At 33.9% G+C, this 144,179-nt stretch overlaps 1 pseudogene; it reads right to left on the reverse strand.

Moving 5' to 3' along the window:
- Nucleotides 1-12,457: 12,457 nt before the first annotated feature.
- On the reverse strand, nucleotides 12,458-105,506 carry LOC120177695 (annotated as a pseudogene).
- Nucleotides 105,507-144,179: the final 38,673 nt, after the last annotated feature.

Genomic DNA, 144,179 nt, shown 5'->3' on the forward strand with positions numbered 1-144,179 from the left:
AGTCCAGTCTCAACACCACCCGCTCACGAAGCGATTCTTCTGGTGGAGATGATGGTTCCTCCATGCTCTCCACATTTAGGTCGAAGAACCTACTACTTGCACGCCTTCCCCTTGAACTGAAAGGCATATCGACATTCAGATCGAAAAAGCTCGCAGTCGAATGCCTCCCCCTAGAGCTTGAAGTTATCGTGTCAAATGGAAGCTGCACAGATTGTTGCGTCGATGGAATCTCCATATTAAGGTCAAAGGGATTTATAGATGAATGTATTCCCCTTGAACTGGACGTGATGTTGCCATACGGATTGTTCGTCGACCCACCTCGGTACATATCGTAAGGAGTTGCGGATGAATGTCTCCCCATTATAGCATTAAAATCATTATACATTACTGTCGTCGGGCTGTCAACTTGATCAACCAGCCTATAGTGGGAGCTTAATGATTGACCCCGAACAGCACACACTTGAACAAACTTTGCATACATCTCAATATCGTCGTTTGAATAATTACTTTGAGAATCAACCATCATTTCAACATCATCATTGTTTGATAGTTCGAACGCTGTATAAGTTAATGGAAACAATGATGTTGGAAATCTGTACTGCAACAACGACATTCTTCTACTACTTCTAACATGAATTTTCCTCGAAATCTTCGTTATTAGCTCCTCAAGAGTTATGTTTCTCTTGAATGATATTTTAACACGCTCATTTGATACGAAAACAACGCCGGTTTCATCTTCTAAAATTTCACCATCATAATAAACAATAGCTGAAAGTCGCGCCATTCTTTGAGTTTAAAACTGCGGTACTATTATATCTGCAAAAAACCAACTAAAACAAAGCTGATTAAATAAATAATATATGAACGAAAATATAACACAATAAAATTTTTACACATAAACATAAATAATTTAAATAATATAATTTTATATTATTACATATACCGTAAAACTATTTCGACGTATGCTCCCGCTTTCTAATTTTACAAACACATAAATTAATTGACAACAATTAGTATAATATTTTTTTTCAAATAATCATAATAAACAATAAGTATAATAAAAAAATTATCACAAAATTACCTAATAACGAAAAATCGCACGAACTTCTGAATCAAATATGAAAAGATCGTCGTATTGTTGTATTAATTTTTTATAATCGAGAGGAGATGTGAGGAGTTACCGAGGGGAAAGGGTATTTATAGCCTGGAAAAGCTACAAGACGCGGTCCCTGTACCGCACCTTACATAATTATATCAGATAAAGCTAAGACGCAGCTCCTGGTCCGCGCCTAATATAATTGTGTTAAAGGTTAGGCGCGGTACCTGCCTCGCGCTATACCCTACGTGGCTTAAGGCGCGTCCCAGAGGCTGTACTATACACATGTGTATCACATGTCAACATAAGACGCGCCTTACCCCACGTAACACGAAATCATCATTAAACGCGTTGCAGGAGACGCACCTTTCTGTAAAAGATATTAAATTAAAAAATATAATCTAAACGGTACCAGATAAAAAAAAACCGATGAACGTTGATATATTAGAAAAATCACAGAAAAAGCATTCGATGCCTTTTATTTATTATTTGCCTTTCTTCGGTCCACATTTCAATAGACTTTATAAGTAGAAGACTTATATTCACTGACAACTCATATGTCTATTCATCATTGGGTTTAAGAAATATTTATATAATAATTCTATTGGTTTTGTTGTGTGGCATAATGACAAAAACTAATATCTAAGGGTTGATTATATAATCTTTTTCCTCTTTATTATTTTCTCAACGATTTATTTTGAGATAAAAATAAAACGTAAAAATAATTAATACATGAAGTTGACTCATCATGTACATATGGATAAAATACTGGCATAACATATCTACATTATATCAAATCAACAAATATTCATACACATGATGACATGTCATTATACCACTTCAACATATCACGTTATCACACCATATCAATATTTTTATATTTAAATTTAGTTTATTTGATTATTTTTAATAATATTAATTAAAATCAATCAAATGATAACATATATCATGATTTAAGAATAAGAAGGGAGGAAATCTAAATTTGCAATTTTTAGGCATTGAGCCTGGTTCTTGTGGGTTAAGGCGTTAGAACAACGTATTATATTGGTATAATTTTACGAGAATTTTTATTTTTTTATACACATTGGTTTGTACCTTTTAACTTGGATATCGATATGTTATATCTACGTGTAAATGTTGAATTAACTTCTTGCATTGATTGTCTGTTGATTAACAATTTTTGTTCATATAAGGGTTTTTTTATCTCATAATAAAATATTAAGAGTCGAAATATTAAAAAATTAATAGAAAGTAAAATAACCATGTTAAGTACTATTTTTTCATTATGTTTTGTTGTATTCCATGTGATGTTTATTGAAAATATCCGTGAAGATTACATTACTCCATGTGGGAGCAAAGAAAAAAAAAACATATTTTGAGGAAAAAAATTCAAGTTTTTTTAATTAATTATTGATATTTGATCTATTGATCGATTAATCTAAATCGGATATTACAGAGATTAAGACGATCATTGCAAACGTAAGATTTAAACCCTAATTTTATCTAAAAAATCTAGTACATCATTTTACTAGACCAATTAATTATTTTTTTAATACTACTTAATTTCTGTGTCGGGATGGACCCATTTTAGGCGCATGCTTTTAATTCTGCATGTTTCAGGGTTTAAAAACCTAATAGTCTACTGCCCAACTATGCTTTGAAATTTTATAAAATAAACTACATGTTTAATATCTAAACTATAAGTTTTAATCTATTTTAGTATTTAAATTTTTAATTTTTTTTAAATTGTACCTAACATTTAATTTTGTTTCATTTTAGTACCTCTTTAAAAACTTAACGTTAAATTTTTAAAAATAACTGAAAGTTTAGGTACTAAAGCGAATAAAAAATGATAGTTTAGGTATTAAACATGTTAAATTTTTAACGGTGGGGTATTAAAATGAAACAAAAATTAAATGTTAGATATGATTTCAATTTTTTTTTAAAAGTTTAGTCAGAAAAACATGTCAAAATTAATAGTTTAAATATTAAATACGTAGTTTACCCAATTTTATAATGTCGTTCTTTTTTACTCCAACTTTCGCATATAAAATTTGCAATTCCGTTGGGTTTAAGATATTTTCTTAATATAATTATTGATATTTAATTTATTTAGATTAAACATTATAAAAGTAATTATACTAATTTAATTTACCTATTCAAAATATTAAAATTTTAAATTTTATTTAAATGTTTAATATCTCAACCCTAAACCGATAGTTGATGATATTAAAATATTTTAATTTAGATTTGCTGTGTATATACTTTTTTATGTAGAAAGAATTCGAATCTAAATATATAGAAAAAATAGAATAATCATTTGAAGAGGATACATTAATTCATTCAGGACAACATATTTCCTTAGTCCTTTATTAATGTTGTCGTATTTGAGATATTCGGGTAGGTCTTTTATATGACATCCTTAATATACGGCTAAAGAAATATACTATTGGAAACATTATTAATTTTTTAACATTTCCGGTAAAGCGCTATCTAAAATTTTATTTATTTTTTATTGAAAATGTTATTTTCTCTAACTAATTTCCTATAGAACCCAATATTAACATTTTGGGTAGAAAAAAAATAATATTTTAAGTAGCGTTTTACTGGAAATGTTAAACATTTTAGGTAACGCCCAATAATAACATCTTCGGGGAAATGGTAATTGCATTTGATTTGGGGAAAGCGCTACCTAAAACTTTATTCTTTTAATCACTTAGATAATTTGGTTCGTGCTCTTAAAATAAGTATTTAAAAATTGAAAAAGGAAATGGTAATTGCATTTGATTTGGGGAATGATTTGAATAATACAAGGGTGTGAGGACGTGTCCCTATTTCAAGCTCAAATTCGTTATTACACACTCCTATGGTCGTGCACCTTCACTTCACGGATTCAAAATATCTCATCACATTATTTGATTCCTTCCACTAAAACAAAAAACGAATTTCAAATAAAATCCCCGGCTATCAACTCTAAGTTGATTTAGTGAGATTAGAGTTTAGATTTTTTAAACAAGATTAGAGGTTTGTCTCTTAATATTTATGAATGAAATAAATTAAGTTAGAAAAGTCGCTTTTGTCCTTAAAATACTTAGTCTGAATTAATTGATAAATAAATAAAAAATGGGTAGTTATAAAAAAAATCCTCAGTTACATATTAAATGGATGAGTAATCCAAACATGATTCAATGGAGATCCTAATTCTTGACTTAAAAGTTGATTTCACAGTTGCCGTAAAATACAAGAATAAATAATTCATATAATTTTAATTGGTGTAATATAAAAAAATGTCTTAAAATAATTATTTTAAACTCTATTTCTTTTATATTTTATTTTAAGGTAAAAAATCCATATTTTAAGCATTGAGAAACCAAAATACAGCAAAAGAAAAAAGTAATTATTTAATGGGTAAACTATGTGATAGTCTTCTATGTTTTCAGTCGGACCGACTTTGGTCACCAATTTAAAAATTATAGGAAAATGATCCCTAATGTTATCGATCCATTTGATTTTATAACCTAACGTTATCTATCCGTTCGATTTTAGTCCCTCAACTATTAATTCTCGTTCAATAGTCCCTCAACCATATTAGAGACTCAAACAAAAGGGGTTAACAGAAATTAATAGCAAATGGACTTAAACCAGACAAACCAATAATGTGAGGGATTATTTACTCTTAATTTTTAAATTAGTGATCAAAGTCGATCACACCTTAAACAAAAGAGACTATTTGTATAGTTTACTATTATTTAATTAAGTATTAGAAATATTTCTGACATGTGCTGTTATAATTCTCAAATGGAACTGAACCTAATACAAAGTTAATTACAACTGAAAATACACATTATACTGACTTAAATTTAGAATTTTACCTCTACTTGATGGAGACCTCTAGCATGTCCAAAGTGGACTTTTACCAAAATAAAAATATAATTGAATTTTCAATATACATCAAAATATTATGACAAAGTTTTCCCTCTTTAACGCCAAATGTTTCAACTTCCTTTATTAATTTTTGTTAATCAATCAAATCACCTAAATGTTTTGACAATTACAGTGTACATGTGAAACGTGGATGTCTAGAAACAGCCAAGCAACAATAATTGAGGTTAAAAAAAATACAAATTCACTTACAAACACGCACCCTGTTACATGGATCTAAAAAGTTGATTTGATTTGTAAAATTACTGAAATTAATTTGAGTTAAAATTATTTTTATAATAATTCGAAATCGACTTGAGTCGGAACTGTTGTTTACTTGAATCTGAGTTAGACCTAGAAATTGTGAATCCGAACCTGACCTGCACCTGACTTAAGAACGATCTGAACCCGAATTGAACCGAAAATATGATACCCGAAATCGACTTGCATCCGACTGATATGAACCCGAGCATGAGATTGACTTGGTAAATAACTGGTATTACTCGACCTGTTTTCAACATGACCTGTGATGAACCTAATATGTTTTTAACCTGACCTATAAATGATCCGACTTGTTAATGACCTGATATGATATTTACCTGACTTAATATTTACCTGACTTATATATTACCATGAACGAAATTATAAGATTTTAATAAAATTATAAGTTTTTTAGTTTATGATGTAATTAAAAAATAATATGATTAATTTTTAAATGTTATAATACAATATTTTATAATGATAATTAAATTAATAAATAGACCTATTATATAAAATTATTTAATAAAATTACTAAAATTAATAAAATTATTTAAATGTAAATTATATAAACATGATTAATAATGCAAATAAAAAATAATATAGTTTAATTTATGTAAAGAAAAAATAATATTAATAATGAAAGTATTTATTATATAATTTATATTGAGGTTTACATTATTAATACAAATAATTTTGGCAATGAAATGATAATTAATTTGATAATAAATGAATATTGGTATTGAACATGATTAATTCTCTAAAATATAAATATAAACTATAAAATTTAATTTTTGTAAAAAAATTATCTAACAATTATAAAAAAATAAAATATAATATAAAAGATAAATTTAATTGATAATGGTAATTTAAATAACATTTGAGTCGATTCAAGTTGAATACAATAAAATGAAAAAAAAGGTGTTTTTAAGCTCTTAGATCTTATAACAAAAATGTTATAAGGCTAGAAGCCTAACTTTGCCACCAGAATTTTCTTCATTGAGCTTTTATATCGAAATAGTTGCCAACATTGTTAAATTACGGGCAACTTTTAAAGTTACCAACATAATTTAACATGAGTAGCTATTTCGAAAAAAATGACAGTTTCAACAATCTATTTAAGTCATATCAACAAAATAAATTACAAGGCAACAACATGCAGCAGGCGGCAATAGACAGCAGGCTGCAGCAGGCTGCAGCAGGCAACAACAGACATCATTTCTGCATTAAACAAACATGTAGTCAGCGGTAAAGCCAAAGGGAATACGATGGCCAACAGTGCCAAACATTTCCGACTTTACCAAACCCTTACATAATGAAACATTCAACATTGTTTATAATAACAAAAATAATATCAAGCAAAATCAGAATGTATTACTTTGGACAGAAGCATCCTACAAAAAAACAAAAGCATCAATAAAAATTTGTTTCAGTTACTGTTAAACATAATAAATACAATAAGTAATTAATAAGTAAAAGTTACCTGTAAACAGAAGAAACAAGACTGAATCTCAAATTCCAACGGTTTCACTTACCGTAAAACACCCTAACAAATTAAAATTAAAATTAAAATAATTAAGAAATAGTTTGAAATATTGAGATTAAAATTAAAAATAAAACAATTATAAGATAGTCTTCATCCTTATCATCATACTCAAAACCATACATCCAATTACGGGTTGTAACAAAAATCTCAACATTTTTTGGTAAGAGTGAAGCTCTTAATTTGTTCAAAATTCTACCTCCATACTAAAGGATGATTCAGATGCAACTGAAGTAATTGGAATAGCCAATATATCTCTCGCCATGCGAGAAAGTACAAGATATGAAACACGTTGATTTTTCCAATACTCCAAAATATCAAAGTTCGATTCTCCAATACGAGGGATAAGGGGAAAATTGATGTACGAGTCAACATCAGATCGTCCACTCCTTGAAGCAGCTAAATTGGCATCAAAATTCTGAAAAACAAAAGACAAGATATTAGTAAATGAAAACAGGAAATAAATAAGTTAAAATTCAACTAGAAATTATATTAACTAACCTGAACTAAATATGATTTTCTAAATGTTTGAGGCCAATTGGAACTCGATCCAATTCTGTCCAAGGATGTGCTACTTTGGACAGAAGAAGAAGAGGAAGAAACACAAGGTGCATTTTTTTAATAAAATACATATAACTCAAGAAACTCATCATAAATGAGACTTACCCTCTGTTGAACCTCATCCTCAACATAAAGAACATTGTACAACTCCTTAAGATGTTGTAATTTATATCGAGGATCAAGTAAAACAAAAAAAGACATAATCATAGAGTGATCAGACCAATATTTCTCATATAGTTCAAGCATGGGTCCTGCCATTGCAGAAATACCTTCACAAGGATCATTATAAGCATCACACAACAATTTCTCAATTGCAGCAACGTTGGCCAAATACAAGTTAGAAGTGGGATACTTAGAACAAGAGAACATAGTAATAATCTCATAAAAAGGCTCAAGAAAATCATAGATTGTTTGAACTGTTTGCCATTCATGATCAGTAATGATATCCAACTCATTTTCCCTATTAACAAACAAGTTAATTCGTAATCTAGCCTCAAGTGCCCTATGAATCATCAAGTAAGTCGAATTCCAACGAGTAGGAACATCCAATACTAACTTACCAGAGACAGAAGAATCACAGTCTTTAACAACTAATTCAAAGGCACAAAGTCAAGAGTCAGAAGAATCAATAAACTTAACAATCTGATGTAATTTATTAACAGAAGAATCAATTACCTTTAAACCTTTTTGATCTATCAAGTTCAAAATATGGGCAACACACGTTATATGGAAGTACTTACAATTGCAGGGAAGAGGAGAAATGACATTCAAACAATCTTTCAGTCTCTTAACCATTCTATCATTTACAAAAGCATTATCAAGTGTAATGGTAAATGCTTTTTTTTCAAGACCCCATTCACATATCATTTTTTCAAAAACTTAAAGATAGACTCAGTATCATGAGGAGGAGGAAAACGACAAAAAATAAGTATTTTAGGCTGAAGTTTCCAGTTATTATCAACATAATGAGCAGTAAGGGAAAAATAAGAACATGAAGTACATGCAGACCAAGCATCACATGTAAAACAAACACGACTAACAAACACGACTTGAGACAGAATGCATTGAATCAAGCAGTAATTTTTTATGATTTTCATGCTCCAACATGCAATACTTAGTAACAATATACCCAGATATATCCTTAACAGAAGAATTAAGGTAAAGATGTAAATCCCTAGGTTTGTCATGCTCAACAATACTATATGCATAACCATGACACATAATAGCCTTAACAAACAATTCATAGTATTTGTTTTGATCAAAAGAAGCTACACTACCTGGATTTTCAGCAAGAAAATCCTTATATGTTTGGCATTTCTCAGTATGCCTTCTAGGGTTAGATGTACCAATATAAGAATCAACTTTATACCTTTTCAATTTGCAATACTTACACTCGGTATAAATAGAACCATCATCAGATTTGGTGAATGTGTAGTGGTCCTAAACATGAGAGGTTCTTATCCTAAATTTGGATGAACCAATGGACTTCCTCTTAGAGGATTTATTTAAATCAACTGCTTCGGACAATATATCATTTACATCCTTTTGCAAAAAAAAAAAAATTAGGGTTAGTATGGTAAAAATTAAACCTTGATTAAACCTTAAATAAATGCAACTAACAACCTTATACAACCAATCTGAATGAACAACCAACAACACAAACAAGGACTATAGAGGAAAAAATCAACAGTAGCTACAAATTACAATATATTTACCTCTTTCAAAATGCCCTTCATTCTGATTTGTTGGGTTTTCTCCTACAAAAGAAATGAATAATATATTAATAAACAATATTAAAATCAAAAACAAAATAATAAAATACTAAACATACATGGATAATTCAACTCGTAAGAATGGTTGTACATGAAACCCTTGAAAAAAATAAGGATTCGAATATCAACAAAGACATCAAGTGAAGATGCTTGGTTAGGGATTTTTTAGGTTTGGGTTTGAATTTAGGTTAGGGTTAGGGTTTAGGGTCGAGTTCAAATTTGGGTTCGTGTTCGAATTTGGGTTCGGGTTCGGGTTCGGTTCGGGTTCTGGTTTAGGTTAAGGTTAAGGTTAAGGTCATGGTTTGGGTTTAGGTTTGAGTTCGAGTTTAAGGTTTAGGTTTAGGTTTAAGGTTTAGGTTTGGGTTATAGAAGATGAACATGGTTGGGTTGATTAAAGAAAACAAATTTATTTTAGGGTTTAAGTATTTATAAGGATTAAAGAATGGTTTGGGGAAGAACAAGGATGATTTGTTGCTTGGGTTTAAGGTTTGATCTAAAAAAATAGGAAATGATATGTGTTTTGGTGTTTGTGAAGATCAACGGACGGTTTTTGTGAAGAACAAATATGAACTGGATGAATACGGATGAACATGGGAGAAAATTTTGGGTGTTTGATCGAAAAACAAGAAAACGTACGGGTTTTGGTGTTTATGAAGATTAAATGAGGGTTTTGGTATGAACAAGGATAAACAATGATGGAATTTCATGTGTTCGATAAAAAAAAGAATTTTTGGATTTGGTGTTTTTGAAGATCAAATGAAGGTTTTTTAAAGAACAATGAAGAACACATATGAACTTCTAGAGAGAAGGCAGAGAATTTGAGAGAAACGAAGAGTTAGAGAGAGAGAGAGCAAAATGGGAGAATGAATAGGAACTCGAAAATGAAAAAAAATAGAAAATTTGACCTTTTATAGTCGCTCCGTTCGGGTTAGGTTAAAGATCTGCGTGTTTTTTTAATTTCGTTTTGCATTATACCGTTGTCCCATTGTTTTGATTTTATTCAATTTAGTCCAACTTTAATGATTCAATTTAATCTTTATATTTTAAATTATTTCAATTTCATCCATATATAATTTATATTAATTAACTATTTATAATTAATATTAAAATAATTATATATTATAATTAATATGAATATAATTAATATTAATATTAGCTTATATTAATATAATATAGTTTATAATTTGTAATTAATATTAATATAAAATATAGTCTATAACATTAATATTAATATAAACTATATGTTATAAATTATATAGTATAGTTTATAAACTATAGTTAATATAATTAATATTAATATAGTATAGTTTATAAACGATGTACTATATTAATATAAATTATAGTTAAGATAATTAACATTAGTATAAACTATATAGTACATTAATATAAACAATAGTTTATAAATTATATACTATAGGTTATAAAGTATAAACTATATAGTACACTAATATAAACTATTGATTATAAACTATAAGTTACATATATAGTTTATATAACATATAAATAAATTGTATATATACATATACTATAGGTTATATATATATATATATATAGTTTATATATACTATACATAGTTTATACATACATGCACTATAAGTTACATATATAGTTTACATGTATACATATACTATATAGGTTACATATATTAACTATTGTTTATGTATAGTGTTTAGGGTTTATGATTATAGGTTTATGGTTTAAGATTTTTATAAACTATATACTTTATTACTTTATATAGTTTATGCATATTGTTTCTATAAACTATATAAGTACTTTACTTTATATGGTTTATATATATTATACATAGTTTATACATACATGTACTATAAGTTACATATATAGCTTACATGTATACATATATTAACTATTGTTTATAGACTATAGGTTAATGTTACATATATAATCTATATAAACTATTGTTTATATAAACTATATATGAATTATCAAATGTGTCTATACATATATAGTTTATAAAATTTAGGGTTTAGGGTTTAGTTTTTTTATAAACTATATACTTTATTACTTTATATAGTTTATGTATAGTGTTTCTTTAAACTATATATATATTCTATAGATTACTTATATTAGTTATACATACATATATATACTACATTAATATAAATTATAATTTATAAACTATATATTTTATATAGTTTATACATATATAGTTTATACACACACATATATATATACATATATATATATATATATATATATATATTAATATAAATTATATTTTATAAACTATATACATTTTATAGTTTATACATAGTTTATATACATAGTTCACATAAACATAATTTATATTTATAGCTTATAATAATTATATAGTTTATAATATAAATATAGTTTATATATAATCTTATATTATATTTTTTTTTCAATTTTTTAAATGAATGCAATTAACTATATTTTTCATTATTTCTTTACATTTTGCATTTATTTCGATTTAATCCTTTTGTGTTTTTTAATTTATTCCAATTTTAAGTCTTTCACTTTTATATGTATTCAATTTAGTCCTCAAATTTATATTTGCATCTTCATTTGGCCCATTGTTAGTTATTGTTTATATTTTTGTAACTGGCCCATAACTTTTTAAGTGTGTTTAATTTAGTCCTTTTTTATATTAATTTAAACCTCACATTTTAAATTTATTTCGATTTAGTCCCTTACCTATTTGTTGTTTAATTTATATTTTAAAATTTTATTTGTAATTTTAAATTTCTTCAAATTTTCCTTAAATTTATATTTTTTTTACAAAATTGATCCAAGAATATTTATTTTTCTCTTAATTTACTCGAAATCATATACAATTATAACTTGCAATTCAACAATCACGAAAGATGACAAAATAATTAATCCAAAAATAAAAACGACCCAACCTGAACTCAATCGTATCCGATAAACATCCAACCTGAATTTTATCTGTCAACGATGTGACCTGATCTGAGCGAAATCCAATTGAAGTCCACCTGAACCTGAATTAACCTGATATTTATCTGCTTCAGACCTGAACTGACTTCGATCTGAACTGAAAATGACTTGACCTGAACCTGATCTGGATTTGGTGTTAAATCAACCTGAAAATAACCCAAACTAATTTGACCTGTTCCCGACCTGATCCGAGTCAAACCATCAAATTGACCTGAGTTGACCTGTACCCGATTTTACTCGACCTGCCAAGTTCCGACTAAAACCTGTCCGATTACCTGATTTTACATCCTTAGTTAAATGGATCACGTAACAAATAATGCCCCATCCACATGACAACTTAAGATGGATGGATTGGCAGCTGTATCAAAAATCTCAATCTGTGTTGGTAAAAAGGGACGCTTCACCTATCAAAGTAAATCCAAAAGAGGAGGCTATTCCGACGTTGCTTTGCTGTTGGTTGTCTTTGAACCTTAACTCATGCCCCTCCCTCTACCTCTTCCTCTACCCACTGCTGTTGACGGTGGCGGTGCAAGTCTTAGACTGTCTACTCATTCTTACTAAAACCAAATATAGATCCAATATCTGCTGGTTTCTGGTTATTGTATGAAGAGTTCATTGAAGCTGAAACCCGCTGGTTCTGTTTCATGGATCTGATACCATTCTGGGGACCTCCACCGTTCAAAATATCTGCATTCAAGGTTGAACTCCCAGAGTTTCGGTTACCGAACATCCAACTATTGCTGTTGTCTGATTGGTAGTTTGTGGTGCTTAGGGTGCTTGCAATAGAACTGAATCCATAATTGTCCATGCCTGTCCCCATGTTACCATTACTAAAGGTTCCAGAATCATTTGAGGTACTAGACCGTTGAGGCCAGCTAGCAAAAGGATCTAAATCTTCGAAACTTGATGGCAATGATGTTCCTGCATTTAATTGATTCTAACCATTTCCCGGCTCTGCAGCAACACCTGAAGGTGGTCTAGGGGGCCACTCAATGTCAACCGCAGGACAAGAAATAGATGTTTGCTGGCTGGATACAACGGATATCAAGGAAGACTGAGATTGTCCGGGTGCTGATTGAATCGACTTATCACCAAAATTAGAGTGAACATATAAATAATTCTTGGAAGGCTGGTGGACAGTGTTACTGACATTGGCAGCTGCTCCAGTAGTAGGAACCCAATCTTCATCCCATATTGAGGTGCTTTTCGAAGAAGCCACGGTTCTATTTGCTTTGCCCAAGGCTTGAGATTGAAGCATGTAGACACTCATTTTCGTCGGAGTTTTTTTATATATGATAATATAGTATACTTTTTGAAAGAATTTTTTTGAAACACATAGTTTTTTTTTTAAAAAATCGGTTTTGAAATATATAATATATAGTTTTGATTTTTTTTTGAAAATATATATAATATATAATTTTGAAAACATTTTGAAAACATATATATAATATATAGTTTTTGAAAACATTTTGAATATATATATATAATATATAATTTTTGAAAACATTTTGAAAAAATTATATATAATATATAGTTTTAAAATGTTTTTGGAAAATATATAATGTATATTTTAGAAAACATGTTGGAAAACTATATATAATATTTGGGTTTTGAAAATGTTAGTTTTAAAATATATTATCATATACTTATTTTTTATTATTTATTTTCCCTTATTTTTATTTTTGTTTTATTTTTTAGGGTCCAATAAAGTCTAAAATGAGGCCTAACCGAAGAAGGCTTGTTCCAACCCAATAACTCGAGCCTATCTGTCTGACCCAACAGTGGCTAGGGTTACACATCTTAGCAAGGGCGCCACATAGGAGGGGCTTGAGGGGCGTGTAAGGACCACGCGCCGGTGGCCATGCACAGCAATCAGTCGAGATTTAAAAGAGAAAATTGGGGCAGCCCGGAACTGAACCATCCCGGGATTTTAGCCAGCAACGTTCACAACCCGAGTAGATCGAGAATGGGGAGAGTGACTCCCGTAGAAATCGGAAACAACCCCCAACGAGGGGCTATATAAGTCCCACGCCGGACACAGTAGAGGACCATAAGTAAAATCCCAAGAAAAAGCCAAACAGAGATTGAGCAAGCCAAGCAACCAATCAAACCAAAACACAAAAAATCATTTGAATATAGCAAAATGAAAAATCAAAAATCAAAGCCTTTGCCAAAAGCCACCGGGAGAGCATAAGGACCAAGTCAGGAAACCAAGGGTCGCCAGAGGACAAAGAATCTCGTCGAAAACCAAGGTAAAGGTCGAAGCTTTGAGATCTAGATATACTCCTATCTAGACTTTCTTTTGATTTTTTAAGGGTGGATTTGGGTTTATGGGGACGAGGGGAATTTTTTTGGTGAGATTGGTTTTTTCGGCCACTGGTGGCGATGGTCGGAGCAGCGGTTGGCGGCGACCGATACGGTGGAGGGAATCGTCGGAGTTGGACTGGTCATTGGCCGGAGAGGTTTGGGTTGCGAGGTTTTTGGAGAGGGAGAGAGTTTTTTGGTGAATTTGGTTACAAATGATATTTTTTTTGGGTTTTAAGGGGTCTAACTCTTTATTTTTTTTGTAGCTCATTTTTTAGCATCAAATTGATCCATGAATTTCAATTTATTCGAATTTAGTCCTTTAAGTTTTTTTATATATACTTTTTTTCATTATGTTTTTTATTTACTTCAAAAAATTAACATTTTTTATTAGTTTTTCTTTAAATTAACATTTTGTCACTTTTATTATTATTATTTATTTATTTCCTTTAAAATTTAATTTTTCTTCATTTTTTCTCTATTATTCTTTCTTTTAACTTGATTTTATTTTTTTATTTTTATTTTTAAACATTTTTTCTCTTTTATTTAATATTTATTTATTTATTCTATTTTACAGTCTAATCTCTTTTTGACTTTTTAGGGGTAGTTTCAATCGATCAAAGGTAAGCAATTAGAATAGAATTTTTAAATTTCGATTTACATTTTAATTTTCGCAATTAAGACAACTGAAAAAATTAAATGGTACCGAAAGGGCAGTTCAATGGTGCTAATCCTTCATTGACTGTAACCGACTCCCGAATCCAACATATTTATGGTAAAACGCAGATCAAGTAAGATGGTGTCCGATCAATCTAAATATTTTTTAAATGATCGGTGGCAGCTCTAACGCGTTTTAATTAAGTCGAAGCCCAATTCCGGGCCCACTTGAAAGACGGTTGCGACAACTTGGCGACTCTGCTGGGGAAATGTAAGTGAGTTAGGCCAGAATTAATTTCCAGCTGTTTTTTAAGCAAAAATAACAAGTTTAAATTTTAATTAATTTATTCAATTCTTATTATTTATCTTTGATTTTTTTCAAACAAATAGTTATACTGACGTTTTTCAATGATTTCAGATTTCTAAAATTTTTCATCTCTGGCTCTATACCCGAGCTCCAAACCCTTTTTAAGTGAAGGTGAAAGCGACGCCTTCGTGGGAATTTATTCTCCGTATAGGCCTAGCAAGTAACCTTCGGGATTCATATATCTTATGTCTTCGTGTGAATTTATTCTCATTATAAACATAAGGGAATGTATCCTCTCGAGTTTAACTTGGTCCACATAAGCTTGTAATGGGCTTAGGACTGAGGGTCTGACAAACCTAAGGTGTACCAGCGAGGAGAACTTGGGTACCATTCTTTAGAACGTAAACCGGAAGACTACAAGGAATTAGAGCCCACCCCGAAACTCCATTTCAAAACCTAGGATGTCTTGAGTTATTTTCTGCTTTACTTTCTGTTCAAAGCATGCGCACTAGAAGGATATCTGGTTAAGACTTGTTCAAAAATTAACATGCGGGATATAAATCATGTCCGGGTACGAATAATAAGCATGTGTAGTAGATATCATGTGGGGTAGAACTTTTTTCATCATTATTTTGATTATTATCTTTATCTTACTAACTTTTTTCCTTTCATTTTTTTCTTTATTTTTGTTTTATCATTTACATCATTTAAAAGAGGTGTTGATCCACAAAAAACGTGTTCGTTAAATGTAAATAGTTTGCATTAATGGACAAAGGGGTTGTAATACAAGAGGTGAAAAACATAGAGGTATAGCTATGGTCAGAAAAGACTCAGAAGGAAAAGGGAGACAATCCGTAAGGTAACTATGTGTCACATTCAATCAAGAAGATGTGGTGCCCACAATCGAAGAGTATACCACTTTGCTGCATTGTGAAGGACTCAGAATGGATCGATTTACACCAAGCACATCAAAAGTTAACTTTTCAAAAATGAGTTGGAAAAGGTTGCATGGGCAGATGAGAAAAAAGGTTACTGACCTGGAGAGTCCTTTCAAAGACAACAAGAACAAGATGAAAAAACGACAGCTGAAATTGGAGGCCATTGTTGAAGAATTCAAGAAATAAGCAAATGAACTTTAGATAGTTCCTATCGATAGATGGCTCCAATGGCGTTTCCGTTAGGGAACAGGCTCAGTAAATGGTGAAAGCTAGAAATGCAGTCATTCGAGATTTCTTGGAACAAGTACAAAAAGAAGCTCAACACTTGTATGATTTAGCGAGAGAAGCCGGAGTGGTTCAACAGGGTATTCAACCGATGACAGATGAAGGAAGAAGACTAGTCGACCTGTTAGAAGCTGTTTGGGGTCTAGAGGACTTAGTCAAAATATACCTTTAAGATGTTTTTGTCTCTTAATAAATAACACTTTTGTCCCAATAAAGATTATTTATAATAACAGACATGTTTTTGGATCAATGACTCGAACATTTCATGCATCATGCATTTATCAATATTTTACATTTGTTATTTTTTATTCATTTATTTACATTCACATTAACTAATAAAAAATGTCTCATCAGAAAAAGGAACAAACACTGGACACACCTCATCCTTATAACACTCACTCAAAGAAGAACAAGATGGAGGCAAAGAAAGCTCAACTCGAGGAGAACATGTTAAGGTTGCAAAAGGAGTTGGAAGAGAAAATAAGTTTGAATAACCAAAACACTTTGGACTAGATCACCAAAAGCCAATAGTCTTTGGTTGATCAAATTATTGCCAAGTTATCTGGCTTAAATCAAGCAAGTGCGTCTGGGGCAGGTTCATCTGAAGAGGTAGCTATACCACCTACCCCGCAGGTGGTTATCTCACATGGAATGTTACCAGAACTTCAAGGGGACTCATCCGTTGCAAAAACAAAAGCCTTGTCCGCTGTAAAGGTACAAACTTCTGTATCTAACCCTAAGAATAATCTGGGTGATTACCATATACTAGATTTTGATGAGGAGGACAAGATAAAGAAAATGGAAGAGAAAATCAAGAAATTGGAGGATCAAATGAAGGTGGTTAAAGGAGATAATGACTACTATGGAGTCGATGAACTCAGTTTAGTCCAGATTTTGTTCTTCCTCCGAAGTTCAAATCCCTAGAATTTAAGAAGTTCGATGGAATAGTTGCCCGTAAGCCCACATTACCATGTTCTGTCGAAAGATGATAGGATATATAGGAAACAACCAACTCCTAATTCATTGATTCCAGGAGAGTCTATCTGGTTTAGCCATCCGGTGGTACAACAAGCTAAACCGATCCCATATCAAGACTTGGAAGGATTTAGCCAAGTCATTTTAGAACAATACAAACATGTCGAGGATATGAGACCAGATCGAGTTATGCTGCAAAGTATGGAGAAGAAGCATAACGAAAGTTTCAGACAATATGCACAGAAATGGAGGGATTTAGCTGTGCAAGTTCATCCACCCTTGGATGAGAAGGAAACTAGAAAGCTCTCATGCAAACACTGAAGGCTCCTTACTTTGGGCACCTGGTTGTAAGCACATCTGAAATTTTTTCTGACTTAGTCATGGCCGGGGAGATGTTAGAAATGGCCATAAAGCAAGGCAAGATCGAGGAAGGGGAGACCAGTAAGAAACCTCCTATGAAGAAGAGGGATGGAGAGATTAAAAACATTAACACCTACAACGCCAATAAAGTGTTATAGTCTCCAACCCAAAATCAACTGTAGTTGTACCGTGAGGTACTTCTAGACAAGATCCAAGGGAACTCAGGAAAGAAAGAGAAAGGGAAAATTTCAATCATATTCCCATAACTTACAAAGAATTGTATCAACAAATTTTTGACACTCACGTGGTGTCACCATACCCAGTGGAATCCATGAAGCCCCCATACCCCAGGTGGTATGATAAGAATGCTCATTGTGAATATCATGGCTGTGTGCCAGTGCACACTATTGAGAACTGCTTCACATTCAAGAGAATCGTACAAAAAATGCGTAACAAGAATTGGATCCACTTTAACAACTCGGGGGCATCCTAATAAGGAAGAGATCATTTCATTCTATCATGAAGCTTTAATCTATTTGCATCATTTTGTTTGAATTTGTTTTTCATATTTTCTCAGTTTTTTTGTAAGGATATTTAAATGAATTTATGCTACTTCAAAGATGGTGAGCATTGAATCAAATTTATAGACTTGAAATTATTTGAATATTAACTGAATTAAAAAATCTGTAAATGATTGGAGTTATAGATCTTTGACAAAGTGACAAGATTGAAAACTGATAAATCAAATACCTTGACCTTACCCCAGAAGATATGCTCGAACACCATACCCTTTTTTTGCAAGAACTGATATAGCCTTCTCCTCTCATAAAAGAATGAACAAGAGGCTTGGTATTCAGGTATGTATAGGAGCGGATAACATGGGGCATCTTTTGCGTACGACATTACAAAACTGACTAGACCATACTTTTGTTGATAACGTTCAATGATGATCATGATCTTTACAGATGAAATAGTCGAGTAGATGAATCTAGTTTAGGTCAGTTGCTTGAAAATTGAACTCTAAAGATGAGTTGTTTTTTACTTTCAACAACACCTAGACTATAACAGGTTCTTCTTGACAAGCTTAAGAAATCGAATCTGTATACCCAGAATGTAATTATATATGTATATAATAAAGCTAAGCTATTCCACTAAGGCAATTGGTTATAGAGGAAACTCAAAAACCTTGACTTTATGAATAAATTGCATTCAAACCATGAAATTACTTGAGTACTTGGCAATTCGGTGTTTGCTCTATTACAATTGTCAAGTTGAAGACTTTGTGATGAGATGAACCCTTCAGCTAGCCCGATAAAGGCAATTATAATATATATATACAATAAAGCTGAATTCAGCTAGCCAAACAATAACAAATTAAGTCAAATTTATCTAAATAAGGAGTTTCAGTAAATATGGACTAAGGGAGTTAAGAAACACCTGTTATAGTTAATTTCACATGAGCACTTAGGAATTTTAATTTTAGATCAATATTTCGACACTGCCTTTGTTAGAGGAGTCTACGAAGCTTGAACAAATGAAACAAATGAAAGATTTCAGAGAACCGAAATAAAAGTGTTCTAGAAAGTCTAGTAGTTGATTATACTAGTTGTATTTTTTTCCACATCCGATTAAAATACCAAGCCAAGAAAGAGGGGCATGTTGCGATGTTCAAAAGGACGAGAAAGAAATGACATTTTGGTGGCCGAAACCTTAGAAAATAGGAAGCCAACTCATCAATTTGGATACTTGTCAAAGAGCTATAACTCTAAAAGCATTAAAGAGTTATTAATGCTTTTGATATTCTGTGAACTCATGTGTATGACTTGATTTGATTGTGAGCCTGAATTAAGAGGCAATACTTTATAAAATTCTTTTTTTGCTGTCTAAAATAAAAGAAAGGAGAAAAACATTTTCAAATAGAACAGTCTCAAATGTGAAATTTCCTTGAAGCTGGTAAGGCTCATTTTGCCTCCATTGAAGAAAGAATAAACAATGCCAGAATAATGGAGCATTTCATATTCTTGAAAGCAAATAGTCTGAGTGATTAGATAGAACTTGTAACACTCCCTTGTGACATTGTCAGCAACCCGAGAAGAAAATGGGGCATGATATATTCCAAGGACAAGACCAACAGACAAAAATTAGGCTACATCCAAGAGATAAAATAGAACTAATTCATGTTGCATACATCTTAGACATACTTAAGAGCATCACATTTATCATTTTTCACATACATAACTTTTGCAGCTTTAAAGTCAAGTTTCAACTTCAAGACGAAAGACACTCGATTCAAGAGAACCTTAAAAAAAGATTGATGGTGGTTGCTTAACTTAGTGGCAGGGAGCTACACCTAAACCAACTTGACCTATTGAAAGATCGACAGATCTTAGAATCAACTTCAGACTGGTTCGAGAGCCAATTGAGAACGAATCCAGTTCAGCTTAACTCAACGACGAGTGGCTAGTTTCCAGTTAACGTTTTCAAGTCAGATTTTAACTCCACGATAGATGATATCCGACTGACAGAATATACCACTTGGCTTTCCCATGAAGGGGAGTCATCTAAAGAATTATGATCGGCTTAGACCCGAGAAGGGGGGCAATCCTTCATTTAGAGGAAATTTACAGCATAGTTTAAGTCGAGAAAAGTTGTCTGTCAACGAACAACTTTCCAGTTCAGATTTTGAGCTAGATTTCAACTTCACAGCGAAAGATATTGAACTCGAAATGACGCAACTTATACAAGATTGAATTTCAACTTCACAACGAAGGATATCCAACCCAAAGTCAATTTGGTGAAGCACTACAACTCGAGATTAGATTTCAACTTCACAACGAAGGACATCCAATTCAAAGCTCAACTTCACAGCGAAGGAGCCATCCACGATTTCAACTTCACGAAAAATGATATCATGCCTAAATGGATTGACTTAGTTTCACAGCAAATGAATCATTTGCAATAATAGAGGGTTATCTCCCAGCCTATTACAACATAGCTCAAGGTGAGAATGACTATCTGTCAACAAAAACTTTCGAGTTCGATTCCATTTAGCTCGATGACATATCAACCGCATGGTAGCAGCGAAGAACTACTTTCCGATTGAAACCTAAAATGAGGTCTTTAAGTCAAAAAGAATACCTGGGTTGGCTGCAATTTAGCAACAATGAACTATATCCTAGTCAAATTTAAATTAATCCAGGACTTACGTTTTCTGTGTATATGCAGAGATTTTTACGCATGGTTTATTTGCAGGGATTACTTCCCATTACAGACGCGCATATGAATGACTGCATATGAAGGCTGTTTAACTATGTATTTATTTATTTATACATGCATTGTATTTAATATGTATTTTTAATTTTCTGAATTGCCAGAGGTCTTCCACAGAAGCTGCTCTCAACCTGGCGTTAGAGGCAGCCTACTAACCTACCTTCCCCTTACCCCATTGCATATGAGAATAGGATTTTGTTTTTGTTGTTGTTGTAGAGTCAATTTTCAACTCCACAAGGGAGATACTAGACTCAGGGACCCATTCATACCGAACGAAAATTTGTGTCATTTTATCTTTGTTTTATTTTTCGTTACACGAAAAAGACAAAGAGTGTCAGCTGTAGACACTCATTTTCGTCTTGAGTTATATATATAATATAAAATAGTTTTTGAAAGAATATTGTTTTAAAACATATAATATTTTTTTTAAAAAAATCAGTTTTGGATATATATAATATATAGTTTTGAAAGCATTTTTGAAAACATATATAATATATAGTTTTGAAAACATTTTTGAAAATATATATAATATATAGTTTTGAAAACATTTTTGAAAACATATATAATATATAGTTTTGAATTTTTTTGAAAATATATATAATATATAATGTTGAAAACATATATATAATATATAGTTTTTGAAAATATTTTGAAAATATATATAATATATAGTTTTTGAAAACATTTTGAAAATATATATAATATGTAGTTTTAAAATATTTTTGGAAAATATATAATATGTATTTTAGAAAACATGTTGGAAAATTATATATAATATTTGGGTTTTGAAAATGTTAGTTTTAAAATATATTATCGTATATTTATTTTTTATTATTTTTCCTTATTTTTATTTTATTTTTTGTTTTATTTTTTAGGATCTAATAAAGTTCAAAATGAGGCCCAACCGAAGAAGGCATGTTCCAACCCAACAACCCGAGCCCCTCTGCCTGACCCAACAGTGGCTAGGGTTACGCATCTTAGCAAGGGTGACGCATAGGAGGGGCTCGAGGGGCACGTGAGGACCACGTACCGGTGGCCATGCACAACTAGCCAAGATTTCGGTAGAGAAAATCGGGGCAGCCCAGGATTGAACCATCTCGGGATTTTAGCCAACAACGTTCACATCCCGAGTAAATCGAGAACGGGGAGAGTGACACCCGAAGCAATCGGAAACAAACCTCCAATGGGGGGCTATATAAGTCCTACACCGGACACAGTAGAGGACCACAAGAAAAATCCCAAGAAAAAGCCAAACAAAGATTGAGCAAGCCAAACAACCAATCAAACCAAAACACAAAATCATTCGAATATAGCAAAATAAAAAATAAAAAAAATCAAAGCCTTCACCGAAAGCCACCGGGAGAGCATAAGGACCATGTCGGGAAACCAAGGGTCGCCGGAGGACAAAGAATCTCATCGAAAACCAAGGTAAAGGTCGAAGCTTTGGGATTTAGATCTACTCCGATCTAGACTTTCTTTCGATTTTTTAAGGGTGGATTCGGGTTTACGGGGACGAGGGTAATTTTTTGGGTGAGATTGGTTTTTTCGGCCACCAGTGGCGGTGGCCAGAGTGGCGGTGGCCAGAGCAGCGGTTGGCGGCAGCCGGTACGGTGGAGGGACTCGTCGGAGATGGATTGGCCATTGGCCTGAGAGGTTTGGGTTGAGAGGTTTTTGGAGAGGGGGAGAGATTGTTTTGGTGAATTTGGTTACAAATGACATTTTTTGGGTTTTAAGGGGTATTTATAGGGGGACATTTGTGTAATTACAAGATTTTTAAATTATTTTTGCAGTCACTACAAGTTTGAAGTGTAATTCATTTTGGCCACCTGTTATAATTTTGCCCCTAAATTTTGAATTATTTCAATTTAATCCCTATTTATAATTTCTATTTTTGCAATTTAACCCTCTAACTTTTTATTTTTTCTTGAAGCTCATTTTTTAGCATCAAATTGATCCATGAATTTCAATTTATTTAAATTTAGTCCTTTAAGTTTTTTTTATATATACTTTTTCTTTTCATTATGTTTTTTTATTTACTTCCAAAAATTTACATTTCTTTTTTATTTGTTTTACTTTAAATTAACATTTTTTCACTTATTTTATTTATTTATTTCCTTTAAAATTTAAATTTTCTTCATTTTTTCTCTATTATTTTATCTTTTAACTTGATTTTATTTTATTTTTTAAACCTTTTTTATATATATTTTTTCTCTTTTATTTAAATTTATTTATTTATTCTATTTTATAATCTAGCATCTTTTTGACTTTTTAGGGGTAGTTTCAATCGATCAAAGGTAAACAATTCGAATCAAATTTTTTAATTTCGATTTAAATTAAATGGTACCGAAAGGGCAATTAAAGGGTGCTAATCATTCATTGACTATAACGGACTCCGAATCCAACATATTTATGGTAAAACGCAGATCAGATAAGATGGTGTCCAAACAACCTATATTTTTTAAATAATCGGTGGCGGCTCTAATGTGTTTTATTTAAGTCGAAGCTAAATTCGGGTCCACCTGAAAGATGATTACGACAAAGTCCATTGGCAGTAGTAGCAGCATGTTTGACCTCTGGGATTCCAGAATCAGTTAAAGTAATCCCTCGCTTTTCTTCTATGTTTTGAATTAATATAATATAAGGAATCGAATCAGCGAGAACGAAAGAAAGAATTCATCGTTTAAATCACGCAGGTGTACAGAGAAATAGGTTGAGGATTTTCAACAAGCACAACAATAACACTATTCCTGAGAATTTCCTTAACAAAGAGTGCTGAACATTCAACTGTTGGGCTGTAAGAAAGGGTATGAGTAGAGAGAGGACGTGCTCTGCGGCGAATTCAACTCCATACTAAACAAGATGAAAGGAAAATGTAAAGTATGATTCATAAATATACCGGTAAAGAGGACAGGGGATGGAGCGGAGTGAGCGAAGCGAACATAAACTGTCCTTACAAAGAAAGTCTCATAGAGGGGGTTACGATTATGGGTTGGGGGTGCGGGGGCGTAGCCCCGCGGTACGGTACAGGGTTAATTTTGTAATTATGTACCAGGGTTTTCTATTATAAATAGAGATGTAACCTAAACCTATGAGAATTGAATAAAATTTTCTAGCACCGCCTAGGCACCGAGGACGTAAGCACATTGCTGAACCTCGTTAAAATTCTTGTGTTCTTTCGTTTACTTTGCCCGATTTATCAACAGAAAAGACAGATAATGAGCTGTATGCCCCCTAGAGGTCCCGATATACAAGAAAACAACTTGAGCAACAAAAAATCGAGTCTATTGTTACCTGCTTCAGATTTGAGTTTGAAACGCTAGGGTAGACATAAGAGTTGGAGCAGAATGATCAAGAGCTGTGCAACGTTGAATAGTTTGTAAGACATCCAACACAGCCTTTATATCAAGTGTGTGAACAAACTCTCCTAAGCATAGCAAAGCACCGACTCTGACCTGCTCAAATAAACAAAGAAGTCCATAAGAATGTAATCAAAATTAATAGAAAGGGTAGTTATGTCGTCTTCTTTTCTTTTTTCAATCTTTTTCAAAAATAAAAAGGCCCTTGTTCCATACAATATTTGAGAAACGGAAGTATCCTTTCTTCCTTTCCCATTACACTCAACTTTATAGATGACCTCATTCATTTTCATCTTAGAGGCACGTCTTTTCTGGAAAATAGCAGGGATTACGCACAAGGAAACCCCAAATTAATCTATAACTAGTTTTTTATCACAGTTTTTTTTGTAATAAATTACGTGACATAGCAATCTTTAATCATAACATTAAATCTAAAAAGCAGGACTATATAATTTTAATGTTAAGCTAATTGCCTAAAAAACTCATACATACCGCAGCAACAGTTGTTTTAAGAGCTAAGCCACGAATGCGAGGCAGGATGACTTGTTTCACAAGCTGAAGACAGTAAAACCTTAATTTAGTATGTTAACATAAGTACTTCCAACAGGAGTATAATAATGTAAAAAGAAAGAAAGACGCAAGAATAAAGATGACATACAATTTGTTAATGTCATACTGTCAAATCCATATTTCATGTTGTACGAATTCCTATTTTAATATGATAAAATAAGTAATTGAAAAGCTGCAATGCACTAAATATAGCTTAAAGATACTTGAACAAAATCCAGAAGGCATAACAGCTAAAATAATTTTAAAAAACCTGTTGTTAAATGTTTTTACCAGCATAATAATGAAATATAAAGAATACCATAGAAGGTATGAACACAAAACATGTTTTACCATACTTATCTTTTAGACAAGTTTTTTTTAGAAAGAAAAAAAGCTAAAATTCCACAATGAAGTTGTTATAGATATTGTGTGTAGTTTGTGGTAGGTTACCCGTTACCCATTATGATGATAAAAAGGGAATGAAGCTCCTGCTATGGAGTAAATCTATTCTCCCATCTGATGCGAACCTCATGTACTTACAGTGCAACCCAACAACAATAAATGAAATCAATGGCAATTCTACCAGTGATCCTTGTGAATTTCCATCTCCCGATTTTACATAAACGGCAGATCAATAATTCAGTTCAGTTAATATAATTCATTCTTGATTCTTCATAAGCAACAGGGTGATAATCTGTCTTTGCAACCTGTTCTTGGACAACCCTGGGATTCGATTTCAGTCCTTGTTGCTGGGTTTCATGGCAAGCATGCGAGGTTTTCATCACCATTAGATTAGGGGCTTTTCTTTTGAATCAAGATAAACATCCAAAGTGAATTAACAGATGGTGTATTCTATAAGTTGAAGAACAAAACTTAATGAAAAGAGCTGGAAAGACTGAATTTAAAAGCCAAACAAGGCTCAAAATTGTAGGCTGTGTTCACCCACTAATCCTTAGATTTCATATTTGCTTCATTCAAATCCATACAAAATGCAGCCAAGGAAAAAAGGTATATTACTTTATTCTTTCCTTCTGCTGACGGTGTAATCACCTTCTTTTGGCAAGGGGAGATGAAATCTAAGTCTGAAATCCATAGATTCATCTCATTATCTCTAGTCTAGGGAGAATCTGCATCATAAACAATCAACAGGTACAAATGATTTTTTACCCTTTTCCCAGTACCCAAAAATTGAAAATGGCAAGCATAACATCTAAGTCAATAGGTGTCCAGCAAAATCTGGGATTGTCTTCTAACAGATTTGCAATCCATTCATGATCATTAGTAACAAAATATGGAGAAGGTTAAAAAGAAAGTTGATGACAATCACCTGTGTATCAAGTTGCCTGCCAAGCAATACAGATTTTCTCAAAACTTCCTCTTGTATGCGAGAATCGTTGTCATCATAAGCTCGAAGAAGCATAGGCAATAAACTGGAAACTAGGTGCTCTGAACTTGTCTACAGTAATTGGAACAACAATTATTATGATTGAACATGATTCATAACAAACAAGATTTTTGAAGAAAAGGGAAAACATGGCATTGCCATTCATAAAGGAATGTTTTCAGCTATTATTATTTAGTGGGCATGTCATATTTGAAAGAAATTATATGTCCTTTAGCTAAATATTTAAGAGAAAATAACCTCAGTGACAAAAAATGCCTTATAATATACGAATTTAACCAACTTTTTTTTGGATTTGCCAAAATGACCAACAAATTCGCAACCCAGTTTCCAATTTCGCAACGCAAATATGTAAATCGCATTGCGATTTTCCAAATTCGCGTTGCGATTTTCCAAATTCGCGCGATATTCAAATTCGCAACGCGATAGTCAAATTCGCAACGCGAAAGTCAAATTCGCAACTGAATTTCAAATTCGTAAATGAATTTCAAATTCGCAACGCGAATTTAATTTCGCAACAGGTTTTAGTTTCGCAACACAAATGTTTTGGGTATATAACAACGCAGCAGCAACAACAACTCATAACCTAAATCCCTAAATCGCAACTCATTCCATCTCCATCTATCACTCTCTCCGGCTACATCCGTTCCTATATCCAACGACATCCTTCCCCATCTCTATTTTTTTTACATAATTTTATTTCTATATATTTTTCAATGATTTCTCTCCCAAATTATCAACTATCAACTTAATAAAAGTATGTTTTTCTCTAAGTTAGTGATGATATCTAGTTTATAGCTCGTTTGTTTAGTAAATTAATTTACAATTTTAGAATGAAATCATCTAATGTTGATCATGTTTGGATAGATTTGTGTTTTGGAGGGTCATGAGAGAATGTTAATGGCGTTTTACAATATGTGCCTTTACCCATGAATCTTCAACTAAAACTATCATTAAAAAAGTTAACTTATGAAACTCTAATGTTATGTGTTGCAAAGAAATTGAATTTAGAGCCTCTAAGTGGATTTAGGCTATCTTATCTGAGAAAAGGTAAAGTTTATTTGTTAACCGACAATGAAGATGTTGAACGATTCATTGCTTACATTAGTGTTTCGCAAGAAGATGATGTTACACTATATGTTGTTGAACCTAGAAATAGTGAAGTTGGGTAAGTAGCGTGTAGTAATCAACTAAGTTCTTCAACCCAAAATTTAATGATTCCACCACAATTTCATCACCAAGCAAATTTTGTTTCACCACATTTCCAATACCAAACACAATCTCAAAACTCACAACCTTTTCCTAATCCAAATCCCAATCAACTTTCAGCACCAAATTTCGGTTTTCGTATTGACCAGTTAGACGATTATGAGCCAACAGAAAAAGTTGTGAGTACTAGTAAGTATTTTTGATACCCGGACTTTAATCTTGGATTTTGATGATATGATGGAAGAAGAAACATACCCTGCATGTAATGATTTTGATATTGGTCAAAATCTGAATTTTGATTGAAACAGCCGCTCCGAGGAAGATTGTTTGATGATAGGAGAAGTTACACTGTGATAACATGTTGAACATCCATTCTGTAATTCATATAGCCCTGAGAAGAAAAGAAAGAAGAAGTCCCCGAAGAAAGGAAAAAAAAGAAAGTACCACTAGAGTATAACTGAAATATGCCAGAATTACTCAGATACATGAAGAAGAGTTGGTAAAGATATCAGTTGATTGTTACACAAAAGTTATTCGTATCAAGAAAGATGATTGTTTTGATACAAAGGAAGACTTGTAGATAGCTTTGTATACAAAATGTGTGGAAGATGGCTATCAACTAAGAGTTAACAAATCAAGCAAATATCGTTTCAAAACAAGGTGTATGATTGACAAAAACTGTACGTGGCGTATGATTGCTAAGAGGATAAAAGATTGCGAAATGTTTCAAGTTAGGACTTTTATTGATAAACATACATGTTCAAGAACCCAAGTTTTTCCTCACCATAGACAGGCATACAAAAAGGTGTTGGGTGGTTTCTGGCTGAGTTAATGTTTTTGAATGGAAGGGTATATTGGGGACATGAAATTATGACTGACATGAATGCTCAGTTCAAGATTAGTAGGCGTATGATTGCTAAGAGGATAAAAGATTGCGAAATGTTTCAAGTTAGGACTTTTATTGATAAACATACATGTTCAAGAACCCAAGTTTTTCCTCACCATAGACAGGCATACAAAAAGGTGTTGGGTGGTTTTCTGGCTGAGTTAATGTTTTTGAATGGAAGGGTATATTGGGGACATGAAATTATGACTTACATGAATGCTCAGTTCAAGATTAGTATCTCATATTCTCAAGCTTGGAGAGCCAAATGTTATGCCTTGGAATTGTTGAGGGGGTCGCCAAAAGCATCGTTTGCCCAACTACCAGCTTATTGTCACAATTTAAAGTTGAAAAATCCTGGGTCGGTAACTCATATCAAAACAGATAGAGATGGACGCTTTGAGTTGCTGTTTATCGCCATTGGTGCTGGGTTAGTAATAATTATAATTTGTTGACTCATTTTTGTTAGTTGCATGCATTTCACATTTAAATGATTATATTTCTTGTGTATATGATTTTGTAGATTCGTTCATTTATTACTTGCATGCGCCCAATTATTATAGTTGATGGAGCACATTTGAAAGGTCAATACCTTGGAGTAAACTTATTAGCAGTAGCCATGGATGCTAACAATGGGATACTGCCAATAACTTACGGAGTTGGCAAATATGAAACCTCTGATTAATGGACATGGTTTATGGGGCATCTTAGGGATTGCATAGGTCCTATTAACAATCTGACAATCATATCCGATAGGGCAAACTCAATTGACAACACTGTTAGAAGGTGTTTCCCAGATGTTTTTCATGGACTTTGTGGTGTTCATTTGTACAGAAATCTAAAATCAAGGTCTACTGGTATAAAAAATCACAAATAGACATACTGGAAGGCTGTAAAAGCTTATCGGGAAGTGGATTTTAATAAGCATATAAATTGTTTAAGACGTGTTTTACCTCAATGTGCTCAAACACTAGAAGATGTCGGGTTTGAAAGATGGTCAATAGTACATCAACTTGGAGCAAGATATGGTTTAATGACGTCTAATAGTGCAGAATCAATCAACACTTTAAGTCGTCATTCCCGGAAATTACCCATTACTATTGTGAAGTTAACGTCCTGGAGAGTTGAACCATGTTCAAACACTTTGTTTGAAGTATTGGATAATAATTTAAATGGGCTTGTCGATATAAATGCAAAGACGTGTAGTTGTAAGAAATGAAAAACATCTGGTTATCTGTGGCCATGTTATAAAAGTTGCTCTTCATCTAAACCAAGATGATTCAAGCGCATACGCTATGGATTGCTACACTAAAGAAGTATATCGACAGACTTATGCCGAGATTGTCTACCCATGTCCACATCCTTCTGAGTGGGACATACCAGATAACCTACAAACAGTTTTGCCACCAGTCATAGACAACATGCTACCTGGCCGACCAAAACCTCACTATCATATACCGTCTAAGGGTGAAGAGAAGAGGATATCGACATGTAGTAGGTGCAAGGAGAGTGGTCATACAAGGTTGACCTGTGGATCACCAGTTCCATCACAATCATCTTTTTCTCTACCAAAAAATGGATCATCATCAAAATCCAAAGCTCATATGGTGCCAAGCAAAAGGAAATCAAAATCAAAATCGCAATCAAAATCAAAATCCCAATCACAACCGGCTTCACCTTTTGGGACTTATTAACTTAGGTGATTTTAAAATGCAAACATTGTATTATGTGTATTTTATGTGTGAATGCATACATTTTCAGTTAGAAATTCATTAGTAACTTGAGTTTGAACATTGATATGATCTGTTCAGTTGTTATCATGTTGGGATTTTCTCGTGTTTGATTGCTTGGATTGTTGTTCTCTTGCTTCTTCAAGTGTCCTTAGCTTGTATTTATAGCTTCGAATGTGTTTGATGTTGTATATACCTTGATGTTTATGTTACGATCAACGCGAAAGTCTAATTCGCAACGCGAAATAAGCGTTGCAAATTTGACTATCGCAACGTGAAATAAGCGTTGCGAATTTACCTTTCGCGTTGTGAATTACCTTCAACAGGTATTTTTTACCTCAACATATTTCAGATTGAAAATTAAACAACAAATCAATTAAACATTGTTGTGGGTACATTATTTGAACATTGTTATGGGTACATTATTTGGAAAAATAATGTTCCGGACTTCGTTAGAAATAACCCTTTTTCATCGGATTAATTTTGATTTTATGGGTACATTATTTGAACATTGTTATGTATAAATTTGTTGTGTATGTATGTTTTGGTTTGATTATATTGTATGTATATTTTCATTCAGATGAGATGGGATGTGTATAACAAAACAATCTATCTCTTCCATGTGAGTACTTTATTCCAACCATATGACAAGTGTGACAACCCCATCAACTCACAACTCAGCTTTGAACTCAATCAATATTGTCTTTTAGCTTGATGGTTCATAAAGCATGTTACTTGAACAATATGAATCAATTATGCAATTTTCATGTTCAATTTAACACTGCATTTCAAATTCATTTCATATGTAATTGGAGTTTGAATTTAAATTTCAATTTGAGTTTGAATTTCAATATAAATTTCGGCTCCACTATAAATATTAGCCCAAGCCAATATGCATATTATCATTGATTATTCCTAATTTCCATTGTTTTTTTTCCAACTTTAAACGCAAGGGAAATCCCGACCATCGTATTTTTTGGTCAACTTTAAAGCGTCAGAAACGTTTCGGGCGTATGATCTGGGTGGTATACGAGAAATGCAACAAATGGCAACTAAAATCATAAGTCCGAAATGCTTCTGAATACCACCCAAATCATAAGTTCGAAATGCTTCCGATGCTCATCAAAATCCAAAGCTCATATGGTGCCAAGCAAAAGGAAATCAAAATCCAAATCTCATATGGTGCCAAGCAAAAGGAAATCAAAATCTATAACTTGAGTTTGAACATTGATATGATCTGTTCAGTTGTTATCATGTTGGGATTTTCTCATTTTTGATTGCTTGGATAGTTGTTCTCTTGCTTCTTCAAGTGTCTTTAGCTTGTAATTTATAGCTTGGAATGTGTTTGATGTTGTATATACCTTGATGTTGTATGTTGCGATCAACGCGAAAGTCTAATTCGCAACGCGAAATAAGTGTTGCGATAGTCAAATTCTCAATGCGAAAGTCAAATTCGCAAACCGAAAATCGCGTTGCGAATTTGACTTTCGCGTTGCGAATTTGTACCTTCAACAGGTCTTTTTTGCCTTCAAACATAATGCATATTGAATTTTTTAGAAACAACAAATCAACTTTTACAAATCAATTAAACAAGCAAAAAAATAATTCTTATTTACAAATCAAATTAAACAAATCAACTTTTACAAATCAATTAATCAAAAAATAAATCTTATTTCCTCATCAATTGTAACAAATCAACTTTCAATGTAAAATTCAATTAAACAAAGAAAAAAAGTGTACCCCAGACTGTTGTTTATACACAAATACATTTCACGCAGCTCACTTCAGGATTAACCTGCAGAAACCAAACATTTGCTCAAACAACACTTTCTACACATCTAAAACCAACAAACAACAAATTACTGAATTCTAGGTACTTAACCAAATATTTTCAAACCAATTAAAGAGTATATATGTTAACAACACTTGCTCAAACTTACCAATTGCTTATGTACAACTTTAAGCACGCGGATGCAGGTAGGCAGCGTCTCGAATATATCGATCTGGCCATATAATGCCAAAACCACAAGCCTATTGCAGCTCTATCTCTATCTGTGGGAGGTAGATATTGTATACTTCCTGTCGTCAAACGTTCCAAGCACAAGCATACGAGAGGACCACAATCCCCTCTGGCTCCCTGCATTTGTTGTGGCGTAGTCTCGTCTCTGATCATTGTAATTTTGAACTTCTTTAGCTTCTTGTTTCCAGATTTTGTCCAATAATCAATCGCATTCAAGAATTTAGCCAAATGATCGCTCCATCTCTTTGTAATAATATCTCTCAAATCAGACAATGGTATGTAATTCAACATGCTGTCATATACATCTGTCTTCAGGGATGGGAGCTAAAGCTCGACGAGAAGCCAATGACGCTTTTTCAAAACAGGGATAAACACCTGCAATCATAAATAATTACGCACATCAAATAAAATTTATGAAAACCTTTAAAATATTCAAAAAATAAATACTAACCTTATCGACCTCCCACCACGCAGGATAAAGTTTAGCTTTTCTATTAGCCAACTTATATGAAGCATTTCTCTGATCCTTCAAGTGAGCTGCGTGAAAAGACGTCAGCATAATAGTCCATCGAATACCTCTTTGCTTCAATTTCCTTATTATTAGAAGACGTGACACCCATGCATCAATATGCTGTTTTATAAAAATATATATATATTAGTGAATTTATTAATAATTTTAAAAAAAATTAATCAAAATACAATATAAGAAGAATATAATACTTACCCCCCCTTCGAGGTAGCCATTATCTTCAACCCCTAATAAAATACCCCACCAAGATCGATCAAGAAACAAATGAATAGCATCGTCGATTTGGCATAGGTCAGAATAACACCCCTTGCTCCGCTCATGTAGATAAAAATCAACTGCGGTCTTAGCCCAAAGGGTATTATCCGTAATTGTGTTCGGTAGTGTTTCCATCTCCTGTTGAGGAATAGCACTGGCCGATAACTCATACGAAAGCCAACACGCATCCATCATATCGGGCACGAGAGGTGGTTTATCAATATGTCGAATTATGGCACCAAATGAATCGGGCTCTTGAACGGCGGGCGGGACCACTTGAACGATGATAGTGGCCTCTTGAACGGTGGAAGGGGCTTCTTCGATGATAATAGGGGCCTTTTGAACGATAGGAGGCGCCTCTTGAATGATGATAGGTGCATCGGGCTTATTCTTACGGAGTCTTGGCACTAGTGGGGTGAACAGAGACGTAATGGCACGTGCACGACGTCTGATGCGTGAACCTTGTCGTGCAAGAAAAACCCGACGTAAAGCATCTACCTTAACGGGCCGCTGAAAATAAATTAATATATAAATCAGTAAATAAATAAATAAATAATGCCGAAAAAAATTATTTGCATTTTTAGTATAGTATTAAACAAATTTACCTCATTGCGTAGAGTATTAACCTCATTCTGCAACAATAAAACAATCTCGCGTAGAGCGGCAACCTCATCACGTAAGGTAGATACCTCACCGCGTAGCGCACCATTGTCATCGCGTAAAAAATCCACCTCACCATGTAAAGATCGAACCTCATCACGCCATGAACCATTATCTTCACATAAAGTACCGACCTCATGACGCAAAGCACTGACCTCATCACGTAATTCCCCTAACTCATCCCGTGGAGGTGGAGAACAGGGAGATGGAGATAGACGGAGCCTCTTTGCCGGTCGCCTATCATGAGGTGATGGTGGAGAAGAGGCTCGATGATGTGATGGAATAGGTGATGGTGGAGGTGGAGAAGAGGCTTGACCAGGTGATGGCTCCGGGTGTCGAGCTATAGAATCGGCCCTATGGGGTGATGGCTCTCGAAGTGGGGGGTGCTCATCATCCGTCCCATCAAAAAACCGCTTACTAGCTTGCCGCCAATCAATGCCAAGCTCAGCATCTGAGGGTGTCAGCCTCTATAATGGGTAGTTGGCCTCCTAACAATATAAAAGCTCAAACAAAGTTAAACGTGTACTAGTAATAACTTGTTTATATATGGTAGTATTTGTGTGTTAACTTACATCATTAATCGTCGTATATGGGAGTAAGTCTTCCTAATCCAACATGCGTTTCCTCTAACAGGTAATAGCCCTAGGAATATCATTTGATCTTTTTATCGCATATGTCCGCATGCTAGGGAAAGCCTCAAATATCCAAATCTACAAACAATATAATACAAAAACATTAGTAATTGTTAAATAATTAATTATAATTTTGGAAACATTATATAGAAATTCTTATCTTAAAGGCCCAAGTAAAGCCTGTCAAAGTGTATTTAGAACCATCGCCCCACAAACTTTTTCGGTCCTCGAAGGCAGACGACAACTTCTTCCAGGTAGCTTTCCATATATATGAACCCCACAGAAACAGGTTTCATGCATTTAGATCCTCTACCAATAATATTAGGTCCTCGGAGATTGGTTGGCTGCCCTCTTTGCCTAAAAAGCTGGCATGCAAAAGTAGTAAATGGCATACTCGGACAACATCAAGGTCATCCATCAGAGTAAAACCATCTTTATCAAATAATCTCTTCAAGTCGTCGACATGTATACTCGACTTTGACTTTGCCAGCTCAGGAAAAACCCGTTATAACCATGATGGGCGGGTGATATGACTAGTGTACCTACCTATATCATCGTGTCCGAAGCGTAGACCGGTGATTAAGCAAAACTCCTTCCGCCCAAAACAAGTATACGCCGATGCCGGAGGAAAAAGAAACCATATCTATTCATCACCACGTTGTATCCCCTCGGGTAGATAGTTAGTCATGGTCTGAAGAAACAAATGTGTCAACATAGCATCTCCACCCGGATGTTGTACTTTCAGCCATGGCCCGAAGCAAGTATCCTCAAACAATTTTCTTTGTAGAGGTGTAAGCGTCGACGCAATTTTAGTGGCTATGCTTAATTTATTCCTTAAGGTCAATTGAGCCGAAAAAAATTTCTACAAAAACAATAAACATACCAAGTTAGATATACCAAAAACTACAAATTATACACTACAAACAGACATGATATTAAACAGTGAAAACAAAGCCAAATATGTTTCAAACTAGCACGGTATTCACCCAAGTCATTATTCTATCATAGTTCACAAAATGCATCAGATAACATTCCAGAAGTAAACACTTATATAAACATTTAAAAGGACAACATATAGGTTTAGTGCAGGTTAAAGGATAACATAAAGAGTAGTAGTTTATTCTTGAAACTTAAATTAGCAACATTGTGAAGTTAGTATTTGTCTTTTTTTTTGTTTAAGTAATACAATTCATTCAAATTTTAGTTTGGCGAATAAAAGAAGTTTCTGAAACTTAAATTCGCAACGCGATTTTAGTTTCACATTGCGATTTTGGTGTTGCGATTTAGGGTTTCTTCAACAAAAAGACAAAACAAAAAGATAAAACAAAGACAAATACTAACTTCACAGGGTTAAAGACTAAACAATTTAGCAGTATTGGCAGCAACCGAATGAATTTAGCAATCTCAGTGAAATGGTTAATCTAATAATAATACAAAAATTTCAAAATAAAAATAAGAGATTAGTGAGGGTTTATCTGAGAGATGGAGATAGACGGATTTCGTCGGAGATGGGGACGAATGTCGCCATAGAGAGTGAGAGATGGAGATGAGACTGAGTTGTGCTTTAGGGTTTAGGTTAGAGATGGAGATGAGACTGAGTTGTGCTTTAGGGTTTTAGGTTAGAGATGATTTGCGATAATACTGTTTACATTTGTGTTGCAAAATTAATATTGCGTTTCACGTAAAAACATTTGACTATCACGTTGCGAATTTGGAAAATCGCAATGCGATTTACATATTCGCGTTGCGAAATTAGAAACTGGGTTGCGAAATTGTAATTCGCGTTGCGAATTTGTTGGTCATTTTGGCAAATCCAAAAAAATTGGTTAAATTCGTATATTATAAGGTATTTTTGGTCACTGAGGTTATTTTCTCAATATTTAATGATAGATGAAAAATTGCATTATTTCAAAAAAGGTATCCAAAAATTGTAAGCAATAATATTTTCAGGAGGAATGTCACAACTATATTAGTATTTTCTAGTAGTTGAAACATTAGTAAGAACATCACCTCATGACCTAAATAAAGCTTAAATATAATGCTGGTAAAAAAAGGACACAGGAAGAGAGAGGGGAAACAAGGGGGAAAGAAAGAAGGATGCAAAGATGATTGACTTATTAAACCACTTTATTTTGTTACTAGGTAGTTCAATGAGCTTAATTGTAAATCTGATGTAGTAAAGCTTTACGGGTATATTTGGCATTTTTACTGTACGATTGTAATTTGGATTTGTCTTATCCTATTATGTTTTGTTCTAAGTTTGTTAGTTTTCTAGAGTCTCAGTAGTTGTCAATTGAAGTATAACTTCAATTTTTTTTAGGATTAGCAATGCCTGAGTCTATAAACCAAAGGATTCTTTCACTTGCGATATAAAATAATTATAAGAGAGTATTTCCTGCAGTATTCTATCATTTTGTGATGCAATCCACCTCAGATGCGGCTCCTAAGGAATCCCCCACCTGTGAAGCGAAGGATCTTTTCTTCATTGTCTGTTGATCCTTATCAAACGTTTCTTTTATTCTATTTCCTTCCGTTTATTTTTCTATTTCTCAAGAATCTTATGGTGAAAATAAAGGCTCACCGCCTGTGTCACATATAATTAAGTTTGGGGGAACTGCAGGGTTGGGGAGGGGATATCCAAATCAAATCAACAAGGACAAAGTGAAAAGAAGCAAAAGTGACTTTCATGAAATTCAAAAGAAAGCAGAATTGCAAACCCAAAATAATCAGAAAAGTAGGTTATTAAAAACTGTTCCAAACCACAGATAACTTCATCACTTTCAGCCATATTACGTAATTGCTATCACATAGCGATTTCTTCGTACTGAAAAGAAAACCAAATCTAATTTTATTAAAATAAACAAAAGAGACAAGGAAATTTAGAGCCTTCGGAGAGCGTACTACTTTAGGTACCTTGATAATAAGCTCTGCATGCTTCACCAGCAACAACAAGGTCTCTCCTGCAGCAGTGCTCAGGACAGGTAAAAGAGCTGGCAGTGTAACTAACTCAAAATCACTTTTTTCCTACAATTAATTGCAAGCAATCAGTTCATTACTCAAACAAGATAGGAAATTATGATTGTACAAGAGAGAATTATAAAGGTTATTCAGGGTTATAACTAGATATAACAAATTTTGGAGAGAAAATTTAAACATGGCTTAAAATTATATATTGAAGATGTATAGAATCACTTTTGCTAGCTTGCCTATACAATGAAGAATTCATAAGTTACAAGGAAACTCGATGGATAATCCAAATGTCTTAGAAGTTACTATGATAATTTTCAGCATCGTTAACAAAATTAATTCTTTTATCAGCTCATTTAGTATCTAGCAAAAGCATGTGGCTACCTGTAACCAATTATACTACTCATCCCTTATAATACCCAATTTCATACACCTAAACCCAACTTCTTTAACCCAAAAGAAAAAACCCTAGCACTCAAACATTTCATTATTTTCTCTTTAAGACTCCACCACTGCCTCATATTCATTCTTTTCCCTTTCAGACTTCGCCTCAGCCTCTCTCAGTCCCTCATTGCATCACTCCATCGCCAGCTCACCACCTCTATACCAATGCATCTAACTTCCTCAGCAGACTATTCACCCTCACCTCACGGCCTAACACCCCTCACTAAACAGAACAGGTCCAACCAGAGGGAAGCATTAAGTCAAGTACACAGGAGTTTTCACTCCTTTTTTATGAATTGATTAGTTTGGTTTACAATTTCTATTCTCTCCAAGCCAACAAAAAAGTACTTTAAATTCTCATGGACTGGTCTCTTTTTCTAAAAAAAAAATAATTTTATGTTTTTTTTTCTCGGTAAATTTATATTCAACTTGATTATTTTTTAATTTTTATTTCAAGATTCATGGGGAAAATAGTATCAAATAAAAGAAAATAGAATAAAATTTTAAGATTTAGAGTTTAAATTTAAGATTTTAAGGTTACAATTGTTATATACTTTCGAAAGGATGAACTTCAAATAGCACCCCAAGTTTCTAATAAAAGAAACACCATTTACTGTTCACTTTTGGGCTATTTGGTAAAGCTTCCCTCTAGAAAGGTCCCGTGCTATCTGATTCATATGCCACAGGCAAGCTAGCAAAACTAATATCGATCGATCAAACAAACAAAACCAAACAATTTTATTTCTGTTCAATTCATATTTTTGTTGGTTTGGTTATTGAGAAATGTTTAGTTGGTTTGGTCCGGTTTTTGGTGTTTTCAAACTGAATAAACTACATCAACCAGAAGGCTCAATCCTAATGGTGTCCGCGTAATATGCTCTTGTTAATTTTATTTTCATGGGAATAAACTATTCATAGAGACCTATTGGGAAAACATTAAAGCATCATAGTTGGCAATGGAAATTTGTTTCTTATGAAAATATTTATGGGCACAAACAATTTAAAGCTAATTGTGGTCAGTTTAGGCAATGCCACAGAAACAGAGTTTGATTAAAAAAGGATGACATTAATGTAGCATTTAGAGAGAAAATATCTAGCATGTTTAAAATATCAAAAGATATTCCTAGTTTAACAACTAATCAGGAAAGGTTAGGATGAAGACCAAAACAATCTCCAAGAATTTCTTTTTGAATTCCAACTGCAAATGATAACAATGATAATAAGCATCCTGTTGATATGCCAAAACCTGATTAATAGCAAAACAAGCACCTGTGAGTCTGCGATCATGAGAACCATCGGCAAAAATAGTTGGCTGCATAACCAAATTCCTCAGTTCTGCACAAAGAGTCGGAAGTACCTGCATTTAGAAAATTTTATGAATTGACCTGATTTTGTCTGCGAAATGCAATAGATAATAAAGCCAAACCACTAATATCAACTCCTCTAGCTCGCTGAACCAAAAATACCAACAAAATAACCAGGGCAACGGATGACACTTGAAAATCTTGAAGAATATCAAATGCAGAACTGACTGAGAGAAAGAGACTGGGAGAGAGGAAGGAGAATTCATGTGAAGATAACTTATAAAATCAAGAACAAGTCTATTTCCCAATATTTGCTTATTTAATTTCCCAAAATATTAAAAGGGCCATTTTTAACAACTAAGATATACTTAAAACTTAAAGATGCAGTACACATAGGAAAGCAACAATAGGAGAAGGAAAATAGAATCTCAAGCCTTATTTCGCAACACACGTGAGTCAAAATCTTTCCACATATAAAGCTTTTAAGAACTCAGAATTTTGCCTGTTTTCACTTTCCTGCCCAAAAAAAGTCAACCAAGAATTAAGCATTTTATAGCACTTATTTTGAGCAAATTACTTCGAAATGATTTTATTTAATGAGTGAAGATACTAATTTTTTTTTTCATCCATTTGTTTTTATTATTATATTATTATTGTTATTATTATTTTATTTATCACTATTATTATTTTATTATTATATTATTATTATTATTATTAATTAATATTATTACAAACAGACCCAGTTACACGACCCAATTACAAATAGATCCAGACCTAATCCCGGAGCCCAGTTCTGGCCCAATAGTAGAACCCTAAAGCCAATTAGGGTTTCATCTCAGATCCCAGCCGCCAGCCAATCTCAGCTGTTGGATCTGAGAGATCCAACGGTCCACAGGATACCAGCATGAAGCCCTAGGGTTTCCTAACCCTAGGCTATCATCTCGCGCCGCCGCTTGGATTGGAGACAAGCCAGCCGCCACTTGTTGTTAACTGCTCCACTCCGACAATGCCACACCAACGCCCTCGTCGAAGCCTCCAGAAGGCCAGCTGCCCTCCACATGTCGAGCTCTATGGTAAGTCACCACCATAGCTATGGTGACTCACCTAGCAACCTCATTGGGACCGGTCTGAAGCCATCACCGGTGGTGGCTATAAAAGCCACCATCCCCTGCAAGAAAAAAACACGGACATAAAACCATAACAACGACGAGGATAATAACCCACAAAGAAAAGAAGATCGACAGTAGCAAGAACCACCAACAGAGATCAACCACGACAGAAAATAAACAACATAAACGGAGAAGAACAACATCCAACAATAGCCAAATAAAGAAGGAGAAGAGGAAAGGAGACTTACCGAGGAAACTACAATCATCGGAGACTCCATACGTCGCCGTAGAACCGAAAGGTCGAAGGTAAAAAACTAGATCTACTTCGATTAAAAGGGTTTTATGCTAAAACAATGTGGATTAGGTTTTAGAAAAATCGAGGCTTCGATTTGGGGAATTTTTGTAAAATTCGGCCACTGTGGGTGGTGGCCGGCGGTGGTGTTTGGCGGCGGATCAGGGCTGTCGGCCGGTGGCCGACTCTCTCAACGGGGAGAGAATATAGAGAGAAGGGAGAAAATGATATATTCTCTCATTTTAAAGAGAAAAGAAGAAAAGGAAAAATGAGAAGAATGGCCCGAAGGGCCGGCCATTCGGGGTATTTATACCCCTTCCCAAACGACGCCATTTTGGGGATGGGTATATATGTAATTATTAATGGGTAAACTATACTCGCTACCATCATAACTTTATAATTTTATGTTTTAGTCACTGGAATCAAATTTTGGGACCTTTAATTTGGTTTATTAATTTTAATTTTATTTATTTTAGTCCTTTATATAGAATAATATATATTTTAGGTAAATAACATATTTAGTCATCTAATTTTAATAATTAATATTTTAATCACGAACATGTTTTAATTTTTTTAATTTAATATTTGAATTTGATATATATTTATTTTAGTCCCTAAATTAATAAATTGGTAAAATAACATGTTTAGCCACTATATTTTTAAATAGCTAAATTAGGGTATTTTAATTTTTAATATGTTATAATTTAGTCACTAATTTCAATACTTTCATTTATTTTACAAGTTTTATTACTTTTTTAATTTTATTTATTTTTAGTCATTGTTTATTTATATTTATATTTTATATGTTTATATATTTGATTATTATTGTTATTATTATTATGTAGTCATATAAACATATATAATAAATAATATTTATTTACTTATTTTTTATTTTTATATTAAATAAAAATCTTATTTATAAATTTAATTTTATATAAATTACATTTAAGAAAAATAATCATATTTTAATATTTATTTATTTTTTAATATTAAGAAATGGTCTGTCTTAAACACCTAGAAGCCTTTTTCTGATATTCTTAAATAAATAAATATCCTATTTTTATAAATTATATATATTAATTTATTTTAATTATTTTTATAGAAATGTTTTATTAATATTTTTTTTTAATATTAAGAAATGGGCTGTCTTAAAGCACCTAGAAAATCATTTTCTGATATTTCTAAGTAAATAAATATCTTATTTATAAAAATGAAAAAATATATATATTAATATATTTTCTTAAAATTATATTAATAAATTTGAAATAACATGATTATGAATTAAATATATTTTTGAATTTCCAATAATAGAGACAATTTATAATTAATGAATATCAATTTTAGGCATTGTGGGGGTGCTAATCCTTCCCCAAACGTAATCGACCACGAATCCTTTTTTTATTATTAAAAAGAACATTTTTGGTTAAAACGCAGACCAATTTATCTTTTAACTGATGTTTTCTTAAAAACTCTTTTAAAAGATAATTTTTAGGTATTCGACCTACCTAACCCAAAAGGACGATGGCGACTCCTAAAACATTTTAAAAAACCATTTATTCAAATCAGTTTTCCCGCCAAGTAAAAATTCGTGCCAGGGTGAAAACCGATTACGACAGCTTGACGACTTTGCTGGGGACTTGGTCAAGCTTTAAAATCAATTATAAATTCTCTATTAATTAGAAATTAAAAGTTCATATATTAAATTTATAATTCTTTCTTTTCAAAATTTTTATATATACTTATTATTTTCATAATATTTATATGTATATTATTTTTTTATCAATATTTTTATTTTATTAAATTTCATTATTTTTTTTGTTTGTCAGAGGTTTGAACATTTCTCCTCACACACAACACATTGCATTGCATACCATAAGCTTTATAATCAAGCTTGTCCTTTTTAAGTGGGAGTGAAAGCAACGTCTTCGTGAGAATTTATTCTCCGTGTCAGACCTAGCAAGTAGCTTTCGGGGTTTATATGCTCTATGTTTTCATGAGAATTTATTCTTCGTGTCAGGCATAGGGAAATGTGTCCCCTCGAATCGAACTCGATTCGTTTAAGTCTGTAGTGGACTAGGATTGAGGGTTAGCAGCCCAAGGGGGCACTAACAAGGACAATTCGAGTACCTTTATTCCTAGAACTGAAACCCTGCATATCATAAACCCTAGAAATTCTCCTGATCTAAGATAGTACTGAACCTCTGTCTGTAGGTGTACACAAACGAGAAATAAGTTCTAACTTTTTGTCTTTTTAATTTATTTGATTTATTTTCCTTTTTATGAATAAATACCTTAGAACTAGAAATCATGCAGTTAGATTAATTTTTCCAAACAAAGCATGGAACTAGAAAGCATAAGGTTAGGATTTATACCTTGATAGATAGGATCTTTTCTTTCCATTAATTGGTGCTAACCAATTTATTTTTCATACATTTTGTTTTGCTCTAACTTGTTTATATTGATTTCTTTTTGCATTGCATGATCATGGAATAACCAAAAGGCGTTTACTTGAAAGATTGTTCATCAAATTGGTAAGAAATCATAAATGGACAAAAAGTTTTATGATCAAACAAAATATGATGCGGCCAAGGAAAGACATCCTGAGGAAACTCCGAGGATAGAAGCGAGTAATGCACACAGAGATCCTGTTATATTAATACCAAAAGTATTACACAAAGATCCTTCCAGATTCATACCAAAAGCAGTCTATGGTAAGAGAATCAGCCATAGCATTCAGAATAAAGATGGTTTTTATGAAGCTCAAGCATGTTATTTGAAGGATCAAAATAAGAAATTGAGCACAAAAGTGGAAACCATGCATGAAGATTTCCAAAAGAGCAGTCAAGCCTTTCAAAATGTTGGCATAGGAAACACCCCAGAAGAGTGGATAACAGGGGTCACCAAACTGAAAAAGAACTGCAACATATATGAATATCTTGTCCAAGAACTTCTTGAACACAAAGGTTCTCTTACAAGGGAAAATGAGCAACTCCGAGAACTGATACAGAAGATGAAAGAGAATGTCATGGAAGAAGCTGCAGTCCAGACAAGCAATATGGCCTATAAGCTGATAGATTAACTTGGATTTAGAGAAGAAAATAGGAAAGTATTCCCCTATATGTAAAGTTTTGTTGAAGTTTGGACTGAAAGCTGTCCCCTACATGTAAAATTTTTGTTTGATGCACGAAAACTTTTGTGTTCAATGAAATCTGTTCTAAGATGATTATACTTGAGTAACACCTTTTCATACATGCATTTGCATTTTGCATCTTTTCATTTTTACGTTTAAATTTACATTTTCATTTCTGCATTTGCATCTTTGCATAGTTACATCTATATTTTCAAACTTACATTAGGTATTAAAACATTTATTCATTAAAATAAGGATTTCAAGCGAAGTGATCTTGGTTCTTCGTTGTAGCAAGAACGCTTAGCATGACACAAGAAAAATGCCTAAAGAAACTGAGGATAGGCTAGCCAAATTTGAGATAGAGCAAAAAGAAAGGCGGGAAGAATTGAGGAGCAAATTGGCACAAATTGAAGCTAATATCACAAATTCTCATATCGATCTAGTGAACAATATGAAAGAAATGATTGGGAAGCACCATACTACTGGAAAGAGTCTTGTTGAAAACCCCACAAATCCTCTGGGTGTTACACCTGTTCACATTCCTGAGCACATCTCTGTACATCAGGAAATCCAATCACCAGTTCACTTTGCTGTTAAGAACCCACAATATCAGGTTGGAGCATCGTTCCCCACTGATTGTCATACTACCTCTGGACTGAAGCCAGATGAATTTTGTATTGATAATGAGATCTCTGACCCAAATGATTTAGTTGAGAAGAAAAAACTCATTCAACAAATGGAAAATGTAGAAGAGGTGATAAAATCTAGAGATACAGTTGAGTCATTTTATGGGTTTGACTCCAAAGAGCTGAGTTTGGTCCCCGATTTATTTCTCCCATCAAATTTCAAAGTTCCAGATTTTGAGAAGTATAATGAGACCACGTGCCCTTCATATCATATCACTATGTACTGTCGTAGTATGACTGGCTATGTGGAGAATGAAAAGTTGTTGATCCACTATTTCCAAGACAGTTTATCTGGGTCTGCATCCAAATGGTATAATCAGCTAAAACATACTCAAATACGTTATTGGAGGGACTTAGATCAAGCTTTTTTGGGTCAATACAAGCACATGACTGATATGGACCCTGATCTAACAATGTTACAAAACATGAATATGAAGTGGAATGAAAGCTTTCGATAATATTCACAATGATGGAAGAACGTTGCTTCTCAAGTGCATCCACCATTGACTAAAAGGGAGTTCACTACATTGTTCATCAGTACATTAAAATTTCCCTATATTAATCACATGATAGGGGTTGCCCTTAATAATTTTTCTGACATCATCATGAGTGGAGAAATGATCGAGATAGCTATCAAGAATGGCAACATAAGAGGCTCTGACAATGCTGACGTCGAGAAAGAAGCAGAGATTAATGCGGTGAGGTCTTGTTCAGTTAAATGTGGTGCCAAACCTTATAGAGTGATCAAGAAGAAAAAGAATGTGCAGGGTTTTCATTTTCCTTCCTTCTACCGTTCGAGTGAAAAATTGCATCCAAAAATGCTCTCAATCAGATTAACTACTCCACGACTTGTTCAACCACAGTGGCCTCCAAATGAGAATTGGACCTATAAGGATGTTCCTTGGATAAACCAAACTGGAATTTCAAATTGTTCAGCTAAGGTTCTTGGTAACCTTGAGGGAAATTTCCAAGATCCTTTAGAGCAAGCAATTAAAAAATGCAAGGTAAAAGAAGGGGGTTAAGGTTCAATGCTCAGAAATCATTGCCTCGACGGAGACTAATGTGACCAAATGCTACGAAGAATATCGGGCGCAAGAAAATGGGAAAAGAAATCAAAAGGCTCCCATGGATGTAATTCGAGATTGGCCCATAGGTCTAAGAAAGAATGGGGCAGATGTAACCCAAAAGACACCTCAAATACCTATATCATATTTTCTGAAAACCAGTAAAGCAAGGGGCAATTTAAGGAGTCCGGTTAATACTACCCCAATTATAACTGAAATGAGCATCCAGAACCCCCTCGATCACAGGAGAGCATTTAGTTGTCCAGAACGATCAAGGGAAGTGATAATCTTTCGAGCAAGAAAAACTCTGAATGTGGTTCAAGAATATATCTCAGATCTGTACCCTCATTTGGTTAAAGGCCAATACATTACACCAAGATTGGTGAAAGTGTCACCAAAGCCTTATGCCCATTGCTATGATCAAAATAGTTTCTATAATTTTCATTTGGGAGTATCTTGGCATTCAACAGGGAATTGCTGGTCACTGTTAAAACAAATAGAGACGCTCGTTGACAAGGGAGTCTTGACACAAGAAATGATCAAGAAATGGGGAGCAAATAAGGATGACAATCCTGGAACAAGTACACACCCGACATTCGAGGAATGATAGAGCAAATTAAATAAATAAGTGGAAGTTGTTATCTACCACTGTAGTACTTTCTACTTTCAGCATCTTGTTTGAACATGTTTTTGTTCCTTTCTCCGCTTTTTGTGCAATAAATAAATTTGTGTTGCTTTTATGGTTATGAGCAAGGAATTAAATTTTAATCTTGAAGTTTTTGAGTATCAAGTAGATTAAATATTCTTTTTCAAGAATTATAGATCTTTGGCAAGTGGTAAAATTATACCTTCCATATCCCATCTAATGCCAATTACTTGATCTTTACTAAAACCAAATCTTGACCATACATTTATCTGAGACTCTGAAGTCATGTCTCTACCTATTTTTGAGACACCAAATCCAGATATTTACCTTCTTGGGTAGAATTGATTGGTTTATAACCTTCCACTATATACACAACTTCCAAAATCACACCATTGTCATTCCATATACAAAACCATCATCTTTTACAGTGAAATCAGAAGACCTCAAAAAAGCCAAACTTTCAATTATCCGTGAATCTTCCTGCAAGAAGAGACGAGATGAGGCATCATGGATCAACTTATCGAAGATAATTTTGAGTGATTGGGGCATACTCAAAGAAGAAAAAAAAGATTGATTTAGATAAATATATCATGCATTAATTACATTGTTTTCATGTAAATAAAGACTAATCTTGAATATTCATCCCCTAGGGATACCTCTTTTTACAAAGGCTTCTGTGTATGAGATGACGAACTACATTTCTTTCATTTATCCTTTTAAATATATGTATATATACATCCTTATTGTCCCCTTTTGAGCCTGAATGATTTTTCTTCTAATTAAACCCTAACCAAGGATCACCCTCCACATTGGGGGCAAGGTGAAGGATATTTGCTAACAGGAATACAGATTGTCAAACCATTTTTATTAAGAAGGCAAATCTTCATAAAAAGAAGAGAGTTTTGAACTACAAGGTAGGTCAAATACAAAGTGCTTGAAGATCAATCCATTCAAGAATAACGAAAGAAGTTTTGAAATGCAAGAGGAAAAGGAGGTTCTCAAAGCAAATGAAGTCCTATACTCATTTATCAAAAAAAAAAAGGAAAAAATTGAATCAAGATGGGTGACTCATTGAGGCTTAAATTACAAATGTTGATCAAGTGCAATTAGTTCAAAGATTCATATTCAACAAGAAGCGCAAGAAATACTACATATGAATGAATCATATGGAAGGATCCATAAAAAGAAACGATGAAAGACGAGTAACAAAGTAGATCCAAGTCAAGCAATGCAAGATTGAAGGCATCATAATGAATTGATCCTTGGTTCAATTACCCTTAAACACTTGTTTGGGCCTTTTTATCCCTTTCTTTCGTAACCATGAGCCGTGTCCTACGTTACGTACCTGAAAAATCCATTCTAATCATACATAGATTTTTTATGTGAAAGAGACTATCTTCAAATTTCATTCCGCCTCTCAGGATTGATTTTTATTTAATTTTTAAAATCTTTAATGCATGATATGAAAAATGATAAAGGGGGGTTCAAGATGTAAATTTTTAAATAACATTTTGAAACCAAAGGAGGATTCAAGTTGAAAACCTAAAAAGGTGGTTCGAATATCGAATGGTGCAACAATGACATAAGATACGATCTTAAGCTCTTGATGAAGCACCGCACATCCCAAAGACGTTCCTGAGATTCTGGAACCAAGAAGTATCTCTATGAGATGAGCATAACAACCATTCCTTCAAGATAGTGGAAGCTTAAAGAGATATATATGTTGGACCAACCCGAAAAGACCTTACTCTACCAGAATCCACTTAAGCCCTAAATCAGTCAATAATTTTGACACTTGCCATAGGACTATATATTTTTTGATTTAAAAGTATAGTTGATTTATTTGATGTTCATTAAATTCATGTTTTATGATTTGATTCTATTATGAACCTGTAAGGGGCAATATTTTACAAAATTCTTTCATTCTTTGATAAAGAGAGGAGGAAAAACATTTTCAAACAGGACAGTCTCAAATGATAAAGGTCCTTGAAGTAAGTTGTTGTTTATTCTACCTCTATTGTAGAAAAAAATGAGACCATAATGATGAAGCATTTCACTTTCTTGAAAGCAAGTGGTCCAAGAAACCAGAAAGTCTGGAGAATTGAACTTGTAAAGATCTCCTGTAACATTATCAGCAACTCATCAAGAATGATTACCTTGTTCTAAAAGAACATGCTGAAAGCCCATATCAACTAAACATTTCCATGGTTTGGGAAAAATGGGATATAGCAGTGAGTATATTGAAACAACAGAAGAGACAGTCACTGTAGCAGTCATTGCAAGAAAATGCATCAACAAAAATCTTCTAGTTCATCCCGATGATGTTTATTTCTTCCGGTAAGGTTGTTACACTGGATGCCACTGAAAACAAGGTCGAATCCGCTAAATCTACTCATCAATTGCTCTAACCGATCACCATTCAGTTCTTGAGCATCTGTTTTCAAAGGTATGCCAAGATAGTAGAAGGCAACCTCTGCATCACTGATCCTAGAGAAAAGAGACATGACATTGATACTACCGGGGAATATGTCTCTAGCAGATCCTCCTCGTGTATGGTTTTTAGGGAAACCTAGAAGCATTTCCACCTCATCAGGTTCAAGTGGAACAACTTTAGTCATTCCAACCCATACTAGATTCCATTTTCGGCACTCATCAAGAACATACTTCTGGACACTCGAAGGTGGATTATCTTCATAAACTTCAAGAGCCTTATAGATCCTTTATGTCAATTTGGCACTTCCTGTACATAAACAGTTCAACTTTGTTCTTGGATCCTAGGAAGGCCACCATTTTGTCAATAGAAAAGCATCATGTATGGTGCGTGGAGGAAGTAGAATAAGAGGAAATCTGTTCTCAATTGGTAGATTATGAATATAGCCCCTTTTCCGTGCAGCAGCACAAAAATACTTTGAATCTACAAATTCTGGCTCTACATCGTTTAAGTACCATGACATTTCGGTCCAAACACCAATTGGAGCAAGTACCACATTCTCGTAGTAGAAATAAGGAGGCTCAATAGCATCTTCTGGAAGTGTCCTTTGAGTTATCTGGTCTGGTTTGGTAGGAACCCCAAAACTAATCATTGGATTTGAAAGATGATCTACATGATCGTCTTCATTAAGAAGTCTTTTCAAGCTTCATCTGCTTCTTCATTTTCCAAAAATTGTAGCATGAATTTTGCATTTTCTTGTAATTGGGGTCATTGCATAATGGCTTCCTATCTTCTACTGGAAGAAGTGCGTCAGCAGCCTTAGCCATTTGAGCAACACATATAAAATCTGTCAACTCTGTAATTGATGAATTCAGACCACATCTCTCTATGACTATTAAAGCCTCAGCCTCTGATTACCCCATTTTCGTCAAGTATAACAGTTTATTCTCCTCATCAGATCAGAATTCAGGATTTCCTCGGTATCAAAAGAACTATCAATATCTGTGAAATCATCCTAAAAGATCGCTTCATAATCAGAGAAAAGTATATTCCAGAAATAACCTTCACTGAAAACAAGGTTCACTGTGTCGACCTGGAATGAATTACCAAGCGATTTATACCATTTTATCCGACTAGAGCTCTCTAGATCTAGAAAATGGTTATCTCATTCAGAAGAGACACATATCTCAGACGTTTCTGTTAGAAAGATAAATCACGTGTTAAGTTTGCGACAATATGAAGATAATTCCTCAAATTACTTGACAACTGCTGTTTAGTGACATCATAATGAGAGTATTCAAGATAAACAGATTTGAGGCACGAATAAAGCCGTAAGTACCCACAACAGTACATTGTCAAAATTGGGCCTCGTGGGGATCATGATATTGATGTCAAACAAACATTGAAAGTAAGCCTTACAATTTAGAAAGTTAAGGGCATTTTGAAGGCCCAATTCAGACAGATCCATGCGGGACATCTTGAAAGCCCATTTCGACCAGAAATAGAATGGTGGGGCATTTTGAAGGCTCATAGTAATATGAATATTTGGGCATTCTTGGAGGCTCATCTCAGCAAGAAGTAATGTTGAGCACACTTTAAACATCTGTATCAGCAAATGTTGGGGCATTTTAAAGGTTATTTCAGACAGATCCATGTGGGACATTTTGAAGGCTAACATAAACAAGAAACAAATACTGAGGCATGCTGAAAGCCCATTTCAATAAGAATCAGGAATATTGATGCATTTTGAACGGTTGTATCAGCAAATATGGGGTATGCCGATGGCCCACATCATCATGTGTTAAAGATCATTACCTTGAGCAAATATTTCCAATGAGACAAAAAGGTATGAAGAATGAAAAGGATGAAACAGTGACAGTGGATCTGAATATACATAATTGCTTCGTTCATCAGGCAGCCATGTTGTTGAACAAATATCTACTCAGCAAGTATGGTTTCAAATACCCAATCTTCTTAACCATGTGTCACATGACAGCGTGTTCTTTGTTAAGATACATCACGGTTGCATGAATAAAGATGGTCCCCATATAGACCATTCGATCCAGGGTTCAATTCATCAAAATATCGGCTTTGAATTTTTTATTCTGTGTGTCGGTGATGATTAGAAATATTTCTTTAAGATTCATTGCAGTTAGTTTCAATCATACTGATAGGGCTACAAAGATGCTTTTCACAACAATTTTTGCTTACTTGATGCCATTGAATAAAGAGGCTCAACTTATGTTATTCTTATTCCCGTTTTTACTGGGGTTATCATTGCCAACCAGGGTGAACTGAGTTTTCATCTATTTGGTTTATTATACGCGTTTCATCTACAACAACAAGAATTCCATGAACCTTTTTCTGTACATGGCTCCTATAGTTGATGTGTTTCTACTTCCTACAACACTCAGTATAGAAGAAAACGTGATCGGTATCACCTTTGCCCTTGCCCGAAATGATGTCAAGATCACTTGGTATCTCTTATTCAATTTGAAACTAGCATATTTTATGAATTTGACCAACTTTTAGGTCATGAAACACGCCAGCATCTCATTTGTATTCCTACTAAGTTTTGTTCTCAAATGGTCTTATGAGATCATACAAAAGTTTTGAATACTATGCAAGGAGCTTCAATAACTGAAAAATATGGGCAAAAGCCACAGAAAAGGATGAATGTGTTGTTAAATGTTTTACGAACATCTGAGAAGAAACCACATGAAAGAATTAATGTGTTTTCAAATGTTTTACGAACCAGTCATTCTGATGTTGAACCAATGTTGCGATCATATGGTTTTCATTTATTGATACAATATGAAGTCTGTCTTCTTCAACCCCCCAAGGTTAGAAGTAAGATATGATTAAGATTTCTTTCCACAGATAAGAAGCTGAAATTTTAACAACAAGAAACTAGTGGAGCCAACTAAGGTTGAACGACAAGTTGTTGTTAAGCATCTCGACATGATATGGTCCAAGTTGCCTTGTTCGGGATCTGATTAGATGTGGAAACATGAAAGGAATTAGGATAAATCCTCCTTGTGTTGTGTTTCAAGAGTCAAATCAGAATAGACTATACTCTCCTAATTAATCTCTGTTGAGTTTAGCATATCTACATCTACACTCTTCAAAGATGATAAATTCCTCTTCAAAGATGATAGATTCTCTTTCAAATATAAAGGCTTTATTGGATTTTTACACAAGTTCAGATGAAGAAAGTCGATTTTATCAAAAGACAAAATGGGGCATCAATGTTATAGTTCTGACTACAACAAGAGTTCCATAAATGAAACATTTTTCTGAGACTTTCATGAAACAAAGAAGACACAAAGATTGCTCTTCCAAATCAGAAATGCCAGCTTGAAATGACATTTTGACCAAGTAAAGGAAAACCAAGTTAGCCACTTGGAAATCAAATAAATATGAACTTAACATTTATGAATCATATTCAAACATTTGCAAAATAGGGGCATTTTCATTCATTTTATCCATGTTGAATATTTGACAGGAATTTCAAAGATTTTAGCAAAGATTCGAATCCATCACTTAATGGATCAATATGCCAAGTACAGTTCATAATGAGAAGAACTCATCTGAAGAAGGAAGAAGAAGTTCATAATGAGAATAACTTGTTCAACCTTTTGCTCGAATCCATCACTCGATGGATCAACATTTCCAGGTAGAGTTCATAATGAGAAGAACTCATCTGAAAAAGGAAGAAGAAATTCATAATGAGAAGAATTTGTTAAACCTTTTGCTTGAATTCATCACTCGATGGATCAACTTTTCCAGAGAAAGTTCATAATGAGAAGAACTCATCTGAAGAGGAAGAAGTTCATAATGAGAAGAACTTGTTCAACCTTTTGCTTGACTCTATCACAAAAGGAGATGGATCAGCACCAACATTTCCAGATAACGTTCATAATGAGAAGAACTTATCTGAAAAGGAAGAAGAAGTTCATAATGAGAAGAACTTGTTCAACCTTAATTTGATTCATCACATATTGAAGTTGAATTAACAATCCCTCTTTTGAAAATCAGCATTTCAAGAAGGAGTTCATAATGAGAAGAACTCATCTGAAAAAGAAGAAGAATTTGTTCAAATTTTTGCTAGATTACATCACAAAATAAGATAAATCGTCATCCCCAGTGGAAGAATGGAAAAGTTCATAATGAGAAGAACTAATCCCAAAGAATAACTTGTTCAACATTGCCATTATAATCAAGGGAAGTCAAATAGATAAAAAATTTTTATTATCTTTTCGTCTTTACCCTATTCTTGTTAACACAAGAATGATCAAAGAGGGGCAGCTGAAGATACTACTTTTTTTCATCCATTTGTTTTTATTATTATATTATTATTTTATTTATCAATATTATATTATTATTATTATTAATTAATTAATATTATTACAAATAGGCCCAGTTACACGACCCAATTACAAACAGATCCAGACCCAATCTCGGAGCCCAGTTCTTGCCTAATAGTAGAACCTTCAACCCAATTAGGGTTTCATCTCAGATCCCAGCCGCCAGCCAATCTCAACCATTGGATCTGAGAGATCCAACAGTCCATAGGATACCAGCATGAAGCCCTAGGGTTTCCTAACCCTAGGTTAACATCTCGCGCCGTCGCTTGGATTGGAGACAAGCCAGCCACCGCTAGTTGCCAACTGCTCCACTCCGACACTGCCACGCCGCCGCCGCTGCCACGCCAATGCCCTCTTCGAAGCCTCTAGAAGGTCAGCTGCCCCTTCACATATCGAGCTCTATGGTGAGTCACCACCATAGTTATGGTGACTCACCTAGGCAACCTCATTGGGACCGGTCTGAAGCCATCACCGGTGGTGGCTATAAAAGCCACCATCCCCTGCAAGAAAAAAACACGAACAGAAAACCATAGCAACGACAAGGACAACAACCCACAAAGAAAAGAAGATCGACAATAGCAAGAACCACCAACAGAGAGCAACCACCGCAGAAAATAAACAACACAAATAGAGAAGAACAACATCCAACAACAGCCAAATAAAGAAGAAGAAGAGGAAAAGAGACTTACCGAGGAAACTACAGTCATCGGAGACTCCATACGCCGCCGTAAAATCGAAAGATCGAAGGTAAAAAACTAGATCTACTTCAATTAAAAGGGTTTTAGGCTAAAAAAATGTGGAATAGGTTTTAGAAAAATTGGGGCTTCGATTTGGGGCATTTTTGTAAAATCCGGCCACTGTGGGTGGTGGCCGACGATGGCGCTTGGCGACAGAACAAGGCTGTCGGTCGGTGGCCGACTCTCTCAATGGGGAGAGAATATAGAGAGAAGGGAGAGAATGATATATAGTCTCATTTTAAAGAGAAAATAAGAAAAGGAAAAATAAGAAGAATGGCCCGAAGGGCCGACCATTCGGGGTATTTATACCCCTTCCCAAATGACGTCATTTTGGGGAGGGGTATATGCGTAATTATTAATGGGTAAACTATACTCGCTGCCATCATAACTTTGTAATTTTATGTTTTAGTCACTGAAATCAAATTTTGGGACTTTTAATTCGGTTTCTTAATTTTAATTTTATTTATATTTATTTTAGTCCTTTATAGAAAATAATATATATTTTAGGTAAATAACATATTTAGTCCTCTAATTTTAATAATTAATATTTTAATCATGAACATCATGTTTTAATTTGTTTTAATTTAATATTTGAATTTGATATTTATTTATTTTAGTCCTTAAATTAATAAATTGGTAAAATAACATGTTTAGCCACTATATTTTTAAATAGCTAAATTAGGGTATATTAATTTTTAATATGTTATAATTTAGTCATTAATTTCAATACTTTCATTTATTTTACATGTTTTATTACTTTTTTAATTTTATTTATTTTTAGTCATTGTTTATTTATATTTTATATGTTTATATATTTAATTATTATTTTTATTATTATTATGTAGTCATATAAACATATATAATAAATAATATTTATTTACTTATTTTTTATTTTTATATTAAATAAAAATATTATTTATAAATTTAATTTTATATAAATTACTTTTAAGAAAAATAATCATATTTTAATATTTATTTATTTTTTAATATTAAGAAATTGGTTGTCTTAAAGCACCTAGAAGTCATTTTCTGATATTCTTAAATAAATAAATATCCTATTTTTTATAAATTATATATATTAATTTATTTTAATTATTTTTATAGAAATGTTTTATTAATATTTATTTATTTTTTAATATTAAGAAATGACATGTCTTAAAGCACCTAGAAGTCATTTTCTGATATTTCTAAGTAAATAAATATCTTATTTATAAAAATGAAAATATATATATATATTAATATATTTTCTTAAAATTATATTAATAAATTTGAAATAATAGGATTATGAATTAAATATATTTTTGAATTTCCAATAATAGAGACAATTTATAATTAATGAGTACTAATTTTGGGCGTTGTGGGGGTGCTAATCCTTCCTCAAACATAATCGACCACGAATCCCTTTTTATTATTAAAAAGAACGAATTTTTGGTTAAAACGCAGACCAATTTATCTTTTAACTGATGTTTTCTTAAAAATTCTTTTAAAAGATAATTTTTAGGTATTCGAGCTACCTAACTCAAAAGGCCGATGACGACTCCCAAAACATTTTAAAAAACTATTTATTCACATCACTTTTCCCGCCAAGTAAAAATTCATGTCCGGGTGAAAACCGGTTATGACAATGAGCATATGATAGACGAGCGAAAACTAAAATGCATACAAGCAAGTAATCGAGGAAACGAAGAGCACGTAACCTAGTATCATCCTGGAAAAATGGAGAACCTGCAAATACATTAAATCAAATTAAAAACCACAAAACTAATCCAAAGAGTAGAGTTTCAATGCAGTTCAATAACAACTATGTGGAATTGGCAGGATACTTCAAGCTATTTGCTTTAATTTAACAACATATCATCCAAGATAACCATATTTGCTAAATAGGTAGATGACTAGAGGAGAGCACACGACCATCTAAGATTTGAAAAATTTGTACATCCTGCAGCAATATAAATACTTGATAAAAAGGGCCCAAGCCTTTAATTCCCGCAGAAACATTAACCGTTGAACTCAAAAACAGTTCCACTATCTTCTGATGAGAAGTCTTATTATACAATAAACAACGATTTTAATACAAACTTAATAGCTTGTTACAGTGACTTCATGATCACAGAACATTGATTACAGCTAATGGCAGAGGATGATCACTACGGTGATACTTACAATGTTTAACTCTAAATAAACTTGCACGAAGTGTACCAAGTTCTGCCATTTGAAAACATTTTTCCTTTTTTCTGACATATAAAAATGACAAGGTCTAAAGTCTGAAATACTCCAAGTATTACCAGTAAAATCAAGTGCTGATGGCCTGATAGATTCATTTGCAGAAAGCATCCTCTGTAAATCATGAATTATTTCTGGTGGAATGGAGGAGAAGGCTTCATTGGATAAGTATGTCAACTTATTCATATACTGCAGGAAAGAAACACAACAGTCAACCACTAATACTATAAAACCAAGTTAGAGTGTAAAGCAGTGAAGCAAAAATATGGTTAATATGCAAACTATATTATTACTATACACAAAAACTGGGAAAGACAGATAAAGAGAGAAAATGAATGATATAAGGCTAGCAGCTGACTAGCTGCAAAGTGCAAAGGGATATACTTGCAACATGTTTATATGTTGTTGAATTACAATGTCCTTAAAACAGGCACATACATCTCTAATTCTCATGTGAGAACAAATGGACAGCATGTTTGAACATTGCCAACATCTGAAAGTGGGAAGAACATATTTATATCCTATGCGAGTGACTAGAGATAAAGATTGCAGTTTCATTTAATTTCTTTTACATTTTTTCATTAACTGTACCTTTACTAGTAATGAAGTGGATAATATCAAACTCTCTATTCTTAATGTTGGATTGCTGATACTGTGATTGCTCAATTTTCTTTTATTTCTAATACTTCTAGCAATATTGTAGATAAGATTTTTGAACAGCGGGGTGCCCATCAATGAAAGGCATACCCAAATGAATTTATTTTCTAATCGACATCTAATTGATCTTAATGAATTTCTTTTCCATAAAAAATCAGAAGGTACCAGGCAGCCAATTTTGAGAGAAAACTTGTTTGAATGTGAACATGAAAGGAAATCAGTAATTCTAGTTTACAAAAAGAAAAAAAGAAAAATTGGATCATTTTTTTTATAAGAAGAGAATGCCTCGTTAAAAACCCCCTTCATGATTATTGGAACGCCTAAGGAGTTCCTTAATCAGCGGAAGGAGGAAAAGAGTAACTCAAATTTCATTAATAAAAGATTAATACATAGTGTTTGAATACAACCTAGATCACCCCTTACAATGAAAAAAAACCCCAAAAAAAAGATAAACTACCCAAACAGAAACTCCCAATCTTAGCCAATACCAGACTTTGCTAAATCGTCTGCCTCAACATTTGCTGTCCTAGCTACCCAACGAATTAAACCCTCCAAAACTCTTAAACTATCAACAATATCCTTAACAATTGTAACATACACATTTGGACATTTATCCATATTCTTGACCCACTCCACTGACAACTTACTATCACTTTCAATAATCAATCGTTTCTTGAAGCACCATCGAAAGGAATCAAAGAAAATTAAACCCTCCTTAATTCCCTTAAGTTCCATTAAGGAAGGTGGACCCGAGCAAGCAATTTCTTGGAAAGAACCTAGCACCGAACCAGCTTCATCTCTTAAGATCCCGCCTAATCCACTTGTCTTCTAATCACCACTGACAACTACATACACATTCAACTTTACAAAGCCCTTGGGAGGAGGGGATCAAGAAATCTGTTTAACTATTAGATTTTTGGAAGTTGAACAGAAATCCCCAACAGAGGGATCACTTACGAGGGAGTCTTTAGTTATGGAAACATCATTAAACTTGGCTAAGAACCAAGAAGCTAGCCTAAATCTTGCAGTGAAAAATAATTCAATCTGATCTAACATACCCCATAAAAAACAATAGCATTTCTATATTTCCAAATTGTCCAAAGAACGACACCCGAAATGAAGGACCATATGGTTGAATGAGACACCAAATATTCCCAAGCTAAAAGAAATATTTGTATATTTTCATGAAAAATCGAAGTGATTCTCCACAAATTCAGGAACCTATTCCACAGATTCCACAAAACTGAGCAGGTGAAGAATAAGTGTGAAGATGATTCCATCTTCAGCTTGTATAACGGGCATAAAATGTCCACAATCCCCAGAACCCCTCTCTTTTGTAATTCTGTCTTTACGACCAATTTCTGATGAACTACCTGCCAAATAAAAGTCTCCACCCTTAGAGGCACCAACCCCCTCCATAGATGGCTCTTCCAAAAGGGATCATCATCCAAACCATAGGAACACGACTTCACACATGAGATGACAGTGTAGATACCCTCCCATTTCCTCTCCAAATGCAACCATCCCTCGAAGCTTCCGAAAGACTAGTTTTATTGATGATTGTCAACAAATCTGTCCACTGATCCAGTTCCCAATCTCTCAAGTTCCTTCTCATCTCTACGTGCAAAAACCAACCTGCAGTTTGAAACTAACCAAACTCTATTAACTTATCATTCTGATTTGTAGAGAGGGCAAAAAGTCTAGGGAAAACAACTTTAAAAGGAGAATCTATAGCCCAAATGTCATGCCAAAATCGAATGTTCTCGCCATTGCCCACTTTGACTTTAAACATGCTACTATATTTGGAACCAAATGAATCTTCTTTGAAATGATTATTCACCACCGATTTCCATAACCAAGAAGCTTGAACCATAATCTTACTATTGAACAGTAGTAAACTCTTGTCAATATTGTACTTGTTGCATATTAACTTCCTCCATTCAGACTCCTTTTCATTAGCGAACCTCCAAGACCATTTCCCTAGAAGATCTCTATTCATAAGGTTGAGGTCCAACACACCCAGACCACCATTATTTTTGGTTTTACACACTGTCAACCAATTTACCTAATGAATATTATTCTTCTCTATTCCTCCTCCCCATAAGAACCTTGCCATAATGGAATTAAGCTTTTTATTCACAGAAGAAGGGATCTTAAATAAGGATAAATAATAAGTAGGAAAAGAGAAGAATACTGCCTTTAACAAGACCAAACTCCCTGCCAAAGAAAGGGTTGCTTCCTTCCAACCGACAAGCTTATTGTAAAATTTCTGAACAACTGAATCCCATAGGGCTGTTGAATTTCTCTTTGCTCTAAGTGGTAGCCCAAGGTAATCTGATGGGATACTTTCAATTGAGCATCCAATATCACTCGCCCACTCCTTTAGCTCATCTTCACTTATATTTATGCCAAATAATATATTTTTATTGAGATTTAATTGAAGACCAGACATGACTTCAAAGACTCGTAATATTCTCTTTACATTTAGGATCAATAACTTCGAGATATTATACAAAATTATTAGATCATCTGCAAATTGTAGATGCGATAAATTGAAGGGACCTTCATTCCTACCAATAATCAAACCACAGAGTAGACCCGAAGAAATAGCCTTCAGTAGCAATAAGTTAAAAAGTTCCCCAATCAAATTAAACAACAGTAGGGAAAGAGAGCAACCCTATCTAAGACCCTTTGCCATTGAAAATTCCTCAGTAGGAACCCTATTCATCAGAACTTACACCAAGGCGGTTGTAACACATTTTCTCATCCAACTGCACCATTTGGCCCCGAAACCTATTTTCTCCATCACTTTAAAGAGAATTGGCTAATCCACCATGTCATATGTCTTTCTGAAATCCACCTTGAACACACAACCCTTTAGTCCTTTTTTCCTACAATAGTCAATTCCTTTATTAGGGATAAAAGAGCAATCCAAGATTTGTCGACCATGAATGAAATCAAATTGCGAAGAACTAATGATATCATTGATGCAAATTCTCAATCTCCTCGAAAGACATTTCGAAAGAATCTTGTACATCCCTCCTACCAAGCTGATAGGTCTATAGTCATCTAAGCCACCAATATTGAAACCCTTCAGGATAAGAGTAATGAAAGTATTATTGATTCCGTGCTCCCATTCTTTTTCTAAGAAGAAATTGTGAAAAAATCTATGAATATCTTCTTTTAGGAAGGACCAAAACCTTTTGGAAAACCCCATATTCAACCCATTAGACCATGGAGCTTTATTGCTATTGCATGAGTTTGAAGCGTCCTAAATTTCTTCCTCCGAAAACTCATTTTCTAAAATAAGGCATTGCTCCAAGGAAATTTTGGCAAAATCATCTTCACATCTTCCACTTCCAAGGTTAATCGGGAATTATAAATTTTGAAAAAGTGGTCTCGGACACTTGCCTTAATGAGAGATGGATCTTTGATGATCTCACCCTTTACATTAAGAACGTTCAAGGAATTCAAACTCTTCATAATAGAAGCACATGTATGTAAGAATCTTGAATTACGATCTCCATCTTTCACCTATTTAACTCTCGATTTTTGGAACCAAATTTGCTCCTCGATTTTATAAAGCCTCTATAATTCATTCCTTAAAAAAACCAAGCTGTGGGACTTCCATTCGAATCAAGATTCTGCTATAAATCCTTTTTTAAATTGTGAAATCTTCCTTCTACGTCAAAGATCGAAACACCTGGAAACTAATTCCTAGTTCCTGACCAATTTTTATGGCATCTTTCGTGCTTCTCAAGATACTCAAGATTCCAGCTCTTTTTTGGCTTTTTTTTTATAATCTTTAATAGACGACAACACCAAATCCTCCAAACCATCCTCATCAATTAAATAATTGAACAACTTGAAAGGTCTCTTACCCCAATTAACCCCACCATTTTCAAGAATAATAGCATTATGATCTGAAACTCACTAAGGAAGTAGAGACTGGCAATTTCAGGGAAGGTTGTCATGAAGTTTGTATCCACCAAGAACCAGTCCAATATAGGAGATTCCTGATTATTGCACCATTGAACATTCCCCCAGATAAAAGAAGATCAATTAGGCTAACTTGATGAATAAAAAGCCTAAAAGTCTCCATTGAATTCCTGTTTTGTGTTATTCCTTTCTTCTCTTCTTCTATCAAATACACGCTGAAGTCCCCTTTCACACATAAATGTATTCTGTGACTATCCAGATACGAATAAAGCTCCTCGAAAATCTTGTTTTCTCATCCTCCATGGAAGGCCCATATACTTTAATAAGTTCACAACTAAATTGATTTTCTCTAAACTTCCCAAAGATAGTAATGAACCTTTTGTTGACAAAATGATCTTCCACTTAGAAAATGTTTTCATCCTAACAACTCAAAAGACCTCCTAAAGAGCCTTCAGCTAGTGATTCTATAAACCCTTGAAGACTAGTCAACCCATTCATTCTAAAAAATGATCTTGGTAAATTTTCCACTTTGGTTTCTTGTAGAAAAAGAAAAGATGGATTGTTCTTGGAAACCAATTTTTGTACTGCGCATTGTTTCTCCTTCTTTCCCAATCCCTTACATTCCATGTAACGATAGCTAACTTTACAAATATAATATAATAATCTAGGAACCTAACTATCCCACAATATGGTAGCCACCTTATCTAGCATATCTTATTCCTTTCTCCAAATTAATTATTTTTTCCAGATATGCATTATTCCCGTCCTTGAAGGATACACCCAACGACTTAGTTATTTCCAAAGTAGCCAGAGCTTCCTCCAACAATGGGAGAAAACTGAGAAAGAGATTGTAGAAATGTTGACCTGATCTAACGCATCCCTTATCAAAGTTCATCTAAACCTCCTATTAATTTTCTCCTTAACGATGTTGGAACTACAGCCTTCTGATTGACATCCTTCATCGGGATTTATTTGTGTTCGATACTCTGTTTAGCTCTGAGAATAACTGTCCACATATCCCTCTCTGGCAATTCCTATCTCTGGGTCTGCTATAGAAAAAGACTGACCTGAACATAAAACCAATGTCATCTCCCTCTTTTCAACTTGATCCCCCTCTGTTATAGAATTTGTATCATGCTCTTTTCGAAGTCAAATTTTGTTGGGACCATTGGCGCACCCCATGATGCAGTGGAAACAAAACTCGACGGTCTAACCAGCGATCCAAGTAAGAAAAACTGAAATCGGGAGGAAGAGATGCGAATACTTACAACGGGTTCCTTGAAAAACAACAAGGACAACAGTGAATACTGGTGGTGTAGATCGATTCAAATCGTAAGCCTCTACGAAATCACGTCTCGGCCTCTACTCAGTTCACCCGATTGAGAGCAATATTTTTCTTCCCCAAAACAGTTTTGAGAGAAAAACGACTGAAGGTTTTATGTGTGTGTTCTTAAATGGCTGCTAGACCTAACACACCCTTTTATAGCCAAGTTACCCTAATCATATTAGGGTTTTATTATTTTAAATTAATTAAATCTATATTTAATTAATTGGAATTTAATAATATTTTTATATCCAAGTTACCCTAATCATATTAGGGATTTTATTATTTCAAATTAATTAAATCTATATTTAATTAATTAAAATTAAATAATCGAGATTATTAAAACATATATTTAATTACTCTAGATATATATTTTAGTAACGTACAACAAATTGTACATATTTTCTCGTTTCAATCCTAGAGTGTGAGCTTGTAGGTTCTTGTAACGTTAGAAGTAATTATTAGGACAATTCTAATATTACATACAATAAGTGACATCTAGCAATATATCATTGTCACCTAAGTTACAAGAAAATATGATTCCACATATCATCTTGGTGATTAACTCTTTTATGTATTACATCCTTATGTCTTTTATATCTAGAATAGGCATAAGTCTTGGAATAGTCACACTTGTATAGCCCATCTATTGTTTCTTGATATATAGAGTAGACTGTAATTAACGAATAGTTAATGATATCTCATATAAACTTATTCTAGCATGGCCATGCATTTCTAGTCTTACTCAATCAAGTGGCCTGTGATATATTTCCTATTATGTAGGAAGGACAAATCTTATCTTAATCATACACACCCACTACATATATTGAAATATATTCAATAACAGTCTTTATAGAGCAACCAGTTACGGAGCTTGTTTAGCTACATCAAAACATACAACAATATATATTGGGATATTAATGATCTCAAGTCTGAGGATCATACATATAGTCATCACCAGGGGAAATGTTATAACTGTCACATAATAATCCAAGACATATGCTCATGGTCGGTCAATCCAATACATTGTTCTCTAACAATATAATCATGTATCAATTATGACATCTCTATGTCAATGACAATTTGTTGTCATCAATCAATAACATGTTAGTTTTAAGCGTATTATTATTGTCCAAGCCCATAATAATACTTGACTAGGGATCTCTTAATAATAACAATTATGTCATTATATGGACTTTATTATCTTCTAGTTTATGTTAAACACATATATATATATAAATGAAAATAATAGATGTAATACCTTTATTTAATAAAATCGGTAAATAAAAGTATTATTACAATCAACATATGATTGGTCTTTGGGCATACTCTAACAATCTCCCACTAGCACTAAGACCAATCACTCGCATATCTAACGCCGAGTGACTCAGTGTTACGATCATGCCTCTGCTGTGTAAGAGGTTTGGTAAAGGGATCAACAATGTTATCATCCATGTGTACTCTATATATCTCCACATCTCCTCGATCAATGATCTCTCGAATAAGATGAAAGCGCCTAAGAATATGTTTGGATCGTCGATGAGATATGGGTTCCTTTGCTTGTGGAATGGCTCCATTATTTTCACAACGGAGTTCTATAACATCTGATATGCTGTGAACAACCCCTAATTTTGATATGAACTTCTTGATCCAAACAACCTCTTTTACTGCTTCACTGGCTGTAATGTATTCAACCACTGTTGTACAATCATCTACTATGTCTTGCTTCGAACTTTTCCATATCACAACACCTCCATTAAGACAAAACACAAAACCCGATTGCAATCGTGAGTCATCCTTGTCAGTTTAGAATCTGGCATCAGTATAACCTTTTATACTAAGCTCTTCCTCCCCTTCATAGACAAGAAATTTATCCTTAGTTCTTCTTAAGTACTTAAGTACTTAAGTACATATCATGGCATATATTATAGAACCAATAACCAAAGAATATGGAATCTTATTCATCTGTTCTCTTTCTAGTAGAGTTGAAGGACACATTTCCTTAAAAAGAGAAATGCCATGTCTCATAGGCAAAAATCCTTTCTTGGATTCTTCCATACTGAACCTTTTCAACACTTTGTCTATATATGTACTTTGACTCAGACCTAGAAGTCGTCTTGATCTATCTCTATAGATCTTAACTCCTAAGATTTACGCTGCCTCACCCAAATCTTTCATAGAAAAATAACTACTTAACCAAGTCTTAACAGACTGTAAAGTAGGTATATCATTTCCGGTGAATATCAATTGCTTATTCTTTGCGTTTAACCAAGATGGATTTATGTGCCAATGCTTTCACGAATCCCACACAATATCAATCAAAGCCTTGACGAGGGTAAATATTGGACGGTTAAGTTAACTTAGATTATAAAGAGGGATGTGCATAATTATCTCATCATTGTTCGTTTTAATATTAGGCCCTTATTGATCTCATCAATATTTATTCTTATTTTATCATTTGATGCATTGCATACATAACAAATATATAGAAATAAATAAGATACAATGGTTATAGCCCAAAACAATGACTAAGGTGGCCTATCCCGAGCTAATGGGAGAACCAAGAACCCTAAGCCTGAGACTATTCTCTAGGCATCTTCTCGCCATTCTTCTGTTCCTTGTGAATCTTCATAGGTTTACAATTTTAAAAGAAACTCGTTTTAAATATGAGGGAGTAAGATGAGAAGAGAAATACAACTGAGATATAGACAGGCACGTCTCGCAGACCGTATTTCAAAAAAAAACCATTGTAAATTGAACAAGGGCTATAACCATGCATATCAAACACCGTGCAAAACAAACATATCATATATATATACACGTTGTTATGCCTTTGTTAAAAATATTAATATGGGCCTTCAATTTGTACTGCTGATGAGGGGTAAAGGGGTGAAGCCCTTAGCGCGCTTAGGCCATCACGGTACGGCCGGTGGGATATTTTGAAAAATAGTACTTCTGTTTCCATGGAAAAACTTTACGATTTGATAACAATTATCAACAGAATCGTGCTTTTGGGATTTTCAATCCCAAAGGTTTTCTGCATCGGAACAACCATTGTTCCACTTCCAAACGCGATCTGCTATCGCACTCCCACAGATCATCCAACAACAAATTGATTGAAAAACATATTAATTAATTAACATATTAACAAATTAACATATTAATCTTTGCGGTCATCGATTCGAACAATAATATCAGCATATTTACCGAATCGATAAAACTAAAACATGCATCTCATACATATTGCATCAACCCAAAATTTAACCCAAATTCAGATCGTATAAGTAGCTCTGATGCCACTATTGGGACTGTCGGCGCACCCAATGGTGCAGCGAAAACAAAACTCAACAGTCTCACCAGCGATCCAAGTATGAAAAACTGAAATCGGGAGGAAGGGATGCGAATACTTACAACGGGTTCCTTGAAAAACAACAAGGACAACAGTTAATACTAGTGGTGTAGATCGGTTCGTATCGTAAGCCTCCAAAACATTACGTATCGGCCTCTACTCAGTTCACCCGATTGAGAGTAATATTTTTCTTCCCCAAAACAATTTTGAGAGAAAAATGACTGAATGTTTTATGTGTGTGTTCTTAAATGGCTGCTAGACCTAACATACCCTTTTATAGTCAAGTTACCCTAATCATATTAGGGTTTTATTATTTCAAATTAATTAAATTTATATTTAATTAATTGGAATTTAATAATCCTTTTATATCCAAGTTACCCAAATCATATTAGGGATTTTATTATTTCAAATTAATTAAATCTATATTTAATTAATTGAAATTAAATATTCAGGATTATTAAAACATATATTTAATTAACTCTAGATATATATTTTAGTAACGTACAACAAATTGTACATTTTTGCTCGTTTCAATCCTAGGGTGTGAGCTTGTAGGTTCTTGTAATGTTAGCAGTAATTATTAGAACAATTCTAATATTATATACAATGAGTGACATCTAGCAATATATCATTGTCACCTAAGTTACAAGAAAATATGATTCGACATATCATCTTGGTGATTAACTCTTTTATGTATTACATCCTTATGTCCTTTATATCTAGAATAGGCATAAGTCTTGGAATAGTCACACTTGTATAGCCCATCTATTGTTTCTTGATATCTAGAGTAGACTGCAATTAACAAATAGTTTATGATATCTCATATCAACTTATTCGAGCATGACCATGCGGTTCTAGTCTTACTCAATCAAATGGCCTGTGATATATTTCCTATTATGTAGGAAGGACAAATCTTATCTTAATCATTCACACCCCCTACATAGATTAAGATATATTCAATAACAGTCTTTATAGAGCAACCAGTTACAGAGCTTGTTTAGCTGCATCAAAACATACAACAATATATATTAGGATATTATTGATCTCAAGTCTAAGGATCATACATATAGTCATCACCAGGAGCAATGTTATGACTGTCACATAATAATCCAAGACATTTACTCATGGTCGGTCAATCCAATACATTATTCTCTAACAATATAATGATGTATCAATTTTGACATCTCCATGTCAATGAAAACTTATTGTCATCAATCAATAACATGTTAGTTTTAAGCGTATTATCATTGTCCATGCCCATAATAATACTTGACTAGGGATCTTTTAATAATAACAATTATATCATTATATGGACTTTATTATCTTCTAGTTTATGTTAAACACATATATGTAAATGAAAATAATAGCGACAATGCCTTTATTCAATAAAATCGGTAAATAAAAGTATTATTACAATCATCATATGATTGGTCTTTGGGCATACTCTAACAATCTCCCACTAGGACTAAGACCAATCACACATATATCTAATACCGAGTGACTCAGTGTGATGATCATGCCTACGTTGTGTAAGACATTTAGTCAAGGGATCAACAATGTTGTCATCCATGTGTACTCTACATATTTCCACATCTCCTCGATCAATGATCTATCGAATGAGATGAAAGCGCCTAAGAATATGTTTGGATCGTTGATGAGATATGGGTTCCATTGCTTGTGCAATGGCTCCATTATTGTCACAACGGAGTTCTATAACATCTGATATGCTGCGAACAACCCCTAATTTTGATATGAACTTCTTGATCCAAACAGCCTCTTTTGCTGCTTCACTGGCTGCAATGTATTCAACCTCTGTTGTACAATCATCTACTATGTCTTGCTTCGAACTTTTCCAGCTCAAAGCACCTCCATTAAGACAAAACACAAAACCTGATTGCGATCGTGAGTCATCCTTGTCAGTTTGGAAGCTGGCATCAATATATAACCTTTTATACTAAGCTCTTCCTCCCCTCCATAGACAAGAAATTTATCCTTAGTTCTTCTTAAGTACTTAAGGATATTCTTAACCACAACCCAATGATTTTTCACCAGGGTTTGCTTGATACCGACTCGTCATGCTTAGAGCATACGATACATCTGGTCGAGTACATATCATGGCATACATTATAGAACCAATAGCCGAAGCATATGGAATCTTATTCATCTGTTCTCTTTCTAGTAGAGTTGAAGGACACATTTCCTTAGAAAGAGAAATGCCATGTCTCATAGGCAAAAATCCTTTCTTGGATTCTTCCATACTGAACCTTTTCAACACTTTGTCTATATATGTACTTTGACTCAGACCTAGAAGTCGTCTTGATCTATCTCTATAGATCTTAACTCCTAAGATATACGCTGCCTCACCCAAATCTTTCATAGAAAAATAACTACTTAACCAAGTCTTAACAGACTGTAAAGTAGGTATATCATTTCCTATGATGAGTATGTCGTCTACATACAAGATTAAGAAAGAAACAATGCTCCCACTAGCCATCTAATAAACACAAGGCTTATCTTTATTTCTGATAAAACCAAACTCTTTGATTGCATTATTGAAATGAAGATTCCAGCTTTGAAAACTTACTTTAGTCCATTAATAGACCTCTGTAGCTTACAAACCTTTCCAGTATTTCCTGGAAAGACAAAACCTTCTGGTTGTGTCATATACATATTCTCTTCAAGTTTTCCATTAAGGAAGGCGGTTTTGACATCCATTTGCCAGATTTCATAATCATGGAATGCATCTATTACGAGTAGGATCTGGATGGACTTAAACATAGCTACAGGGGAGAATATTTCGTCATGGTCTACATCATGAACTTGTCGAAAACCTTTAGCGACTAATCGCCCCTTGTATGTTTGTACATTACCATATATGTCAGTTTTCTTCTTGAAAACCCATTTACACCCTATAGGTTTGACCCCTTCAGGTGGTTCAACCAAAGTCCATACTTGGTTTACTAACATGGAATCCATCTCAGATCTCACTGCTTCAAGCCATTTCTCAGAGTCTGGGCTAGACACTGCCTCTTGATAAGTCCTGGGCTCATCTTGATCCATAGGAAGAACATCTCCATGTGTCATAATGAGAAATCCAAATCTCTCAGGTGCACGATGTTCTCTTGTGGAACTACGCAGTGATTGCATTTCTAAATCTGTTGAATGCTCCTCAACAACTTGTGAAACATGCTCAACTTCAGGTTCATTTTTTTTGTTGTTCTTGAACTTCTCCAAGTTCAATATTTATACCCTTTCCTTTCTTTGAGAGAAATTCTCTTTCGAGAAAAACTTTCGTTCGAGCAACAAACACTTTGTTCTCGTTAGGGTTGAAGAAATAATATCCCTTAGTTTCTTTAGGATATCCAACAAATATACACTTATGAGATTTAGGTTCAAGCTTTATAGACATCTGATGTTTTACATAAGCTTTACAACCTTAAATCTTCATAAAAGACATACTGGGATGTTTCCCAGTCCATATCTCTTATGGTGTCTTTTTAACCGATTTAGATGGAATACGATTTAGTGTGAAAGTGGCTATTTCAAGTGCATGTCCCCAAAAAGATGTCAAAAGATCACTATGACTCATCATCGATCGAACCATGTCTAACAGTATTTGATTCCATCTTTCAAAAACTCTATTCCACTGTGGTGTACCATGTGGTGTAAGCTATGAGACAATCCCACATTCTTTTAGGAGTTCATCAAACTCTATGCTTAAGTATTCTCCACCTCGATCTAATCGAAGTGCCTTAATACTCTTTCCTAGTTGATTTTGTACTTCATTTTTTAAATTCCTTAAACTTTTCAAGGGCTTCAGATTTATGGTGCATAAGATAAATATACCCATATCGACCGAAGTCATCGGTAAAAGTAATGAAGTAATGGAATCCACCTCTGGCTTGTGTATTCATTGGTCCATATGCATCACTATGTATTAACCCCAATAAATCACTTGCTCGCTCACCTTTACTATTAAAAGGAGATTTAGTCATTTTTCCCAACAAGCAAGATTTGCATAAATCATATTGTTCGAAAACAAATGAATCTAAGAATCCATCTTTATGGAGTTTTGATATGCGTTTCTCACTTATATGGCCTAAACGACAATACCAAAGATAAGTTTGATTCGAGTCATTTGTTTTTGATCTCTTAGTATTTATGTTATAAATGGTGTTATCTTGATCCAAAATATAGATACTATTAACCAATTGTGTTGAACCATAGAAAACACTATCGAGATAAAAAGAACAACAATTATTCTTAATAATAATGTCAAAGCCAATCTTGTCCAAACAAGAAATAGAAATAATGTTCTTAGTCAAACTAGGCACATAATAACAATCCTCTAAATTTAAATCAAGTCTACTAGGAAAAGATAAAACATGTCCCTATAGATAATGCATCAACTCTTGCTCCATTTCCCACTCGTAGTTCCACGTCTCCTTTACCCATATTCCTTCTCTTTTGCAGTCCCTGTACAGAAGTACAAATATGAGAACCACAACTGATATCTAATACCCAAGAAGTAGATTTTGAAAAATTAACATCAATAACATAAATACCTGAAACAAACTTTTCGTTTGCTTTTGCCTTCTTGACCTCTTCAAGGTAAACAGGACAATTTCTCTTCCAGTGTCCGGTCTTATCTCAATGAAAACATTTTCCTTCTTTGCTAACTCCCCCTTTGGGTTTCAATTCATTTTTCCCTTTTGGTCTGGTCTTACCATTGCCCTTAGACTTTTCCACTACCTTTTTTCCCCTTTCCTTTGTCCTTGTGGACAATCAGAATGGGCTTAAGTCTAACCTTTTTCATGCTACTTTCAGCAGTTCTTAATGCGCCAAGTAATTGTGGTAAAGTCTTGTTAATTTCATTCATGTTGAAATTTAGGACAAATTGGCTAAAGCTATCTAGCAACGATTGCAAGATAACATCGGTAGCCAATTCATCTTTGAGAGGAAATCCCAGCTTTTCCAACGTTTGGATGTAGCCCATCATCTTGATGACATGAGCTCCTACAGGAGTTCCCTCTGCCATTTTGCATTGAAATAGAGTTTTAGAGGTTTAATATCTCTCTTGACGTGCTTTCCCTTCATACATTTCTTTGAGATTTTGAATTATCTCATATGCAACCATGTCCTTATGTTACTTCTGAAGCTCAGGAGTCATGGTGGCAAGCATTAGACATCCAACATCTAACATATCATCCATATGTTTCTTGAATTTGTCTTTGTAAGCTTTTGAAGCATTAGCTGTCGGTTCATCAGGAATATCTTCCGCAATTACATATTCCTTTCTTTCCTGTTTGAGAACAATTCTCAAATTACGAAACCAGTCAAGGAAGTTTATGCCATTAAGTTTATCCTTCTCAAGGAGTGATCGCAGTGATAAAGTGTTGTTTGCCATTAAATCTACAACAATGGAAATATTAAAGTAAGTAAATTTACCGAATTAAAATTTATAAATAGGACTTTATTTACAAATAACTCCCACTATTTTATTCAAAATTAAAAACCCACTTTGTTTTAATTTCGGAAAAATTTAGCGAAACTTTTTCTAGTGGGTGAGGATCCATAATACATCAATTTTCTAAATCAACTTTGGCTTTTCTTTTAGGATATTGATTATTTAGGTAAGTAACACTTTACTAGTTGAATCTCATGTAACTCCTCATTTTGGTGAACAACTTTTGTTCAAGTCATCTTATGACTTATCCAAATATTTAACCTCTAGATTTCTAATCCTATTAGAATAACTTAGCTAAGTTATTACCAATATTTCAACCGGTGAATATCACTTTCTTATTCTTCGTGTTTAACCAAGATAGATTTATGTGCCAATGCTTTGGCAAAGCCCACACAATATCGATCAAAGCCTTAACGAGGGTAAATATTGGACGGTTAAGTTAACTTAGATTATAAAGAGGGATTTGCGTAATTATCTCATCATTGTTTAATTTAATATTAGGCCCTTATTGATCTCATCAATATTTATTCTTATTTTATCATTTGATGCATTGTATACATAACAAATATAACAATAAATAAGATGCAATGGTTATAGCCCAAAATAATAACTAAGGTGGCTCATCCCAAGTTAATGGGAGAACTAAGAACCCTAAAGCCTAAGACTATTCTCTAGGCATCTTCACGCCATTCTTATGCTCCTTGTGAATCTTCATAGGTTTACAATTTTAAAAGAAACTCGTTTTACATACGAGGGAGTAAGGTGAGAAGAGAAATACAACAGAGATATAGAAATACACGGCTCGTAGACCGTATTTCAAAATAAACCATTATAAGTTGAACAAGGGCTATAACCATGTATATCAAACACCGTGCAAAACAAACATATCATATATATATACACGTTGTTATGCCTTTGTTAAAAATATTAATATGAGCCTTCAATTTGTACTGTTGATGAGGGGTTAAGGGGCTCTGATGCCACTGTTGGGACCGTTGGCACACCCCATGGTTTGATAATAATTATCAACATAATCGTGCTTTTGAGATTTCCAATCCCAAAGGTTTTCTGCATCAGAGCAACCATTGTTCCACTTCCAAACGCGATCTGCTATCGCAGTCTCACAGATCATCCATCAACAAATCGATTGTAAAACATATTAATAAATTAACATATTAATCTTTGCGGTTATCAATTCTAACAATAATATCAATATATTTACCAAATTGGTAAAACTAAAATCTGCATCTCATACATATCGTATCAATAAAAAATTTAACCCAAATTCTGATCGTACAACTGGCTCTGATGCCACTGTTGGGACCGTCGGCGCACCCTATGGTGTGGCAGAAACTAAACTCGACGGTCTCACCAGCGATCCAAGTACGAAAAACTGAAATCGAGTGGAAGGGATGCGAATACTTACAGCGGGTTCCTTGAAAAACAACAAGGGCAACAATGAATACTGGTGGTGTAGATCGGTTCAAATCGTAAGCCTCCACGAAATAACGTCTCGTCCTCTACTCAGTTCACCTGATTGAGAGCAATATTTTTCTTCCCCAAAATAGATTTAAGAGAAAAACGGTTGAAGCTTTTTTGTGTGTGTTCTTAAATGGCTGCTAGACCTAACACACCCTTTTATGGCAAAGTTACCCTAATCATATTAGGGTTTTATTATTTCAAATTAATTAAATCTATATTTAATTAATTAGAATTTAATAATCCTTTTATATCCAAGTTACTCTAATCATATTAAGGATTTTATTATTTCAAATTAATTAAATCTATATTTAATTAATTGAAATTAAATATTCAGGATTATTAAAACATATATTTAATTAACTCTAGATATATATTTTAGTAACGTACAACAAATTGTACATATTTGCTCGTTTCAATCCTAGGGTGTGACCTTGTAGGTTCTTGTAACGTTAGCAGCAATTATTAGAACAATTCTAATATTACATACAATGAGTGACATCTAGCAATATATCATTGTCACCTAAGTTACAAGAAAATATGATTCGACATATCGTCTTGGTGATTAACTCTTTTATGTATTACATCCTTATGTCCTTTATATCTAGAATAGGCATAAGTCTTGGAATAGTCATACTTGTATAGCCCATATATTGTTTCTTGATATCTAGAGTAGACTGTAATTAACGAATAGTTTATGATATCTCATATCAACTTATTCGAGCATGGCCATGCGTTTCTAGTCTTACTCAATCAAGTGGCCTGTGATATATTTCCTATTATGTAGGAAGGACAAATCTTATCTTAATCATACACACCCACTACATATATTGAGATATGTTCAATAACAGTCTTTATAGAGTAACCAGTTACGAAGCTTGTTTAGCTGCATCAAAACATACAACAATATATGTTGGGATAGTATTGATCTCAAGTATGAGGATCATACATATAGTTATCACCATGAGCAATGTTATAAATGTCACATAATAATCGAAGACATATGCTCATGGTCGGTCAATCCAATACATTGTTCTCTAACAATATAATCATGTATCAATTCTGACATCTCTATGTCAATGACAACTCGTTGTCATGAATCAATAACATGTTATTCTTAAACGTATTATTATTGTCCATGCCTATAATAATACTTGACTAGAGATCTTTTAATAATAACAATTATGTCATTGTATGGACTTTATTATCTTCCAGTTTATGTTAAACACACACATATATATATAAATGAAAATAATAGCGGTAATTCCTTTATTCAATAAAATCGGTAAATAAAAGTATTATTACAATCATCATATGATTGGTCTTTGGGCATACTCTAACAAATTTTCCTATCCCTCGACCTTTTGTAAACTCTCTTAAAACAGTCGATCCTTATCCTCCCATCCGGGGCGCTCTTGATGGATAATCTAATTGCTGAAAGGTATGGAAACCTTCCCCTTGATCGATTCTCCGTAAAACCTTCAAAAGTCCCTATCTTTACTAATTCCACTGCAAGAGCCCCTTTTCTATCAACTACTCATTACTCGCATGGACTTTTCCCACAATTGACTTCGCCTCCATTATTATAAGAAAAAAATCGATTCTTCTTCTGATCTATAAAGCCTTACCCCTTTAAATCAATTCCTGGCCCAGAAGGTATAATCTTTAAGAGAGAGGAGTCGAGCTCACTATTTTCATTAATTGAGCTAGAGAGTTAGTATCTGAACATACTAGATTCCTAGTGCCCATCCCCACATACTCCCCAACATTGCTTCTCTAAAAAATGAGGAAGTCTGATACCCTGTTATTAATGCGTTCCCTACCCCTACTTCTCATTGATGACTGTTATCTCCCACCATATCCAACCAACATGGAAGAAACTCCTTGTTCAATCCACGTGTCCACCTTTTATCGTGCATCCTCGATTGACTGTTCAGATCTTTCATCGTCTACTGTCAGCTTCCTCCTCCAACAAAGCTTTCTCATTGACTCGATCATTGGTATCTTTCTATGAAGTTTTTCTTAAAAGATGCTCAAAATATTAGACACTGATCCCAGCTTTATACTCACCTTGAAGGACCTACCATATGACGTACATTGATCATCTCTGGGATGTTAAACGAACTCACCACCCTAACCAGAATTATCGCCTTTGAAAGATCCTCCTTATTTTGTGTCGAATTCTGAATGTGTTCCATCGTCCCCCACCTCCTAGCTAGCCTTTCCAGAAAAGAATCTTGCCAGCATAAAAGAGGGACACCATATAACTCAACCAGTCAGTAAGCCATTGGAACTCCGTCTTTATTCAGCAAAGGTGCAAGCCGATCAAACCAAAACCATAAATCCTCTTTCTTTTTCATCCATGTCTCCGACATCTCTTCGATCGATTTGAAAGTGACGATACAAGAATTCCAGATGTAACCCCAACTTGAAATATGAACTTTATAACCCTCATTAGCCAACGCCTTCTGCACCAACTCCAGTTTGAAAGAATGTTTGACAATCCTCATTAATGATCGTTTTATCCAGCTTGAACTTTTAGAAGGGATATGCATCTCCCATACATTCCTCTTCTCTGCCGCCTTGTTCTTACTGTCATTCCTATTCTCCCTGTATTTCAAATCACTCCGTTGCCTTTTTTCCATGAACAAACCATCTTTATAAGATCTATCATCCCATATACTCCTCGGAATGCCAACTTTCTCTTTTAACTTTGTTATTTCTTCTATATTCGACCTTGAAGCATCAGTCAATATTCATTTTGTCCCCATTGTCCTTGATCGAGCGTTATGATATTTTGCAACTTCTACTGATACTTTTCTCCCATCTATTCACGATCCATTTACATTCTCGATAGCCTTATTAGATCTGCCTCATTACCAAACTACACAAAAGCGAAAATGGAGGATTTGTATTTTGTTTAGTCATTACGCTTGGGATCAATACTCTCACTATAGGACCCTGAAAGAGGAACAATTCCCTTAATGTTCATCTTGAAACTCTCTTACTCAGATTAGTTTAAGGGATGAAAGAACATACAAGGTTACTCTAGTCTCAAACGGAAGGCCAAGGGATGAACATACGATTAAAGATAATAGAGAGTGGCGTATAGGAATGGTTTTCGAAAAAAGAAATGTGTACAAGATGCACATCTCTTCCGTTGAATCAGATTGAGTTAAAAGTTCTTTAATAGGGATTATCAAACCTCTTTTCAACTTGAAACTAGTTCAAAAGGGTAGAGATGGGATTAACGTTAGGATCGCCAGCTAGGGATAAGCTCGGAACTCTTATGAAAGAGGATTAACCTCTTTCGTATCAAGGTTACTCTAGTCTCAAACTAGCAGAGAAGTGGTCGAAGAAAAAGGAGGAACTATTCTTTTAGTTTGAATGGATTGAACCTCTTATGAATGAGGATGGTATGCCTATGGTTTTTTGCTCGGTAGAACTGTTTGGAGTTCATTTGTTATGCTGGAATGTTCTGTCCCTGTGAAAACTTGCTGGGCAGTGGGGGAAGCTGATGTGCATCTAGGAATCGACAGTCAATAGAAATGACATGTCGGTAGTAAGGTTTCTGCTGAGGGTAGCGAACCCTTTTGATGTACCAGAAATAATCATGCTAGGATCTTATGGGAGATCCTTTAAGGTGAAAGTAAAACTGGGGTTGGTGTTTAGAAGATAGGATGTTATTTCGAAAAAGTCATCAGAGGTAGCCGTTGAGGGCGTGTACAATGAGGTTGCAACATTAGAAAGAAGGAAGAAGGTCGGGCAATAGAGGTTGTTGGTAAATCTGATTTGGCTGTTGAGGATACTAGGTTAAGGGTGGATACGTGGTAGGAAGAGGGTGAAGTTACTGGATTTTTAGGCGGCTGCGAGGGCCAACAGTTAATGCGTTAAGTGAGAGAAGGGGAACAAAACAGAGTAGGGCAGTCAGATATAATCGATTATGGGAAAACATATAGAAGGGATTTTGAGGGACTTAGTTTAAGAAAAAAATGTTAACTTGGAGGATAGTAAACAAGCCCAATCAAAAAACAATTGTGAGCCAATTTCCACCACGTTTAGATTGGATCCGTCTGGGCCTATTTTGAATTTAGAAAACATGGGTTATAAAAATCAAAATAAGGTTCAGGTGGAGCCTAAAGATGTTTTGGAGCAGTCTGTCCTAGAGGGAGTCGGAAGAGGGAATATTTCAGTTGATGTGGGTTTTTTGGGGCTGTGCTAGGAAAATTTTTAACAAGAAGGTGTTCATCATCCTTGCCAATGATTTGAAAATGATCGTACAGTACTGCTACTATTTGCTATGACAGAGTGTATAGTAGATTGAGTAGGAAAAATATTACAGTTGACTTAGAGATGGGATTTTTTGCATTGGATGCTTCGACAGAGAATGAGGAGCTCGTTTTTACTTGGAAGGTTAGCAAAATATTGGGTGTATCCTTTAGGGGAAGGAAGAATACGTTTGCTAAGAAGTTTTCAAAATTGAACCCAGGTATAGAGGATGAGAATTAATCTCATTTCTCTATATCAGATGTATATGTTTTTTTCACTATGGTTAAGTTCTATTGTGTTACATGAAAATTAGGGGTCTAGGGACGAAGGAAAAGGTTAGGGCTGTAAGAAGGATGATTGATAATAGAAGGCCAATAGTTTTATTCTTGCAAGAAATGAAAGTTGAAGTGGTGAGACCAGCTTTGATGAGAAGTTTAGAGGGAAAGGTCTTCGTGGGATCGCGGTTTCTCCTGTGGAAGGATCTTTTAAAGGTATTATGAGCCTTTGGGATGAAAACTGTTTTGAGCCTCAGGTGCAGGAAATATCGAAACAGTTCGTGGAAATAAAAGGGAAGTTTAAGGTAGTCAAGATAGTGTTTGCTTAGTTAATATGTACGGACTTATTATTTAATCAGAGAAGGAGGTCTTTTTTGAGAAATTACTCATTTTATTAGCCGATGTGGACTGTCCATTATGTGTGGGTGGCGATTTTAATTCGTATTTATCTCAGGAGGATATAATTGGTAAATCACAAAATATGCATTCGTTGAAAGTTTTTAGGGAGTTTATCTTTCAGGCCAAGTTGGTGGATTTATCATTGGCGAGTGATAGCTTCACATGGAGCAACAATAGGGATGACATTTCATTTGTTAGATTGGATAGGTTTCTAATAAACACAGATTTTATGGTGATGTTTTCAGATATTGCTCATGTGCTACTTCCAAAGTCATTATCGGACCATAATGTAGTGGTGTTGGAGAGGAGTGAGGCTAATTGAGGTCCGAAACCTTTTAAAATGTTCAACTATCTTATGGATGAGGCAGGCTTCCAACAGATGTTGGAGTTGAAGATTAAGGAGGTGAAGAAGGACAAAATAAGAGGAATTGAAAATATGTTAAAACAATTGAAGAAATCAATAAAAAGTTGGTCCTCTAATAATCATTTGAAGCTCTCAAATTTGATTGTGATCCTGGAAAAATCAATTTATGAAATGAAGGTAGTAGTGCAACAAGGGTCTGCTCTGGTGTCGATGGAGTCAATTGCTAGAACCAAGAAGGAGTTGTGGTCAATGCACAAAAAAGAGAAACATATTTGGTTTCATAAATCTCGAGCGAAGTGGATTCAGGATGGCAATAAGAATTTAAGATATTTGTACCAGTGTGTGTCAAATAGGGGATGAGTTAATGCCCTGAAGGTCTTGGAAGAGAAAGGTAAGGTCGTTTTGAACCCGGGTGAGATAAAAACTAGTGTTTTTGGGTTTTCAAGAAAACTTACAAATTGAAGCCAACTTTAGAGGTGGAGGAGTTTAATATGTTGTTCAATAATTTAATCGAGGATCAGTGTTCATTGCTGGAAAGAAAGTTTTCAGAGGAGGAAGTTTAGGAGGCTATTAATTCGTCAGACAGTAATAAGGCGTCGGGTCCGGATGATTTGAACGTGACGTTCTTTAAAAGATTTTGGTTGTCACTAAAAGAAGATATTCTGAAGTTCTTTGAGGATTTTTACTCGGGGAACAAGCTGCGAAATAGTGTGAACCATTCGTTTATTACGTTAATTCTGAAGAAGTCTAATCCGGTTAGAATTTAAGACTATATGCCAATTAGCTTGGTAGGAGGGATGTATAAGATATTGTTAAAAGTTCTATCAATAAGGTTAAGGGTGTGCTTAGATTCGCTGATCGACCACTCGTAGTTTGACAGATTTGCGATTGCTCCTTTATAGCGAATGAAGTTGTTGACTATTAGAGGAGAAAATGAAAGAGAGGTATTGCTTTTAACGTGGATTTCAGAAAAGCTTATGATTCAGTTGATTGGGTTGTTTTGATGAAGATTATGGGGCACATGGGTTTCTGGCAGAAATTGCATTCTTGGATATTTGAGTGCATATCCGCATCAACTATTTCAGTCCTTGTTAATGGATCTCTGACAGAACGTTTCAATATATCAAGGGGATTACGTCAAGGATGTTCTTTATCGCCGATGTTATTTAACTTAGTAGGAGAGTTTCTTAATATGTTGCTGTCAAAAGTGGTTGAGTTGGGATTGTTTAATGGATTTTAGATTGGTTGCGAAAGTAATTCATTTTTATTATCTCATTTGCAATTCGCTGATGACTTACTAATTTTTTGTGGTGTTAGGAGGGAAATTGAAGAATATTAAGAGAGTTTTGGTTGTTTTTGAGATGTGCACATGGTTACAGTTAAATCTTTCGAAAAGTAAGATTTTTGGGATTAATTTGGAGGTCTCGATTGTCAATGATTGGGCCAAGTCTATTGGGTGTTTGGATGATGTTTTTCTAACGGGGTATTTCGGGCTTCCTCTTAGGTCCAAGAAGAATTTGACAGTGTTATGGGAGCCGATTATCCATAAATTTTATTAGAGGTTGGATGGATGGAAAACTTCGACGCTTTCCCTTGCTGGAAGGGTTGTGCTGGTGAAATCTGTCATTTCTACGCTTTCAATCTATTATATGTCTTTGTTCAAAATTCCTTATGGCGTTACTAGAATATTGAATTCAGTTTTGGAATTTTTTATGGGGAAGCATAACTGAGAGAAGTAGAGTTCATTGGGTTAACTGGTCACAAGTCTATAAACAAAGAGAGTATAGGGGGTTGAGGATCACTAATTTAAAGTTTATGAATAAATCTTTATTAGGTAAGTGGGTTTGGAAATATGGAAGTGAGAAAGAATCCTGGTGGAAAAGGATGGTGTGCTCCAAGTATAGATTGGATAGAAGAGAGTTACGGTTGAATAAAAATCTGTCCGCCTAGTCTTTTTGGCTTTGGAAAGGAGTTTTCATTAACTTCTGGTCAGATGACACTTTTAGCCAATGGTAACACAATCATTTGGTGCTGCAAGTTGGGAAAGGGAATTCATTTCTGTTTTGGAAGGATGGATGGCTTTGCAGCCTTCCTCTGAGGATGAAATTTCCTAGGCTCTTTGCTCTCTCGGTTAACAAGGATGTGTTTATAGCACATTTTGGGTTATTAATTAATGGAATATGGGTGTGGGACATCCATATGAGGAGGAATTTGTTAGATTGAGAAGTGGATCAATGTATTGAATTATTATCGTTATTGGACAAAGTTAGTGTTGGTGTGGGTGATGACGATTGTTGTGTTTGGAGAGGGAATGAGGAAGGAGTATCTTGATTAAATCGTGTTTTAAAGTAGCTACAAGTTTTTTGGTTCTGGATTTGCTATGGTCGAAGTTTGTTTGGGCTGGTTTTGCTCATACTAAAGTTGATGCTTTTTTATGGCAGATTTTCACAAGAAGATGGTAGTAAAGCCTGCCTTAAATAGGCGGGGTGTAAGCAGAATTGACCATCCTTTGTGCCCGTTGTGTGGTTCGAAAGTTGAGTCTGTTTGTCATTTATTCTTCTCTTGCATATCAGTTTTGGGTGTGTGGGTACGGTTCTTAGGATGTGGAACGTATGTTCAGCCTTGCCCAATACTCCCAAGGAATTCATATTTTTTTGGCCTGATTTAATTATGAAATATGAGATTTGGAAATTTATTTCGGGTGTTTTAATGTGGTCCATTTGGAAATGTAGAAATCAAATTGTATTTGAAAATGGAAATTTGGATCAAACCTATCTTTTTTTGCTAGATATAAGGTGACTGCTTGGTTCTTGGCAAACAAGTTTGGGTTTCCTTTTGCATTTGATTATCTTGTAGGTGACCTATCGTTGGTCGATATGCACAATGGTTCATTGAAGAGAATTCCTCCATTGATAGGTTGGTGTCTACCTCTTCAGGGTGGTTTAAAGTAAATGTGGATGATGTAATGGGCTATGATTGGAGGTGCTATGGTATCGGTGGACTACTTAGGGATGCTGAAGGCAAGTAGATGGGGTCTTTCTCGGTTGCGTCTGGACCTGCTCCTCCGGTCCTTGCTAAACTCAAAGAAATTCAAGCTAGGTTGAAGATGTTTTTAGATTCGAAGTGGAAAGATAGGGGGTGTCTTATTTTGGAAAGTGATTCTTTGGTAGCTGTGAATTGGATTAAAAACCCTGAAGATATACCTGTTGTGTTTAACATTCTGGTTAAGGAATTAACCAAGAGTGTGCTGGATTCTATTGTGTTGTTAAGGTTTGTTAAGAGAAATATTAATTGGGAAGCTGATGGTTTAGCTAAGGCAGGTATTGGGTAATGTAGGTTGAATTTTTGTTGTTTTTGGTATTTGTTTGTTGTGTAAGTTATCCTTTGAGGGGGATGTGTTGGTTTATGAGAAATGTTGTAATCTAGGGGGTTTTTACCTAGGTTGTAATCTATGTTTCTATTAATAAAATGTGGGCACTCTTTTCCTCCTTCCAATGTCCGTCAAGATACCTTGTAGCTTGACAATTATGAAGGGGTTTTTTAATGAGGCCTTTTTTATATAAAAAATCGACGAAAGCTGTGCAGACTTCGACAGAGAAGGAATGACCTTTCAAATTCTCTCTCACTCATATTCTCTCTCCTTGAAGAGTAAAAAAAATTGGATCAATTTGAAATGTTGAAATTTAAAATTAGTAAGTATATTCTTTACATTATTGTGACAATTAAACAAAGGCTTTCGAGCAATTAAATAGTAGGCAAGACATCCAAAGCTGAAAATATCAGAAGAATATCCAATTGAAGATGATTTATGACGAACCAATTTAGGTACAGTGTAATTCATTGATGGCTGAAGAGGAATGACAAAATCTTCAGTATCATATTTCTGCACAGACAAAGGTTCCCTACTTTTAAAGGCATAGGAAAATCTAAGTTCGTACATGAAAAACCAGTAGAATAGTTGAGAATATGATTAAATTCATGCACTAATCATTTAAAATTCCAAATTATTTTGGAGCTTCATTTGTTCACCAAGCCTAAAAATTCTGTTCATTTTTCTGATTCTTAGTTCATTTGATGGTTTAATTAAGCTGAACTTATATGCTTCCACAATTCTTAAGAACATCTTACATAAAAAAATATGAGCGAGAGAGGCAAGGGCGTAGAGATAGAGAAGTTGAAAGGCCATTCCTTTTTCGGTGAGGTATGGACAACTTTCGTCGATAATCTGAGTAAAAGAGTTTCGAGAGGGGTGTTAAGGGAATTATTCCTCTTTCAGGGTCTTGTAGTGAGAGTTTTCATCCCAAGAGAAACGAAAAATCCAAAATAAAAATGCTCCACTTTTACTTTTTTATAGTTCGACAATGAGGCATGTTTGAGGAAGGCTATCGAGAATGTAAATGGTCCATTCATAGATTGGAGGAAAGTTTCAGTAGGAGTTGCAAAATATCGGAACGCTAGATTAAGGAAAACGGGGACAAAATGAAGTCTGACTGATGTTTCGAGGTGAGAGATAGAAGAAAGAACTAAGTTAAAAGAGAAAACTGATATGTCAAAGAGTATTAGGGATGACAGATCCTATAAAGATGCTATGTTGACGGGCAGAAGGCAGATGAGTGATTTGGAGTACATAGAGAATAAGAATGACATTTTAGACTAGGTGATATGAAAGATGAATGTATGGGAGATTCATATCTCTTTTGAAAGTTCAAGATGGATGAAACAGACATTAATGGGGATTGTAAAACATTTTTTCAAGTTGGAGTTGGTGCATAAGGCTCTGCTAATGAGGGTTGCGAATTTCAGATTGTAAGTTGGGTTTACGTCTGGAATTCTTGCAGTGCTACTTTCAAATTGATCGAAGAGATGTCAGAGACATGAATGAAAATGAAAGAGGAGTTATGGTTATGGTTTGATCGGCTGACACCTTTGCTGAATGAAGACGGAGTTCCAATGGCTTACTTCCTGGTAGAGCTTTATGGTGTCCTTCTTTTATGCTGGCAAGATTCATTTATGGAAAGGTTAGTTGGGGATGTGGAGGATGGTAGATTGCATTCAGGGCTCGATATGAAATAAGGAGGATCTCTCGACAGAGAGAATTCTGATTAGGGTGGTGAGTCCGTTCGATGTCTCAGAGGTGATCAATTTAGGGTCATATGGAAGGTCATTAAAGGTGCATACAAAGATGGGATCGGTGTCAAATTTTTTGAGCTTTTTTCTAAGTCAATTGGCGGAGAAAGATACCAATGGTCGAGTCACTGAGGGAGCTTCGTCGGAGGGGGAAGTTGATAGTCAAATGTCAGTTGATGATATAGATGTTGACAATCAATTGAGGATACACAAAAAAGGTAGACACATGGATTAAAAAGGGGTTTATTCTAGGTTGATTGGAGTTGGTGGGGGACAACATTCTCCAATGGGAAATAGGGTTGAGGAATACATTAATAACATGGTGTTAGACTCCCGCATTTTTTCTAGAAACAATGTTGGAGAGTATGCGGGGCTAGGCATCAGAAATTTGGTATATTGAGATACTAGTACTCAGGACCAATCAGTGGGTAACAGTGAGCCCGATTCCCCTGTTTCAAAGATTATTCGTGTTGGGCCAATAATTAATTTAAAGGGGTATGAGTTTGTGGGTCAGGAAAAGAACCAATTTTTTCTAATAATACAAGGATGAAGTCAACTACCAGAAAACAAATAATTCATCCATCAAGAGTGCCCTGGAAGGGAGAAGGAGGATCGACCATTTTAACAGAGTCTACTGTGAGGAAAATTTGGCTTCGAAAGGAGCATAGTACAATTTCTATAATAGAAGGGGATCAAGATAAGCAGAGAGACATGACATTAGTTTTATGTTCGGGTCAAATAACAGATCCGGAGGCTATAATTTCTATAGAAGGTTACCTGGAAAATTATTCTCAGGACCAAACAGTATAACGAGGACATTTAAATCCTGATGAAGGACGTCATTCGGGAGGTTGCAGTTCTGGCATCATGAAGGAGAAAATTAACCGGTGGTTTGAAAGATTTTTGATAAGGGATGCTTTAGATCATGTCAGAATTTCTACAATCTCTTCCCCAGCTTTCTCAGTGTTGATGAAGGAAGCTCTGACTACCTAGGAAATAAGAAAGCTATTGGGTGTTTCCTTCAAGGACGAGAAGTAAACCTTTCTGGAAAAAATAATGAATTTGGAGAAAGGAACTAGTTTGGCCTGGTGAGGTGGTTGCTTTATTGTAGGATACTTAGGGTCATTTATTATTATATTATGATGCCAAATTTTGCTATTGTTACATGGAATGTTAGGGGTTTGGGAAAGAAAGAGAATTAACGCGCATTTCAAAATTTGGTTTCCAAGTACAATCCATCTGTTCTTTTTTTGCAAGAAACTAAAGTGGAGAATTTGCCTATATAGTTCTTTAGAAGGAAGGGGTTGAATAATCTTCAAGGGGTTGTAGAATGACTAGCTGAAGGCTCTTCAGGAGGTCTCTTGAGTTGTTGAGATGAAAACATATTCGAAGTGGAAGATCATTTTGTCAACAGAAGGTTCGTTGCCATCTTTGGGAAGTTTAGAGTTAACCAATTTAGATGTGGATTTATTATCCTATATGGGACTTCCATGGAGGATGAGAAATCTAGCTTTTTTGATGAGATTTACTCGTATCTGGTTAGTCATAGAATCCCTTTATGTGTGAGACGGGATTTCAACGTCTATTTAACAGAAGAATAGAAGAAATGTAGAACACAAAACAGGAATTCTATGGAGGTTTTGAGGCTTTTTATTCATCAAGCTGGTTTAATCGATTTACCTTTATATGGAGGTATGTTCACATGGTGCAATAATCAGGAATATCAAACTTTTGTTAGACTGGACATGTTCTTAGTAGATACCAATTTCCTGACAGCCTTTTCTGAGATCAATCAGTCTCTACTTCCCAAGTCAGTTTCAGATCATAGTGTCATAATTCTTGAAAATGGGGGAGAAAATTGGGGTAAAAACCTTTCAAACTGTTCAATTATTTAATGAAAGAGGATGGCTTTGAGGAGCTGGTGTTATCATCTATTAAAGATTATAAGAAAACTAAGAAAAGAGTTGGAATTTTGAGTATCCTAAGAAGCACGAAAGCTGCCATTTGAGACTGGTATGGTTCGAGGGATCAATTTCCAGGTGCTTTGATCATCGATGTAGAAGGAAGAATTCAGAATTTAGAAAAGGAGTTACAACAAAATCATGATTGGAATGAAAGTGCTACAGATCTAGTTTCTTTGAGGAATGAATTATGGAGGCTTTATAAAATCGAGGAGCAAAATTAGTGCAAAAAATCTAGAGCGAAATGGGTGAAAGATGGAGATCGTAATTCAAGATTCTTCCATACATGTGCTTCCATTAGGAAGAGGCTGAATTCCTTGAATGTTCTTGTAATCACCATTTTTGTTTTTACCTTAGCCTTCAGCAGCTGCCAACAACCTCTACAATAGCAAGCCCGGAATAGCTATCCCTCCACGTCCATGTTCCAGTAGTTTCCATCACCAGAACAACTGTCCCTCCATGCCCGTGGTCTCAAGTGTTCCACGTCGCCGGCAGCTCCACCCATGGCCACCAATGCCGCACGTCCCGAGTTAGCCCATCATCATAAAGAAAAAATATAATGAAAATTTTATTTTACATGTAATGTGATTATAAAATCCCTAGAACATTATGTAATCAGTCTCCCTTTTAATTTTTTTGAAAGAAATAAAAAACATTTTAGAGATTTTATTTTTTAAAAACTAAACTTTCAACTAAAAAAAGAGAAAAGTTACACTCGGCCGGAACCTCACTAGCGGCAGTGATCTTCTTTGGCCAATCCGAACGGTAAGTAGGTGCGCCTTGAGGAGGGGAGCAACATACTTAAAAATTATCTCGATCTGACGGTAGAGGAAGGAGATCAGAGCTTTGAAATCCAAAAGGTCACCGACAATTTTCACGGGGATAGACTCTGAATCTCACAAAACGAAGGTTGGATCTGTAACCACCATGATGAAACGAAGAAACCTCGAAAGTTTGGTGGCCAAAAACATCAGAGGTGGAGGCCGGCGTGACTATCGGTGACGGTACTCATCGCCGGTTTCTGGATAAGTGAAGCAAGAAGGGGAAGGATTGAGAAGGAAGAGAGAGAGTTAAGAAGAGAAAACAAAAAAAAAACAAAAAAAGGGTATTTATAAACGAATCAAAACGACACCATGAAACGACGTAGTTTTGGCACCTGTGTTTAGGGCTTCTAGGGTTAAATCACACGCAGTCACTCTAGTTTTCTCATGTGTTCATTTTGGTCCCCAATTTCAACTTATATAACTTATTTTCAAATATTTTCTTTATTTTGTTATTTTACAATTTTTAATGTTTTCATACTTACATTTTGGTTTATTTTTGTACAGGTTTCCTAATATTTACTATGTTTTTCATTTTGGTCACTGAACTTCTCTTTTCTAATTTATTGTATTTTTATCATTATGTTTTATTTTATTTTAATTTATTCACTATTATTATTCTGATTTATTCGAAATTAGTTACTGATTTTTACATTTATTCATTTTCAATCACTACTTGTGTTCTGTTATTATTTTATTATGATTTTGATGTGATATTTGTTTTTTATGTTTTAATCACTATTTTATTTATGATTTGTTTACTATTTTTATATTTTATTATGTTTTAATCATTTAATTTCCAATTTTATTTATTGTTGTTTTGGACTATTGATTTTGTTTTTATTTTAATTATGTCACTATACTTATTCTTTAATTTTAACTATGCATTTTATAATTAGTTTTAATTTGGTCTTCTTATGTCTATTAATTGCCTTTAATTTATTTGATTTGCCTTTTAATTTAGTTTAATTTCAGTCCTTTAGTTTCATTACTTTAATTTTCTATCTTTTATTTTTTCCTTTCATATTTCATTACTATAATTTTAGTCTTTTGATTAGTGCATTTTATTCTCTACTTATTTTATTTTAGTATGTTTCATATTTTATCACATTGAATACCTTATATTTCTATCTTGCTTTTTGATCCTTACATTGTTTATGATTTTATTTTATTAAAGCTCTAAAATATGTTTATTCATGCCTACTTTAGTTATATTTTAATTATTTGGTCGAATCAAATTATTTTAATATTGAGTTCTTGGGGAAAATATTATATTCTTTTCATTTAAGTTGGAAAGAGAAATATTCATCCTAAAGTATTTTAGGGATTATTTTCTCTTCGATTGGAATTATTGAAATATTTTCTATTTCTCCTTAGAATTTCCCGTTACATAAAATTATGCGATTGAATTTGGAATAATAAGATCATAAATTAAATTTATTTTCGAATTCTTATATTTCCACTACTAGAGACAATTTATAATTGGTGGGGTACCAATTTTGGGCGTCGTGGGGGTGCTAATCCTTCCCCACGCGTAATCGACCCCGAATCCCTTTTTATTACTAAAAAAGAATGAATTTATGGTTATAAGTAGATTGTTTTATCTTTTAAAATGATGTTTTCTTAAAAACTCTTTTAAAAGGTGATTTTTAGGTATTCGACCTACCTAACCCAAAATGGTCGATGGCGACTCCAAAACATTTCTTTGAAAACCATTACATGTTTTTACCAAGAAACGTTATACCGGGGAAAAGTCGATTATGACAGCTTGCTGACTCCACTGGGGACTAAGCTGGTCAAGCCGTAAATCGATTATATATTGTCTCTATAGTTGGAAATTGAGAATTCAATTTTATTTTATTTACTATTATTTTGATTTCTTTCAATTTTTTATTCTATATCCTTGTATACTAATGTTTGTATATGATTGTTTTTCAGATGTTAAAATCGTTTTAATTTGATTTTTGTGTGGCTATTTGTCAAAGGTTTGAGAATTTCTCCTCACATATGACACTTGCATTGCATACACACACTTTATACTCGAGCTATTTCCCTTTTGAGTGGGAGTGAAAGCGACGTCTTCGTGAGAATTTATTCTCTGTGTCAGACCTAGCAAGTAGCTTCTAGGGTTCATATGCCCTATGTCTTCATGAGGATTTATTCTCTGTGTCAGGTATAGGAAAATGTGCCCTCTTGAATTGAACTCGATCCGCTTAAGCTTATAATGGGTGAGGATCGAGGGTCTGGCTCGCCTAAGGGGGCACCAACAAGGACAATTCGAGTACCTTTACTCTAGAACTGGAACTCTTACACTGTAGAAACCCATTAGATCTAAGACCATGCTTATCCACAGGTACCCAAATAAGTGTACACAAAGGAGAAATGATCTCTAACTTTCATCTTTTAATTTAATAGATTATTTTTGAATAAATGCATGTGAACTAGAAATTATGCGGTTAGGGTTTTAATTTCTTATGTATGTTTATTCACTGTATTTTATGGTTCATTTACTTGTTGTATTTAATCTTTTCATATTTCACTAACACACATTTCCTCTCTTTGATTATTATTTTTGCTAATATCTTTTCCTTGTAATGGTAGAGCACTTTTCCTTGGCTTTGCTTTTCTTTTTGTTGAAAATTCTTTTTCTTTTTTTTCTTTTTTGTTTTTTGAACTTGTTTGTTGTTGTAGGATCTTTTGATTTCCTTTTTGAACTTCTTTTCTTTTTTCTTTTGTTGTTACACGCCAATGACACTTTTGTTGTCAATCCAACTATGCTCTGAATACCGTTTGTTGTAGGATGAATCTACACTCTTAAATGGAAGTGAATATTTAGCCATATTTTTGTCCCGATCTAGGAATGACAAGTACTGATGTCCTTGAGTTATAAGTATGGTTGCAACAAAGATTATAAGAAATGGTATTAGTAATGGAATAAGAAATGGATAAGTAAATAATTAATGGAAAAAAGTAAGAAAATAGATGACTGCAGAATTATAATGAAGTTGTTGGTGGTCTTGATGGAAGATGATTGATGGTGTTGATGTTGTATCTCAAACACACCAAAGAAGAAGCAATGCTAAATGGGACAACCCTGATCTTTACAAACTTCCTTGAGGGGGTGATGGTATCTTCAACCCACTGGATATAAAATCTAGGAATTTAGGATTCAAGGTGAAAGGAATGACGCCACAAGTATAAGAAATATACTTGCTTAATTGATAAATTTCTCAAAGAACTTTGAAGAGAGATTTAAATAACAAAGATTTGTTTATTTTATGAAATGAGATAAATACAAATGAAAGCAAACCTCTCAATTTATAGGAAATGAGAAGGCTTGGCTGAATAGGTACCTATTATTTCGGCTAGGCACATATCTCTAATGAAAATAGATAATTAATTCAATGAACGGATATGTCCATAGGCTTGATTTTGGTTTGGTTAATCCTTCATAAAGGGATTTGATGTTTCTACCTTGCATGAATCAACCTCCCCTTGGCCGAAGGGTGGTGTGCTTGTTCATCTTGGTGTCAAAGTCATCCTCCTTGGCCAAATGGTGATGTGATGGTTCATTTTGGTGCCCAAATCTCTCATGTGTAAGGTATGTGGATGGTGGCCAAATAGGCATGGTGCTTTGTCTCATGTCTCTTCATGATTTAGGCCTCCAATGGATTAATCTCTTCACCAACCTTGATGAAAGGGCATCTTCATGGGAAGGATCATTCATGAAAGGTCACAATTGTTGGAATATAACCTTTCATGTTTGAGTTAGTTCTACGGTGAAAGAGCTGGAGGTGAGCTAGCCATAGGTGAGTTGTAACATGATGATCATTATGGCATCTCATTGTGAATAGGTACCTCTTGAGGTGAAAACTATTCGTGAAAAGGTACGATTTCACAAAATTTGACTTAGGACATATTTTGTAGTGTCCTAAGTGGTGATGATGATGGTGCAGCTCCCCAGCTGAATTGAAGTCATCTTGTAGCTCAAATCTTCAGCTCAATCCAACTATAAGCTCATAGGGTCTCCGAACAACTTTTCACCAAAGGTTCCTTATGCTCTCCTAAACGTCCCCATATAAGTTTCATTGATGTTCTTTCACCATTTAGCTCTAAGATAGCTCCCAGGCTGTGGCCGAATGTACCTACACACATAACATAAAGAATAAGTTAAGTACATAAACTATATTAATGTGTATAAGATAAAGATGCATACTATAGTATATAATAATAACTTATACCTCACATAGTAATGAATAAGTTATCATCATTATAGCTATAGATGTAATATATGTATATGAATATAACTATGTTATAGAATATGAAATAGGCATAATTATGTATAAATATAGAAAGTTTCTTCCCTTGAAAGGCTGGAATAGAAAAGTTAAACATGATGCTGACTTGGATCACATCATCCTCCCCTACTTTTAATCGATTTGACCTCAAATCAAAAAAGAATCTTTTCCTAGTGTCCTTCCATCCAATAGATTCAACAAGTACCTTTATGGAAAGGTTCATGCCCTTTGAATGAATGCTTTGAAATTCCATAATCTGAAAGGAAAGAAAAATTTCATAAGTAAAAATTGGATTAAACATAATAAAAAATAATATGTACTCCCTGTTAGATGGATGTTCAAAATTCATGTTTGTTGAAGACATATTGCTTTGTACGATTATGTCCATTAGCATACCAAAAGTCATGTTCCTTGGTCCTCCAATAAGTGTATTTGTTGAATTATGAAGATTTATGACTCTTGGAATGGAAATGTCCTTAGAATCCTCATAAGTCACGTCCTTTGTATGAAAAATTGTTCCCCTTTGCCTTTCATTAGATGCATCTCTTGGTTCTTGAAAGGTTACGTCCCTTAGTCTCCCAAATTGACAAATTATGTTGCTTGGAACATCCTGTAAATCAAAGAAAATTTCTGCATTTTCAAGGATTAGAAATATATTCTTCGATCTTGCGTCTTGACAATAAACATTTATGTAACAAGCACTTAGATGTATAAACACTTGTTTTCGGACGAGTTTCCTCCTTGCTTGATGTCATTTTTCCTTTCCTCATGGCCTCAACACTTTGCTTCATCTTGCTTTGATCAATTTGGACTTGCTTAGGTGTCAAAGGTGTAAGAATAATCTTCTTCCCTCCATGGTTGAACGAGTATTGATTGGTAAAAAAATCATGGATAGTCCTTTTATCATATTGCCATGGTCTTCCAAGAAGTAAATGGCTAGCATGCATAGGAACGACTTCACACATAACCTCGTCCTTGTATTTTCCAATTGAAAAAGGAACCGTCACCTTTTTATTGACGTTAAGTTCTAGTAGTTCATTGAGCCATTGTAGTTTATAAGGACTTGGATGCTTCAATGTTTTTAATCCCAGCTTTTCCACCATGATTGAACTTGTTATGTTGGTACAACTCCTACCGTCTATGATCATGAAACATACCTTTTCATTCATATGGCATCGTGTATAAAAGATGTTTTCTCGTTGTGAATCTATCACTTGAGTACTCAGGCTTCTTTTAACCACTAGAGCTTCTCATTCCATGGGAGCCCCAATTTGTGCCTCTTCCTCGACTTTGATTAGTGTTGTTTCTTCTTCTTCATGGTCAGATTCAATGTCACCATTTCCAAATAGAAGCATGGTGTTTCGGTTGGGACACTGTGTAGAAACATGTCCCCTCCCAAGACATTTAAAGCACCGAATTTCTCTTGATCTTTATGGGGTTTCTTTTCCTCGGTTATTGATATGAGGCAACCTATTGGATGAGGACCTCTTCGATTTAATGGATCTAGAATGAAGTAAGTAATTCCTTTGCAACAAACTTATTAAAACTAAGGATGATGATGCTGGTTGTATGGTTAAGGCTATGGACGAAAATGGCTAAGAAATGATGAAAAAAGGATGAATTAGGTTGATGGAAATTTAAAATCGTGAAAGGTGGAAGATGAGTGCTCGGAGAAGATGACAATGGTGAAAGAACAAATCTGGAAATTTTGGTTAACAAATACAGAACAAGGAAGAACCTTTACTAAAAAGTATAAACCCGAACCTTATACGTTCAATGTTCAAATGACTTGGACCCGTTAGATAGCAATCTAAGAACCCGAAGTATCAAGTGTTTGATACAACAAGATCAGACTTGAAATGTCAAGAAAATAGTTCTAAGAAGAACTAACATTGAGAGAAAACCTCACAATAATTTTTATTCATCAAATGTCTAACCTTTGTACTTACAAAATTACAAAAATATATAGATAAAGGAGAGATATGGCTAGCCATCACTTGTGGCTACAAAACTATCATATTTTGAATTTAAAACTCAAATGAAAAACCACCATGTAACTCCCTTGTGTTGCTTCCCATTTGTGTGCTGATTTTGAATGCATTTAACACATTTTGCATGTTTTAAATGAGTGGATAAGGAGGTTAAAACGTCCATTCATGGAGGGAAGTGTAGAGAATTCAAACAATTTCACATGTGCTTTTAGTTTGAATTCAAATCTGCCCAATGTTGAATTTCCACACATGTGCACAATGTCACACATGCCATGCACTCTTGGATAGGTATATAACGCCCCACATGCTGTTTACATGCTTGTAGGACACTCTCCCACATGTATGACACCTTTGAGCTGCTTCTGGACTTGTTAGCTTGAATTGAGCTAGTGGAGCTGAAATGGAGCTGAACGGAGCTAAGGTGAGCTGAATTCAGCTAGCTGAAAGTGTAGTGAGTTTACTTTAGCTGAGATGAGCTGCATACACTCCTTTGAGTTTCAACCGAGCTAGGATTAAGACCTTAAGATGTTGCCCTTTATTGTTCCTATATGAAAAACATAATAACATCTATCAAAGTATGGCAAACTTATTGTAAACATACTATTAAGCTGAAAATACATGCAAACACACTTATGAGCTATAAAACTTATTAAAAACATAAAGTAAGTAATATATATATAATGTACACACTTATGTATCTAATAAAACTAATGCAAATGCATATAATTACCTAGTATAACTAAGGTGATGTTACACATCAGTATGTAACATATTGAAAAGCTTAGTTTCTAAGGCATAAACATTACGAAATGATTCAGAAACTTGTAAACACTTAAGAGAAAGAGCTTCCCTGAAATGCTTTGCCATAGAACGTGTGATAGGTCCTGTTGGTAGGACCTCCGGATCAACTTCCTTTGCTGGCATAGATGTGCTCACATCAGTTATCCTTGTTGAATTGTGAAGCATTGGATGATTCAACCTTCTCTTTTCTAGGAGTAGGAGTAGATTTCTTCAAGTTGTTTGGACTCCATCTTAAAAGTGTAGGCATGGCATTGCGAGAGGTAGATCTTCTTCGTAGTTATCTTTATATCTTCATTGTCATTTTCACCATTACATCTATCTCTATGTAATAGTACAACTCCAAGGTGTTGGCAATTTCTGGATTGAGTTCAGCAAGAAATCTAGCCATGGTTGCTTCACGATCCTTCTCAATATTAACTCGGATCATTTCCACTTCCATCTCCTTATAGTAATCCTCCACACTTTGTTGGCCTTGTTTAAGATTCTGTAGTTTCTAAAGCAAGTCCCCATGATAATGAATAGGAATGGAACTTTTACGCATGATACCTTTCATTTCAAGCCATGTTGAGATTGGTCGTTCTCCATTCCTCCTTCTAGTAAGAGTAAGTTGATCTCACCATATCAAAGTATAATCTACGAACTCCATGGCCGCCAATCTTACTTTCTTTAATTCAGAATAGTTGTGTTAACTGAAAATATGTTCCACCTTGCTTTCCCATTCAAGATAGGATTCATGATCAATTTTCCCTTCGAATTGAGGAATCTTGATTTTGATGTTACTCATGTTATTATAAACATTGGCACGCCTAGGCCTTTGTAACATTGTTGGTTCTTCTCCATCATAATTATCTAGGGAGTCATCTTCTTGAAGAGGTTGTTGTCTCTGAGGGGTATCATTGTTTCGAGCTTGTGGTGGATCTCGTCGTTGGTCTATCTTATCATGAAGAGCATCAAACTCTTCACGAAACATTCTCATCATTTCTCTAATCAATGCTTGTATTTGCAAGTTTAGTTGACCTGTATTTCCTCTAGGACTTTGAGACATGGTTAGTAAACAAAATAAAATAAAGTAAACCTTACCAGCATACTCACAAAGCCTCACAAACTTCACTCCAAAGAAAAGATAAGATCACTCCACTCAACATTCGTGTTTACTCTTGGGAATATGATTTAGCTTTTAACAATTCTCCTTCTGATCTCACTCACTCAATATGCCTTTTTCCACTATATCTCTCTTGTTAGATCCTTTGAAGAACTAACTCAAGATTATACAAGTTATTTCTCTTCTTGTGTGTGTCAGTTGCAAAATAGGTTAGGATAGAAAGGAAAAGAAGAAATGGAAAGGTAGAAGAAAGGTTTCAAGGAAATAAAAAGAAGGAAAAGGTTGAAGACAAGGAAAATGAAATTAAAGAAATGAATAGGTGACTTACAACCCAAGAAAGAACACTTACTACACCCTTTCACAAGACACAATAAGGTTATCCTCTCTAGTGTAGATATGCCTCCTTTATTTAACTTGTAATGGTAGAGCACTTTTCCTTGGCTTTGCTTTTCTTTTTGTTGAAAATTCTTTTTCTTATTTTTCTTTGTTCTTTTTGAACTCGTTTGTTGTTGTTGGAGCTTTTGATTTCCTTTTTGAACTTCTTTTCTTTTTACTTTTGTTGTTGCACGCCAATGACACTTTTGTTTCAATCCAACTATACTATGAATACCTCTTGATGTAGGCCGAATCTACACTCTTCAATGGAAGTAAATAGATAGCCTTATTGTTGTCCCGATCTAGGAATGACAAGTACTGATGTCCTTGAGCTATAAGTATGGCTACAACAAAGATTATAAGAAATGGTATTAGTAATGGAATAAGAAATGGATAAGTAAATAATTAATGAAATAAAAAGTAGGCATAATGCAAACAAATACCCCTAACGTTTGACACTATATTCATTTGTGCCCAAATCATTTTTTTGAGCAGTTGTACCCACAACGTTTAAATCTGATTCAAAAGTCACCCCCATTGGATGGAAACCGTTAGTCAACTAACGATCAACGGCTCCAGCTGACTAAGCAAGCACAGGTTGACAGCGATGATGATGTGGTGTGTTAACGTCACTAATATATGTTGATGTGGAATTGAAACGTCAGTAATTTTTTTGTTTAAAAATTTAATTTCAATTAGAATTTTGCACCAATAAGAGAGTGACAAGTGTCACTCTCCCATTAGCGCGTATTGGCAAAAACGAATATAAAATGTTACTATGTGCGTGGAAGGGGACTCGAACCTGGGGCAAGGCATGAAATAAGATGGCCCTTGCCAACCAGGCCAAGCATACTACTTGGTTATTTTGTGTAACAAAATCTTATTTAACTCTTAAAAATTAGTACTAGAATTATAATACATTTAAATTAAAATTTATTTTAATTTTAAGTTGAATAATAAGCATTTTTATTTTATAAAAGTATATTAATAAAATAAAATTTAAAGATCGACCTATAGTGAGATTTTCCATAAGATTTTAATATCAGGTATTTTTTTTGAATTTGAATCAAATTAATTTTTATGATAATAGAACCAAATAAAGTTAAAATAATGATTTATTTCATCCAGTCATATTATCATCCCTGATTTAAACCAACATCAATTTAGAACCTAACTCATAATTTGAAGCTATTTTATACAAGAAATTCTTAAAATAACAAACAAAAGATTTTCAATGGAAAGTAAGTAATCAAATTATTTGGTTTAAATTAAATATTTTTCAATTAAATTAACAAAATTGTGAACTAAATATATAAAAGAAATTGATTAAACACACAAGATATTGAAATTAATATTAGGTCTTTTTCAAACTAAACTGCAAGAGCTACGCTCTATACCTGTTACCTATACCCTATAAGTAAGCAAAAATGACCAAGTGAATGCATGAAAGTGAACAATAGTTTGATGCTACAACAGATTGATGAACAATTTCTTCATACTATCATCATTCATCGTCGTTTCACTCTCCCTTGTAATTTCAAAAGCTAAATCACAATCACACCTGATCGACCACCTCCTCGCCTTTCAATCCTAATCGAAATCGAGGGTCATCCATTTGGATGATCAATCTGTCTTTAAATTCTTAACGTCGCTGAAAACCCCAGGCCCTTACTCTCTGCTCATCTTCTTCGATGCCACTCAACTCCACGATAAATCCGACCCCCCTTCGCCGTCGTCGCCTCTTCCGTCATCGCCAACCAAAACTCGACCTGCCCCAATCTCTTCTTTTGTGACATCGAGTTTCGCGAATCCAAATCTTCTTTTAACCTCCTCGGCGTCAATTCCCTTCCCAACTTCCACCTCGCCAGCCCCGCCGCCAAATCATTGAAAGATGATTCGGAACGAATGCAGCAGGCCAGTTTCACTCGATTCACTGAATCACTCGTCGATTTCATTGAGTCAAACTAAACTCATCGTGGGTCTCATCCATCGTCCTCCCATCATTTCAAAAACTCAAACCGACATCATCCTCGAGTTTTTACTGATTTGGTTCGTGTTCGCCGCTAGAAATATATTCAGTAACGAAACCGTGCTACACAATCCTAGGATTTGGCTTTCGGGAGCTATTTTTTTATTTCTTTAGCGTTTCAGGGGCAATGCATACCATATTAAGGAGGATGTTGATGTTCTTGATGGACAGGGACGATCTAAACAAATTGATATTCTTCTACCGAGGAACAAGAGTACAACTTGGGTTTAGGGGGAAAATCAGTTTGAAGATGCCTATAAGATATTTGAAACACGTGTTTTATTTTGTTTAAATAAACTGAACATTTATTATGGGTTAAAAACGATTTTGTTACATAAAATAACAAAGTAACATGTTTGGCCTGGTGTCCTGGTGACATGTGTCACTCTCTTACTGGTGTAAAATTCTAATTGAAATTAAATTTTAAACAAAAAAATTACTGACGTGTCAATTCCACGTCAGTATATATTAGTGACGTGGATACGCCACGTCATCATCATTGTCCACCTGTGCTTGCTTAGTCAGTTGGAGCCATTGACCGTCAGTTGACTTACGGTTTCCATCTAACAGGGGTTCTTTTTGAATCAAATTTAAATGTTATGGGTATAACTACTCCAAAAAAATGATTTGGGCATAAATGCATATAGTTTCAAACGTTAGGGGTATTTGTTTGCATTATGCCTAAAAGTAAGAAAAGAATTGGCTGCGGAATTATAATGATGTTGTTGGTGGTCTTGATGGAAGATGATAGATGGTATTGATGTTGTATGGAAGATGGTGATGATGTATCTCAAACACGCCAAAGAAGAAACAATTCTAAAGAGCACAACCCTGATCTTCACAAACTTTCTTGTAGGGTGGTGATAGTATCTTCAACCCACTAGATATAAAATCTAGGAATTTAGGAATCAAGGTAAAATGAATGATGCCACAAGTATAAGAAATATACTTGCTTAATTGATAAAGTTCTCAAAGAACTTTGAAGAGAGATTTAACTCACAAAGGTTTGTTTATTTTATGAAATGAGATAAGTACAAATAAAAGCAAGCATCTCAATTTATAGGAAACAAGAAGGCTTGGCCGAATAGGCACATATTGTTTCGGCTAGGCACATGTCTATAATGAAAGCAGATAATTAATTAAATGAATGAATATGTCCATAAAGGGGCTTGATGTTTCAACCATGCATGAATCAACCTCCCTTTGGCCGAATGGTGGTTTGCTTATTCATCTTGGGCCAAAGTCATCTTCCTTGGTCGAATGGTGATGTGCTGGTTTATTTTGGCCCCCAAAGCTCTCATGTGCAAGGCATGTGGATGGTGGTCTAATAGGCATGGTGCTTTGTCTCATGTCTCTTCATGATTTAGGCCTTCAATTGATGTAATCTCTTCACCAACATGCACCTTGATGAAAGGGCATCTTCATGGACAACATCATTCATGAAAGGACACAATTGTTGGAAGGTAACCTTTCATGTTTGAGTTAGTTCTAGGGGTGAAAGAGCTGGAGGTGAGCTAGCCATAGGTGAGTTGTAACATGATCATTATGGCAGCTCCTTGTGAAAGGTACCTCTTGAGGTAAAAACTATTAGTGAAAAGGTACAATTTCACAAAATTTGACTTAGGATATATTTGAAGTGTCCTAAATGATGATGATGATGGCGCAGCTCACCAGCTAAATTGAAGTCATCTTGTAGCTCAAATCTTCAGCTCAATCCAACTATGAGATCATGGGTCTCCAAAAACTTTTCACCAAATGTTCCTTATGCTCTCTTAAACGTCCCCATGTAAGTTTCCTTGTTGTTGCTTTCACCATTTAGCTCTAATATAGCTCCCAAGTTGTGGCCGAATGTACCTACACACATAACATAAAGAATAAGTTAAGTACATGAACTATATTAATGTGTATAAGATAAAGATGTGCACTATAGTATATAATAATAATTTATGCCTCACATAGTAATGAATAAGTTATCATCATTATAGCTATAGATGTAATATATGTATATGAATATAACTATGTTATAGCATATGAAATAGGCATCATTATGTATAAAAGATAGAAAGTTTCTTCCTTGAAAGGTTGGAATATAAAAGTTAAACATGATGCTGACTTGGATCACATCATATTATTATTCTAATTTATTCAAAATTAGTTATTGACTTTTACATTTATTAATTTTCAGTCACTGCTTGTGTTATGTTATTATTTTATTATGATTTTGATGTGATATTTTTATTTTTTATGTTTTAGTCACTGTTTTATTTAAGATTTGTTCACTATTTTTATATTTTATTATGTTTTAATCCTTTGATTTCTAGCTTTATTTATTGTTTTGTGGACTATCGATTTTGTTTTTATTTTAATTAGGTAATTATACTTATTCTTTAATTTTAACTATGCATTTTATAATTAGTTTTAATTTGGTCATCTTATGCCTATTAACTACCTTTAATTTATTTGATTTGCCTTTTAATTTAGTTTAATTTCAATCCTTTAATTTCATTACTTTAATTTTCTGTCTTTATTTTTTTTCTTTCATTTTTTATTACTTTAATTTTAGTCTATTGATTAGTGCATTTTATTTTCTGTTTATTTTATTTTAGTCCCATGAATATATATGCATGTTTCATATTTTATCACATTGAATGCCTTATTTTGCCATCTTGCTTTTTGATCCTTATGTTGTTTATGATTTTATTTTATTAAAGCTCTAAAATATGTTTATTCATGCCTACTTTAGTTATATTTTTATTATTTGGTAAATCAAATTATTTTAATATTGAGTTCTTGGGGAAATATTATATTCTTTTCATTGCAGTTGGAAAGAAAAATATTCGTTCTAAATTATTTTAGGGATTATTTTATCTTCTATTAGAAATATTGAAATATTTTCTATTTCTGCTTAGAATTTCCCGTTACATAAAATTATGCGATTGAATATGGAATAATAGGATCATAAATTAAATTTATATTCGAATTCTTAGATTTTCACTACTAGAGATAATTTATAATCGATGGAGTACCAATTTTGGGCGTTGTGAGGGTGTTGATCCTTCCCCACGCGTAATCGACCTCGAATCCCTTTTTATTATGAATTTATGGTTATACGTAGACTGATTTATCTTTTAAAATGATGTTTTCTTAAAAACTCTTTTAAAAGGTGATTTTTAGGTATTCGACCTACCTAACCCAAAAAGGTCGATGGCGACTCCAAAACATTTCAATGAAAACCATTTATATACATGCTTTTACCAAGAAACATCATACCGGGCGAAAATCGGTTACGACAGTTCTTAATGTTAAAGGAAAGATCATTAAAGATCCGGTTCTCATTAAGGCAAGTGTCCAAGACCATTTCTTCGAAATTTACAATAACCGATCTACCTTGGAAGTGGAAGACGTGAAGCTGAATTTTGCTAGAATCTCCTTGGAACAATGTCTTTTTTTCGAAAAGGAGTTTTTGGAGGAAGAAATTTGGGATGCTTTAAACTTGTGCGATAGTAATAAAGCTCCAGGGTCGGATAGGTTGAATATGGTTTTTTCAAGAGGTTTTGGTCATTTTAAAAGAATATATTTTGAGATTTTTTCATAATTTTTCGTGGGAAAGATTGGGAGCACGAAATCAATCATACCTTCATTACTCTTATCCATAAGGGTTCCAACATTGGTGGCTTAGATGACTATAGACCTATCAGCTTGGTTGGGGAATGTACAAGATTCTTTCGAAGTGTCTTTCAAGGAGATTAAGAAGTTGCATCAATGATATCATCAGTTCTTCGCAATTTTCTTTCATCCCTGGTCGACAAACGCTGAACCGCTCTTTTATAACTAATAAAGGAATTTACTATTAGAGGCAAAAAAGACAAAAGGGTTGTGTATTCAAGGTGGATTTTAGGAAGGCATATGACACGATGGATTGGCCAATTCTTTTCAAGGTGATGGAGAAGATGGGTTTCGGGGCCAAATGGTGCAATTGGATAAGAAAATGTGTTACAACTACCTCAATGTCAGTTTTGGTAATGGGGTGCCTACTGAGGAATCCCTAATGGAAAAGGGTCTTAGACAGAGTTGTTCCCTTTCACCTATGTTGTTTAATTTGACTAGGGAACTTCTCAACTTACTACTACTTAAGGTTGTTTCCTCGGGCCTTTTTGGTGGTATGGTCATCGGAAGTTATGAAGGTACTTTTAATTTATCGCATCTACAATTTGCAGATTATCTTATTATTTTCTGTAAGGCCTTGAAGATGCAGATTCTAAATGTTAAGAGAGTTCTACGAGTCCTTGAAGTCATGTCTGGTCTTTACTTGAATCTCAACAAAAGCAAATTATTTGACATAAACACAAGTATAGAGGATGTAAAGGAGTGGGAGAGTGTCATTGTTGCTCAGTTGGAAGATTCCCTTATGATTATCTTGGGTTGCCTCTTGGTGCAAACATATTCTGTAGCCTTATGGCATCTGGTTGTTTAGAAATTTTACAAGAATCTTGCAGGTTGGAAGGTAACAACCCTTTCTTTGGCAGGGAGATTGGTCTTGTTAAAGGCGGTTCTATGTTCTCTTCCTTCTTATTATTTATCCTTATTTAAGATCCCTTCTTCTTGAATAAAAAGTTCTATTCCATTATGGCAAGGTTTTTATGGGGATGAGGAATAGAGAATAATAAGATTCATTGGGTAAGTTGGTTGACAATGTGTAAAGCCAACGAGAATGCTGGTTTGGGTGTGTTGGACCTCAATTTTATTAGTATAGCTCTTTTTGGAAAATGGTCTTGGAGGTTCACGAATGATAAGGAATCTGAATGGAGGAAGATGATATGCAACAAGTACAATATTGACAACAGTTTACTGTTGTTCAACAGTAAGATTCCAGCTCAAGCTTCTTGGCTTTGGAAATTGGTAGTGAATAATCATTTCAAAGAAGATTCTTTTGGTTCTAAGTTTCACAGCTTGTTTAAAGTCCAAGTTGGCCATGGCGAGAACATTCGGTTTTGGCAAGACATTTGGGCGTTAAATTCTTCTCTCAAAGTTGCTTTCCCTAGACTTTTTGTCCTTTCTACAAATCAGAATGGTAAGTTAACAGAGTTTGGTGAATTTTGTAATGCTGGTTGGTTTTGGAATATAGAGATGATAAGGAATTTAAGCGATTGAGAATTGGATCAGTGGATAGATTTGTTGACAATCATTAATAGAACTAGTCTTTCGGAAGCTTCGAGGAATGGTTTGATTTGGAGAGGAAATGGAGAGGGTATTTACACTGTCAGCTCTTGTGTGAAGTTGTGCTCCTATGGTTCGGATGTTGATCCCTTTTGGAAGAGCCTTCTTTGGAGGGGGTTGGTGCCTTCTAGGGTGGATACCTTTTTGTGGCAGGTTTGTTCATCAGAAATTGGCTGTAAAGACAAAATTAATTAATAGAGGGGTTCAGGGAATAGTGGACATTTTATATCCATTTTGTAAGAAGGAGTTGGAATCTTCCTCACACCTATTCTTAACATACTCAGTTGTGTGGAATTTGTTCCTGAATTTGTGGAAAATCACTTCGGTTTTTCATGAAAATGCACAATGATTTCTTTTAGCTTAGGAAGATTTGGTATCTCATTCAACTATTTGGTCCTTCATTCAAGGTGTTGTTCTTTGGACAATTTGGAAATATATAAATTCTATTGTTTTTTATGGGGTGATGTTAGATCAGACTGAATTATTTTTCACTACAAGGTTTAGGCTTACTTCTTGTACTTAGCAAAGTTTAATGACGCTTCAATTTCTAAAGACTTTCTCATTAGTGATCCATCTCTTGTGGATTTCTGTTCGACTTCCAAAAGTCTGATAGCTAAGCAGGTTCCTTGGTCCCCTCCTCCCAAGGGCTTTCTAAAGTTGAATGTGGATGCAGTCGTCAGTGGTGATTGGAAGTCAAGTGGACTAGGCGGGATTTTAAGAGATGAAGCTGGTTCGGTGCTAGGTTCTTTCCAAGAAGCTGCTGGTCTGGGTCCTCCTACCTTAACGGAGCTTAAGGCAATTAAGCATGATTTAATTTTCTTTGATTCCTTTCGATGGTGCTTAAAGAATCGATTAATTATTAAAAGTGATAGCAAGTTGTCAGTGGAGTGGGTAAAGAATCTGGATAAATGTTCTGATATTTTTGTTACTATTGTTAAGGATATTGATGATAGTTTAAGAGTTTTGGAGGGTCTAATTCGCTGGGTAGCTAGGACAGCTAATATTGAGGCTGAAGGTTTAGCTAAATCTGGTATTGACTAAGTTAGAGAACTTCTGTTTGGGTGGTTTATCTTTTTGATTTTGGGATTTTCAGTTGTAAGGGGGATGATATTGGATGTATTCTACTCTATGTAATATTTTTTATTAATAAAATTTGAGGCACTCTTTTTCTCCTTTTGCTAATTAAGAAATTCATTTAGGTGTTCCATTAATCATGAGGGGTTCTTAACGAGGCTTCCTCTTCTTTAAAAAAATTATATTTCTGCACAGACTATATAACATAAGGATATAATAGCTAAACACATATCATTACTGTAAAATGATAACTCCATCCATCAAGACCAATGACTTGATAAATTAACATAAGGAGCGTACTCGTATTTATGAAGAGAAAGCGCCATGTAATCAACAAGTCAAAATAAAATACACGTGAAAGCAGAGGCTAAAAAGTAGAAAGAAAATTACTGGAAATAAAAGCCAAAAAGGTTGCTAAAGGAAGGAGTCGAAATGGCATTCCTAAATTCAAAAAATGATAAATATGTATGACCATATGCAACAATTATGCATCACATTTAGGCATAAAACAGAGGACATTCATATTCCCGGTGCTAAGGCTAGTCTAACGAATGAATTCCCAGTGCTAGACATAAATTCAAGGTTTTCCTTATATATAAAATGTTGAATCTCCATGCCCACATCTACAAGAATAGCTAAAGAAAATGAGATTTCATACTTTTCCCTTGTGTCATAGTTTGATTTCAGTAGGGTCAAGTACAATGATTTCAATTTATATGAAAAATGCTTTTGTTTTTTGTTTGAGTACAAGAAAGAGTAGCATTTCTTCCCACACACCATCCCCACCCTTACTACTTGAGACCTGATCTTTTGAGACAGCAAAACCAAACCCACCAAGCTTCCAAGCTCCATGTGACGTAATCAAGACATTCTGCAAAGTGCAAAGTCAGTATTTAGACAAACCTATACAGCAGTTATGTTCCATACCCACCACAGTCTATCTTGTAGCCTAAGAGGGCACACTTAATAAATTCTTGTCTACAATCAAAATTTTATTTTAAAAAATGAAACGAGTGGTAGGCCTAAACATACTAAAAATAAAAAAAGATGAATTTTTTTAAAGAACAAGAGGATAAATCAATGACAGCCCTTAAACCACTAATAGTTCTTTACAACAGCATATCACAATTAATTTGTGGAAAAGGGAAACAAATACTCTGAAGCATTAAAAAGGGTAAAGGATTATAATGAAAGGGACTAAAATTTTATCAGTTCCTATTTGGGAATTTGTTTTTAAAGGATTAAGAAATCGTTTGACAATGAAACTAGTAATCAAAACATCCCTTAAATTCTATAGAATCAAACTGATTCTAAAGTATTCCACTTCAATGACATTTGATTGTGATTCTTTCAAATCGTTGAAAATATAATTTGATAATAATCTCAAAATAGGTTATGGCAGTAACAGCACGTAAACTCTTAAGCTTCTACTCAGTCCACTTTGAGAAAAAAAAGGAATATTGTATACTCAATTCAACTACAGTAATCTTTCCATTTCCAAACTTTCCAACATATTGATGGATGCATTAAGGTTGAGACCAAGTCTGAGTCACATATTTGGGCATATTGAAAACATGCCAAACTTCAACTAAGCATGGTGAAAATCCAAGTTACAATACTTCAAAATCATGATTAAATATCAATAACTTGCTTAAACAAAAGATTTCAACATTTCAAAGCCACAGGCAGTGATTAGTTTTTACTTAAAAAAAAGCCCAGCAAAAAGGGTCACACACATTACTTTATGGGCTTAGAACAACAAAGAACTTATGGTCCAAGGAGAATATCATGTTGGCAGTTGCTAGGATCATTAATCCAATACTTCATTGAAAGGTTTAAGTGGCCACAAGTATTGGAAATTTTAGTGTTGCTACTCAGAACAGAACTTGATTATAGAACCTTAATAATGTGATTAACTATTTTCTTAAAAGTTAGTTATGATTTCTAAAACTTTAATATTTCCCTAATTCAGTCTATATTAGTAAGTCTTTCCCTAACTCTTTCATCAATTTGCAGATTTAGTCAACCTCTATGATAACACAAAATACTGACAAGTTGTTAAACTTTAATATATGCTTTTTGAAATTTCCTAAGTTCAACAAACATGTCGCTCAACATAATTTCCCTTTTCATAACTGATTCATCCAAGTTTTTTTGTTAAACCTCACTATTTTTTTACAAGGCACAAAATTTCAGTAACCTTTTTCCTTGCTGTCTGACACCTTTTATCTATAAATACTGAATATCAAGCATTCGAGTTCTTCAAAAAAATTGAGAAACCGAACCAACTTCAAATTCAATCAGGAGAAAGCAAGTAGAGCACGTACTATTCCTATAAGGTCCTTAGGAACATTGGTAATACTCTCGACATTCTCAAGTGTATAAGCCACCGATGCAAACGAAGGCTCCGTAACCATCGCCACGGCATTCTTATTCTCATCCAAAGCCTGCACCACATGGACCACTCCTGGATGCCCCAGCCTCACCAGCTACGCTGCACCGGCCGTATCAGATCCAGGAATGAATCGTCGGCCACCTTAGAGAGTCGTGCACGCACGTAGAGGTGCACAAAAAATTCGAATATCCGATTTTGCCTAAAAAATATCCGAAACCGGATTTTGGAAAAACCGGTTTTTTTAAACCGGATCGGATATTTAAAAACCGGATAGTATAACCGGTTTGGGAAAAAATTGAACGACTGGTTTTTTTACCGGATTAAAAACCGGTTTTTTTCAAACCGGATAAAAAACCGGTTTTTTTCCGGATAAAAAACCGGTTTTTTTCAAACCAGATAAAAAACTGGTTTTTTATCCGAAAAAAAATCCGGTTTTTTTACAAACCGAAACCGGTTACACCATCCGACCCTCCAAACCGGTTAAAATCCGATCCGGTTTTTTTAAAATCCGGTTTTTGGGTTGGGAGAAAAAATCGGATCGGTTTTTATCCGATCCGGATTGGATTGAAACCGATCCGGATTGGATTGAAATCCGGCTTCTGTGCATCTCTACACGCACGCGTGCCTCGGATAGAACTTTCTTGTCCAGCAACCAAACGCATACCGTGGGATACTGCTAGGGACGCGTCCCGTCACGCGCCTTGGCGGAGTACAATTTCCAGGCAAGACCTGGCCCTGCAGAGCCGATCTGGTCAAGGAGTTCATAGTCCTAGAGAGCTTTGGGATTTATTACCTCCTGTACAGTTGTTTGCACGGTCTTCTCGTTAACCGCCGCCGTTTTGGCCAGAGCTTGCGTGAGTGTTTTCATGTTGATCGACATTTTTGTGGATTTTGTTCCTGTTTCACATAAAAATCAATGAAAATTTCTATTTACTTATCTATCTATTCAACAAACAATTGAATTACAGAAGTGGAAGCAAGCAACAGAAAAGGAAAGAAAGAATTAAGACCTAGGGATGGCAAACGGGCGGGTCGGGTGCGGATACCCCCTCCCCCATCCCCATACCCACCTAATATTTTTCAATCTACCACCCGCCCACCACCCATGATGGGTAAAAATTTTCAAATCCACACCTGCCCACGCGGGTACATTCTCAAATCCATCCCCACACCCACTACCCACTGGAGACGTACCCGCCTAGACCCGCCTGACAACAAACTTAAGTTATACATAAGCAACAAACATAAAACAAACACATCTATTAAGAAACATAATAAAATAAACCAATGATTATCTGAGTTAAGTATTAATATAGATCTTAAAGTACATAAAACATCATAATAAAAGACATAATTAAAGTCTAGAAACATAAATGACAAACACATAATGTTTTTGTTCTTTGGCACAACATTCTAAAATTTCAAGCAATACTTGTGACATATGATACTCCAGTATTACAATCATCATTCTCATAAAACACCATAATAAAACACCAATATTGCAATATATTCGGTTGAAATTTGAATTTGAAAAAGTCAGTTTCAATGGCGTTAAAAATGGAGGTTTGAGAAGCACAAGTGAAACATTTAATTCTATTCAGTGGCGTTAAAAATAGAGATTTGAGAAGCAACGATCTGACTCTGTTAGCAAAAAACGTGGGTGCTCAGTGACAAGATACTGATTTGTAGAACATTAAGAAATTAAGCTTAAAACACATTAAGATGAATCTAAAAAATAATTAAAAATCAGTACGAGCAAATAAAAATTAAACTCTTAAAACGAAATGCAAAGGAGCTTAAAACGAAATGACTATGGAATTGACTCTTACAAAAATTAAATTTCAAGTAAAAAGGGAAAAAAGATACCTGAATAAGCTGGAGAATGAAGACAAGAGGTTTGAAAGAAAAAAATTTATGCATAAACTTATCCCTAATATTTGGTTAAATTACAAGTTATATCTTATACAATATTAGGATTTATAAATTAGTCTCTTAAAATTACACCTAAATTCATAATGGTCCAAAATTTAATGGATATTTAGTTGGGCGGGCGGATGTGGGGTGAGTGGATGCGGTGCGGGCGGATAAGGGGCGGGTAGATGCGGTGCAGATGCAGATGCGGGGCGGGTAAGGTCTCAAACCCATTACCCGCCCACTACCCGCGACGAGTACCACTTTCTAAATCCACACCCGCCCACTACCCACTAAAATTATACCCATCCTCGCCCCAATTGGGGCGGGTGCGGTATGAAATCCACAAAATTGTACCCACTTGCCATCCCTATAAGACCCCTTAATCGGATCGGACTCAAACTTTGGTTTTCTATTTCTACTCCCTATTACCCATTTTCTCTCTTTTGTAGTCCATTTAAGGGTAAAATATGTGAATAGTCCCTTGTATTTTTGTTCTGATAAAATTAAGGGAAAATGATCCTAATGTTATTGATTTATTTGATTTTAGTCTCTAATGTTATCAATTCGTTTGCTTTTATTCCTTCAGTCGTTAACTCTCGTTCAATTTTTCCCTCAATCATGTTAGGGACTTAAACAAAAGAGGTTAATAAAAATTAATAACAGAGAGACTTAAACTAGATTGACCGATAATGTGACAGACCATTTACTTTTAATTTTTAAATTAGTGACCAAAGTCGACCAGACCCTAAACAAAAGAGACTATTCGCATAGTTTACCCTTCATTTAATTTTTCTATTTGTCATTGCTCTAATTTACTATATATTTCTACTCGCGGACGTAATGGGGCCAGAGGGGTTGGATATTTGAAAAAATTAGCATTTAGCCTCTCAAATTTTAAATCTTTTAATTTGACTTTTCTAAAAAGGAATTATTAAATTTTATTTATTTTAAATACTTTCATTAAATCTCAAATTTTTAAATAATTTAATTTTTTTTAAAATTTAAATAACATTTTTTTATTTTACCACCACTATATTAATTTTATAGTTAATTGCAAACTATAACCCTCATTTTAAATTGATGCTTAAACTTTTAAATATTCTAATTTTATCCTTAAACTATGGCTCTCATCCAAATTTAGTCCTTAAACTTTTGGACATTCTAATTTCATCCCTAAACTAAGACTCTCTTTCTAAATTAGTCCCCAAACTTTCTAATATTCCAATTTCATCCCCAAAATCATCCAAACATGTAATTAGTTTCAACCATAATTTAACCTAATTTTATTTTTTAAAACAAATAATAATATAACTTGGCTTAACAATTTTATTAACAAATATGTGAATAGTATATATGTATAAGTTGGGATGAAATTAGAAAGTTCAAAAAGTTTGGGGACCAATTTAGAATGAATGTCATAGTTTGGGGATAAAATTGAAATATTTGAAATTTTAAGGACTAATATGAAATGATAGTCATAGTTTAGGTGTAACACCCATTTCCCGTATACGTTACCTCATACGAGTCCAAGGTGTCATATAGAATTTACAAATCAGTCATTTTTCGAAAACCAATAAAATTTTGTTTCTTTCTAAAGTAATTCAATTATTATCAAAGATCTTAAAATATTTCATTTTGATAGCGTTAAAAATCATTTAATTAAAATATTAATCAGCAAACCTTTATTTATAAATAGTAATAATAAATATTATCCATCAAAACCAAATCCAAACATAACTATTTTTTAAGTATCACAATCATTTAGTATACATGCCAACTAGTACTTCCAACATTCAAAAAGATATCATACTGATTCTTGAGAGGATCTGATCTTCAAAAGTTGATATTGGGCCTAGCTCCTTACTTTGATCGCTCTTCTTTTCCTACATGTGAAAATCATCACACGTTAAATATACACTTAGTGAGGCATTATAATGTTAATAATAAGACACATGTTTAATAAAATATAGAACATGTATCATAATAAGAAAACATTATATATAAAAACGTTTAGTAAAATCAATCTGACTGATCAAAGTCATTTTCATATAAAATTCACTTGTAAGTTAACAGTTCACATATAAGGCAGTCAAAGCCAAATCAAAGTTCTTGATGAAAACTTTACTTTCAATAAAATCTATCAAATATGTACATTTCATTTTTATTTCAATTCACAACCCAATGTATGATGAATGAGAATGCATGATACGTGAGTCATATAGGAGTGTGAGCAAATATGCAGTTGAAACTTCCACATAAATATTATGCACTTAAAGTGCCATGTAGAATATACAGGTACTGTAGAACACAACATCATTGTATCAATCAAGAATATCATAATGGTCAACATTATGAATTTCCTTAATGCACAAACAATGTCACGTAGAATTACACATATAGTGCCACGTAGAATTGCACATATAGTGCCACATAGAATGTACACGAATGTACCATATACGATCGATCAATAATCACTCCAACTTTTGGCATGCCAATTGGACCATTAACTCTCAATGCACATACAATGGGCTTTATAGTTAAATTCATATACCATTCACATATAAAAGTTTTCATAAACACAAATATATCAATGTAACCCCCCAGACCCAACCTATGTGTTTCGACTAAATCTAGTGAATTACATTAAAAATTCTTAAAACATTTTCAAAAAACTTTATTCGATAATTTAAAATCATATTACAAATAACAATTATAAAAGTATAATAAATAACGATAAAACCCAGACTTGTAATTTTTAAAACTAAAAGTGGCTGAGTAAAACAAAACATATCATAAATTTGAAATACGATAAATCGAGTATCAGTAGCAAAAGCAGTAAACATCATCATAAAATAAGTACTTCAAAATATAGGCACATGTCACCATAATTAAAAGTAGTTCGAAAGATAGAAACATTACAAAAAAAATTTCTTTAATAAGGTGTTTATCCTTCGAGTGCCTGATTCGGGTGCCTATCCAAAAATATCTAAAAAGGGGGAAAATAGTTTGAAAAATGAGCTAGGGGCTCAGTGTGTCCCAATAGTGCAATAAAAACTGTAATATGTAAACCAATCAAGCAATAGTCCAGTAAAATATCATGGAAATCCTGATAAAACATAAGTTTTTAAAACTAATATTTTACCCTCTCCCGTACACCATCTGCAGTTCCCTAGAACTGCATCCATATGGCTTACCCTATACCCATTGGATATAAGGAGCCAACCTTAGGGAGCATCTTGGGGCCTGAGAGCCTACCCAAGGAAGTTCTCGGGGCCACGAGGCTTACCTAAGAAAGATCTCGGGGCCGCAGGGCCTACCCAAGAAAGATCTCGAGGCTATAGAGCCTACCCAAGGGTCGCCTTAGGTCCGTAAGGATTTACCAACTTGATCAGAGATGAACATCCATTCTCAAGCTTACCCAAAGAAAACATTTCAATAAAACAATTCACATAACGAGCAAAAATTTCCATGATTCATATTTGGCAAAATCATATTATCTAGTGAAAACAATTATTCAAATATCATGCATCATTCAGTCATAGCCATAAATCATCAATCAGTAAATCATGATTTTCAGAGAAACATATTTCAAATTAGATAAAACAAACGAGTGGCACATAGGGAACACACCATGTAGAATAGGAGCACACAAAAAAACTACTGAGCACCGACCTCATCACGCTCTACTATAGTGCTCGAACTTAAATATAGAAAACTAAGTTAATGTCGAAGTAATATTCTAATCGGGATATTTATAAAGTTCACGGTTCGTACAAGTGACTATTGACTCACGTGGTCTAACAGATCGAGAAGAGTTGGGTCAAGCTGGCGAGCGATCGGATAAATCTTGAGTACCTTCAAATAACAATAATTAATCAATCTCAAGTCTTAATTTAATTATTCTGAATTTAAAACACTTAATTACATAGGCATATTTGGGTTTGACGATCAATTTGGAGGCTTTCAGGTTTAAATTTGGTGAAACAGACTTCAAAATCGGGCTCAGGATGTCGAAAAACATAAAATATGACTTTTTAAAAATTTACTTTTCCGGTCACGGTCAAAGTCAAAGTCAATGATCAAACCGGTCAAAGTTAATGGTCTGACCGATCAAGGTCAACGATCAGACTGGTCAACGGTTTGGGTCTGGTTAATGGTTTGAGTCAGGTCAAGCTAGTTCGGGTTGGGTCAACCTAGTTCGGTTATGCCTGAATCGGTTTCAAAAATTTCTTGAACCGGCTGGAGACCACCACGTGCACTGCCAGCGCGTGCGGCGGCGGCCGAGACCATTTTCACCTGTCGATTTCTCCCAATTCAACACTGACCTCAAATATCAAAAACCAATCCAATATCACCAATAAACCAAACCAAATCTTCACCACAACTGATCGGTAACTTACCCAACGATGGATCGGTGACGACGTGTCAACGCTGAACCAAACCAGTCGGGTTTTATGCATGCCACATCGGTGAGTGAATTGGAGGTAGCGGTGAGGTAAAACAACGTTGAAGGTGGCTAGAATTGTCAAAAATGAGTGACGGTCGGGGTTAAAAATACCGAATCTTCTCAGTGATTTTTACCGCGAATGGTGCCAGTTTATGATGGGATAAGGGTCGAGTTTTGTTCACCGTTCAACGGTAACTTATTGGTAGTGGTGGCTTGAGCTGGGGTGGTCAGACGGCGATAGATTGGGGCGGTAAAGGTGTCGGTGTTAAGAAGGAAATTACGGATTTAAGGATTGGGTTTGATAATTTGGGGGAAATGAAATTGCTCGATCGAGGGGGATTAAATTTTCACCAAATATTAAAATGGTAAAAATAGAGTTCAAGTACTTGGATTTCTCTGAAACTTCCTTAAACTGTATGCCATCTTTGAAAATTTTCAATTTAGTCCCTGAATTTCAACCAAATTAATTCTAAATTTTAACCTTTTATTTTATTTTTAATTTCCTAAAAATTATGATGTGACATCAAAATATCATATAAAAATTCATTGAGCAGTTCATACCCAAAATCATTCAAATCTATTCAATAAAATATTAAGGAAATATCATAATATAAATTAAATCATTTTTCTTTGTCAAACTTTCAAGGTTGGCTCATCACAAGCCAAATCTTTCAAAAATCATTTAGTAAAGCATTATGACAATATATAATAATACGACTCAAAACCTTTTTCTTTCAAAACATTCCAGGTTGACTCGTCGCAAGTCTTCCTCATATCACATATAAATAAGGTAGAAATGAACTCACCTGGTAATGCCTCACTAGTAACCTTACTTAGCGATTCAAGCTTAACTCCTAAACTTTTTTTTAGCTTTAAGCTTTCTTTGATCTCGATCTTGTATATAGCTCACGACAATGGGAGGATGAATATGAAGAAATATCTTGATTTTTCTTCATTTTTCTTTATTAAATAAAGGAATTAAAAATTCATTAAATGGTAAATTACCAATTTACCCTTAAACTTAAATATCTTTACTAATTTACCCTTGGATTTCATGATAATTACTAAATTACAATGCTTTCATCATCCCTTAAATCATCATGAACAAACAATTTCTCATCTTTAAATTTTTCCCTTGTAATTTTCTAAAAATTACAATCTAGTCACTAAAATCCAACGGTTCATATTCAACATGAAAAAATTATCTTAAATCCAATAATCAATATTTAATCATTCCAAATTAAGATATGTAAATGACATTATTGAACTTGTCTTATCATCCTTCAAAATATCTCAAAAATCTGATTCAATCCGTTTATCCGGATTTTCTCAAACTTTATCGCTTTATACCTTTTAATTTAAAATCCATACAAAAAATCTAATTCCAACAAAAGCATCATTCTTGGGGGGTGAAATATTCTTTTACAGGACCAGGTTACGTAACTTTTTAAAATTACACTTTGGTCCCTAAACTTTTCTTAAGTTTATACTTTAGCCACTAAACTTTAAAAATTTATATTTTGGTCACTAGTTGAAATTTTGGGGTATTATAATTCTACCCCTTAATAAAATTCATCCTCAAATTTTCAATACGTACCTTATGCAAAAAGATGAGGATACTACTTTTTCATATCTCATTTACTTTTCCACATAATTTCCTCGACCTCAAAATTCCTTCAAAGAACCTTAACACAAACAAATTAAATGGTTTAGTTCCTTTGTTCTTTAACTCCATGTTCTAGTATCTTAACTGGTTTCTTTCATCAATCAAATATGATTGAATCTCAATTTCTTCTAGAGAAACAACATGTGAAGGATTCCGAACAATACCTTTAAAATATTAATAAATGAAACACATTATGAAATCTTATCCATTTCTAGAGGTAACAATAACTGATAGTTTCACTATCTCATATAAACCAATGAATCTTTGACTTAGCTTTCTTGTAACACCCATCTCACGTATACCTTTCCGTACATGAGATACATATGTCACATCACTTTTAAAATATTTCCTCAATTGAAAACCTGTAAAATTTTGTTTCCAAATTTCTTAAAACATAACATTTGTTTTATATACCAGAAAACATTAATTAGAATATGTTTCGAGGTTCTAATTAAGTACAATTCAGAGAATTTTTCATACTTTAGTTATATTCCAACTAATTTTTTTCAAAATAAATTGGATTATCCTATTGTTACTGACAAGTCAACCTTAATTGATGATAGTTGCTGCTACTGCTGCACTCATTACTCGTTTATTCTTTGCCTTCACCTACGCGTGAAATCAATACACGTTAAATATTTACTTAGTGAAACATAATATTGTAAAGAAACATTAATGTAAACATAAGTATATCATGATTATTTGGTTACGAAACAATTCGTATAATACATAAGGATTAGATAAGTCCCTATTATCTAAACCATATTTCTTTCATACTATCATCATCAACATTCTGAGTATGTCCAACATACATTTCTTTACGTACATTTTCCCATTATTCTTTAGTAATTATTCATTAGTGTCATTTATGGCATCATTTAATGCCTTTAATGCACCGTTATGCATTTTATTTATGGCATCCTTTCATGCCTGCAATGCACCATTATGCATTTCATTTATGGCATCCTTTCATGCCTTTAATGCACCGTTATGCATTTTATTTATGGCATCCTTTAATGCCTTTAATGCTTAATTATGCATTTCATTTATGACATCCTTTCATGCCTTTAATGCACCTTTATGCATTTTATTTATGGCATCCTTTCATGCCTTTAATGCACCGTTATGCATTTCATTTATGGCATCCTTTCATGCCTTTAATGCACCGTTATGCATTTCATTTATGGTATCCTTTCATGCCTTTAATGCACCATTATGTATTTCATTTATGTCATCCTTTCATGCCTTTAATGTTCTATTTATATGCATCGAAAATATATTAAATACCATTAACATACATTAAATTGAAACCTTATAATTGAACTCATTTCAAAACTTGTTACTATAAAATAAACACAATAAATGTACTCACCTGATAATCCTCGCTAAAAATGTAATAAGGCACATACCATACCAAATGTTAGTATATTCCCTAACATTTATACTTTAATAATACTCACAAGTACTATTATTTAGATTCCTATAACAAATTTCAGCCTATCTTTAAATTCTAGGCTCAATAGTATCGATACCCATACCATGGAATCAATACTTCTATACTATGATACTGATACTCCCTTTCAGTATCGATACCATTTTGACATTATGTAAATTAATGGTATCGATATTTTCCTCTAGTATCGATACTTCTGTATTATGGTATCGATACTCTATTACGATATCAATATCATTTCTGTATTCCCACCTACGTATCGATACTAATTGCATCAGTATCGATATTGTTCAACTGATTTCTTCTAATTTAAGCTTATAGTATCGGTACCATTCTTCCAGTACCGAAACCCCTACCCAGATTTACCATTTTCAGAAATCTCTTACTTTTTCCTCTAACGGTACTATTAAACTCTTCTTTACTTAACCAAACTAACTTTCCTTCATTTAACCTCTTATAACTCCTAATATTTCCAAAGAACATCTCAACTCAAGAATCTTACTACTTTTTCTAACATGTTTTTAATATATACAATGCTTCTAATCTCTTATTCACTCATTTGACAAGTCAAATATACTAATAAACCTCAATAAAAATTAATATATCAATATATCATTCAAAAACCCATATCCCTAAATCTCAAATAAAACTTCCACCTCTTAGTTTTAATCTTCTTTAACCCTTCCTTAGGCTTACTTATCACTTAAGGTTACAAAAGCCAACCAAAATCGAAAGGAAAAACTAGCTGAATAAAGTTTACCTTGTTTCTATGGAGGAGAGAACAACCCACAGGAGGAAGAAGAAGAGGAATAAGTAACTTAGGTAAAATTTTAACTTTCCCTCTTTTTAAATCCCTAATCTTTAAAAAATAATTTTTAATTTCATTTCATCCCAAAGGACCAAAATACCCTTTCAATTATCCTTTTCATACTAATTAGCTCTACTCAAATCATTCATTATACTTTAACATTTATTAAATTAAACCTTCAAAATTTTAAATTATTTCAAAATACTCACTGAACTACCATTTGGGGTATTACATTTCTTTTTCGTCCAAATCGTAAAATCTTTTTCTAAAGCGACACTTTGAGAAACACCTTGTCACTGACCTGATATTTAATTTCTTTCTCTTTGAATCTAAATAAGACTTCTGTCACTCGGCTGCAGTATTAAGATTGTCTCATATAATCTTCACTTCGTCTTCTACTTTCTTAATCAGATCAGAGCTAACTATTTTTTGATCCTCTAACTCATATCATTTTAAAAGTATTCAACACTTTCTTTTCCATATAAGGCTTCATAAGTGCCATTTTGATACTTGACTGATAACTGTTATTATAAAAAACCTCAGCAAAATATAAGTATTTTTTCAGGATCCTTTAATTTCAATTATGCTCACCCTTAACATACAATTTAACATACTTATTCATAAAGTAATTAACTCGAATTGGAATAAAGTGTGTTGACTAAATCAATCTCCTCACAATCACTTATATTGAATTCTTTTTACTGGGTGTCAAAGGTAAACTTGTTACAAAATCCATAGTAACTCTTCCCATTTCCTTATTTTTCTTATGAGTAAGTTGTATCATATCACAACTTCTTCTTCATTATAAGGTGGGCATTCCTCCCACAAAATAAAGGAAAATATCTTGCGACACAAACCTTTTTAGGGCAAATTATTAAAGTCTTCTATGGTCAATTTGGGTCAACTAAAATCTCATTCTTCTTATTAACATTTTCAACTTCCTTGTCTTTTCTCTTAGCTTCAAACATCTAAGTAAATACATATTTAAATCACATTAGTAACGAGCAACATTAATCAAATCACAATCACCATATCAGTAATGTTAACATCCTAGTGACATGTGTACAATTTTCAATTCAAAACAGACACAGTTTAGCCCTAGAATTGGGTAAAACTGTAGTCTGATACCAATATATGTAACACCCATTTCCCGTATTCGTTATCGCATACGAGTCTTAGTTGTCACATAGAATTTACAAATTAGTCCTTTTTCAAAAACCAGTAAAATTTTGTTTCTTTATAAAATAATTCAATTATTATCAAAGATATTAAAATATTTTATTTCAATAACATTAAAAATCATTTCATTAAAATATTAATCAACAAACCTTTATTTATATACAGTAATAATAAATAATATCAATCAAAACTAAATTCAAACATAACTAATTTTTTAAGTATCACAATCATTTAGTATACGTGCCAACTAGTACTTCCAACATTCAAAAAGATATCATACTGATTCTGGAGCGAATCTGATCTTCAAAAGTTGATACTGGACCTAGCTCTTTACTCCGATCGCTCTTCTTTTCCTAAATATACACTTAGTGAGGCAATATAATGTTAATAATAAGACATATGTTTAATAAAATATAAAACATGTATCATAATAAGAAAACATTATATATAAAAATGTTTAATAAAATCAATATGACTGTTCAAAGTCATTTTCATATAAAATTCACATGTAAGTCAACAGTTCACATATAAGGCATTCAAAGCCAAATCAAAGTTCTCGATGAAAACTTTGATTTCAATAAAATCTATCAAATATGTACATTTCATTTTTATTTCAATTCACAACCCAATGTATAATGAATGAGAATGCATGATATGTGAGTCATATAGGAGTGTGCGTAAATATACAGTTGAAACTGTATGCACTTAAAGTGTCATGTAGAATATACATGTATTGTAGAACACAACATCAATGTATCAATTAGGAATATCATAATGGTCATGAATTTCCTTAAGTCACAAATAGTGTCGCGTAGAATTGCGCATATAGTGCCACGTAGAGTGTACATAAATGTACCATATAAGATTGACCAATAATCACTCCAACTCTTGGCATGCCAATTGTACCATTAACTCTCAATGCACATACAATGGGCCTTATATTTAAATCCATATACCATTCACATATCAAAGTTTTCATAAATATGAATATATCAAAATATCATATAAAAATACATTGGGCAATTCATACCCGAAATCATTCAAATATTTTCAATAAAATATTAAGAAAATATCATAATATAAATCAAATCATTTTTCTTTGTTAAACTTTCAAGGTCGGCCCATCACAAGCCAAATCATTCAAAAATAATTTAACAAAGCATTATGACAATATATAATAATACTACTCAAAACATTTTCTTTCAAAACATTTGAGGTTGACTCATCACAAGTCTTCCTTATATCACATATAAATAAGGTAGAAATGCACTCGCTGATAATGCCTCAGTAGCAACCTTACTATGCGATTCAAGCTTCACTTCTGAACTTTTTCTTTAGCTTTAAGCTTTTTTATCTCGATCTTGTATATAGCTCACAACAATGAGAGGATGAAGATGAAGAAATCTCTTGATTTTTCTTCATCTTTTTATATTAAATAAAGGAATCGAAAATTCATTAAATGATAAATTACCAATTTACCCTTAAAATTAAATATCTTTACCAATTTACTCTTGAATTTCATGATAATTACTAAATTACCATGCTTTCATCATCCCTTACATCATCATAAACAAACAATTTCTCATCTTCCAATGTTGCCCTTGTAATTTTCCAAAAATTACAATCTAACCACTTAAATCCAATGATTCATATTCAACATGGAAAATTATCTTAAACCCAATGATCCACATTTAATCCTTCCAAATTAAGATATGGAAATGAAATTCTTGACCTTGCCTTATCATACTTCAAAATATCTCGAAATTTCGATTCAACCTGAATATTTGAATTTTTCTTGAACTTTGCTTTATAGCTTTTAATTCAAAATATGTACAAAAATATGATTTCCACAGAAACATCATTCTTGGGGGTGAACTATTCATTTACAAGACCAAGATACAAACCTTTTTAAAATTACACTTTATCCACTAAACTTTAAAAATTTACATTTTGGCTAGTAGCTGAAATTTTGGGGTATTACATTAAGGAGGAAATTAGAATATTTAAAAATTTTAAGAGTAATTTGAAAAGTGTGTCATAATTTGAGGACATGTGATGCAATTTTCTCTTAATTTTATTTACAGTTGAGTTTAGTCCTAATAAAATCTATTGAATCAAAATCATTTGGTCAATGGTGAATCAACCAATAATATACTTAAAAGTTGTTCCTTTAAAAATCACTTTTTATCAGAATTTATAAATCAAATATTAATATATATTATTACACAATATAACTCAATTATTATTATATTTTAAATATATTTAATCTAAATAAGTTGATTTTTTATTTATGTTTAATTTAATCATTATTTAATGATATAATAACCGTGCCGAAATAATTTAAAAAAATATTTAATTTTTAAATAGGTGTGATTTAAAAAATCTCTGATAACTTCCTAAAAAGGCTACTTTTAAGGCCTTTTACACTTAAGTTATTGTTTGTTTAAAAGCTCATTTTAGTCATTTTAGGATCATGTAGTTGCATATAGTTGCATTAGTCGTGGTATTGCTATTTTATCTTGTAAAGGTGATTTATGAGGGAAAGGTGTGGTTGTTTATATTATACAGGAAATATCAAGAAAAAGATTACACTAGGAAGGAATGCCATGTCATCACACGTTGCTGAAGCAAATTGAAATGCCTGGCATTTCTGGTATAGAAAAGGACAAAAAGATATTTTTGTAAAAGGACAGCTGGCAAGGCACGTGTCTGATGGTTATAACCGCCTACTGGGGACCACTACCATATGAGAGGATAAGAATCACACCCAAGGAGTGATTCTAGGGGTATGATGGGTAATTGGAATGTTAAAGCCCATTATTACCCTTGGATATTATATTTTTTTATATACATCGCATAAGAGAGAGACAAGAGGAGGAGGATTTGACCATCTTCAGCTATTCACCTTCTTCTCCGTATCTTTTTTTTATTCTCTAGTGACGTTTCTCCATTAACGAGCTCCAAGGAGTAGCGAGCTAGGCGTTCGAGAGGAGCTAGCAAGCTAGGGCGAGTTGTGGTGGTTGAGGAGAGCTCCGGTTGTGCGCGTCGAAGGCTTCTTCTCCCTTCCCCTTTACTGTTATTTTCCATTTGATATTGGGTTGCTGGAACGGATGAATTTCATGTCTTGTTTCATGGATAATTCAAACCCCACCATGAACAAATCTTATTTGGTGGGGTTGATTTTATGGATGTTTAATATTATTTTAATGGTAGATTAAATTTATCCTTTGTATTTACTTGTTTTGCTTATGAATGTTTCATCTTCTAAGTTTGTAGGAGGCATGAGAGTTCCCATTACTTAGATGGAGACTAGGTTTTCGAGAGAAACTTAGTCATTATTACTTGTAGTATTCGAGAGAAACACAAGAAAGGTCCAAATAAGTAATGGGGTGTAGTATTTTCTTAAGCTTAGAACTGTCATAGTAATACTATATTCTAATCCCTTAGTGGTTGAGAGATACTAAGATAGGATTTCAATGATTAAGAGGGGTAGTTTTTATCAATAGTGTAGGCTGCCATAGTTGAGAATGAGAGGAGTGCCATGGCATTCTATTCTATTAGGTTTCTTTGACTAGAGATAGCGAGAGCATTTTCAACAAACCCTGTCGAGCAAGTGAAGACTGAGAAGAATAAATCTATTTGAGATATAAGTTTTAGCATCCTTAAATTAATCCCTACCATTCATTCCCATGGAAGCTTATTGTGTGAGGATTATCAAACTATCATTTATTTACTATTTTTACCATTTTTCATTGCCTTTACATTTTTATCATTTTCAGTATTATAATATGCTCTTGTCTCTAAATTTCCATTTGCTACCCCATCAAACTATCAAACCATATCCACCAACATACATTTTTCATTTCTGTTAAATTCTCCATTAGTACATAATATCACTAACTATATTTAGATAGAGTAGTGCATTGCTTTGGTTAAACTTTATAATTTCTACCAATCCCTATGGAGACGATAATCACTCATCACTTTATTACTTGAGCGATTATGTATACTTACACATTATTTGCATATAATTTTATAGTATTCACTACACACAACAAGTTTTTGCACCGTTGTTGGGGATTGACAACGTAAAGTTAATTAGTTTTGCTAGAGCATTTTATTTTTGCTACTTTATTTTTTTAGTCTACTTAATATTTTAGCTTTATTCTTTTTTAGGTTTATTTAGTGTATGCCTAGAAGACATTCTGAAGAGCCATTGGAACCGATAGAACATGAGATTGAAAGACTCTTTAGACAAAGGAGACGTGCTCAGCGTGCTCGAGAAAATATGTATCAAATTGGAAATCAGGGCATTGGTCAAGATGATAGAATTCAAAATGCCGAGGCATTACAAAATGTTGGAACTACTGATAGGCCTCGTGTTATTCATGATCTTTTAAATCCAATGCTAGATAATTTGAATCCTGGAATTGTTTAGGGGCATGCCAACTGAAGATGCCATACATCATATTTGAAAATTTTTGGAGGTTTGTGATTCTTTCTGTCAAGAAGGAGTGCACGAGGATGTACTGAAATTAAAGTTGTTTCCATATTCTTTGCATGACCGAGCAAGGGCTTGGTTAAGTGGTGTTCCATCTAGGTCAATGGAATCATGGGCCGATCTTTGCAAGAGTTTATTATTACGGTATAACCCACCGAACATGAATACTCAGTTAAGGAATGACTAGCATCTTTACGCTAGGGCGACGATGAATCTATATATGAGTGTTGGGATCGTTACAAGAGTTTTCTTCGAAAGTGTTCAAATCATGCTTTTCACGATTGGACTCAAGTAGTTATGTTTTATAATGGAGTCAATGCACCCACGAGGATGTTGCTAGATACCTCGGTAAATGGGACATTGTTGGATAAATAATTTACTGATGTGTTTTATATTTTGGATAGAATTGCCAATAATGACTATCAATTTCCTTCCTCAAGGCTTGGGAGTGGGAGGAAAGCACCTATAACATTCGAGTTAGATACCAAGGATTCGGTGTCCGCTCAACTCTCAGCTATCACTAATATGCTAAAAAATTTACAACGCTGCACTAATGTGAAGGAAGTGAAAGCAACTAGCTTGGCATGTTTGTTATGTCAAGGTAATCACCACGAGAGTGAATGCCCGACCAACCATGAGTTTATCAACTTTGTAGGTAATTTCAATCGAGGCAATAATAATCCTTATTCTGACACTTAAATTGCGGGATGGCGTTAGCATCCCAATTTCTCATGGGGGAATCAAGGAGCCCACAATGCTAGTTAATCCACTCTGCACTAGAATCACAATGAGTCTCAAGGCTACCAAAATTCTATGCCATTTCATAATACCAACAAAGGAGCTTAATCTTCAGCGAGCATTAGTTCATTGGAAGCTACAATTCAAGATTTCATATCTACGACGAAGACAATATTGCAAGACCATTCTACTTCAATTAAGAATCAATGAGATTTACTTCATAGTCAAGGCGCCTTACTTCAAAGCCATAGCTTATCTTTGAGAGCTTTGGAAGGTCAAGTTGGTCAGGTTGCTACGACATTGCAAGAACCTCAACAAGGACGTTTTCCAAGTGATACTGAAGTCACTAAAATGCATGGAAAAGATCATTGTAACGTGTTAACTCTTATGAGTGGAACATAAATTAACCAATAAGTCAAGGTTTGTGGGACACAACATGATGATTCTACCCCCATTACTTAAAATGATGAAGCTGAATTACATAATGATTCATTTCTAAGAAGGACAAGGAAATAGTTCTACTAGTGAGCCTGCTGAGGCACAAAATTCTGATGCCAAGGCAAAAGGAATTTCTACTCCTACAGTTAAGGAAGCTAGACCCTCACTACCCTTCCCGAAAGATTGAAGAAGCATAATGATTAAGTTCAGTTCAAGAAGTTTGTGGACATTCTTGATCAGCTCCATATTAACGTACCTCTCTTGGAAGCTATTGAACAAATGCTGACGTATGAGACAGTTGCCATGGTAACAAAATTTTGTTCTTCATTGAGTAAGTTGCCACCAAAATAAAATGATCCAGACAACTTCATTATTCCCTATTCTATAGGAGCTAATTTCGTTGGAAAGGCACTATGTGATCTTGGCTCAAGTGTGAACTTAATACCGAAATCTATGTTCTTGAAGCTTGGCATAGGAGATGCAAGACCCATATCGGTTATTTTACAACTTGTCGACCGATCCCATCTTAAACCTGAAGGGAGAGTCGAGGATATCATAGTAAGGGTGGATAAATTTGTGTTTCCGGTCGGCTTCCTAATTCTGGATTGTGAAGTTGATGCCAAGGCACCTATCATTATGGGAAGACTTTTCCTAGCCACTTGTCATATTTTGATAGATTGTGAAAAAGATGAACTCACCATGAGAGTGGCTGATCAATGTGTGACTGTCAATGTGTTTCGTACTCTCAAGTATGTTGATGACACTTAAAAATGCCAAGGAATTTATGAATTGAACTTAGTAATTGAAGAAGAAACTGAACAAATTTGCCAGAACAATTTTATTCAGCTAGAAGACAAGGAGTATTGGATGGATGATGAAAGTTTATAGGAGTATGAAAACTTCCCAATTTTAGAAGAGCAATCTAGCTTAGTACTAGCTAAATCATGTATGAATTTTGAACCTCTGAATTTTGATGAATTTATTCCTCCTAAGTCATCATTATTGCATGCACCTACCCTAGAGCTTAAGACCTTATCAGAGCATCTTAAATATGTTTACTTGGGTATCGACAAAACTTTACCAGTGATTATTTCCTCTAACCTTACTGCTAACCAAGAGAAAAGTTTGTTAAGTGTTTTGATGCAGCATAAGAAAACACTTGGTTGGACTATGGCTGACTTGAAAGGAATTAGTCTCACAATTTGCATGCATAAGATTCTGCTAGAGGAATGCCATGGCAACTCAATAGAACCACAAAAAAGACTCAACCCTATTATAAAGAAAGTGGTAATGAAAAAAATTCTAAAATGGCTTGATGTTGGAGTAATTTACCCTATATCAAATAGATCATGGATGAGCCCTGTTCACTGTGTTCCAAAGAAAGGGGGCACGACTGTGGTTACAAATGAGGATAATGAGCTATTACCCACTCGCACTGTTATTGGATGGATGATATGTATGGATTAATGTAAACTCAAAAAAGCTACAAAAAAGGACCAGTTTCCTCTACCTTTCATTTACCAAATGTTGGATCGATTGGCAAGAAAAACATTCTATTGCTTTTTAGATGGGTACTCAGGGTACAATCAAATTGCCATTGTACCAGAGGATCAGGAGAAGACTACATTTACTTGTCCCTATAACATATTTTCCTTTCAGAGGATGCGTTTTGGACTCTGTAATGCTCCGGTAACATTTCAGCATTGCATGCAAGCTATATTTTTTGACATGGTTGAGGATTTCCTTTAGATATTCATGGACAACTTCTTTGTTTATGGAGATGATTTTGAGATATGCCTTGGCAATTTGGAAAAATTTCTCAAAAGATGCAAGGAAGTTGATTTGTTTTGAATTGGGAAAAATGTCACTTTATGGTGACTGAAGGCATTACGTTAGGCCACAAAATATCTCACAAGGGCCTTGAGGTAGATAAAGAGAAAATTGAAGTAATTGAAAAATTATCACCACCAACTTTAGTCAAGTGTATAAGGAGTTTCCTGGGACATCCTGGATTTTATAGAAGATTTTTCAAGGATTTCTCCAATATTTCTAAGCCCTTGTGCACATTGCTTCAACAAAACCAACCATTTGTGTTTGATGAATTATGCCTTGATGCATTCACTGAGCTGAAACAACGATTGATCTCAACACCTATTGTAGTTCCTCTCGAATGGACATCACCATTCGAGATGATATGTGATGCGAGTGATTATGCCGTATGAGCTGTTTTGGGGTAATGCCGAGGTAAACGTTTTCATGTTATAAATTACTCTAGCCGTACCTTGAATGAAACACAATTGAACTACACCATCACCGAGAAAGAATTACTTGTTGTGGTATCTGCTTTGATAAATTTAGAATGTACCTAATAGGAACCAAAGGTATTGTTCACATTGATCACTCATCTATAAAATACTTAGTGAATAAAAAGAATGCAAAGGTGGATCTTACTTTTGCAAGAATTCAACTTATAGGTTATAGATAGAAAAGGTACTAAGAAAAAAGTTGCTGATCATTTATCTAGGATAGAGAACAATTCTTAATGTCATGACACTGTAGACATTCAAGAGGAATTTCCTGATGAGAAAATTTTATATGCCACGACAATCCCATGGTACACTGACCTTGTTAATTTTCTTGTTAGTGGACTACTGCCTTTTGATTTGAACAGCCATATGCAAGGTATTATTTTTGGGACGAGCCATATTTGTTTAAGTATTCTGCTGATCAGCTCATTAGACGACGTGTACATGAAGAGGAACAACGCGACATTCTATACCATTGTCACTTGGCCCCAAGCGGAGGCCATTTTGGAGGAGCAAGGACTGCTTCAAAGGTCTTGCAATCAGACTTTTATTGGCAAACTCTATTCAAATATGCTCAGACATTTTACAAATCGTGTGATCGATGCCATCTCACTAGAACATATCCAAGTGTCTCGAAATGCCACAACAAAGTATTTTAGAAATAGAATTGTTTGATGTTTAGGGCCATTCCCATCTTTCGGAGGAGATTTATACATCTTGCTTGCTGTGGATTATATATCCAAGTGGGTAGAAGCAATAAAAACAACAAGGAATGACGCTAAAAGCGTACTCAAGTTTTTGCACAAGAACATTTTCACTCGATTTGGAGTACCTCGAGCTATCATTAGTGACGAGGGAACTCACTTCGATAACAAGTTGATTGCCAAGGCACTAAGGAGATATGGAGTTCGACATAAGATTGTTGCGACATATCATCCACAGACAAATGGTTAAGCTGAGATATCCAATCGTGATCAAGCAGATTTTAGAAAAAGTGGTGAACCCAAGGCAGAAGAATTTGTCACCAAAGTTAGATGAAGCACTCTGGCGTTAGAACAATGTTCAAAACTCCTCTGAACATTTCACCATTCAAGCTGGTGTATGGGAATGCCTGTCATCTTCCACTAGAACTCAAACATAAGGCATACTGTGCTATTAAGTGATTGAATTTTGATTCTTAGTTAACTAGGGAGTAGAGATTATTGGAACTTGATGAAATGGAAGAGTTTAGAACACAAGCATATGAAAATGCACGGATATACAAGGAGAAAAACCAAGAAGTAGAACGACCAAAAGTTGATGCCACGACTTTTTTATGTTGGCAAAAAAAATTACTTTATAATTCCAGACTTAAACGTTTTCCTAGGAAGCTTAAATCTCGATGGTCAGGACCATTTGAGGTGCATTATGTTTACCCCTATGGAGCCATTGACATCAAGAACATAGATGATGGGACAATCTTCAAAGTCAATGGCCAGCGTCTGAAAGCTTACAATGGAGTTCCACCTCTGTGCGACAAGGTAGTGTTGTACCTGCACGATGCTGAAGTGTGCCCAACTGAAAACCAAATTTCAATGCCACATCATTGAATTCCATTGACTGTGCATAAAAAATATATTTATTCTTTCCTTTATTTTTATTTTTATATTTAGTTTTCTTCTTATTTTGTTTTGTATATAATTTTGGTTTGTTTTGTAGAGGATCCATAGTATTGCAGCCGTGCATGGAGCGGTTATCAAGGGAGGAAAAGAAAAAGCAATTAAAAAGGGGAAAATATTCTTTTTCATTTATTCATTTCTTTTATTTTATTTCCTTATTTTTACTTTTCTCTCTCCATTGTCTTGTTACATCACATTTAATTTTACAATTTACTTTTTCTTTTTTCTAACCTACCCATTTACCCCATCCACTCATTTCTTTTCAACCGTACACTCATTCCAACTTTTTTACTATTTTCTTTAATTTTTACTTATATTTCTTTATTCCCTCATTTTTCTCCATAGCAGAAACTCCTCAGGCTTTTCAAGCACACAGAGCTCACCCATTTTTCATTTTTTTCTTCAAAACACTGCAATAATGATGCGTACAAGACCTACCGAAGCAGAGGCTCCTATTACTCAACAGTTCGAAAATGATGAAGCAAAAGCAAAGTTTCAAAACTTCAAAAATAGGAAGATCTTTATTGAGTTAGGGTTTATATTTACATATGAAGATGATGGTGGTTTTAGACCAGATGTAATGGATATAATCATTCTTACAAGTGGCACAAGTTTACAAGACACCTCGGTTCAGTGAATGCATCGTTTGTAATACCCCAAAATACTAGGCCAATAACTTTATTGAAAAGATTTAAAAATTAGAGGATTAAATTGAATAAATGATAAAGGATAAGAAATGATTTAGAAATAATGTTTAAGACCAATTAGTAACAATGGAATATTAAAGAGGGTATTTTAGTCCTTTTAAGGGAAAATGAATTTAAAATCATTTTTTAATTTAGGGATTTAAGAAGGGGAGAAGGGGAAAGTAAAAGCTAAAATAGTTTTCTCTTATTCTTCTTCCCGTATAAGTGCTCTCCTCCATAGCCAAAGGTAAGGCTTAATTTAGCTAGTTTGTTTTCGTTTTTGGTTTGTTCTTGAAACATTGAGTACTAGAGATGACTAAGGAAGGGTTAAATAAGATTAAAACTAGGAGATGGATGAAATATTTGAGATTTAAGAAAATGAGATTTTAAATGATATGTTGATATATGATTTTTTATTGAAGATTATTAGTATATATTTGACTTGTCAAAGAAGTAAATAAGAGATTATAAGCCGTGAATGTGATTAAAAACATGTTATAAAAAGTGGTATGATTCTTGGTTTGAGATGGTCTTTGGAGATGTTAGATGTTATAAGAAGCTAAATGAAGGAGGAAAGTGAGTTGGTATAAGTAAATAAGAGTTTAATAGTATTGTTGGAGGTAAAAGTAAGGGAATTTGACTAAATTTGTGGAAAAATCGAGCTGAAAAATGGAAAAATTGGGTAAGGGTATCGGTACTGGAAGAACAGTACCGATACTATAGGTTTAAATTTGAAGAATTATGATGAATAATATCGATACTGATGCAATTAGTATTAATACTGATGTGGGTATCGATACTAAAAGGGAAGTATCGATACCATGGATTAGAAAATATAGAAATGGTATTGATACTGCCATAGTATATAAGTATCGATACCATGATAGAGGTACTGATACTATTGAATCTGGAAACTTTAATATAGGATGAATGTTGATAGAAATTGAATATACACTATAGCATAAGAGGTCAATAGCGGCGTTTAAAAGCTCCTCTAAAAATGTTGTCGGCGCTAAAAATGTTGCCGGCGCAAAAAAACACCGCAAAAAACATCGCTATTACAAATGCCACAACTTTTAGCGGTGTTTTCTACTTATAAACACCGCTAAAAGTCAGATGATTAAGTGGCGTTTGACTATACAAATGCCACTAAAGCTAATGTTATATTGCGGCGTTTTAGAATACAAACGCAGTAATATGTTCGATATTAATAATCGTTTTGCAGAAATATGTTCGATATTTAGCGGCATTTTCAACCAAAAACGCTACAATAGAATAAATATTTCGTGGCGTTTGTTGTAAAAAACACCGTAATATATTTTATATATAGCGGCGTTTTTAGTTACAAACGCCGCAATAGATTTGATATATAGCGGCATTTGTGGTAGAAATGCCGCGATATGTTCATCATTTAGCGGCGTTTAATCATAAAAACACCGGTATATATGCACTATATTAATGGCGTTTTCCCCTAAAACGCTGCTAATCAAAAAAGATTTCACCATATTTTTTTCGTTTTTTGTATTACCCAATTTTAACATGTAACAATATCCAACAACTTATAGTAAATTTAATTAAGATTCAAATAAAGTAATAATACACAATAACATAAATAAATCAACGTTTACAAATATTGAAGTTAAATATATGTAGTTCAACATTTTTCAATAACATAAAGTAAGCATTAAGCTAAGAAAACGCCTATGATGATGAATTTTTCGTTTAATTCGCTGCATCATATGCCTCATAGCTTCAAATTATTATTGAAGTTCTTCATATTTTCTCTGAAATGATGCTTCTCTCTCTGATTCTTTCGCTTCGGTTTCGGCTTTAATTTGAGCAATTTTTCATCAAATTCACTCAGCTGTTGTTTTAATCGAATAACTTCTTGTTGAGAAGACTGTCTGAGGGATGACATGAACCGAGATGAGCTGGATCCAAAGAATTTGGTTGGAGTAACAAATGATATCTGACAGCGAACTCGACCATATATTTCAGGACCGAAAACTTCAGCAATAACTTGATTTTCAATATCCTCCGCATTAATAGAAGCATGGGATGAAGTCGTAGCTTCATATTCTACCTTTTATCACTCAATTTTCCTTATAATCAGTTTAGAACGTAGAAAAAATTCAAGAATTATTTAAAATGCACAATTTCATACTATCAATATAACAGAATAAAATTTTATGTCCAGTAAATGTGCCATAATATTTGTAGCTTCAGGAGACATAGGAGAACCATCTTTTTTTGTATGTGTGATTTCAAAGAGCTGTATTCGACCAACTCTACTGCTAGACGTTATTTCCTACAACAGTTAATATTAATTAATACTTACAAAAAAGTAAGAAAGAATAGAAAAAATGGTTAAAAAATATATGCTACCAACTTAAAATGACTATATGAATAATCATAATTAAAACGTGAATGCCTGTTCATGAGCTATACGAGCAAATCTCTTCGATCTAGCAGTGTGAGTAAACTTTTGTTGTTTTCTACTAGCAATTCCAACGTGCTCTCGGTCCTACAATTTGAACTCCACATGAATTATAAAGTCAATAATTTATGAGATAATATTATTATCAAAGTGCATCATACCTCTCCTTTCTTTGAACTCCAAAACTTGACTATAACTTGCCATTGATATCTGAGCATTCCAGGTGGGACATTTTGTATCTTTTCTTCAAGTTTGAGGTTGTTCTTAAAATATGTTTTTAAGAAACTCTTGTGGGCTCTCTCTTTGTTTTCTAATGCTTGCTTCAAATATTCATCTGAGACCTCTAATGAAAATTTATCCTATAATTTATACAGGTGTTGAAAGTAAATATATATTACTATTGAAGTACAATGTATAATTTTTTACATTGAAATTATGACCTTAATGCAATCCATAGCCTGGTTTTTGCTACTATTGGGCATCGCACGCCATGACTCATAATTGATCGATAGAATACTTGCATTTCATGCAATTACACCTAGGTAACCTGATAGAACACATGCTTCTGTCCCAATAGGTTGACCGACATCGTTACTTGAAATTCTAATGCGGCCCTCAAGAAGAAGTTGGTACAATTCCTTCATTATCGTATGACCTCTACTCTTGCATCTTTGACCATTTTCAGCTACATAAGAAATAATTTAGTGTAGTTTTTCAAAATCAAGTCAATAAGAAAATTAATCACCTTTTAAATAAGAAGTTGAACATTACCTTCAATTTCTACAATTTCTTCAACAGTGTTCGTATCCTCTGTAGATCCAACATAAATCAACTCTTCATGATTTGTTTCTTCCTCCTCTGTAGGATCTCGAACAATCCGCAGATCACTTAATTTTCTCCTAGGCATATTACCTTCAGTAAACAAACAACAATATTAGTAAATACTGACAATAATACTAGTAATATATGCTGACATCAACTTATATAAATGGTAACATTATAAATTACTCAATTAAGATATAACAAATAACTGCATTGTTATGTCATACCAATTTTCATAAATATCTTCATCCATGTCATCCCGGACCCATTGGAATTGTGTACTAGTACCAATAAACTGTTCATCTAAATTTTGTTCTACAAAAGGCAAAGTTTCTGATCTTGTTTATATGTCATCTATACTTATATCCCCGATGTCTATCAAGTCTCTGGGGGTGTTACAAAGTACAACATACCAACCCTCATCCATTGGATCGTGGTAGTAAAAAACTTGTTTGACTTGAGAATAAAATACATATGGCTCATCCATCAATTGTTGACCAGTATGAATTAATCGAGAAAATTTCACCATTGTAAAACCTAATTGATCTCTTTTAATTCCTCGATTACTATTTACATCAACCCAATCATACCGAAATAACACAACCTTTTGTTTGCCATAATAATCCAACTCAATGATATCCGTAAGGATTCTATAACATTCTACATCTTCCTCTGCAGGATGGTTTTTTCTGGCACTAGCATAACTTGTAGTTGAAGAAGTAACAACTACTCCACAATTTTGTGTCCTTAATCTTTCAAGAGATTTTGTGTGGAACCTGAAACCATTAGTGATGATGCCATTATATTTTTTAACAATTCTATTCGGACATTGAGATACCATTTAACCTCCTCACTAACTTCTCTCCCACTCCAAACCTAGGACGTATGACAATTAAATCGGTTAGCATTTATATTTATATAATAAAATAAATAGAGTTGTACACTATTTTTTTCGTGGAAGGAGTTATTTGCATACCGTATGCCCTAACCATTCATGAAAAGTTTATGTGAATAAATTTTGAATGTGTCGCTGATGTATTCTTCTGGAGCGTAATTGAGATCTTAAGACTTCTTTAAACTCATTGAGGTTGAAGATTATGTGGTTAAAGAAATATAAAAATGAAAGGTCATGAGAAAGTACATTACGATTATAATTATAAAACTTACGTGCGTAAAGGATCTAAGGAATCGTGATGGAAAAGAACATATCAATGTGCTTGTACACAAGACTTCTCATCTAACTATGCAATTTTAACTTTGCCGAGTGGTTCACCATAACTCCCAAACAAATAAGTTTGAGCTAAGTTATTCATATTGGACACTTTATTTCTATTTGGTCTATTCAATCTTGTTTCAACATTTTTCAAATATCTAGATAAAAAAGTCATACACTTCTCTGCCAAATACCCTTCAGCAATTGATCATTCTGGATAACTCTTATTACGATAATAAGACTTCAATTTGCACAAAAAAATAGCACCAAACACAACTACATATTACTACTTATCATTAAAAGATATGTGTAATATATATTGATTACGTATAACCCAACCAGTACCTCTCTATAGGATATATCCACCGATAGAAAACTGGTCCACCAAATTTAGCTTCATGAGGGAGATGAACTAGCAAATGCACCATAATTGTGAATAATGAAGGTGGAAATATCTTCTCCAGATTCCATAAAGTCAAGCCGACTTGATCTTGCAGTTTCTCAACTTCTTCAACAATGAGAACTTTCCCACAAATATATTTTATTGTATTAGAAAATTCAATTATACAAGACTTCACCTTATTCGACATGCAACCACATAAAGCAACTGACAGTAAATCTTGCATCATTATATGATAATCATGTGACTTTAGAGAATAAAGTATTCGATCTTTAACACTGACACATTGAGATATATTTGATGCATAACCATCTGGTAATTGTATATCCTTCAACACGTGCATAATATTTCTTTTTCTTTCTTCAACATTGCAAAAATAGAAGGTTGTATCCAAGATTTTCCATTAAGAAGTCATTGAGGATGAAGATCATGTCGAATTCCCATGTCAACTAAGTCAAGTTGACTTTTTAGATTATCTTTAGATTTACTATCGATATTGAGAATGGTCCCGATAATATTATCATAAACATTCTTCTCAATATGCATGACATCAAGATTATGTATTAAAATGAGATCATTCTAATAAGGCAACTAAAAGAAAATACTTCTCTTTTTCCACAAATCCAACTCATTTGGATCATCTTCATCATCAAAGTCATCATCACCTTGTTGTTCAACATCAAATGATAAACCTCTTTTTCCTTTTTTTTTGATCGTGTATTTCGTGGTTGGTTTATATTTCTATAAGTGAACTTTATATGTCTCAACATTGACAACATATCCGACCCAATTATTTGTTCAGGAGCTTTTCTAAACTCTTTAGTACCATCAAACAATTTTTTTGATATTTGAATCTGTGATTTTCACCTAACCATCGACGATGTCCCATGTAAGAGAATTTTTTCCATTATACAACCAATTTGAATATGTCTACGCAGCTCAACAAGGACAAGCATAATGACCTTTGGTACTCCAACCATATAGATTTACATAAGCAGGGAATTCATTAATAGTCCACAATAAAGATGCACGTAAATTAAACCTTCTTCACGACATCACATGTTTCGACACCCACCCATAATTGTTTCAACTCTTCAATAAGAGGCTGCAAATAGATGTCAATATCATTTCCGGGACCATTCTCACTAGGGATTATCATTGATAAGATAAAGGATGATTGTTTAATGCAAATCCACGGAGGTAAATTGTAGGGAACAAGCAGAACAGGACAAGTACCATAAGAAGTACTCATTATTTTAAAAGGATTAAACCCATCAGATGCAAGGCCAAGCCTGACATTTCAAGGATCTCTTGCAAAACTTAGAAATTTTAGGTCAAATGACTTCCAAGCTAAACAATCTGCAGGATGCCTTAATAACCCATCATCAGTTCGCCCATCATGATGCCACTCATAGACTCTACGGTCTTTGAAGACATATAAAGTCTTTGAAGCCTAGTTATTAGAGGAAAATATCGCAGAATCTTTAGTGGCTTCTTTCTTGATTGTGCTTCAATTTTATTCGCACTCACATTTACTATGTCCCCATTCATCCACTGAGATTTTCTGCATACATGACATGACTCCTAATTTTTTTGATCACCTCAATACAAAATATAATCATTAGGACAACTATGAATTTTCTCATACCAAAGACCCAAATCGTTTATCATTCTCTTCATATCTTTGCATGATTTAGGGATTTTTGTAAAAGGAAACATGTCTCTTAATAACTCTAGTAACAGTGTAAAAGAGTTACCGTTCCACCCTCCCAAGCATTTAAGTGGAAAATATGAATGCAAAAAGAGAGTTTTGAATATTTTGATCCCTCGTAAAGTTACTCATTCATTTCATTAAGGAATTTATAAAACTTTGCCGCTTCGCCATTTGGATCTTCTTCACAGCCATTTCTTCCAATCTCAATGAAATCATTTCAACCAAGATCACAATCATCTTCTCTAATAGGTTGGCGTTGACTGTGCATACTAAATGTATATCGCAGCATAACCTCCATGTCATCTTCTCTAGCAGATCGATGATGAGAAGTACAAGGATAAGTAGAATAGCTCATAGAATAAGAGCTACGAGGTCTGCACTCTCCATGGAATATCCATTTCTTCTAGCCCCGAACAAAGCCAAAAACAATGACATGCTCATAGACAACTCCATGAATATGCCAATTAATGTTAGCACACTTCTTACAAGGGCAAAAAATCATATTCTCCTTGCTTGAATTTTCAAAAGCTAAATTTAGAAAAACTTCTACTCCATTTTGTTACACGTAAGTTACCCTTGACAAATCCATCCAACTCTTATCCATTTCGTATTTCTGAAATACCCATTTCAAATGTAAGCAACTAAAACATACGTTTTTCGAGTCAATCATAGCAACAACAACAACAAATGGTAAAAATTATAACATTAGTTGGTTATTATGTTAACACATCTACAGTCAGCTTAAAATTATATCTTTGTGCATGAATATGAGGATATTAAACTGTACTGTTAGATTCAAATAGGTGGAATGGAAGAAAAAAGTTTATATCAATATTGGTAAATTTTGGGTTAAACAACTGCATTATGGGATAGGAGTATCGTACTGATTCATCCACTATCGATAGTTCCAAGGCAAAACAAGTGATATTTGGAGTAGGGGTATCGATACTGGTTGAATAATATCAATACCATAATACAAAATTAGATAAGCTATTCAACAGGTATCGATACCTCAAATGTAGTATCGATACCTAGGATATCGATACCATTGACCGAGTATCGATACCATTTTTGAGACATAATTCCATAATTAGAAAGGGTATCGATACCAAATCATGGTATCGATACAACAACAAAGGAAATATCGGTACCATAAATTGGGTACCGATACTATTCAAAGAGGAAATTTGAAATAAGTACCTTATTTAGTTTAGGTTATTAATGAGTCATTTGTAAGTTTTAGAATTTTAACATTCGTATGAAATATACATTGGTATAGATATGAAGAAAAAACCTAAAAAAATCAATTCATCCAACAAAATGGTGAGAAAAGGCTAAATGAACTTAGATTGTCACCAATACTTTTTTCAATTTTTCTATAATAAAATGAATGTTTTCTATTCAGCATTACCTTAATTTGCCTCTTCATAGATAATTCCTAAGTATTGGTTCATGTAAACCCACATTAATCATAAATAGGAACCTACTCTGAATTTAGAAAATTCGCACGAGTAAATTAGGATTGAAGTTTAACATCTATTTGAATCAGAAATCATTTGTCTCAGTTGAATCAACACATGAAAGAAATATGAACAAGATATGCAAATTCAATCTCAAATATTGATTTATTTCATTCAAAATGGCTATAATTAGTAGCTCTTATACATCTATTTATTTTGAGACCAATAAAGCTGGCATCTAAAACATTATGTTAAAAAATAATTTCATGGTTGTCAATCAATCAAGCAATTTAGCCAACCCATTCAATTTATTCATTGTTTAATGCAATACAACATAAATTTATAAATAAAGCCTCACCTTAACACCTTCATATTTGCCAATGCAATAGATCAACCCACTCAATATTCAATTTATCGGTCCATTCAACAGTAGTTTTACATTGCATACTTCATACTCTCTTTTATGTCTAAGCACACAAATTATATATAGATTTTGAGTCTTTTAGCTTGAAGGGAAAAATATTTAGAATACTTCCCAACCAATCAAGCAATAGAGCCCCAACTAATACTAAGAAGCAAAATAAAAACAAGCACTGTTGTGATTTAAACAATAATTAAATCGAAATTTATGCTTTTGCTATCAATTAAGAAAAAGCATAAAAATTTCAACCGAAAATTTCAAAACTATGATGAAACAATCGTAAAATAAAGAACAATCTTAAATCACCATCGTGCACACTGTTGAATCAATGAAATCAATATCAATAACTTTCAAGACTAAGAAATGAAACAACTGAATCATCATTTCAACATATAAAGATATTTGAAATTAGAACCCTATAAAAATGGAAGGAAAATTGAAGGAAAAAATTAAGGTTTACCTGAACGACGTTGTGTCAATAAACCAAGGATGGAATTCGATGGGTACACAAAATTATTAAGGATATCCCTTTCTGAAATAAGTGGGCTCGAGCTGGGTTTGAAAGATAATATGGGATATTACCAGAGGGAGCTGCCAAATGTAAAGGGAGAAGAACACACCAGGAATGGTGTTGGAAGCAATGGCGTTGGAGGCAAAGAAGGCTGGGCGCAGTGAAGGTCACGATGACATTGACCAGTGGCAGCATGCTACAGTTTTGTGGGTAAGTTGTAAACGGTCAAAATTAGACAAAAAAGAAGATGAAAAATGGTTAGGGCTGGGGGAGATTTAAAACTGTCTTTTCGACGTTTAACAATACAAACACCACTACTGTGTAATCAATTGCGGCGTTTTTTGTAAAAACGCCACTAAAATACAATTCATTTATGGTGTTTGTAACCAAAATGCGCTATGGTTATAATTTTGTGGCGTTTTCACTGTAAACACCACAATATGCGTACACTTAGCAGTGTTTGATTTCAAAACACCGCTATAAACGCAACTACAAACCACTATTTATTATGTCATTTATATAAAAATATCGCTAAAGTACTGCTCTTTTACGTCATTTATTGAAAAAATGCTACTATATATGAACCCTATTACGGTGTTTGTATAAAAGCACCGTTAAAGTACTACTTTTTCATGGCGTTTGATGAGAAACACCATTATAGATGAACCTAATTCAATGTGTGTATAAAAACCATGCTAAAGTAATACTCTGTTGCGGTGTTTGTTGAATAAACGCCACTATAGAGGAACCCAATTGCAGCGTTTTTATATAAACGCCGCTAAAGTACTACTTTATCGTTGCATTTTATATACAAACGTCGTTAAAGTTACCATTTTGTGGCATTTGGATTGTAAACGTCGCTATATGTTTAAAGTTAGTGGCGTTTACTCTTAAAACGCTATAGAACATTTTACTGTAGTGATAATAGTACTTTTAATTATTATTAAGAGTATAAAGGTTTGAGAAGTATACTAACATTTAGTATGGTATGTGTACTTATAGGATGCTTGTGTAGAACATAACTAAGCTCCCGAGTCAAGCAAGAAATAGGGCAAAGATAAAGTTGACGAATAGCTGGACATCCTTAAAGCATATTAACGAGTTATTCCAGGTGAGTGCATACAATGTAATTATATGGGTTGAGGGAGACTCACAAGAAGTCCACATCAAATGTTTAAATTAATGTACATTTTACTTTATATTATATATGTTTATAATGTGTGTGGAACATATATTATGAATAATCTTTAGGGTATAAACTGTTTTAAAATGAAAGACTAATTGCCTAGTTGTGCATTTAACAGAAAGGTGTCAATCATGCCAGTTAGATGAAAGGTTAAATACCTTATAGTACAGAATAATTGCCTAGCTGTGCATTTGACAGAAAGGTGTAAATCATGCCAGTTAGATGAAAGGTTAAATACCTTTTAGTAAAAGATTAATTGCATTATAGGTATGAAAGGATGCCATAAATAAAAATGCATAACGGTGAATTATCGGTATGAAAGGATGCCATAAACGAAAATGCATAACGGTGCATTATCGGTATGAAAGGATGTCATAAATGAAAATGCATAACGGTGCATTATAGGCATGAAAGGATGTCATAAATGAAAATTCATAATGGTGCATTATCGGAATGAAAGGATGCCATAAGTGAAAAGCATAACGGTGGATTATACACATGAAAGGATGCCATAAATGAAAATGCGTAACGGTGCAGTATCGGCATGAAAAGAATGCCATAAATGAAAATGCATAACGGTGCATTATCGACATGAAAGGATGACATAAATAAAAATGCATAACGGTGCATTATCGACATGAAAGGATGCCCCAAATGAAAATGCATAACGATGCATTATCGATATGAAAGGATGTCATAAATGAAAATGCATAACGGTGCATTATCAGCATGAAAGGATGCCATAAATAAAAATGCATAACGGTGCATTATAGGCATGAAAGGATGCCATAAATGAAAATGCATAACGGTGCATTATCGGCATGAGGATGCCATAAATGAAAATGCATAACGGTGCATTATCGGCATGAAAGGATGTCATAAATGAAAATACATAACGGTACATTATAGGCATGAAAGGATACCATAAATAAAAACGCATAACGGTGCATTATCGGCCTGAAAGGATGCCATAAATGAAAATGCATAACGGTACATTATCGGCATGAAAAGATGCCATAAATGAAAATGCATAGCGATGTATTATCAGAATGAATGGATGCCATAAATGAAAATGTATAACTGTGAATTATCGACATGAAAAGGATGTCATAAATGAAAATGCATAACGGATCATTATCAGCATGAAAGGATGCCATAAATAAAAATGCATAACGGTTCATTATCGGCATGAAATGATTCCATAAACGAAAATACATAAAGGTGCATTATCGGCATAAAAGGATGCCATAAATGAAAATGCATAACGGTGCATTATCGGCATGAATGGATGTCATAAATGAAAATGTATAATGGTACATTATGGGCATGAAAGGATGCCATAAATGAAAATAACAGTGCATTATCGGCATGAAAGAATGCCATTAATGAAATTGCACAATGGTGCATTATCGGCATGAAAGGATGACATAAATGAAAATGCATAACGGTGCATTATCAGCATGAAAGGATGCCATAAATGAAATGCATAACGGTGTATTATCGGTATGAAAGGATGCCATAAATGAAAATGCATAATGGTGCATTATAGGCATGAAAAGATGCCATAAATGAAAATGCATAACGGTGCATTATCAGTATGAAAGGATGTCATATATGAAAATGCGTAACGGTGCATTATCGAAATGAAAGCATGCCACCAATGAAAATACATAATGGTATATTAAATGCATATAATGTGACACTCACGGTGATTATAAAAGATAAATGACAATTTGACACTTTGATACAATACATGTACATTATTTTCTCATTTAACATACATAAAACAAGCAAAGATTAATTGGGAAAAATATATAGAAGGATAGGTATATTGGGCATACTAAGAATAATGTCAGTAAGTGTATGAAGAAATATGGTTTAACTGAGAAGGATTTATCTGATCCTTAGGGAGAATGCGATTTAATTCGTCATTAAATAACCCTGATATACTTATGTATAAATTGCAGTTTCTTTACAATATTATGTCTCGCTAAGTAAATACTTAACATGTGTTGATTTCACGCGTAGGTAAAAGAAAATACTAGCCGAGTAAGGGGTACAGTAGCAGCTATCATCAATCTAAGGTTGACTCTCATCATTAACAGTAGGACAATCATGTTTCTTTTGAAAATTTTCTGGCATATAATCAAAATTAAAGTAAAATGTTATATATTGTATTCAAAGTAATTTTGGTAATATGTTTCAACGATTGTTTTATTGTTGTATTAAAATGCTTTGTTTTAAATTTTAGAAACAAAATTTTATGGGTTTTACAAATGGGTGAATGTTTTAAAAAGTCATGTGACACCTATGACTTGTGTATGAAGAACCTATATTGGAAATGGGAGTTACATCGTTGGTGAAAGAGTTTTATGCTAATATTTCCAAACCGAACCAGCATGCTATTTTTGTGCGAGGTAAATATATTCGATTTACACCAACTGTCATTAATCGTTACTTTCATTTGTAGGGTGTTGAAGACCAACATGCAAAGTTTGAGAACGACGCTGCCAATGCAACTTACAACAAAGTTTTGGAGGATTTGTGTTTTTCGAATACCTCTTGGAATGGCCGCCAAATAATCCGTTACTCGGTTAACTGTGACCGCCTCCAACCACATGCCAAACTGTGAAACCATTTCATGAAGCACAAGTTAATGCCAACAGCCCATAATAAGACGATATCTCTACCCCGGTTAATTCTCTTACATTCTATTATAGTAACCATTCTATTGATATGGGTATGATTATTGTTTAACAAGTGCATGAATGCTTAGGTACAAAGGCTAGTGCTTTAGTTTTCCCAAATCTGATTATTGCTTTGTGTCGTAAGAAAAAGGTATGTGAGAATTCTTTTGATGATATTTTATCTGGAGTTTCGGGTATTACTAGGTCCTAGTTACCATTACTGTTGGGTTTTTAAAACCCAAAATCTAAGGCTCCTATTAATGAAAAGTATGCAGATGATGCACAATCTAGTGCCAAGGCAAGAATACTTGCCCTTGAAGAAGATGTCATGCAAACCCAGACTCAGTTACACGCTTTGCACGGTGATATCAAAAATTTCTTTGGTTATGTGAAACAAAGAGATGTTGTGGGGGAAACTATGTTTCAGGAAATACTTCCCCATATGTAACAGAATTTCCCAGGTTTTCCAGATGAAATTCTACCAGCATTCAATGCCGAGGCATCTCCAGAACCAGATGAAGCTGATCCTCCTGTTGATGAACCAACTCCAAACCCTCCCCGATCCCCGACTCCAGTTTCACCTATTATTTTAGCTGACAGAGCCCCTAGTCCAGTTCTTGTACCTGCATCTTCTCTGTATGACGTAGCAACCATCGTACAAATACATCGACTGGACACATCAATATCTCTCATGATTATTCTACATCTTCAGATTCCAGCCCTGCACCACTTCGTAAGCGTACAAGACGAGGACCCGCCAGCACCTCCACAACACCACCACCACCGAAAACATGAGGTACCTCGATTTACATTCATTTTGCATTTATTGATAGTATATAGTTTTTTTTATTTAGTCCTCTTTAAGCATTGAGGACAATGATTTCCTTAAGTTTGGGGGAGGTAGTGATCTTTGTAGAACATGTGTATGATAGTATTAGCAAAACATTATGCAATGGCATCAATAATTAGCAAGATAGTTAGAAAAAAAATTTTGGCGATACCCAATGATGATGAACTTGTTAGGCCATAAATTGAATGTAAATGACTATTGAGAATGATAGAACTGACTCTAGGGTTTGATACTTTGTGAATTATTCTTACACGATTTGTATGTTCTCTATACTTAAAGAACTTAGGAAGTTTTTATGAAAAAGCTTTGGTTATCATTGGCATTAAAATATAGTATTATGCTTAAATGATAAATCACTGTTTAAGAACACCCTTATTTTTGAATTTTGTTTAATCATGAATAAATATTTTGGCATAACTGTAGAGGGACACTCCCCTTTTTCGTGGAAGTGTCTAGAAATCTCTTTAATAAATGGAAACCATACATATACAAGTGAATGAAAGTAGTCACGGGAAGACACTACCTGACTAGCTTGAGGGTGGAAGGTGTTCTCCCTTTCACCTACAGTGTGGGATAGCAGGTGTGATAAGCTGACTCCCTTCGTAGCAGCGTAAAAAAATAAATGAAAAGGGAGCATAAATGTACTTAAATAATGAGTAAATACCGTGGCAAAACTAGGGAACTCAATTAAAAATTGCCTAAATTTGTTAAGTGTAGATTAGATACAATCACTCACACACTACCACAAAGACTTTTGACCTAGGGAAAAGTACTTGAATTCTTAATATGCCTAGCATGTTGAAGCCTAGTTTTTATGAGAGTTGAAATCCTATTTTGGCCTTACCTGTTTTGCTACTGAACACTACCACGACATTATGTTTATGTTAAGTGCTATCCATTACTTGAGGACAAGCAATAGCTTAAGTTTGGGGGTATGATAACTTCCTAAAAGGTTATTTTAAGGTATTTTTCACTTAAGTTATTGTTTGTTTAAAAGCTCATTTTAGACATTTTAGGATCATGTAGTTGCATATAATTGCATTAGTGGTGGTATTGTTATTTTATCTTCTAAAGGTGTTGTATGAGGGAGAAGTGTAGTTGTTTATGTCTTGCAGGAAATAGCAAGAAAAAGGTTGCATTGCGAAGGAATGACATGACATCACACGTTACTGAAACAGATTGAAATGCCTTGGCATTTCTGGCACATAAAAGGATAAAAATATATTTTTGTAAAAAGACATCTGGCAAGGCACGTGTTTGATGGTTATAACTGCCTACTGGGGACCACTGCCACTGGGAGAATAAGATTCACGCCCAAGGAGTGATTCTAGGGGTATGATGGGTAATTGGAATGTTAAAGCCCATTATTACCCTTGGATATTATATTTTTACATACACCGCATATGAGAGAGAGAATAGAAGGAAAATTTGACCATGTTCAGCTAGATTTTCTTCACCTTCTTCTTTGTATCTTTATTTTATTCTCTAGTGGTGTTCCTCTATTAACGAGCTCCAAGGAGTGTCAATATAATACCCAAATATCAAGTTAGTGACTATATTGAAAGAATTTGAAAATTTGGGTATTTAAGAAGGGGAAAAGGGAAAAGGGGAAAGGTGAGAAATAAGCCAAGTCATTCTCTTCTCCTTCTTCCTCGTGTCCGTGCTCTCCCCATAGCCAAAGGTAAGACTTCATTTAGCTAGTTTTTCCTTTATTTTTTGGTTTGGTCTTGAAACCTTAAGTGATGTGGAAGCTTAAGGAAGGGTTGGAGATGATTTATTTGAGATTGAAGAAAATGAGTTTTTGAATGATATGTTGAAATATGAGTTTTTTTAGGTTTACAAGTGTATTTGACTTGTCAAATAAGTAAATAAGAGATTAGAAGCCTTGGAGATGATTAAAAAGATGTTAAAAAAAGTGGTATGATTCTTGGGTTGGAGTATGCTTTAGAAAATTTGGGTGTTATAAGATGCTAAATGGAGGAAAATTAGTTGGGTTAAGTGATATTAAGTTTAAGTGTATTGTTGGAGATAAAAGTGAGAAATTTAGACGAAAATTGGGTAAACATCGGGCTGAAAATGGAAAATCTGGGAAATGGTATCGGTATTGGAAGAACAGTACTAACATTATAGGTTTAAATTTGAAGAATTACGATGAACAGTATTGATACCATATTATAGAAGTATCGATACCATAGTAGGGGTACCGATACTATTGAGCCTAGAATTGTAAGATATGTTGAAATTGTAATAGAAATTGAAAATAATTGTACTTTTGAGTATTATTAAAGTATAAATGATAAAAATATACTAACATTGGTATAGTAAGTGTCTTTAATGGATCCTTGTGTAGATCATAACCAAGCTCCTGAGTCAAGCAAGAAAAAGGGCAAAGATAAAGTGGTCAAATAGCCAAACATCATTAAAGCTTATTAGCGAGGCTTATCAGGTGAGTGCATTTATTGTATTTATATGAGATAAGGAAGACTCGCAATGACTTAACTTAGAATATTTTTGATTTAATGTATGTTTTATAGTATTTAATATAATTTCATAAATGTGTATGAAAATGATATTATGAATAAGTTTTGAGTATGAATTGCTCTAAAATAAATGAAAATGCATAACGGTGCATTATTGGCAAAAAGATGCTATAAAAAATGTGTAATGGTGCATTATTGGCAGAAAGGTGCCATAAATAAAAATGCATAACTCTGAATTATTAGTAGAAAGGTAACATAAATGAAAATGCATAACGATGCATTATTGGCAGAAAGGTGCCACAAATGAAAATGCATAACGATGCATTATTTGCATAAATGTGCCATAAATGAAAATGCATAATGGTGCATTATTGGCAAAAAGGTGCAATAAATGAAAATGCATAACGGTACATTACTGGCAGAAAGGTGTCATAAATGGAAATGCATAACGGTGCATTATTGGTAGAAAGGTGCCATAAATGAAAATGCATTACGATACATTATTGGCAGAAATGTATCACTCATGGTATTTGATCGCTTGGAAATGTATATGCTAAGACAAGTAATTCTGTGCAAGTATACACAATCTAATCAAGTAATAAAAGGTAAGTGAGTTATCGTCTACTCAGGGATTGGTCAGTTCTTTTTAAGTTTAACCACAACCAGAACTAGTTGTGACAAGCTAATTCCTGAAGTCTTGTCAAACTAGAAAACTATTAGTGATAAAGCAAGAAAATATTATAAAGTATGATTGTAGAAAAGTTTGGTTGAGGCTAAATAAACTTAATTCTGTGCAAGTATACACAATCTAACAAGTATAAAAGGTAAGTGAGTTATCGTCTACTCAGGGATTGGTCAGTTCTTTTTAAGTTTAACCACAACCAGAACTAGTTGTGACAAGCTAATTCCTGAAGTCTTGTCAAACTAGAAAACTATTAGTGATAAAGCAAGAAAATATTATAAAGTATGATTGTAGAAAAGTTTGGTTGAGGCTAAATAAACTTATCGAATTAAAATAAATAAGACAAAGACAATCGTTGATTTAAATATATTCAAAACAGCCTCACATATTCAGACTTTTCATAGAGCACTCAGTTAATCTTTTGTTATGACAAGCAATTATTCTAAGTTTAGAATGAATTGTTATGATATGCTTAAGTTGCCCGATAGGATTACTGAGTATTCTTAGATGGTTCTTATGGTAATACTACCCAGCATTAACTACAACCCTTAGTTTATCAAACTGTTGTTGTAGCAATACCTCTCAGCGTGAACTATAATTGTTGACTATCCTACTCTAGCATCTATCCCTTTTAGTCGATTGCCTCTCCTTGTCTCTAAGGTAGACAAGTTAGAACATTACCATCCCAGATCCATTCCATTATTCACGTAGATCTATATTAATTCTCTGGAATCTAAGAATCAATATCTAGACAAACGACATCCTCTCGAAGGTCTTACAGTGTCAAGACATGTTTCACCTAGACCCCAAGAAATCTCTCAACCCCAAACAAGGTAAAAAAATTAATAACAAAGGAAGAATGACTCCCAAAATTATGGGCTTTGTCATGACATCTCTGATCAACACCGCGCCTACCATGGCATCCAGCCTCTCTCGAGGCCTGACCACCGCTCTGCTATAGCTTGGCTATAGAGGACACCAAGGATTGGAAAATGGTGGGGAA

This window comes from Hibiscus syriacus, unplaced genomic scaffold (assembly GCF_006381635.1).
Source record: "Hibiscus syriacus cultivar Baekdansim isolate YM2019G1 unplaced genomic scaffold, ASM638163v2 tig00112305_pilon, whole genome shotgun sequence".
In the NCBI taxonomy this organism is placed as follows: Eukaryota; Viridiplantae; Streptophyta; class Magnoliopsida; order Malvales; family Malvaceae; genus Hibiscus; species Hibiscus syriacus.